This window comes from Solanum verrucosum, unplaced genomic scaffold, assembly GCF_900185275.1.
Source record: "Solanum verrucosum unplaced genomic scaffold, falcon-dt-bn FXZP01000246.1, whole genome shotgun sequence".
Classification (NCBI taxonomy): Eukaryota; Viridiplantae; Streptophyta; class Magnoliopsida; order Solanales; family Solanaceae; genus Solanum; species Solanum verrucosum.
Window position 1 is genome coordinate 790528 of NW_026019995.1, and position 144179 is coordinate 934706.

At 37.9% G+C, this 144179-nt stretch overlaps 1 protein-coding gene across 1 annotated transcript; it reads right to left on the reverse strand.

Moving 5' to 3' along the window:
- Nucleotides 1-2091: 2091 nt before the first annotated feature.
- Nucleotides 2092-71396, reverse strand: LOC125819231 (uncharacterized; the record flags this gene model as incomplete). Its single annotated transcript, XM_049498697.1, has 14 exons — nt 2092-2523; nt 9989-10112; nt 10327-10448; nt 11573-12280; nt 12367-12759; nt 19162-19359; nt 19836-20316; nt 20673-20971; nt 67339-67459; nt 67613-68391; nt 68509-69146; nt 69588-69844; nt 70295-70922; nt 70967-71396. Coding segments are annotated over 14 exons (5610 nt in total), but the record flags the coding sequence as incomplete, so codon positions are not given.
- Nucleotides 71397-144179: the final 72783 nt, after the last annotated feature.

The window sequence follows — 144179 nt, forward strand, 5'->3', positions numbered from 1 at the left end:
ATCCAACTCAAGGATATCTACTATTTTACCATAATAAGTTAGATTTGCATCAATCTGATTTTTATCCTTAGAGCTTGCAAAACTCGTAGTTAAAGCAACTAATGTAACAACACTATTTTGTGTTTTACGCTTTGCTTCACGTCGCCTTGTTTGAAATCTATACCCATTTATAATATACCCTGCATATCTTTTAGCAACTGAATTGGGTCCTCTCGATAAATGTTTTATCAAATCTGACACATCCTCATGCATTACACGAGCTTCAAACCATTGAGAGAAGCGTTGACTATGATTTTTGTCCTTACTCCATTTGGATCCTTTTCCCTGATTACTAACCTCAAGTTCATGCTTTCTACAGAACAAATTTTGTTATTTGTTAGCAATCAGATGAGTAAAATAATTTAAGAAGTATATACAATAAATGATATAATACTAGTGAATCAATTTACCTAATATATTCTAGAACTTCATCACAATTGTTCAGTATATATCCATGTGCTTGATGTCGTGACTTTTTATCAAGAAAGGTTGGCTCGCCCTTTTTTGCACCTAGTGGACAACCTCTATTAGGAAACAAGTTAGAAGTTTGCACATCTGGTGATACACAGTCATCATCATTTCGGGGTCTTCTGTTAAATTTGGTTTGTACACCCTCGTGAAAATATCTAGAGCATGAATTCAAATAGTCTGTAACCCGACGTGCCTCTACAATACATCTTTCTGGATGCCTTCTGTTACGAACATATGACTTAAAAGTGCCCATTTCTCTTTCAGGAGAATACATCCATCGATGTTGTACTGGACCTCCTAATCTTATCTCATTCGCCAAATGAACAGACAAATGAATCATTATATCAAGAAGCTAGGGGGAAAATTCACTCCAACTGACACTATGTTTCTTTAATTTTCTAGTTCTAAACGATCCAGTTCTTCCAATGAAATAACTTTTTGACATAAACGACGAAAGAAGGAACTTAAACGAATCAAAGAAATAGCAACATGATCACGAAATATGCTTTTAATTGGTGTAGGCAGCAGATAATGTAACATGAAATGTTCATCATGAGTCTTATAATTAGATATTTTTCTTTCAGCTAGCTTCACAAATCCAGAAATATTAGAAGAACTACCGTCAGGCAGCTTTGCCTTTTTGAGAACACCACAAAAAATAGATTTTTCTCCCTTAGACATTGAAAAGCACGCTGTTGGAAGCTTTACTTTCCTACCATCCTTTGTATCTTTTGGTTGAAGGCTCTTCCCAATGACCATCTCTTTGAGGTCATAACGAGCATTTGGATGATCCTTCGTCTTGCCAGAAATATCCAAAAGTGTTCCAATTATACTATCAACTATATTCTTCTCTATGTGCATTACATCAAGGTTATGACGCAGCAAATTGTGTTGCCAATACGGCAATTCAAAAAAGATTGATCGTTTCTTCCATGGGCCATTATTTGATTTATTTTGCACTTTTCCAAATACATTTTCAACATTCTGTAGGCTATTAAGGAGATATGTTCCCTGCAATAAAGGAGGAGGAGACCTGAGTTCTGTCTTTCCATTAAAAGATTTTTATCAGATCTTCACGGATGATCCATAAGTAGAAAAACACGATGGCTCATATAACCAATTTTTCGACTATGTTTTAGATAGAACGAGTTAGTGCCATAATTACAACAAGGGCAAGCCAACTTTCCTTTTTTACTCCAACCGAACAACATAGCATATGCAGGAAAGTCATTAATTGTCCACAAAAGAGCTGCTCGCATTTGAAAAGTTTGATTTTTTGAAGCAACATATGTTTCTACCCCGAACTCCCACAACTCCTTCAACTCTTCTATTAATGGATGTAGATAAATGTCAATGTCATTTCCAGGTGATCGCGGTCCAGGTATAAGCAAAGAAAGCATAAGGTATTATGATTTCATGCACATCCATGGAGGTAAATTATACACCATTGACATAACTGGCCATGTGCTGTGAGATGTGCTCATGGTTCGAAATGGATTGAATCCATGACTTGCTAAACCAAGTCTCAAATTACGAGTCTTTTGCAAATTCTTGATGTATGTTATCAAATTCTTTCCATGCTCATCCATCAGCACGATGCCTTAACTTTCCATCTTTAGAACGTTGCTCGTCATGCCATCTTAATGATTCTGCTGTTTTTGAGCTGATAAATAGCCTTTTGAGTCTAGGAATCAACGAAAAGTGTCTCAATATTTTAATAGGAACACGATGAGGTTTCTTAGAAGACTCAAGATTACTATCTACTTCAGGATGTTCAACAAATCGAGAAGCTCCACAAACATGGCAATACTCATCATCTTTATGGTCACCTCTAAATAACATACAATCATTAGGACAAGCATCAATCTTTTTATAGTCAAGACCTAAGTCCCTTACCACGGCCTTGGCTTTATTGTAAGATTCAGGAATCTTCATCTCAGGAATCACTTCTTTCAATAACTCCAAGAGAGAAGTAAAAGAAGCATTGCTCCATCCATGGAGACACTTCAACAACTATAAACGGTTTCTGAATGATAATTTAGAGAAACCTTTACAACCTGGATATAGTTCTTGGCTTGCCTCATTAACTAAATTATAAAAAATTTGGGCGTCTTCATTTGGGCCTTCATAAGCTCCTTCATCTTGTACAATATTTCCAAAAGGTATCATTCAACAATCCATCAATATCATCATATGAGTGAGCTTCATCCATGTTAGTATCAACATTTTTCAGTATTTCCCATTACCCATGATTGATCCATCTTGTATAGCCTTGAACAAAGCCATAGCATATTAAATGATGATATATTACGTTCCTTCGATACCAATGGATATTACAACACTTTGAACATGGGCATTGAATTTGTTCTCCTTGAGGATCTCCAACAGAGTAAGCAAAGTCCAAAAAAGATTGAACACCATCAATATACTCTTTACTATACCTTGGATAATCCATCCAACACTTAGATAAATTATTTGAGATACTAAATATTAAAAGGTGATGTAAAATGTCCAAGATATACATTAATCTATGCATTAACAATATAAATAGATCCTAAAATTGAAACTTATTCTTCAACATTATATATAGTATAAAATAGAACAATAAGAAAATAAAGAGGATAAGAAGTTCTTACCCAGCCATGACAATTACTTTAAGTCAAAATTCAAGTTCAAGTCCACTAAATCTTCTCACGTGTAGGATAATTTTCTAGGAGAAAAAATAAATTGAAATTAGTATTATTCAAAATCAATATGCTACCAAATTCACACGATAAATATGCTACCAAACTCATAGAGAAAATCCTAACAAAATCAGAAAAAACTATTAACATTGCACCATATGCTACCAAGCTCACAGAAAACTATTTTTTATAAGTAGCAAGCTCACCACCAAAGAGTAATAATCTTTTCTGCTAAAGCAAAAACTGAAAAAATCTAAACATCAAGATATATATAATAACAAGTACAAACCTGTAGAAAATACTTACAAAAATTAACATTGAGGAAAAATACAAGAACTCCTACGTAGTAAAGCAGATCGAGAAATCACAATGAAAAAATAGAAACTCTAAAACCCAGTTGACAAACTAACATAATATTAGTTGTAACCCAAAATAAATCCTTAAAAAATTATGTTCACAATTTTTATGGGATTCATGTACCGAAGCACAAATTCTGTTCACACTAACAAAAGCTCACAAATTAAAACAATATGATGAAGGATATTTAATATTACCGAGTGTAATAATGAAACCCGTAAGAAGGCGTTGATTTATGATGAAATCTCAAAGTTTTTCAAAACCCTACGTCAAAGATGAACGCTTGTGGAAGATTCAACAGATTTGCCTCAATATAGTTTTGAAGAAAGTAACATACTCCTTTTTAATCGATGAATGACAAAAAATATTCCCAGATTTGATTCAGAAATTTTTTAGGGATGAGAGTGACTGTTCACTATCTGAATGATGAATGACAAAAAAATTCTTAAGAACATTGAGGATCGCGCTAATTTTTCTTAAAACCCAATATATTGAAGGAATGATAAATTTAGCTGAAAATTTAAGTGAATATTTAAGGCACAATTATAAAGTGTTGTCATTATAATTAAAAATTAATAACACTTAAAAAGCGTAGCAAAACATATAATAAAGTGTTGCCAATTATTTTATGATTGGGCAACACTTAAAAGTGTAACCCATATTGTCTAAGGGAACATTTTTTAGGCATGGTCTATTATTTTGTAGCCAAAAGGTTTGATCGTGTGCCCTTAAATATTTTTTGCAACGTTTCTAAAGTGTGGTCTAAAATAAGTGTCGCCGTAGGCCAAATTTGTTGTAGTGGAAGCACTTTATGGTAGAAGGTGTCGATCTCCGGTTGGGTGGTTTAAAGTAGGTGAATTTGCTCTTCTTGGTTCCGAGGTAGTCTATGAGGCTATGAAAAAGGTTCGACTTATAAGGGATAGGTTGAAAATGGCTCATAGTCGGCAAAAGTCTTATGTCGATAATAGAAAAAGGGATCTTGAATTTGAAGTAGGTAAGTGGGTCTACTTGAAGATCTCACCCATGAAAGGGGTGCTGAGGTTTGGTAAGAAGGGGAAGCTTGGCCCCCGGTATATTGGGCCTTATGAGATCTTGAAGCGTGTCGGAAAGGTCGCTTATGAGTTGAAATTGCCCATCGAATTGGCCCCAGTTTACCTGGTGTTTCATATTTCTATGTTAAAGAAGTGTATAGGTGACCCGGTGTCAATTCTCCCTCTAGAAGGTTTAGGGGTAAATGAGAACCTTTCTTATGAAGAGGTTCCGATCGAAATCATAGATCGTCAAGTTAAGATGTTGAGGAATAAAGAGGTGGCCTCTGTAAAAGTCCTATGGAAAAAGCACCTAGTTGAGGGTGCAACATGGGAGGCCTAGGCCGACATGAAGTCCCGATACCCTCATCTTTTTCCTCCGACCCTTTAACAACCCGAGATCACCCCCTAGTCATTACCGGCGTATTTGACCTCGAAGAAGTATCATTGAATAAAATCACGTAAATTTAAAAATTTTACTTTGGAAGTTCAACTTCACTTCATATATGAAAAATAGAATCTAACTTCGTCACAATGCACCATCTAGACATAGAAGTATTGAAAATGGGACTTAGCTCTTACATCAATAAGAAGTCTTGAAAATAGGAAGTACAACAATGTCTTTAAACATAAGCAAAACACTAAACATAGAAGCTACAACATAGGGTCTTGTCCTTGGACTTGAGGACTCTCCAACTTGAGGAAGCAACTCCAAGTGTCTTGATAAGTAAGCTTGAATCCTCAACGGTCCGAACCTAAATGTTTGGGAAAAAGGGAGAAAATATGGGTTAGTACAACACACGTACTAAGTATGGCTACTATGCATAAAAACCATTGAAACATGCATAAAAGGACATTTTATTCAAAACATGCTTTTTGCCAAGTAAATCCAATATGCACACAAATTAAGTATCATAGTCCAAACCAACATAATATCATCCCAACATGTAGACAACCCAAGCAATACTAGTGCAATGCAAAGAATAGAACCCCATAACCCTATTCAAAGCCAAGTATCACATTAAGCAACCTACTTCATGCATATGTTCATAAGATCATATTTCATCATAACTTACCACGTTCATAATGATCATACATAACATAGCTTCAACATACATAACTCATAATAATCATAATCATTAGAGAACACTACTTCAACCATCTCTTAGGATCCCACAAGTGCAATGTGCAAGAGAAGTCCCATACCCTCCCTTACACTATGTAGAAACCCTTAGGAAAGCCCTAGTAAAAGTTCACACCTTTCATACCTTCATTTACTTTTACATTAGGGAAATATTGCAATAACCGACATAGCGCATGAGAGCTACATGGAATCCGATGTTCTACTCCCACACCGAAAAGAGAGGGTTAACATTTGCCTAAGCTGTAACCATTCGTACAAAGCTATCTAGGTGGATCCACTAAGCTAGTGTCCTATGTGGGCACCTAGTTAAGGGTCAAGGAGATTTCTTTTAGAAACACTAACTTACTAAACGTGGGGGTTTTCATCTCATGAGACAATGCATACCATAGGTAATCTGGACTTGCTAAACGTGACGAAACACATGTGGGGAGTCGGACTTACTAAACGTGAGACCCCCATCTCATGTACATGCCCTTTCGGTGCTAAGCATCTGATTCCCTTTTGTAATCATCTTTAGTCATCACATAAGTTCACATTAGCCTTTAATATACCTTTATGTAGACATCTTACCATAATAGCTCATATGTGTTCATAAGTGTATAACAATACTTTACTTTAGAGACACTTAGCAAATGAGTAAACCTTTCAATTATTACACTACAATCATGAGAACTACCTTTCAATCATATAGCAATCATACCATAATATACATACATACTTCACATCTAATTCAAGTGTAGAGGGTTAAGGATGAGGAAACTAGGTCATCAACACCCCAATAACACATTAGGTATAACATCATTACAATCTAAGTAATTCACCTTTCATACTTGAGTTCAAATAGAACCAACCTTCACACCTTCTTGCCCTTCCTGGGACGTCCATACTTCAATTATCGAGCAATTAATAACCAATGCATAATACATATTCCCTTCATAGCCTTCAGGGCTTCATTTAAAGACTCAACACTAATTTCATAGAAATTATACATAACCTAGGGTAGAATCATCGTACAAACATGACTTAAATAACATCATATTCAATTCACAGCCTTCATTCAATATCCAACACAAACTAGGGTTAAAATTAGGAAAAGAAGGAGAAACATGGGTCTCATGGGGAATTCTTTAAGAAACCACCAATACAACATAATTTCAATTATAATTGTTCATATAACATCAATCAAAGTCAGTTTATAACATCAATTTTACTTTAGAAAGAAGACCCACGTTTTTGGATTGAAACCTAGAAATTGGAGATTTTGAAATTCATCTTGAAAGGGCCTCTTGGGGAAAGGAATCTCAAGAGTGATAAGCAACCATACCTTATTGACGAATTAAGCACGAAAATCCGAGTTGAAACCTTGGAGAGTTGGTCTTCTTCTTGAAGCTCCAATCTTCTTCAATGGAGTTCTTGAGAAGAGAGAGAGAGTAGAGAGAAGGAGGAACTTTAGGTTCAGATCATTGGGGTTTTGTGTTTGAGTGATAAAAGTGAGGTAAATTGACTTAAAAATCATTATATACACATCCCCTAGAGTACTCTAAATACCCCTTACTTAAATGGACTCTTTAATGAGATATTTGGAATTAAATTTCGAGACAGTAGAGTCCGCGACATGACTGCGTTGCGAACAAACTTTTTGCTCCTTGGGTGAACAAGTCCGCCACGCGCCCTTGTTCCCTCCAAGAGCAATTTGCAAACTGCCTTGGCAGGTTGCTTGTCCAAGGTTGGGGTCCCCCTTTGGTCCCCTTAGGGTAGTCCAGGGCGTCGTATTCAAATGTTTTGACCCTATAATATATTTACCTATTTTAATTCTTTTTAAATGATTATACCATTATACGACACTCCCAGACCTGCCCAAAACATAAGGGCACACTAGAACACATTCTTCTCTAGTTTCCGGGCGTCGTGGTCGTTTCTTGACGTTTAGACTTTTACTCTTCCAAACCAAGTCATTTACATTAGTTTAGGTTTATAAACATTATTTAAACTATTTTTAAGTCATTATTCATAAGGTGAGGCTCTAACTTAAGTCATAGAATTTCCGAGGTGTTACAATATCCCCCCCTTAGGAACATTCGTCCCCGAATGTCACTTGGACTTCTTTCTAGGGAGACAAAGACTTAAACTAGCAGCACAACAATCAATCACATCAACATCATATCATCATATCATATAGGTATTTAATCCACAACATCACTGTGCTCAAAACTCTTTACTTCACATAAGTATAGGGGGAACTACCTTCTCCATATTCAATGAGCATCAACATATATGTTAAGCAATTAGCAAGACATTTCTTTAGCAAGACAACATCAAGCATGCTCATTACAACTCTCATGAAGACAACATCACACAACATCTATGGGTGCATTTTTAATCATGAGAAACAAAATTCATGAAAACTCAAAATACAACTTTAAGCATGAATTTTCACAAAAATATGCACATACAGGGAGATCATGTCATAATCATAAACACACATGATTTTCAATTTATACCTAATTAAGAGAGACTACTAACCTCAACTTTGGCTAGGAGTAGGAGGAAAAAGATGAGGGTAGCGGGACTTCATGTCGGCCTCGGCCTACTATGTTGCACTCTCAACTAGGTGGTTTCTCCAGAGGACTTTTATGGAGGTAACCTCTTTATTCCTCAACTTCTTAACTTGACGATCTAGGATTTCAACCGGAACCTCTTCTTAAGAAAGGTTCTCATTCACCCCTAAACCTTCTAGAGGGAGAATGGACACTAGGTCACCTATACACTTCTTTAACATAAATATATGGAACACTGGGTGAACCGGGGCCAATTCGATGGGTAATTTCAACTCATAAGAGACCTTTCCAACACGCTTCAAGAACTCATAAGGCCCAACATACCGGGGGCTAAGTTTCCCCTTCTTACCAAACCTCATCAGCCCTTTCATGGGTGAGATCTTCAAGTAGACCCAATCACCTACTTCAAATTCAAGATCTCTCTTTCTATTATCGGCATAAGACTTTTGCTGACTATAAGCCATTTTCAACCTATCCCTTATGAGTCGAACTTTTTCCATAGCCTCATAGACTACCTCGGAACCAAGAAGAGCAAATTCACCTACTTCAAACCACCTAACCAAAGATCGACACATACTACCATAAAGTGCTTCAAAGTGTGCCATGGCAAAACTCGTGTGGAAGCTATTGTTGTAGGAAGATTCTATTAAAGGTAGGTGTTCATCCCAATTACCTTTGAAGTCAATGACACACGCTCTCAGCATGTCCTCTAGGGTTTGGATGGTGCATTCCACTTGACCATCCGTTTGAGGGTGAAATGCGGTACTAAGTTTCACTTCAGTACCAAGTCCACTTTCGAAAGACCTCCAAAAATGGGAAGTAAATTGGGCATCTATTCGAAATAATCGACAACGGGGCCCCATGCAATTTCACAATGTCCTTAATGTACAACTTAGCATAATCTTCCACCGAAAAAGAAACCTTGACGGGAAGGAAATGAGTTGATTTAGTCAATCTATCTGTAATGACCCAAATGGAATCATGTTGCCTATGGGTTAGAGGCAAACCTACCACGAAGTCCATATTGATCTTTTCCCACTTCCAATGGGGGTATCAATATCTTGAGTTAGACCTCCCGGTCCTTGGTGCTCGGCTTTGACTTATTGGCAATTTGAGCACCTAGCCACAAAATCTGTTATGTCTTTTTTCATTCCATTCCACCAATAAATCTCACGTAAGTCACGATACATTTTGGTGGCTCCCGGATGGATGGATTATCGGGACCCATGGGCCTCCTCTAAGATTGTATCTCTTAGGCCATTTACATCCGGCACACATAATCTTCCTTGGAGCACCATATCTTCTCCTTGAGAGTAAGTTTTTATTAATTTGTTGAGAACCGACTCTTTTAGTTCCATAAATATAGGGTAAAGATGTTGCTTAGACTTCACGTCAACAACAACCGATGGCTCGGAATTATGACGGACCATAACACCACCTTTGGGGATTCTTCAAGTCGGACACCCAACCAGGCTAGCCTATGACATCACGGGCTAACTCCCTTTTCTCTTTCTCCACATGTGACACTCTACCCATAGATATACGACTCAAATCATCCGCAACCACATTTGCTTTTCCGGGGTGGTAAAGGACACTCATATCATAATATTTTAAGAGTTCCAACCACCTCCTTTATTGGAGATTCAATTATTTTAGTCTAAAAACATATTGAAGAGTCTTGTGTTCGGTAAACACATCCACATGTACCTTATAGAGATAGTGTCTCCAAATCTCAAAAGCAAAGACTACAGCCGCAAGCTCAAGGTCATGAGTTGGATAATTCTTCTCATGCACCTTGAGTTGTTTCGAGTCATAAGCTATACTTCCCATACTGCATGAGGACACAACCCAAATCCACTCGGGAAGACTCACAATAAACTACAAACCCTCCGGTGCCCTCCGATAAGGTCAAAATCGAAACGGAGGTGAGCTTATCTTTCAATAATTGGAAGCTCTTTTAACAAGATTCCGACCATTCGAACTTGGACTTCTTTTAAGTTTAGGCCATTAATGGAGATGCAATAGATGAATATCCGTCAACAAACCTCCGATAATAACCGGCCAAACCCAAAAAGCTTCGGATGTTGGAAGGATTCAAAGGTCTATGCAAACTTTTGACCACATCGGTTTTCTTTGGATCAACTTCTATACCCTCACTAGAAACAATCTGACCAAGGAAAGCAACCGATCTTAGCCAAAACTCGCACTTGCTAAACTTAGCATAGAGTTGGTGATCTTTGAGGGCTTGCGCTATCCTAAAATGATTCATGTGATTATCCTCACTTTTAGACTATATCAAGATGTCATCAATAAAGACAATAACAAATGAGTCTAGAAAATTTCTAAACATACGATTCATAAGATCCATGAAAGCCGCCGGGGCATTTGTAATACCAAAGGACATCACTAAGAACTCAAAATGACCATATCCTGTTCATAAGGATATTTTTGGAACATCAACACCTCTCACCCTAAGTTAGTGATAACCAAACCCCAAATCAATTTTTGAAAAGTAACTCGCTCCTTGAAGTTGATAAAATAAGTCATCAATCCTAGGGAGTGGATACTTGTTCTTTATGGTCACTTTATTTAACTGTCGGTAATCAATATACATACGAACAAATTCATCCACCTTCTTCACAAATAACACCGGTGCACCCCAAGGAGATATACTAGGTTGGATGAAACCCTTATCCAACAAATCTTTGAGTTGAGCTTTTAATTCCTTCGACTCCGCTGGGGCCATCCGGTAAGGAGGGATTGAAATGGGTTGTGTATCCGACAATAAATCTTGGTCGAAATCTATTTCCCGTTCGAGAGGATTCCCGGATAAGTCATCGGGAATGACTTTAAGAAAATCCTTCACTATGGGGACCGACTCCAAAAGAGGAATCTTTTACTCAAGATCCTTGACCCTCACAATATAATAGAGACAACCCTTAGAAATCAACTTACAAGCTTCTAGACATGAAACGATCCTTCCCCTAGGAATGGAATTTCCTCTCTTCCATTCTAAAATGGGTTCATTAGGAAATTGAAACTTCACAATTCGGGTCCTACAATCTATGGACGCAAAACAAGCATGAAGCCAATCCATCCCCAATATAACATCAAAGTCTAACATATCAAGTTCCACCAAATCAAACAAAGTGACTCTATTGGGCAATGATATGGGACAACCCATATAGACTCTTTTAGCAACTACGGAATCACCCACCGGGGTAGAAACCGAAAAGGGTTTATCAAAGACATCGGGAAGCATATTAAACTGCATAACCACTAAAGGGTTACAAAAGACAAATTGGTACCGGGATCCAACAATGCATAAAAATTAACTGAAAATATTTGTAGCATACCGGTCACAACATCTGGAGAGCTCTCTTGATCACCTCGGGATTGAAGAGCATAGAAGCGATTCTTTTTAGGAGCATCGGGATTTGGTCCACTTGCTTGTGCTTGAGTATTTTCCCTTCCTTGAGCCTTTAGCATAGGGCAGTACCTCCTCATGTGGCCGCTCTTACCACAACCATAAAAATTACCCGTGCCAACTAGGCACTTGCCTTCATGTTTTCGACCACACTTTGCACAAATAGGCTTCTTAACATAAGGACCACCACGTCTTGCTTCTTGAGGCTTTGGGGTAGACACGTTACCTTTGTTGACCCTTGGAGTGTTAGGAGGACCTTGGTTGAAAAACCTCTTATTGAAATTTGGCTTATCTTGGATTTCACACCTAACCTTAGAAGAATTTCCATGATCGGTCCTTGACCTCTTCAATTTTGTACCAACTTTTTTAAGCTTTTGCTCCTCAATTAGCTCGGCATGAACCATAAGGCGAGAAATGTCCATGCTTGGGATTGGCATAGCCGACCTACATTCATTCACCACAAGATCGGATACACGCATAACTTGAGGCCATACTCCTTCACACTCATACCCCCTTAACGGAGGTTGATGAATTATTGCATTTTCCTCTCCCTTAGTTCCAAGGGGAAAAACCTATCAATAAAAGCCATCTTGAATGTAGCCCAACTTATCGGACCCTCTCTAATAGGTCTCCCTTCCTTTCATTGTTCATACCACACTTGTGCCATATCTTTGAGTTGATAGGCGGCTAACTCCGCCTTTTCTTGAGAAGTCACATCCATAGCCTCTAGAACCTTAAACAGTTCATCAATGAACCATTGTGGATCTTCTTCCACATTGGAGCGAAAGAAAGTAGGGGGATTCATTCTTGTGAAATCCCTTATCCTAGAAGTGGTAGTGCTAGCATTGGGGTTCACTTGCACCCTAGTATCCCTTGCAACTTGAGTGGCCAACACTAGTGTCAAATTATGAATAGCCGACCTTATCTCAGCATTAGACATAGCCCCTTCTTCAATAGGAACTAGAGGGTTTTGCGGAGCTTGAGGGGGAACCTCCTCAGTCACATTATCCTCAGCAGACCTCATTGTGTTGTTCCTTCTTGTATTCATTGCCTATAAGCACAAGAGATGGATTAGAAGAAAAGGACTAAATAGTGTTAAGACTATTAGGCACGACTATGGAATAACAAAAGAGTAAAAGTTCCTAAGCATCTCGGAGCCTCTCATTAGTAAGTGTGGCGCGCTTCACACCCATAAACAAGACTCTACTAGAAGTGGTGTCTTGCGACATGAATCCTATATTATTCTCAGCCTTATCCTATAATACCAAATCTGTAACGACCCGAGATCACCCCCTAATCGTTACCGGTGTATTCGATGTCGAAGAGGTCTTATACAAGCCCTTAGCATTCATCATAACCTGTATTGTAGAATAAAATCACGAAAAATTTAAAACTTTTACTTTGGAAGTTCAATTTCACTTCATATATGAAAAATAGAATCTAACTTCGTCACAATGCACCATCTAGACATAGAAGTATCAAAAATGGGACTTAGCCCTTACATCAATAAGAAGTCTTGAAAATAGTAAGTATAACAATGTCTTCCAACATAATCAAAGAAATAAACATAGAAGCTAGATCATAGGGTCTTGTCCTCGGACATAAGGAAGCACCAACTTAGGGAAGCAACTCCAAGTGTGTTGAGAACTAAGCTCGAATTCCTCAACGGCCCGCACCTAAATGTTTGGGAAAAAGGGATAAAATATGGGGTAGTACAACACACATACTAAGTATGGCTACTATGCATAAAAACCATTGAAACATGCATAAAAGGACATTTTATTCAAAACATGCTTATTGCCAAGTAAATCCAATATGCACAAAAATTAAGTATCATAGTCCAAACCAACATATTATCATCCCAACATGTAGACAACCCAAGCAATACTAGTGCAATGCAAAGAATAGAACCCCATAACCCTATTCAAAGCCAAGTATCATATTAAGAAACCTACTTCATGCATACGTTCATAAGATCATATTTCATCATAACTAACCACATTCATAATGACCATACATAACATAGCTTCAACATAGATAAGTCATAATAATCATAATCATAAGAGAACACTACTACAACCATCTTTTAGGATCCCACAAGTGCAAAATGCAAGAGAAGTTCCATACCCTCCCTTACACTATGTAGAAACCCTTAAGAAAGCCCTAGTAAGAGTTCACAACTTTCATACCTTCATTTACTTTTACTTTAGGGAAATATTGCAATAACCGACATAGACCATGAAAGCTATATGGAATCCAGTGTTCTACTCCCACACCGAAAATAGAGGGTTAACACTTGCCTAAGGTGTAACCATTCGTACATAGCTATCTAGGTGGATCCACTAAGCTAGTGTCCTATGTTGGCACATAGTTAAGGGTCAAGGAGATTGGTTTTAGAAATCCTAACATACTAAATGTGGGGGTTTCCATCTCATGAGACAACACATGCCGTAGGTAATCCAGACTTGCTCAACGTGCGGAAACCCATGTGGGGAGCCGAACTTACTAAACGTGAGACCCTCATGTCATTTACATTCCCTTGCGGAGCTAAGCATCTGATTCCCTGTTGCAATCATCTTTAGTCATCACGTAAGTTCACGTTAGCCTTTAATAAACAAGTGTAGACATATTACCATAATAGCTCATATGTGTTCATAACTTAGTAACAATCCTTTCACTTTAGAGACACTTAGCAAGTGAGTAAACCGTTCACTTTACATTACACAACAATCATGAGAACTACCTTTCAATCATATGACAATTATACCATAGTATACATGCATACTTCACATCTAATTCTAGTTTAGAGGGTTAAGGATGAGGAAACTAGGTCATCAACACCACAATAAAACATTAGGTATAACATCATTACAATCTAAGTAATCCACCTTTCATACTTGAATTCAAATAGAACCAACCTTCATACCTTCTTGCCCTTCGTGGGACATCCATAATTCAATTACCAAGAAATTCATAACCAATGCATAATACAAGGTAATTCAAGAAGTAATAACATAATTAACAACAATATAAGCAATTGACATATTCCCTTCATAGCCTTCAAGGCTTCATTTAAAGACTCAATGCTAATTTCATAGAAATTATACATAACCTAGGGTAGAATCATCATACAAACATGAATTACATAATATCACATTCAATTCATAGCCTTCATTCAATATCCAACAAAAACTATGGTTGAAATTAGGAAAAGAAGGAGAAACATGGGTCTCATGTGGAATTCTTCAAGAAACCACCAATACAGCATAATTTAATTCATAATTGTTCATATAACATCAATCAAAGTCAGTTTATAACATCAATTTCACTTTAGAAAGAAGACACACATTTTTTTTATTGAAACCTAGAAATTGGAGATTTTGAAATTCATCTTGAAGGGTCCTCTTAGGGAAAACAATCCCAAGATTGGTAAGAAACCATCCTTATTGACGAATTAACCACGAAAATCCGAGTTGAAACCTTGGAGATTTGGTCTTCTTGTTGAAGCTCCAATCTACTTCAATGGAGTTCTTGAGAAGAAAGAGAGAGTAGAAAGAAGGAGGAACTTTAGGTTTAGATCTATGGGGTTTTATGTTTGAGTGATAAAAGTAAGGTAAATTGACTTAAAAATCATTATATACACATCCCCTAAAGTACCCTAAACACCCCTCGCTTAAGTGGACTCTTTAATGAAGTAAAAATAGATTTCTGAATTTCTGCATTTTCGTCGTGGAACAAGTCTATGTCGCGGAGCTGCTCCTTGAATATATTTGGAATTAAATTTCGAGACAGTAGATTCCGCGAAATGACCGTGTCTCGAACAAACTTTTTGCTCCTTGGGGGAGCAAGTCCGCGACGCGCCCTTGTTCCCTCCAAGAGCAATTTGCAAGCTGCCTTGGCAGCTTGCTTGTCCATGGTTGGGGTCCCCCTTGGGGCCTCTAAGGGTCTTCCCAGGGCTTCATATTCAAAAGTTTTTTGTCTATAAACATATATTTATCTATTTTAACTCTTTTGACAAGATTATACCAACATATGACAATCCCAAATCTGCCCAAAACCTAAGGACACACTAGAACACATTCTTCTCTAGTTTCCGAAGGTCGTGGTCGTTTCTTGACGTTTAGACTTTTACTCTTCCCAACCAAGTCAATTACATTAGTTTAGGTTTATAAACATAATTTTAACTATTTTTAAGTCATTATTCATAAGGTGAGGCTCTAACTTAAGTCATATAATTTCCGGGGTGTTACAATATCCCTCCCTTAGGAACATTCGTCCCCAAATGTCACTTGGACTTCTTTCTAGGGAGACAAAGACTCAAACTAGCAGCACAACAATCAATCACATCATATCATCAAATCATATGGGAATTTAATCCACAATATCACTATGCTCAAAACTCTTTACTTCACAATAGTATAGGAGGAACTACCTTCTCCATATTCAGTGAGCATTAACATATATGATAAGCAATCAACAAGACATTTATTTACCAAGACAACATCAAGCATGCTCATTACAACTCTCATGAAGACAACATCACACAACATCTATGGGTGCAATTTCAATCATGAGAAATAAAATTCATGAAAACTCAAAATACAACTTTAAGCATAAATTTTCACAAAAAATATGCACATACAAGGAAATCATGTCATAATCATCAACACACATGATTTTAAATTTATACCTAATTAAGAGAGACTACTAACCTCAACTTTGTCTAGGAGTAGGAGGAAAAAGATGAGGGTAGTGGGACTTCATGTCGGCCTCGACCTCCCCTGTTGCACCCTCAACTAGGTGGTTTCTCCATAGGACTTTTACTGAGGCAACCTCTTTATTCCTCACTTCTTCACTTGACAATCAAGGATTTCGACTGGAACCTCTTCATTAGAAATGTTCTCATTCACCCCTAAACCTTCTAAAGGCAGAATGGACACGAGGTCACCTATACACTTCTTTAACATCGAAATATGGAACACTGGGTGAACCAGGGCCAATTCGATGGGTAATTTCAACTCGTAAGCGACCTTTCCGACATGCTTCAAGATCTCATAAGGCCCAAAATACCGGGGGTAAAGTTTCCCCTTCTTACCAAACCTCATCACCCCTTTCATGGGTAAGATCTTCAAGTAGACCCAATCACCTATTTCCAATTCACGATCTCTCTTTCTTTTATCGGCATAAGACTTTTGCCAACTATGAGCCATTTTCAACCTATCCCTTATAAGTTAAACTTTTTCCGTAGCCTCATAGACTACCTTGGGACCAAGAAGGGCAAATTCCCTACTTCAAACCACACAATCGGAGATCGACACCTTCTACCATAAAGTGCTTCAAAGGGTGCCATATTGTTGTAGGAAAATTCTATCAAAGGTAGATGGTCATCCCAATTACCTTTGAAGTCAATGACACACGCTCTCAACATGTCTTCTAGGGTTTAAATGGTGCGTTCCGCTTGACCATCCATTTGAGGGTGAAATGCGGTACTAAACTTCACTTGAGTACCAAGACCACTTTAAAAAGACCTGTAAAAATGGGATGTAAATTGGGCCCCTTTATTCGAAATAATCGACAACGGGTCCCCATACAACTTCACAATCTCCTTAATGTACAACTGAGCATAATCTTCTGCCTAATAAGAAACCTTGACAGGAAGGAAATGGGCTGATTTAGTCAATCTATCCACAATGACCCAAATAGAATCATGTTGCCAACGGGTTCGAGGCAAACCTACCACGAAGTACATATTGATCTCTTCCCACTTCCAATTGGGGGTATCAATATCTTGAGTTAGAACTCCCAGTCCTTGGTGCTCGGCTTTGACTTGTTGGCAATTTGAGCACCTAGCCACAAAATGTGCTATGTCTCTTTTCATTCCGTTCCACCAATAAATCTCACATAAGTCACGATACATTTTGGTGGCTCCCGAATGGATGGAGTATCGGGACTCATGGGCCTCCTCTAAGATTGTATCTCTTAGGCCATCCACATTCGGCACACATAATCTTCCTTGGTGCCTAAACACCCCATCTTCTCCTTGAGAGAGTTTCTATTGCTTTGTTGAGAACCGACTCTTTTAGTTCGATCAATATAAGGTAAAGATGTTGCTTATACTTCATGTCAACAACAATCGATGACTCGGAATTATGATGGACCATAACACCTCCTTTTGGAGAATCTTCAAGTCGGACACCCAACTGGGCTATCCTATTTTCATCATGGCCTAACTCCCTTTTCTCTTCCTCTACATGTGACACACTACCCATAGATATACGACTCAAAGCATCCGCGACCACATTTGCTTTTCAGGGGTGGTAAAGGACACTCATATCATAATCTTTTAAGAGTTCCAACCACCTCCTTTGTCGGAGATTCAATTCTATTTGGCTAAAAACATATTGAAGACTCTTGTGGTCGGTAAACACATCCACATGTACCCCATAGAGATAGTGTCTCCAAATCTTTAAAGCAAAGACTACGGCCGCTAGCTCAAGGTCATGAGTTGGATAATTCTTCTCATGCACCTTGAGTTGTCTCAAGGCATAAGCTATAACCTTACCATGCTGCATGAGGACACAACCCAAACTCACTCGGGAAGCGTCACAATATACTACAAACCCTTCGGTGCCATCCAGTAAGGTCAAAACCAGAGCGGAGGTGAGCTTATCTTTCAACAATTGGAAGCTTTTTCACAAGATTCCGACCATTCGAACTTGGACTTCTTTTGAGTTAAGGTCGTTAATGGAGATGCAATAGATGAAAATCCCACAACAAACCTTCGGTAGTAACCGGCCAAACCCAAAAAGCTTCGAATGTCTGAAGGATTCAAAGGTCTAGGCCAACTTTTGACCGCATCAGTTTTCATTGGATCAACTTCTATACCCTTACTAGAAACAATGTGACCAAGGAAAGCAACCGATCTTAGCCAAAACTAGCATTTGCCAAACTTAGCATAGAGTTGGTAATCTTTGAGGGCTTGCAATACTATCCTCAAATGATTCATGTGATCATCCTCACTTTTAGAGTAAATCAAGATGTCATCAGTAAATACAATAACAAATGAGTCTAGAAAATTTCTAAACACATGATTCATAAGATCCATGAAAGCCGCCGGGGCATTTGTAAGACCAAAGGACATCCCTAAGAACTCAAAATGACTATATCTTATTCGGAAGGCTGTTTTCGGAACATCAACACCTCTCACCCTAAGTTGGTGATAACCCGACCTCAAATCAATTTTTGAAAAGTAACTCGCTCCTTGATGTTAATAAAGTAAGTCATCAATCCTAGGGAGTGGATACTTGTTCTTAATGGTCACTTTATTTAACTATCGGTAATCAATATACATACGAAGGGATCCATTCTTCATCTTCAAAAATAACACCGGTGCACCCCAAGGAGATATACTAGGTTGGATGAAACCCTTATCCAACAAATCTTTGAGTTGAACTTCTAATTCCCTCAACTCCGCCGGGGCCATCCGGTAAGGAGGGATTGAAATGGGTTGTGTATCCGGCAATAAATCGATGCCGAAATCTATTTCCCGTTCAAGAGAAATTCCAGGTAAGTCATCAGGAATGACTTCCAAAAAATCCTTCACTACGGGGACCGACTCCAAAGGAGGATTCTCGGACTCAAGATCCTTGACCTTCACAATATAATAGAGACAACCCTTAGAAATCAACTTACAAGCTTTAAGACATGAAATGATCCTTCCCATAGGAACGAAATTTCCTCTCTTCCATTCTAAAATGGGTTCATTAGGAAATTGAAACTTCACAAGTCGGGTCCTACAATCTATGGATGCAAAATAAGCATGAAGCCAATCCATCCCCAATATAACATCAAAGTCTAACATATCAAGTTTCTCCAAATGAACCAAAGTGACTCTATTGGGCAATGATATGGGACAACCCGTATAGACTCTTTTAACAACTATGGAATCACCCACTGGGGTGGAAACCGAAAAGGGTTTATCTAAGACATCGGGAAGTATATTAAAGTGCATAGCCACTAAAGGGGTTACAAAAGACAAATTGGTACCGGGGTCCAACAATGCATAAACATTAATTGAAAATACTTGTAGCATACCGGTCATAACATCCGGAGAGCTCTCTTGATCACCTCGGGATTGAGAGCATATAAGCGATTGTTGTTAGGAACATCGGTATTTGGGCCACTTGCTTGTGCTTGAGCATTTTCTCTTCCTTGAGTGTTTAGCATAGGGCAGTCCCTCCTCATGTGGCCGTTCTTACCATAACCATAGCAATTATCCGTGCCAACTAGGCACTTGCCTTCATGTTTTTTACCACACTTTGCACAAATAGGCTTCACAACATAAGGAGCACCACGTCTTGCTTCTTGAGGCTTTGGGGTAGACACTTTACCTTTGTTGACCTTTGGAGTGTTAGGAGGACCTTGGTTTAAAAACCTCTTATTGAAATTTGGCTTATCTTGGATTTCAAACCTAACTTTGGAAGAATTTCCATGATCGATCCTTGACCTCTTCAATTTTCTACCAACTTGTTTAAGCTTTTGCTCCTCAATTTGCTCGGCATGAACCATAAGGCAAGAAATCTCCATGCTTGGGATTAGCATAGCCGACCTACATTCATTCACTACAAGAACGAATACACGCATAAAAAATTTGTTCAATGTAGCTCTAGAGTATGACACCAATGTAGGAGCATGCTTGGACAATTGAGTGAACTTGAGGCCATACTCCTTCACACTCATACCCCCTAAACGGAGGTTGATGAATTCTTGCATTTTCTTTTTCCTTATTTCCAAGGGAGAAAACCTATCAAGAAAAGCCATCTTGAATATAGCCCAACTTATCGGACCCTCTCTAATAGGTCTCCCCTCCTTCCATTGTTCACACCACACTTGTGCCACATCTTTGTGTTGATTGGCGGCTAACTCCACCTTTTTTTGAGAAGACACACCCATAGCCTCTAGAACCTTAAACACTTCATCAATGAACCCTTGGACCCAAAGAAAGTAGGGGGATTCATCTTTGTGAAATCCCTTAACCTAGAAGCGGTAGTGCTAGCATTGGGGTTCACTTGTACCCTAGAATCCCTTGCAACTTGAGTTGCCAACACTTGAGTCAAATTATGAATAGCCGACCTTATATCAGCATTAGACATAGCCCCTTCTTCAATAGGAACTAGAGGGTTTAGAGGAGTTTGAGGGGGAACCGCCTCATTCACATTCTCCTCACCGGCCTTCCTTGCGTTGTTCCTTGTTGTATTCATTGCCTATAAGCACAAGAGAAGTATTAGAAGAAAAGGACTAAATAGAGTTAAGACTCTTAGGCACGATTATGGAATAACAAAAGAGTAAAAGTTCCTAAGCATCTCGTAGCTTCTCATTCATAAGTGTGATGCGCTTCACACCCATAAACAAGACTCTACTCAATGTGGTATCTTGTGACGTAAATCCTACATTATTCTCAACCTTATGTTCTGATACCAAGTTTGTAACGACCCGAGATCACCCCCTAGTCGTTACATGCACATTCGACCTCGAAGAGGTCTTATAAAAGTCCTTAGCATTTATCATAACATGTATGATAGAATAAAATCATGGAAAACTTAAAACTTTTACTTTCGATGTTCAACTTCACTTCATATATGAAAAATAGAATCTAACTTCGTCACAATGCACCATCTAGACATAGAAGTATCGAAAATAGGACTTAGCCCTTACATCAATAAGAAGTCTTGAAAATAGGAGTGCAACAATATATTTCAACAAAAGCAAAGAACTAAACATAGAAGCTAGATCATAGGGTCTTGTCCTCGGACTTGAGGACTCACCAACTTGGGGAAGCAACTCCTAGTGTCTTGAGAAGTAAGCCTGAATCCTCAACGGCCCGAACCTAAATGTTTGTGAAAAAGGGAGAAAATATGGTTTAGTACAACACACGTACTAAGTATGACTACTATGCATAAAAACCGTTGAAACAGGCATAAAAGGACATTTTATTCAAAATATGCTTTTTGCCAAGTAAATCGAATACGCACACAAATTAAGTATCATAGTCCAAACCAACATAATATCAGCCCAACTTGTAGAAAACCCAAGCAATACTAGTGCAATGCAAAGAATAGAACCCCATAACCCTATTCAAAGCCAACTATCACATTAAGCAACCTACTTCATGCGTACGTTCATAAGATCATATTTTATCATAACTTACCACATTCATAATGATCATACATAACATAGCTTCAACATACATAAGTCATAATAATCATAATCATAAGAGAACAGTACTACAACCATCCCTTACGATCCCAGAAGTGCAATGTGCTAGAGAAGTCCCATACCCTCCCTTACACTATGTAGAAACCCTTAACAAAGCCCTAGTAAGAGTACACACCTTTCATACCTTCATTTACTTTTACATTAGGGAAATATTGCAATAACCGACATAGACCATGAGAGCTACATGGAATTCGGTGTTCTACTCCCACACTGAAAAAAAGAGGGTTAACACTTGCCTAAGCTGTAACCATTCGTTAAGGGTCAAGGAGAATGCTTCTAGAAACCCTAACTTACTAAACGTGGGGGTTTCCATCTCTTAAGACAACACATACCGTAGGTAATCCGTACTTGCTAAACGTGAGGAAACTCATGTGGGCAGCCGGACTTACTAAACGTGAGACCCCTATCTCATTTACATGCCCTTTCGGTGATAAGCATATGATTCCCTTTTGTAATCATATTTAGTCATCACAAAAGTTCACATTAGCCTTTAATAGACACTTATGTAGACATCTCACCATAATAGCTCATATGTGTTCATAAGTGAGTAACAATCCTTTCACTTTAGAGACACTTAGCAAGTGAGTAAACCTTTCACTTTACATTACACTACAATCATGAGAACTATCTTTCAATCATATAGCAATCATACCATAATATACATACATACTTCACATGTAATTCAAGTGTAGAGGGTTAAGGATGAGGAAACTAGGTCATCAACACCACAATAACACATTAGGTATAGCCTCATTACAATCTAAGTAATTCACCTTTCATACATGAGTTCAAATAGAACCAACCTTCATACCTTCATGCCCTTCGTGGGACATCCATACTTCAATTACCAACAAATTCATAACCAATATATAATACAAGGTAATTCATGAAGTAATAACATAATCAACATCAATATAAGCAATTGACATATTCCTTTCATAGCCTTCAAGGCTTCATTCAAAGACTCAACCCTAATTTCATAGAAATTATTCATAACCTATGGTAGAATCATCATACAAACATGAATAACATAACATCACATTCAATTCATAGCCTTCATTCAGTATCAAACACAAACTAGGGTTAAAATTAGGAAAAGAAGGAGAAACATGTGTCTCATGGGGAATTCTTCAAGAAACCACCAATAAAACATAATTTCATCCATAATTTTTAATCTAACATCAATCGAAGTAAGTTTATAACATCAATTTCACTTTAGAAAGAAGACCCACATTTTTTATTGAAACCTAGAAATTGGAGATTTTGAAATTCATCTTGAATGGGCCTCATGGGGAAAAGAATCACAAGAGTGATAAGCAACCATACCTTATTGACGAATTAACCACGAAAATCTTAGTTGAAACCTTGGAGAGTTGGTCTTCTTCTTGAAGCTCCAATCTTCTTCAATGGAGTTCTTGAGAAGAGAGAAAGAGTAGACAGAAGGAGGAACTTTAGGTTTAGAACTTTGGGGTTTTGTGTTTGAGTGATACAAGTGAGGTAAATTGACTTAAATATCATTATGTACACGTACCCTAAAGTACCCTAAATACCCCTAACTTAAATAGACTCTTTAATGAAGTAAAAATAGATTTCTGAATTTTTGTATTTTTGTCGCCGAACAAATCCGCGACGCAGAGCTGTTCCCTGGAGATATTTGGAATTAAATTTCGAGACAGTAGAGTCCGCGACACAACCACGTCGCGAACAAACTTTTTGCTCCTTGGGGGAGCAAGTCCACGACGTGCCTTTGTTCCCTCCAAGAGCAATTTGCAAGCTGCCTGGGCAACTTGCTTGTCCATGGTTGGGGTCCCCCTTAGAGTGGTGCTGGGGAATCGTATTTGAATATTTTGACCCTATAAACATATATTGACCTATTTTAACTCTTTTTATAAGATTATACCATCATACGACACTCCCAAACCTGCCCAAAACCTAAGGACACTAGAACAGATTCTTCTCTAGTTTCCGAACGTCGTAGTCGTTTCTTGACATTTAGACTTTTACTCTTTCGAACCCAGTCAATTACCCTAGTTTAGGTTTATAAACATCAATTTAATTATTTTTAAGTCACCATTCATAAGATGAGGCTGTAACTTAAATCATAGAATTTCCGGGGTGTAACATACACCTAGCCAAAATTGAGGTTAGTAGTCTCTCTTAATTAGGTATAAATTTAAAATCATGCGTGTTGATGATTATGATAGGATTTCCTTGTACATATTTTTGTGAAAATTCATGCTTAAGTTGTATTTTGAGTTTTCATGAATTTTGTTCTCATGGTTGAAATTGCACCCATAGATGTTGTGTGATGTTGTCTTCATGAGAGTTGTAATGAGCATGCTTTATGTTGTCTTTTTAAAGAAATGTCTTGTTGATTGCTTAATATATATGTTGATGCTCATTGATGAGAATGTAGTTCCTCCAATACTTCTCTGAAGTAAAGAGTTTTGAGCAAAGTGATGTTGTGGATTAAATTCCTATATGATATGATGATATGATGATATGATGTCGTTGATGTAACTGGTTGTTGTGCTGCTAGTTTAAGTCATTCTCTCCCTAGAAATAAGTCCAAGTGACATTCGGGAACGAATGTTCCTAAGGGGGGGATATTGTAACACCCCAAAAATTTTATGACTTAAGTTAGAGCCTCACTTTATGAATAATGAGTTAAAAATAATTAAAATGATGTTTCTAAACCTAAATTAATGTAATTGACTTGGTTTGGAAGAGTAAAAGTCTAAACGTCAAGAAACGACCACGACATCCGGAAACTAGAGAAAAATGTGTTCTAGTGTGTCCTCAGGTTTTGGGCAAGTTTGGGAGTGTCGTATGATGATATAATCTTGTAAAAATGTTTAAATTAGGTAAATATATGTTTATAGGGTCCAAACGTTCAAATACAACGCCCTGGAGCCACCCTAAGGGGCCCCGAGAAGAACCCCAACCTTGGCGAAGCAAGCTGCCAAGGCAGCTTGCAAATTGCACTGGGAGGGAATGCATCCGCGTCGCGGACTAGCTCCCCCAAGAAGCAAAAAGTTAGTTTGCGACGCGGACTCTACTATCTCAAAATTTAATTCCAAATATCTTCAGAGAACAGGTCCGCGTCGCAGACTTGCTCCGCGACAAAAATGCAGAAATTCAGAAATCTAATTTTTACTTCATTAAAGAGTCCAACTAAGTGAGGGGTATTTAGTGTACTTTAGGGGACGTGTATATAATGATTTTTAAGACAATTTACCTCATTTGTATCACTCAAACACAAAACCCAAAAGATCTAAACCTAAAGTTCCTCCTTCTCTCTACTCTCTCTCTCTTCTCAAGAACTCCATTGACGGACATTGGAGCTTCAAGAAAAAGACCAACTCTCCAAGGTTTCAACTCAGATTTTCATGGTTAATTCGTCAATAAGGTATGGTTGCTTATCACTCTGGGATTTCTTTCCCTAAAAGGCCCCTTCAAGATGAATTTCAAAATCTCCAATTTCTAGGTTTCAACCCAAAAATTTGGGTCTTCTTTCTAAACTTTGATTGATGTTATATGAAAAATTATGGATGAATTTATGTTGTATTGGTGGTTTCTTGAAGAACTCCCCATGAGACCCATGTTTCTCCTTTTTTTCCTAATTCTTACCCTAGTTTCTGTTGGATATCAATTAAAGGCTATGAGTTGAATGTGATGTTATGTAAATCATGCTTGTATGATGATTTACCCTAGGTTATGTATAATTTCTACAAAATTAGGGTTGAGTCTTTGAATGAAACCATTAAGGCTATGAAGTGAATATGTCAATTGTTTATATTGATGTTGATTATGTTATTACTTCATGAATTACCTTGTATTATGTATTGGTTATGAATTATTTGGTAATTGAAGAATGGATGTCCCATGAAAGGAAAGAAGGTATGAAGGTTGGTTCTTCTTCGAACTCAAGTATGAAAGGTGAATAACTTAGATTGTAATGATGTTATACCTACTGTGTTGTTGTGGTGTTGATGACCTAGTTTCCTCATCCTTAACCCTCTACACTTGAATTAGCTATGAAGTATGTATGTATGTTATGGTATGATAGCTATATGATTGAAAGGTAGTCGTCATAGTTATGGTGTAATATAAAGTGAAAGATTTACTCACTTGCTAAGTGTCTCTAAAGTGAAAGGATTGTTACTCACTTATGAACACATATGAGCTATTATGGTAAGATGTCTACATAAGGGTCTATTAAAGGCTAATGTGAACTTATGTGATGACTAAAGATGATTACAAAATGGAATTAGATGCTTAGCAACGAAAGGGCATGTAAATGAGATGGGGGTCTCACGTTTAGTAAGTCCGGCTCCCCACATGTGTTTCCTCTTGTTTAGGAAGTCCGGATTACCCACGGTATGTGTTGTCTCGTGAGATGGAAACCTCCACGTTAGTAAGTTAGGGTTTCTAGAAGCAATCTCCTTGACCCTTAACTATGTTCCCACATGGGACTCTAGCTTAGTGGATCCACCTAGATAGCTATGTACGAATGGTTATACCTTAGGCAACTGTTAACCCTCTCTTTTTGGTGTGGGAGTAAAACACCGGATTCCTTGTAGCTGTCACGATCTATGTTGGTTATTGCAATATTTGCCTAATGTAAAAGTAACTGAAGGTATGGAAGGTGTGAACTCTTACTAGGGCTTTCTTAAGGGTTTTCTACATAGTGTAAGGGAGGATATGGGACTTCTCTTGCACATTGCACTTCTGGGATCCTAAGAGATGGTTGTAGTAATGTTCTTTTATGATTATGATGATTATGATTTATGTATGTTGAAGCTATATTATGTGCGATAATTATTAATATGGTAAGTTATGATGAAATATTATTTTATGAATGTATGCGTGAAGTAGGTTGCTTAATGTGATAATTGGCTTTGAATACGATTTTGGGGTTCTATTGTTTGCATTGCACTGTTATTGCTTGGGTTGTCTACATGTTGGGATGATATTATGTGGGTTTGGACTATGATGCTTACTTTGTGTGCATATTAGATTTACCTGGTAAAAAACATGTTTTTACTAAATGTCATTTTCTGCATGTTTCAATGGTTTTTATGTATAGTAGTCATACTTAGTACGTGTGTTGTACTAACCCCTATTGCTCCATTTTTCCCCAAAAATTTAGGTTCGGGCCATTGAGGATTCAAGCTTACTTCTCAAGACACTTGGAGATGCTTCCCCAAGTTGGTGAGTCCTCAAGTCCGAGCACAAGACCCTGTGATCTAGCTTCTATGTTTAGTTCTTTGCTTATGTTGAAAGACATTGTTGTACTTTCTTATTTGAAGACTTCTTATTGATGTAAGGGCTAAGTCCCATTTTCGATACTTCTATGTCTAGATGGTAAATTGTGACGAAGTTTGATTTTATTTTTCGTATATGAAATGAAGTTGAACTTCCAAAGTAAACATTTTAAATTTTCTGTGATTTTATTCTATGATACTTGTTAGGACGAATGTTAAGGTCATGTATAAGACCTTTTCGAGGTCGAATACGCTGGTAACGACTAGGGGGTGCTCTCGGGTCATTATAAAATGTTTTGAGTCCTGTATGAGACCCCTTCTGTGTCAAGTACGCCGTGTCGCATCTAAGGGATAGCCTTGGGTCGTGACAAACATGGTATCAGAGCATAATATTTTGGAAATGGTTGTTAGGATTGATGTCTCACAAACCACGTCTAGTAGAGTCTTGTTCATCGGTGTGAATCGCGACACATCTATGAGCAAGAGGCTATAGGATGTTAGGAAGTTACACTTGTTTCATTATTATTGAAGTTGTGACTTAGAGTTTAGATCTATAAGTGTCCTTTTCCTAACCCTTCTCATGTGTTTATAGGATATGAATATAAGGGCTAACCCAAGAAGAATGGAAGAAGAGATTGTGAATGAGGGGGTTCCTCCCCAAGATCCCCAAGGTCCTCAAGGTGACCAAGTTCCTCTAGGCAATCAAGGAAATCATGTTGTGGTGGATTCCCCAGCTATGATCAATGAGTAAGTTAGGTCGGCTCCTTTGATGATGGCTCAAGCCGTCACTACTTAAGGTCAAGCCATGACAGCTCAATCAAATAGGGGTGTTCAGGCAAATGTGAACCCCAATGTGAGTACTACGACTTCTAGGTTGAGAGACTTTGTGAGTATGAATCCTCCGGTATTTCTAGGTTCTAAGGTGGGAGAGGATCTCTAAGAGTTTTTGGATGAGGTGTATAAGATAATCAATGCTATGGGAGTGACTTCTATTGAAAAACTAGAACTTGGTGCCTATCAATTAGAGGATGTTGCCCAAATTTAGTTTACTCATGGAAGGCTAATAGGTCGGTTGCAGCAGGTCCCATAGAATGAGAGTTGTTTAAGGAAGCATTCCTTAGTAGGTACTTTCCCCGTGAGAAGAGGGAGGTTAAGGTAGAGGATTTTATCAACCTTAGGAAAGGTAACATGAATGTTCAAGAGTACTGCTTGAAATTTACCTAAATGTCTAAGTATGCCCCATGTTTGGTGTGTAACCCTATGGATGAGATGAGTCACTTTGTTACGGGTATATCTAACCTAGATGAGGAAGAGTGTCGTACGGTGATGCTTCATGATGAAATGAACATTTCTAGACTCATGGTGTATGTTCAATCTATTGAGGAGTCCAAGCATAAAAGGAAGAATAGGGAGTTAAAGAGAGGTAGATCTGATGAGCAAGGTCAACCTAGGTTCAAGAGAGAGATCCAAACCAAAATTCTTCAAGCACTTCTAAGGGTAACCAAGAGAGAGGTAGTGGACCTCCATCTTCTAAACCTCCTTGACATAATTCTGGAAAGAAGCATTTTGGGAAGTGCCTAGTCGTTACTAGTGGGTGCTATGGTTGTGGAAAGAATGATCACCAAGTAAAAGATTGTCCTACTCTTACGGCTAAAGAAAGGGAGGCTAAGCAAGCTTCTCTTAATGTCCCGAATCTTGATGCTCTAAAGAGGTACCATTTCTATGTTGTTCAAGCTAACAAAGACCAAGGAGCTAATCTGAATGAAGGCACCGATAAGTGATAGTTTCTTATGGTCATGAATGTCTTGTTAAGGTTCTTATGTTCTTTTTCATGTTATACTTAGTTGGGTTTTCTCCTCAGTGGGGGATGGTATGTTGAATAGTAAGGTTGTTGATAGTTCTGATATCCTTATCTCTTTACTTCTATTCCTATTCAAGCTTGACACCAAGAGTTCCTTGTATCTTGTTTCATGTTTTGGAGTCATGTGTGAATATGTGTTTAGATGGTCTCCTTATGTTATGCATGTTCTAGTTGAATTCTTGCTTATAGGAGAAAATAAGTTTTCATGAATTATGTTCCTCATGTTAATGTGAATTTACTATGAGTTGTCTCTATATGCTTCATGAGGTTGAATTGTTTAACATGCCTAATGTGCCTTTTTGAAGAAGATCCATAATGTGCTTAAAGATGTTATGATGAGCATGATTTGTCTTGGAGAAGGTAATTCCTCCAATGTAATGAAAAATGTGAAGTTTTGATGCATAATGATTTTGTAGATGTAGTTCCTACTTTCTTGTATTGCATTGAGCTTTTTGTTGTGGAGTTGATGTTTCCTCCTAGTTTTGTGCATTTGTTTATGATGTTGCATGCATGATGGGCTGCTAGTCTTGAGTCGTTAACCCTTAATGTGTTTTAAGTGTCATTCGAGGATGAATGTTCCTACGTGTGGGATAATGTAACGACTGACAAAATAATAGGTTGAACTAGAGCCTCATCGTGTGGATTAGTGTAACCTTAAGTGGATGTCTAGGCTGTTTTAGAACTTAATTGAGCAAGGAAGAAGTCTATGGTTCAAGCAAGGGCCTAAGCTAGCAAGATTGAGTGGAATAAACCTTGTTCTTTGGTAGACCTTTTGGTGATGGGACTACTTGATCACCCAAGTGACTTGGCGATGCGCCAAAGTGCACTTGGGGTCGCCTTAGACCTAGGTTTTGGAACAGAGGGCGAGCTAAGTGATAGCTCAAACCAGGTTAGTGAATCTCCCATTATCCCTCTAGATCTCCTAGTGAACTGAAAATTTTATGAGCCTACTGGAAAAATGGGTGGGCCAAGGGTGCACTTGGCGAGTCGCCTAGTGCCCTTCGTGAGACATGAGGGTCAAAGGATGAGGTAAGTCGGGAAAGGTGTAGATTTTTACTTTTAACTTTGTGGGTCCTTAGTCCTTTTCCAAAGTTGAGTCCTCATTATTATATTCCTTTCCTAGCAACTATATAACCTTTTTAGACAAAAATCCCTTCAATTAAGTCACTCCAAAAATAATTAAAAGAAGACGTATCTACTCTTGAATAGTTCTCTCTCTAAACTCAAGAAAGAAGAAGGAGCCATTGAAGCTAGGGTTTGTGGATTCAAAGTGTTTCTTCCTCAAATTTCGTGGGGAATCAATAGCAAGGTATGGTAGTCTTCATCATTGTTTAACTTTTCATTCAAGGAGCTAATTTAAAGTTATCAAAAACCAAGTGTTTTACTCAATCTCATGGGTTCTTTAACCAAACGTTTTCAAATGGTTATTAATGACATATTATTATTGTATTATTGTATAATTGATGATTTATGATGAAAATATTCTATGAACCCATGAATTCTCATAATTCCTGAATTGTACCTTTATGAAGTGGGTTTGATGATTATTAAAGCTTATTAATGGGATATGTCTAAATTGCTTTGGGTTATAGAATTGTATCATTATCTATGCCTTAATTGTATTAAATTGTTGGTGTGTTGGTGATTTGAGATTCATGGACGTGAAGGGCAAGTTATGACTAAGTTACATATTGAACTAGAATTGTGCTTGATTTATTGATTGACTTGAAAGGTGAAGGTGTTTACTTAATATGTATATTGTGGTATTGAATTGATGGATATCTTCCTTGTACCTCTATTTATGAAGGATCTATGTATGATCATGATGTAAAGTATATGTGTGTGATTTCAATGAAGGTATAATGATCATGTTTAGAATGTAATTGTGTTATTGATTGAAAGCATATTCTCAATTAACACACATGAATGATGATGATGGGATATTAAGGGTTTTCTTCTATGAAGTATATTTGAAATTGGTAGGCTAGGCATCCTTTCAGGTATAATGAATGTATCTTGACTTAATGTCTTAATGTCTTGAATTGGTAGACCTAATGTTGGTAGCCTTTTAGGAATGAATGAATGAATGATAAAGTATTCTAGGCTAAACCATGGATCGGTAGACCTAATGTTGGTGGCCTTTCATGAGGAGTCTAGGAGTTAATGCGATGTTAAACATTGAAACGGTAGACCTAATGGTGGTGGCCCTTCCATGTGTGAAATGATGAACCGTGTATCTGTAGACCTAATGTTGATGGCCCTTGTTGGAAAGTCAATGAGCTATCCCTAATGTACCTTGAATCGGTAGACCTAATGATGATGGCCCTTTCATGTGTAATGTACCTTGAATTGGTAGGCCTAATGTTGGTTGCCCTCTCAAGTGCAACAATGTAATGCTAATGAACTACTCTATGGGAATGGAGGCTAAGCACCGAGTGGATATGGTAAGATGGTGACTCTCCCAATGTTAGGTTAGAGTCCAATGAACATCTTTCTTATCCCATAACTATGTGCCTACATAAGTAAAAGATACTTAGTTCTACCTTAGGCAAGTTGAACACCTTCCTTCGGTGTAGGGTTACATGACATCAGATTCCATCATTTAGCTCTCATGGACTATGTCGGTTAATGCATATTCCCATCATGTGAGATGTGCATTATGGTTTCTTGATGAGTTCTATGAAGTGTGGGTGGTTGTATGGGATGCCATCTATACATTGCACGAGTAGGCTTTGAGAGGGTCATTGTGAGTTCTCTAAGTCTTAATGGCTAATGTATGAATGTTCCCTAAATGAAGCTAATGAAGAATGTTGACTCTTATATGCTTAAATGTAAAGATGCATGCTATACTTGGATTGTATCATGAGTTACTTTCTTGTCATGACTTATTGTATATGAATGTGCCTTGCTTATGTGACTTCAAAAGAGTACTTAGTGTGAGTTAGTATGGGATGCTACTTGCACATTGCACAAGTATGACTTAGAGTTGTCTTAGGTAATGGTCCTTAGGTAATGATATGACTTATGTAATGTTTATGTCTTTTGTATGAGTATTGTGTAAAGATGGATAGGTTGAATGGTAGTTTCACTTTTGGGACCTTAATGTGGTACTTTAGTGTGGATGGTGGTATGAGTCGCTATCCATACATTTCACAAGGTACAACATAAGGGTTACTTGAGGTGAAGGCTCAAAGTGAAGTAATGGTTTATACGTAGTTATGTTCTAATGTGGTTAAATGACTTGTATGTTGGTTGTGGTTGATTATTATGCCTCTTATGCTTATGTTCATGAAGTTTCATCAAAATGGCCTATATCATGACTTTCAAATAGAATGTTCGTTTAAGCATGTTTTTGCATAGCTATCATACTTAGTACTTAATTGTGCTAACCCCATTCTTCTTCATGTTTTACTTCACGTGTAGGTTTCAGAATGTGATTGCTTCTCTCTAGTGCAAGTGCTTGGATTGATATTCTTCCATGATGAAGTGGTATGTCATCATAGATCGAGGACAAATACTTTCAGAAGATTTTTTTATTCCATGTAATAGACAATGTTAGTCTTTTTTATTGTAAAGGACCGTGTCCCTACTTTAGTTCAAGATATTGTTTTAGATGTCCATGTGAGACTTAGACTTCTGCTGTGTTTTTAAATGAAGTTTTGGATTGTTTGGATTTAAATATGTTTTTAATTTGGCTCAATTTCTATGTCGAATGCAATGAAATGCTATGAAGCTTGTATGAGACCCCTTTGGGGTCAAGTACACCGTGTCGCATCTAGGGGTTAGCCTTGGTTCTTGACAATAATCAACCATATAAGACATTTCACTATATTAGAGTTTCACCTCAAGCAACACTAAGCTATACTATGTGCAATGTATGAATAGCGTCACATACAAGCATACACACTAAGTACCACATCTTGGCCACCAAAAGTGAACTTACCATTCATCCTTTCCATCTTTACACAATACTCATACATAAGACACATAAACATTTTATAAGTCATGACAAGGAATTAACACATAATACAATCCAAGTATAGCATGAACATCTCATTAAGAATATAAGTCAACATGCTTCATTAGCTTTATTTAGAGAACTTTCATATATTATTTATTAAGACATTAGAGAACTCACTATGACCCTCTCAAAGCCTACTCGTGCAATGCATGGATGGCATCCCATACTACCATCCACACTTCATAAACCTTCTCAAGAAACCATAATGCACATCTCACATGATGGGAATAAGCATTTAACCGACATAGACCATGAGAACTAAATCATGGAATTCGATGTACTATCCCACATCATAGAGGTTGGTCTAGTTGCCTAAGATATAACCAGTAATATTTTAGCTTAAGTGGATTCCACTAGCTAATGTCCTATGTGGGCACATAGTTATGGGATAGGAAGATGTTCATTGGAACCCTAACCTAACATTGGGGGAGTTTCCATCATACCATATCCACTCGGTGCTTAGCCTCCATTCCCATATAGTATTTCATTCACATTACATTATTGTACTTGAGAGGGACACCAACATTAGGCCTACCGACCCAAAGTACATTAAACAAGAAAGGGCCACCACCATTAGGTCTTCCGATTCAAGGTACATTACATGGATATCTCATTAAATCATCAAGAAGGGTGCCATCAACATTGGGTCTACCGATACAAGGTTCATCATTTCACACATGAAAGGGCCACGGACATTAGGTCTACCGATTCAAGGTTTATCATCACATTAGTTTTTAGACTCATCATAAAGGGCCACCACCACTAGGTCTACCAGTTCAAGACATAGCCTAGAATACTTCATCATTCATTTATGAAAGGGCTACATACATTAGGTCGACCGATTCCATGTTCACTAAGTCAAGACACATTCATTACACACAAACAGGATACACAAACCGTAGGTTGTCACCGTCGATGGTGTCGGTAGTTACTTTAAGAAGGGATTTGGGGTCTTTTGATGACTCCATCTGCTCTTGATGGATAATTTTAGGTTTGTATCATGGTGAACAGGACTCTCAAGTCTTTTAGTGTTAATATGAGTGATTAGGTATATTAATTTTCAAGTTAAGGAATAAGTTTGACTTTAGCCAACATTCTGAGTAAACAAGCTCGGATGAGAATTTCTACAGCACGGTTAGCTCGACAATGTTGAGTTTGGTCTAAAGTGACCCTTCATTGGATCTGTAGGCCTTTTAGGTTATTTCGATCCCCTTGTGTATTTTTGCGTAAAATGGAAATGGGTGTGGGACCCATATTATGTCAAGATTACCTTGTATGGAAGTTTTGACTGTTCTGTTAATTTTTTAATGTTAAATTTGAGTAGTTTGCAAATCTCATTTATGTGTACGGTGTTCGGAACCCATCATGAACCCCGAGTGGAGCTTAAGGGACTTTGCTGAGATATTTTTGAGTCAAATATCTGGTGTGACCGCTTTTGCACCCTTGGCTTCGCTTAAGATAACACAACTTTTGCGATCAGGGCTCAACTTAAGCGCCACCAACCACTTAAGCGACAATCTCTAAAGCAACCCTGTGTTCACTTTAGCAGACCTCCCTTTTTCAAAGTTTCGTCACTTAAGCGAGGATCTCACAAAAGTGATTCCTGCCTTTTTGGGAAACCTTTCACAAGGGACGTTAGTGGAGGCTAAAGTGAAGGTCGGGCAGTCTTTTTATAAAAAAGTTAGGCATAATTTTCAGCCTTTGTTCAAGATTGATTTAGCAATTTCTCCCACATTCGAGCGCCAATTTGAGTGATTTGATGTCCTGTGCGATCGTTGGGAGCGTTTCTACTTGGGTTTGTGATTAGAAGCTATTGAATAACTTCCATTTGAGGTGAATTTTTGTGTCTTTAGGAAGCCTTGGCTTCATTTATTGTTAAATTTGAATGGTTGTTATTTTGGCTGTTTCAAAGCTTGAATTGTGTTCAATTTTTGAACACAAGTTCGAGGAATAGTTTAGGACCACTTGATGTTGTCAATTCTAGAGATTCTAGTGTGTGTCCCACAATTTACATTTGACTCTAAATCATTCCTTCTTCGCTTTATGTTTTTAGTGACTAAGGAAATGCACTAACATTATGATCATATTCTTGATAGTGTGGGAATGTTCAAAGGTTGTTTCGAAGGGAAAAGCTCTGGAGTTGTAATTTGGAGTGTGCGCTGTCGGTCTACAGGTATGCTACAACTTTTATTTTATTTAAATTGAACATGAATGATGTAATCCATGATGATTAGCGTTAATTGGGGGTGGGTACCTAGTTATTCCTACTATTCTTCTTAGAAACCATGTTTTAGGATTTTTTGATAATGTGTGATGGTAGTACCATGTTAGTTAGTGGTTGTATGAGTGTTATTCTATACTATGTGATTTACTTGTGTTATCGCTTCTTTTCTTACGCATGTTTGGCCTTAGACTAGGATATACTAGTGATGCCTTAGACCCATGTGCCTTGTAGCATTATTACTATCCCAATGTCGTTTGAGATGGACTAGGTCCTTGTAGAGTGGAGTAAAAAACCTAGGTCAAATAGTATGAGCATTAGTTAGGCATTTTCACACCTTGTTAGCTCTTTCTTGTTTTTTCTCACTATTTCCATGACTCATATGTGTTGCGAGAGGTTGTGTTTTTTCTAGGGATTTTAGTACTTCAATCTAGATGTCGTTTTGTGATATATTTGGGAGAGGATGTCGATCCACGGTGGCTTGGAGCCTACTTGAGATCCTCTACATAGTTGACCCGTCCCCATATCACCTTTGCTAGGACATCGACATATTACCCCGGGAGTGGATTTTCCAGCTAGAGAGCCTTGATATTTGTGATCCTTTACAAAGTCGACAATCCCCCGAGTCACTCTTTCAAGCTAGGTGACTTATGCCCCTATGAGTGGACTATCTAGCTGGATGGCCTACATTTGTTGTCACTCTTGCTAGGAAATCTGGGAGTTGACTAGTTTCTTGGTTTGTAATATGGTTGATGGTCTTGTATTTTGATTTGGGTTACTCTACATTCTTAATGTATTAGCTATTCTGTGTATTCGTTGGGCTAATGGGGGTCCATTCTGGCTTTAACTTAAACCTGCACATTATTGTACCTTATGGGATTATGGGTACAATTATATTTAGTTTAACTGTACTTAGATTTATTTTTGTTATGCTGATGTGCTTTCTTTCTTTCTTTTCCCACTTTGACCTTTGTTAGTGTCTAGATTTTTTTCTTTTCATATTGTGTTTAGCTTTCTTGATTAGTCGGAAAATGATTACTATTGAGTACCTTTGTTTTGATTCTTATGCTACACTAGATCTTTCTGTGATGGAAGTCCTAGTACTAGCTACCAGCGGTGATCAAACGTACCATCTTTTGCAGCTTTTGAATATCACATATTAGGGTGAGCACTTGGCGTCCTGGATTAGCCTATCTTCTTCTGTATATATATTATGTGTTTTTTTAGATGGCTCGTTGTGGTCCAATTTTGGGAATTGTACTTGTTCATATTAGACAACTTTATATTTGTGACCTCTATGTTCTGGGAGGGTTTCCACTGTAAATAGTTATGGTTTGCTCCTACTTTTGTATTTTCTTGTTGCTAGTATTATTTACCCTTGTATCCACTACTTGCCATTCCGAGTAATGGGTTGGCTTATCAACTGGTCGGTTAAAGTATGTTCCATAATGACTCCAAAGATCGGGTCATGACAAGTTGGTATCAGAACCCATGTTCATCGGTCTCACTTGTACAAAGCTAATACCTAGGGGAATCCTACAAATCTGTCTGAAGACTTACATATCCTATCTTTAGGAGGCTGTAGGGTGTCTTTAAGAATTCATCTATTTTTGTATTACTTTTGCACTATGTGTTATTGGTTTCTTTGAATCTCACTTGTTAAATTATTTTCACATGATGGCTTGTACACGCCGCATGAATGCTTGAATTAGGGATCGAACTCCCTTGCCTAGTAGTTGTGAAACACCACCCCCTAAAAGATAGTAGGGTCTTGAACCCGCCATAGACCCTCCAGCAACCCTTATTCCAGATTAGCCAGTGGGTCTCAGCCCCCTTATGGATCAGCTAAAGGATTAGATATTCAGGCAATCATTGCCTAGCTCTTGACTGTGTTGGGTGGCATGAAGAAGGCCATAGGTGCAACACCAACAAAACTAACATCACCTGCACCACTACCAATTTAGTAGGATAAACATATAGCAGAGGCACCTCGAGACCAAGTATAACCTAGGGGTACCTAGGCCGTGATTGCGGCCGAAATTATACCTCTAGCTGGATGGCCTACATTGGTTGTCACTCTTGCTAGGTAAGCTGGGAGTTAACTAGTTTCTTGGTTCGTAGTACAGCTGATGTTCTTGTATTTTGATTTGGGTTATTCTACATTTTTAAGGTATTAGCTATTTTGTATAGATGTTAGGCTAATCGGGGTCCATTCCGGCTTTAACTTAAACCTGTACATGATTGTACCTTATGGGCTTATTGGTTACAATTATGCTTAGTTTAGCTGTACTTAGATTTATTTTTGGTATGTTGAGGTGCTTTCTTTCTTTCCTTTCCCGTTTTGACCTTTGTTTGTGTCTAGACTTTTTTCCTTTTCATATTGTGTTTAGCTTTCTTGATTAGTTGGAAAATGATTATTACTGAGTACCTTTGTTTTGATACTTATGCTACACTAGATCTTTTTGTGATGGAAGTCCTAGTACTAACTACCAATGGTGATCAAACGTACCATCTTTTGTAGCTTGTTAATATCAGAGATTAGGGTGAGCACTTGGCGTCCTAGATTAGCCTATCTTCTTTTGTATATATATTAAGTGTTTTTTTTAGATGGCTCGTTGTGGTCCAATTTTGGGAATTGTAGTTGCTCATATTACAACTTTATATTTGTGACCCCCATGTTCTGGGAGGATTTCCACTGTAGATAGTTATGGTTTGCTCCTACTTCTGTATTTTCTTATCACTAGTATTATTTAACCTTGTATTCACTGCTTGCTATTACGGGAAATGGGTTAGCTTATCAACTGGTGGGTTAAAGTATGTTCCATCATGAGTCAAAAGATCGGGTCATGACAAGTTGGTATCAGAACCCATATTCACCGGTCTCACTTGTACATAGCTAATACCTAGGTGAATCCTACAAATCGTTCTGAAGACTTAGATATCCTATTTTTAGGAGGCTATAGGGTGTCTTTAAGAATTCATCTATTTTAGTATTACTTTTGCACTGTGTGTTATTGGTTTCTTTGAATCTCACTTATTAAATTATTTTCACATGATGACTTTTACACACCACATGAATGCTTGAAGTAGGAATCTAACTCCCTTGCCTAGTAGTTGTGAAACACCACCCCCCAAAAGATCGTGGGGTCTTAAACCCGCAATGAACCCTCAAGCATCCCTAGTTCATTAGTAGCAGGTTGGGCTCAACCCCCTTCTGGATCAACTATGGCATCAAATATTTAGTTAGTCATTGCCTAACTCTTGACTGTGTTAGGTGGCATGAAGAAGGCCCCAGGTACAACACCAACAAAATTAACAGCACCTGCAGCAGTACCAATTTAGTAGGATAAACATGCAGTAGAGGCACCTCAAGCCCAAGTATAACCCAGGAGTGCCTAGCCCATCATTGCGGTCGAAATTATACCTCTAGCTGGATGGCCTACCTTTGTTGTCACTCTTGCTAGGTAAGTTGGGAGTTCACTAGTTTCTTGGTTCGTAGTATGGCTGAACGTCTTGTATATTTCTTTGGGTTACTCTACATTCTTAAGGTATTAGCTATTTTGTGTATATGTTGGGATAATGGGGGTCCATTCTGGCTATAACTTAAACCTGAACATGATTGTACCTTATGGGCTTATGGGTTACATTTATGTTTAGTTTAATTGTACTTAGATTTATTTTTGGTATGCTGATGTCCAGTCTTTCTTTCTTTCTTTTCCTGCTTTGACATTTGCTTGTATCTAGATTTTTTCTTTTCATATTGTGTTTAGCTTTCTTGATTAGTCGGAAAGTGATTAATATTGAGTACCTTTGTTTTGATACTTATGCTACACTAGATCTTTTTGTGATGGAAGCCCTAGTACTAGCTACCAGCAGTGATCAAACATCCCATCTTTTGCAGCTTGTGAATATTAGAGATTAGGGTGAGCACTTGGCGTCCTTGATTAGCCAATTTTCTTTTGTACATATATTAAGTGGTTTTTTTAGATGGTTCATTGCGGTCCAATTTTGGGAATTGTACTTGTTCATATTAGACAACTTTATATTTGTGACCTCCATGTGCTGGGAGGGTTTCCACTGTAGATAGTTATGGTTTGCTCCTACTTCTGTATTTTCTTTTTGCTAGTATTATTTACCTTTTTATCCACTTCATGCCATTCCGGGTAATGGGTTGGCTTATCAACTGGTGGGTTAAAGTATTTTCCATGACAACTTGGAAGATCGGGTCATGACAAATTGGTATCAGAACCCATGTTCACCGGTCTCACTTGTACAGAGGATTAACCTAGGGGAATCTTACAAATCAGTCCGATGACTTACATATCCTATCTTTAGGAGGCTATAGGGTGTCTTTAAAAATTCATCTATTTTTGTATTAATTTTGCCTCGTGTGTTATTGGTTTATTTGAATCTCACTTGTAAAGTTATTATCACATGATGACTTGTACTAGCCGCATGAATTCTTGAACTAGGGATCGAACTCCCTTGCTTAGTAGTTGTGAAACACCACCCTCTTAAAGATAGTGGGGTCTTGAACCCGTAATGGACCCTCCAGTAACCCTTGTTCCAGATTAGCCGGTGGGGCTCATCCCCTTTCTCGATCAGCTATGGCATCATATATTCAGGCAGTCATGGCCTAGCTCTTGACTGTGTTGGGTGGCATGAAGAAGGCCCCACGTGCAACACCAACACAATTAACATCACCTGCATCAGTACCAATTCAGTAGGATAAATATGCAGCAGAAGCACCTCAAGCCCAAATATAACCTAGGAGTGTGTACCCTGTGATTGCAGCCAAAATTATACCTCTAGCTGCATGGCCTACATTGGTTTTCACTCTTGCTAGGTAAGCTGGGAGTTGACTAGTTTCTTGGTTCGTAGTATGGCTGATGGTCTTGTACTTGGATTTGGATTATCAACTGGTGGGTTAAAGTATGTTCCATCATGACTCGAAAGATTGGGTCATGACAAGTTGGTATCAGAACCCATGTTCACCGGTCTCACTTGTACAAAACTAATACCTAGGGTAATCCTATAAATCGGTCTGAAGACTTAGATATCCTATCTTTAGAAGTCTTAGGGTGTGTTTAATAATACATCTATTTTTTATTACTTTTGCACTGTGTGTTATTGGTTTGTCTGAATCTCACTTGTTAAATTATTTTCACATGATGACTTGTACACACCGCATGAAGAACTCCCTTGCCTAGTAGTTGTGAAACACCACCCCTTAAAAGATAGTGGGGATTTGAACCCACAATGGACCCTCCAGCAGCCCTTCTTCCAGATTAGCCGGTGGCATCAGATATTCAGGCATTCATTACCTAGATCTTGACTCCGTTGGTTGGCATGAAGATGGCCACAGGTGCAACACCAACACAACTAACATCACCTGCACCAGTACCAATTCAGTAGGATAATCATGCAGCAGAGGCACCTCGAGCCCAAGTATAACCTAGGGGTGTCGAGCCCTTAATTGCCTACATTGTTTGTCCTTTTTGCTAGGTAAGCTGGGAGTTGACTAGTTTCTTGGTACGTAGTATGGCTGATGGTCTTGTATTTTGATTTGGGTTACTCTAAATTCTTAAGGTATTAGCTATTTTTTGTACATGTTGGGCTAGTGGGGGTCCATTCTGGCTTTAACTTAAACATGTACATGATTGTACCTTATGGGCTTATGGGTTACAATTATGTTTAGTTTAACTGTACTTAAATTTATTTTTGGTATGCTGATGTGCTTTCTTTCTTTCTTTTCCTGCTTTGACCTTTGTTAGTATCTTGATTGTTTTCTTTTCATATTGTTTTTAGCTTTCTTGATTAGTTGGAAAATGATTACTATTGAGTACCTTTGTTTTGATACTTATGCCACACTAGATCTTTTTTTTAATGGAAGTCCTAGTACAAGCTACAAGCGGTGATCAAATGTACCATGTTTTGCAGCTTTTGAATATCAAAGATTACGGTGAGTACTTGGCTTCTTGGATTAGCTATCTTCTTTTGTATATATATTAAGTGTTTTTTTAGATGGCTCGTTGTGGTCAAATTTTTGGAATTGTACTTGTTCATATTAGACAACTTTATATTTGTGACCTCTATGTTCTGGGAGGGTTTCAACTGTAGATAGTTAAGGCTTGCTCCTACTTCTGTATTTTCTTGCTACTAGTATTATTTACCCTTGTATCCACTACTTGCCTTTCCGGGTAATGGGTTGGCTTATCAACTGGTGGGTTAAAGTATGTTCCATCTTAACTCGAAAGATCGGGTCATGACAAGTTGGTATCAGAACCCATGTTCACCGGTCTCACTTGTACAGAGCTAATACCTAGGGGAATCCTACAAATTGGTTCGAAGACTTACATATCCTATCTTTAGAAGGTTATAGGGTGTCTTTAAGAATTCATCTATTTTTGTATTACTTTTGCACTTTGTGTTATTGGTTTCTTTGAATCTCACTGGTTAAATTATTTTCACATGTTGACTTGTACACGCTGCATGAATTCTTGAAGTAGGGATCAAACTCCCTTGCCTAGTAGTTGTGAAACACCACCCCCTAAAAGATAGTGGGGTTTGAACCTGCAATGGACCCTCCAGCAGCCCTCGTTCCAGATTAGCTGGTAGGGCTCAGACCCCTTCTGTATCAACTATGGCATCAGATATTCAGGCACCCATTGCCTAGCTCTTGACTGTGTTGGGTGGTATGAAGAAGGCCCCAGGTGCAACACCAACAAAACTAACATCACCTGCACCCGTACCAATTCAGTACGATAAACATGCAGCAGTGGCACCTTGAGCCCAAGTATAACCTAGGGGTGCCTAGCACTTGATTGATGCCGAAATTATACCTCTAGAGGAGTAGAATATGCCTGGGCTGTTCTTGAGACTTTTTCATCTGAGGTTTTTTAGGGCTGTGGTGAGGAAGTCCATAAGTTTCTGACTACCTGCATTAAGCAACTTCATACTTTGGGGTTAGATGAGTCGAGCAGAGGTGACTTCACCGTCTATTAGTTTAAATGCGTAGCCTAACAATGGTAGTGTACGTTTATTGAGACCTGGCCTATTTTTTCTCTTTCGGTCACTTGGATCAAGTGTTTTGAGGCTTTCTTGGCTAGGTTTACCCCTGTCAACATTAGAGACCATCTCAAGGATCTCAAGGATCATTTCTGTAGGTTGGAGTAGGTTTCTTTGACGTTGTCCGAGTACAAGGCAATAATTCAAAAGCTCTCCCATTATTCTACCATGGTTTTGCTTCTTAGGAAGAGAGAATTCAATGTTTTGATCATGGGTTGAGGCTCAAATTGTTGATTGAGAACAGTCTATTGTCTCCATGGGTCATTCTTTTCTAGATGTGGTTGATTATGTCCACATTATTTAGCAGCTTTATAGTGAGGCCTAAGGGGCAATGACAAAAAAAAACTGGATATAAGGGCAGCTACAACGAGTCTCGTTATAGGCCCAGAGATGCATATGATAGGAATAGATAACAAATTTAGTAGGTTCAGCTAAGTAGGCTTAGTTAGGCTTCATTGTAGTCTTCAGAGAGTGACCGGTAGAGCCGGAGTGAGTTTTATTATAGTTAGAGTCACGGGCACTAGATAAGCTTTAGGCCGTGGTGGTCTTTCCTCTTGGAGTAGATCATCTCTTGGTTTCTTTGGTTATGGTTACTTTGGTCACTAGGATAGGGACTACCCTTTGCAAGCTGATTACTTTTGGTTCGCACGCAACCCCACCAACATTACCAGCTCCACCAATAGTATCTCTAGCTAGGGTTCGAGGTTAAGGGCAAGACCATCGTAGTGGATATCAGGGTATTTAGAGTGGTCCCCAAGCAGGAAAGTTAGGTGGTAGGACTGATGGCCAAGGCAGAGGTGGACATGGCCATTTCTATGCAAGTCCAATGAGGGTAAAGGTCAAGGCATCAGATAATATGATCACATATACGATCTTTTATACCATCAGATCACCTTAACTGCATTTGATCCAAGGTCTGCCTATTATTATCTATCTGTGAATTATGCTTCTCATTTGGGTATTAGTTTTGAGCATATGGCAGATTTGTTGCATCTGTTGATCCCCGTGGGTGAGTCTTTACTATTGGATCAAGTGTTTCGATCTCTGTTAGTTACTATCTAGGGGAGTGACACCCGGACTAACCTGATATTATTAAATATGTTTCAATTTGTTGTGAATCTGGGTTATCCCCATACTGTGTGGTTTTAAATTGTTTCTCTAAGACTGGTACCTTAGGCATGCAAGGTATTCATTTGACGGTGTGGCAGGGATCCATTAGTAGCACATCGGTTGGAGTTATATCCTTTATTCAAGCTCGGAGACTAGTGGCTAGCGGGTGTTTGTCTTATTTTGCTTATGGCGTGATATGAGTAGGGAGGTCCCTCCTGTTGAGTCAGTTTAAGTTGTTCCTGATTTTGAAGATGTGTTTCCCACCGACCTACATGGCCTACCAAAGAATATGATATTGACTTTCCCATTGAGCTTGAGTCAGGTACTCAACCAATTTTTATTCTACAATATTAGATGGATCCTATAGAGCTCAAAGAGTTCAATGTTCATCCTCAGGATCTCTTGGGTAAGAGAATTATTAGGCCTAGTGTATTACCTTAGAGCACTCCCTTTTTATTTGTGAAGAAGAAGAATGGTGTGATGTACATGTCTATTAATTATAGGCAGCTACATAAGGAAATGGTGAAGATCTATTAACCCATGCCTTGGATTGATGATCTATTCAACAAGCTTCAGGGTGCAACAATGTTTATGAAGATTAATTTTATTTTTGGTTACCTTCAACTGAGGATTAGTTTAGTAGACATCTCTAAGATGTAATTTAGGACTAGATATGGCAACTATTAGTTTCAGGTGATCTATTTTAGGTAGACTAATGCCATTGTGACCTTGATGGACTTTTGATGATGCAGGTATTCCGGTTGTATCTTGATTAGTTTGTCATTCTGTTCCTGGTTGACTCGCCTTGAATTTTCTTTTTTGTGGTCCTAGAAGTGAGAGTTGAGATTTTGAAAGCTCAAGAAGTTGTTGGCTACCGCTCCTATATTGACAATTCTAGTTGAGGGTGAGGGCTTCACAGTCTATTTTGATCCATCCGGCGTTGGCTTGGGTTGTATATTAATGCAGTGGGGCTAGGTTATTGCTTATGCATCGAGGCAACTTAGGCTATATGAGCACAACCACCCTACCCATGACTTGTTGTTGGCAGCGGTAGTTTTCATGCTTATGATGTAGAGGCAGTGCCTAGATGGAGTTTTTTTATGAGATCTACACTAATTAGAGCAGTCGCCAGTATATCATGAGCCAGATGGAGGTTATTTCAAGGCACTGTCGCTGGATTGAGCTTCTAAAGGACTATTATCTCTCTATTCTCTACCATCCAAGCAAGGCGAATGTAGTAGCGGACACCTTGAGTCAAAAAGCTATGAGTATGGGTAATGTATCCTTTTTATTTATTTTGGAGTGACCTTAAGCCTTGAAAATTCAGTCCTTAGCTAATCAGATGGTTCAGTTGAATGTTTAAAATTTCTATGTGTGTTTTAGCCTATGTGGGAGTTATGTCCTCTCTAATAGATCAAATCCTTCATTTTGGGGATAAGTCCTTGGTGGTACTTTTATATCATGTGTGTGTGGGTGATGCAGGTCAGGTTACCTTAGATTTAGATGGGGTTTTGAGGTTTGCGGACACTATTTATGTTTTGAAAGTTAGTGGCTGATATTTTTTGAGGCCATTGATTCTAGATTATCTATGCATTTGGGTACTACAAAAATGTATTGTGACTTAAGGTGGCATTACAGCTGGGGCTGTATAGGGAGAGATATTGTAGACTATGTGTCTCGTAGCCTTAGTTGCAACTAGGTGAATGTTAAGAATTTGAGACTCTGTGGAGAGTTTCATAGATTACCCATTTTGGAGTGGAGGTGGGATCGCATCAATATGGTCTATGTTGGAGGGTTGCCTCAGGTTTCTGAAGGCATTGCTAGTATTTGGGTCATCGTTGATTAATTGACCAAATCAACATACTTCTTCCCTGTTCAATATTCATTCAGCACCAAGAGATTAACATGTATCTACATTTGTGAGGTGGTTCATCTACATAGTGTGCCGATCTCTATTATATCATATTAGTGTGCTCAATTTACTTCTATCTTCTTGAGGACTTCTAGGATGAGTTGGGCAGTCATGTTTATCTTAGCACAACTTTCCACCTATAGACTAATGGTTAGTGGGAGCCTACTATTCTGGTTCTTGAGGAAATGTTGCAATCTTGCATCTTGTAATTTGGAGGTTAGTGGAAATAATTCTTGCCATGGGCGGAGTTTGCATAACACAACAACTACAATTTTACCATTTACATGATCCCATTTGAGGCCTTATATGGTAAGCATTATCGCTCTCTGGTTGGTCGGTTTGAGTCTGGAAAGCCTAGATTGTGTGGTACAAACTTTACGTAGGAAGTTTTGGACCAAGTCAGGGTGATTCACGATAGACATCGTGCAGATCAAAGTAGGTAAAGGAGTTACGCTGATTGTATGTGGCGTCCATTGTGGTTCTCAGGTGGTAATATATGATTCCTGTATGTGTCGCTCATGAAGGGAAAGATGAGATTTGAGAGGCAGGGTAATCTTAGCCCCATGTCTATTGGACCTTTTGATATCCTTCAAACAATTAGGAATGTTTTTTATGAGATAGCTCTACCTCTGATGTTCTCAACTATCCACCCAGTATTTCATGTTTTTATTCTGCACTAGTATGTTTCGAATGAGTCTCATGTGTTTTAGTATGATGTAGTATAGTTAACTGACCTCATAACCTTTGTGGATGAGATCGTTTCCATTTTCACCAGGGATGTGCGATGGTTACGTTCGAAATCCATTCTTGTTGTTCAGGTACATTGGCGGAATCGCCTAGTTGAGGAGGCTACATAGGAGACCGAGCATGACATGAGGGAGTATGTCATGCCCCGAAGCTACCCCCAGGTTGCAAACACGGGACCTAGGATCACGAGTGACCCCAAGCTAACCCTGCTAGCATATCATAAGCATACTAAATAAACTGAAATAAGGAAATACTATGTAGAAGATTAATCACAAGATAATCTTAAATGATGGGGAATACCCATTCTAAGTTTGAACATATATGAAACTGAAAAGTGTTTAAGATACTGAAATAAAACAGAAATGCTAAAACTGAATCTAACTATTTCTGAAATAAGTCTCTAACTGACTAGAAGTGCTGGGACATGCCCCAGCTAAAAGTAACAAAAATTGAAACTAAGACTAAAAGCAAAGGAAACATATTTGTTGTCCTCAGAGAATGAGGAATCACCACTGATGTTGTTGAACTAAAGATCGGGAACCGATCTATGCATGATCTGGAAGTTGAGAACTTGAACCTACATCATGAGAATATGTAGCATAGAGTATGCATCAGTACTTGAAAGGTACCGAGCATGCATGGTAGAATAAAGTTAAACAATAAACATAACTAAACGCAAAACATATATATGAGCAATGATAAGAGATAATCATGATACTATACTAAGAATACTAAACGTGAACTAACTGAATGTAATGAGCAAGTTTATAAAGTGTTGAGACTGAATACTGATCTATAACTGATAACCTGGTCAATGCACTTGAATATGACTGTGGGAACTACTATTAACTGACATAAAACCACGTGAGTTAAACATGGAGTCCGATGTATACGCCCCATTGAGAGGACCCAATATACATTGCCAGGGGTATAAAGGCATTATTGTTCGATATATACGACCCATCGATAGAACCTAATATGCATTGCCTGGGCTATAAAGGGATGAATGGCGTGATCACTAAAGCTGATACCCAATAGAGAGGACTGATAAACCTATGCGGGCACGTAGTACTGGGACTATCAGGGTATGTGAACCCTAGTCCAACTCGGTCTAAGCCTACTCCCAAGTGGTATGCGTATTACACAACCAAACTGAAATACTAGATAACTCGATGTTCTGACATGCAAATGTGAGAATGCAACATTTGAATACTATTAATAAAACATTCTTAACTGGAGCATGTATATCTGTTTAAACTGACCTAGCAAGTGTAAGTCATGAAGTAAAAGAATATACACAACTAGGGTTTAATATACTGAAACAAAACTCAAATGCTACAATTGAATCTAACTATGTCTGAAATAAGACTCTAACTGACTAGATGTGTTGGGACAAAAAAAGTGAAACTAACACTAAAAGACAAGAAAACATTTATGTCGTCCTAGGAGAATAAGGACTCACCATTGATGTTGTTGAGCTGAAGATCAGGAGCCGATCTATGCGTGATCTGGAAGCTGAGAACCTGAACCTACATCACAAGAGTATGTAGCGTAAAGTACGCATCAGTACTTGAAAAGTACTGAGCATGCATGATAAACTATAGATTAACAATAAACATAGTGAACCCAAAAAATATATCTGAGCAGTGATAAGGGATAAGCATTATACTATATTGAACATACTGAACTTGAACTAACTAAAGGAAATGACCAAGTTTATAACATGCTGAGACTGAATACGGATTTGTAACTGATAACACGTTCAATGCACTCGAATCTGACTATGGGAACTACGATTAACTGATATAAAACTACATGAGCTAAATGTGGAGTTCGATGTATACGCCTCATCGAGAGGACCCAATATACCTTGCCAGGGGAATAAAGGCAAGGATCTTCGATGTATACGCCCTATCGATAGGACCCAATATACCTTGCCAGGGGTATACAAGCATGAATAGCGGGATCACTAAAGCTGATGCCCAACAGAGGGGACTAACAAACCTACGAGGACATGTAGTTCTGGGACTATGATGGTATGTTGAACCGTAGTCCAACTCGGTCTAAGACAACCCCCAACTGGAATGCGTATGACACAACAAAATTGAAATACTAGATAGCTCAATTTTCTGACATGCAAATCTGAGAATCCAACATTTAAATACTAACAATGAAACATTCTTAACTGGAGCATGTATATCTTTTTAAACTGGCCTAGAAAGTGTAATTCATGAACTAAAAGAATCTACACAACTAGGGTTCTAAAATTCACGCAAAGAACGTAACGATTTCATGAGTACATGATAATCTGATTAGGAATACTATAATATATAATTCACAACAATTCTCCAAGGTTTAAGATACCCTAGATCTAAACATGATAGAGAGAACCAAGAATCTGACTGGATTCTACGGACCTAGTGGATGAAAGGAACCCACTAGTGAAATCCCACATACCTGGTGAAGAAATTCACGGAGAAACCTTTTGGGATGATTTTTAGGAGGGTTGTAGGTGGCCATCCACGGACCACCAGGATGGATCGTGGGTCACCCTAGGTCCGTGGGTTGCACCAACAACTTCTAGAAATCTACTAGTTCAGTCTCTTTTTTGATACAGGATGTTACAGAGTAGTTTCATGGCTTGTTTGAGCCTTCAGGTACTTCTTGACTCTTACTTTCGTGGATGGAAGTCCTTTTTAGTATTGGATGTTATAATGACCACCATAACATTTCTGTATTTATGCCTCATGTTTGTTATTAAAGCTTTCCTGAAGCGGCTCAAAAGCATTTTTGGCTTTTGGGACTGACAGGTTGGTCATTTGGTCCTTTGTTTAGTTTTTATGTGAGTTTTAGTGTTTTGGAGCTTTTGATCCTTGAATGGCAGTTTTGATCAGTTTTTTTGAAGATGATATAAGAATTTAATTCTAACAATCCTATTAGCTCAAGAAGGGTCATTTTAGGCTAGTAGTATGGTCGGCATGACTCCCAAGGTTTTCAGTGTTTGTCAGTGCAATTGGATGTTTTAACTTTCAAGTTAAGGCCTAAATTTGACTTTAGTCAACATTTTCAGTAAATGAGCTTGAATGAGAATTCCATCAGCACTGTTAACTTCGAAATATTGAGTTTGGTTTAAAACGACCCTTTGTTTGGATCTCAAGACTTCCAGACTGATCTTGAGCGCCATTGTGGAATTTGACTTAAAATTGAATTCAGTGTGGGACCCAAATTCTATCAAGACGACCTTGTAAGGAAGTTTTGACTTCTCCATTGTGTTTGGAGTGTCAAATATGAGTTGTTGGCATATCTCATTTGCATGTATAGGGTTTTGAACCATTCCCGAAGATTTGTTGAGATATTTTGGTGCCTGATGTTTAGTATGGCCGTTTTTGCATTGTCACACCCCAAACTTAGGTGAGCCGGACAAGTACCATATGAACACATGATTTACAAGTGACCTATAATGATAAAGTGAACTACTATGTAGATAGATTTACTAATGAGAAGCTACATATACAACATATGTCGACTAGTTGAACCAATACATGTGACAAGTAAAACTATGAATAAAGATGATAGCTTTACAATGTCTGCAAATCTTCTATTGGAATCCATGACTGTACAACTATCAAAATAAGCATAGTGATGACTCAGCCAAGCCCCAAATCAACGTGGAGCTCATCAACAACCATTGAATATCATGTGCTTCTATTCGGGAGATCTACCAGTTCAGTACTTGTGCCTGCATTATGAAATCCAACGTCCCCAATAAGGGACTACAGTATGAACGAATGTACTTAATATGTAATGCATAATACAACCATATATAAAATGAGAGCTCAAGTGAAACCAAATACAAATAGATAAGGATTAGACACCACCGTTGGTTATACTTGTGGAATCGTGCATGTTACATTATTTTCTTTTGTTTTCTGTAAATAATATTTGTAAGGCATGTGATACAAATGACCAACTGATCAGTGGTAGAAAAGGATGACCCATGCCAGAAATTTTAAGATGTTGTCCTCAAAATTACACAAATTAGGATCGGCCCATGCTAGGGTTTCGGCCCTAAGTTGTCACCCTTCAATACCAATTGCGATCGACCCATGCTAGGCTTTCACCCCTAAGCTTCCACCCATTTATACGATTGCTTAACTTAGTTTATTTTATCTTTGAGATTGTTGTTTTAGTGGTCATAATCTGTATTGAGCAGTTGAACCACGAACACGTATTAGAATACATGAGAATAATAACTTAGATAGTGAAAATGACATAAGGAGCTATGTAACATCAATGCATTACTTATGAGCTTAAATGAGACAATTGACTTCTATTGACTAAGAGGAGAATTCACCAAGCTTGCTTTTGCAAATACCATTTCTATACTAGCACATAGGAGGAGGATATTTACACAAATGTAGAGTAATAAACATATTATGAAGTAATTTGACACGTTAAGGAGAGGGGAAAATATTGTTATCTATATTGAAGATAATATGCACTATGTTTCCTTTATTAGGAAATTCACTTCATTGATATGAATGGCAAATATCTGATTTCATGCGAACGAATATGGAATCGAATAGCCTTACATACCTTGCTATACAATTCAAAAAGTATGACCTTAAGTCCTTCTCTTCAGATTACTAATCTACAATAAAATAGGTTGTAAGAGTAGTATTAGTAGCTAATCAACCAATTTGATATACTTGATCTCACAAAAATAGTAACCAAGCAATAAGCATGCAATTTATCAAGCCAATGTTTTTTCCCTTCCCTTTAATCACGTCTATATAATATACAACCTTTGTATGAGGTCCTCCCCAAAACTCGCTCCAATATTTAAGTCCTTTAACGTCTCCACAATTTCACCACACTCAGTCACATCCCGTATCATAACATACATAAAACAATCCTTAAACATAATAATGTAACAGAAGCAATATGAATCATGGCTTACATTACTTTTAAAATGAGCTCATAATTGAATTTAAAGGGGACTCCCTTCCATTGCTGTCCCAACATGCACTAACCACCAGAAAAACCTCCCCAATAATGCACCATGTAAAAGAAACAATTTCCAACTTACTAACACATATGAAATAATTTACTCAAGCACATGAGGGAGAAAATTGCAGTACCTTACCTTGGTGGATTGAACTACCACTTGCTAAGACTTGGATTCTTCAAAGTAAATGTTGTCCTCCTCAACTTGTCTTAACTTATACCTTCTAATATTCAAGAACTCTAATGGTATTTATGGATTCTGTATGAAGTTAAGAGAGAGAGAAGAGAGAAAGCTCAAGAAAACAGATTTTTGTCAAAGTAAAATCAATCCCTTTTTAGAGGACCTACTTTGGCCAACTTTCTCACTTATTTTGGACTTTTCACTTGGGCCTTTTTGCACTTAAGAATATTGGGCCTTGGTTGTCCATTTTCCCTTTATTCTTCTACTCAACTTGGGCCAGATTAATGCAAGTAGGTGGTAGTGTACTTGGCCCAATAACATTGTCAAAAGAGTGCTTGTAGGTGATGCACCTACTTAGTCCTTTGGGCTGGTTAATAAGTCAAAGTAGGTGATGCACCTACTAGATTTGTTAAGTCAACCAAGCACCTCAATATTTTATTCCATTTCCAGATGCACCTACTTGTCACCTACTAGGTTAGTTAAGTGAAGTAAGAACCTCAATATTTTATTCAATTTCCAGACCTTAATACCTTTAAGTTAACTTACAACATATATATACTATGTCATTTAAACTTTAGCCTCAAATACCACTTTATCATCTCAAATTTAAATACTTCCATCGATGTCAACTTAATTGGGTCGCATTAAAATCTTCGTATAATTCACTTTAAATTTATTCAATTATCAGTAGTCGAATAGGAAACTGAGTCCATAACTATACTACAAAGCAATTTATAAGCGTCATAGAAATAGAACTAGTACATATAGAATACGGGGTGTTACATCCTCCCCCCTTATGATCATTCATCTTTGAATGATAGGTGTAGCTGATAGTTTTGTTAACCTTGGAATTTCATTTGGAGATTTGCGAGAGTTTCCTTTGTAAATAGGATTATCCAAAATTTATAGACTAACCTAAAACACATATAGACAAGTCTCGCATGATATCCCAATAGATATGGTTCATGAAATAAGATTATGAAAAATTATACTCCTTTCTTGACCATGTAATTCACTGGAGATGCACAAGTAGAACGCAAACAAAGAAGGAATTTAATATACCTAAACAAAAGACATGCAAATGACAACAAATTCTAGTAGGACTTATGATCTATTAAGGGGACCACATGATCTCAGATCCTTATGTTGATGTTTAGAATAAGAAGGGGTACTTAGGATCTCTACCATCATCTATTTCCATATATCTTATGTTAAATTCTAGTCCTTCTACAATACTTCAATGAAGGTTACACCTTTTGTGCTTAGCTTCCGGACCTTACAATATAGAATAACTATAGTATCTCCCAAATTTTATTATATAGAACAGACACATAAAATCATAGGCCTAACCTATTGGGCTCTATAATTTTCCTTCTCTTTTATCTTATGACACTTTTCGTAGGTGAGTCCTATAAGAATGCATAACTGTTAATATAAACTCTAAAGTTTTATGTCGCACCTTCAGATCATGCATTATGCTAAGTTATTTATCTATGATTGTGATAAAATTTACATATACGCCCAACCTTTTCTAGTCTAAATCTTCACTACATAATGATACAAGTAAACATTTTTCCAAAATGTTCAAAACTCAAGTCAATAAGCACAGAGGGGCATAGTATACCAATAAATAAGTCAGATTAGGTATGACACGTAGCCAGACTAGCACAATAGAGAGCACATAATATACATGCATTAAGCAATAGAAATATGTGGTGTACATCTGCATATGAACTATACAGTAGTGTGTGAAAGAATGATCTATAAGGCATATAGGAAATAGACTAGATGAGCACATGATGCATGAGTACTATATGTACGAAATATATAATATGTACGCAAGTAGACTATATGACACGTAGACATATATGAAAATGAACTATGAAACTTAAATAACATTGATCAAGTGCGTCATATCGCATCGATAGGTAGACTAATGTCGTGACCCAGGGGTACTCCCTAGACGTAACAAGGCGTACAAGACTCGGAGAAGTCTCATACAAGCCCCTTAGCATATCATAACATGAGATAATAGAAAATGGTGCGGAAATTAAAACATTTTCATTAATATCCAAGTTTCATAAAACGAAGCGGAAGTCTTTAACACTTGTCTTAAACCAATTAATACTTGAATGTCTTAGGGACACAACCCATACAAAGTTCAAAAGATAAAATGAAAGACATAAAGGAAAGGTGATCAAATCCTCGATGCTATGCGGACTCACCAAATCTTCACTTGCTTGATCTACTAAGATCCTAGCCACGAGGATGGAAGTCAATATCGACGGATCCTACATTTCATAAGAATGTAGGCAAGGGTATGCGTTAATACAAAAATGTAGTAAATATGATGGCTAGAGAAAATCATCAACATAAGCATATCATAAGAATTAGTCAACACAAGACATATACCATAATCATAAGAGACAACAACATAATTCATAGGCATATTCAATGCACATAAGTCATCATATCATAAGAGGAACACTTCTGAAGTAACCTCAACTTGTTCTTACTCAATACTTATGTTATCCACCTCTAATCATACATGTCAAGGAAAGCAACTCAATTAACAATCAAAGCTAAGATATTATCATACAATTAAACTCATCTAGAAACATATTTATAATACTCCTTGGAGTAATCTTGTTTCATCATAACTATGCTACCTTGATTAGGGATTAGTTCCTCATATTCATAATATTTATGGAAGAGTACTATTTTACTAGTCCAAGACATATAATGACTCATGAATGTTTACAATTGAACAATTCAAGGATACCAAGGAATATCAACTTATTATGCTAGACCAATCTATCATGGAAAGAATACTCTCATGCAAGTACAAGATACTCAAGGAAGGGCACTATAGCTCAATCCAAGCTACCATGAAATGATGTGGCCTCACCAAATAAAGCTATCATGCAAGCATCCTCTCATGCTAGATTAAGCTAACAATTTGAAGGGTACTATTGCTCAATTCAAGGCTATACATGAGTTCTACTATCTCAATCTACCATGAATGGTCTTGTCTTACCAAGTCAAGCTATTCATGAAGGGATTTCATATCACTACTTTAAGATATCATAATTCATACATGCTTTGTATTCATTTTAGGTGAGCAAGCCTTTCAACCTAGAATCATTCAATATGAGAAGACCTTTCACATTATACATATATACATTAATATAGTAGGCATGTGGGTAAACCTTCAACAACAATTCTATCTACAATTCAATAATCATCATATAGCTTTTCTCTCAAAGCCTTACTAGACATAACTCATCATATTAGCTTTACTCTCAAGCCCTACTAAACATAATTCAACATATAAGTTTTACAGTCAAAGCCCTACTAAACATACTTCATCATGCAAGCTTTACTCTGAAAGGCCTAATCATCATAACTCATCATATATGCCTTGATCTCAAGAAAATTCTATCCTCAAAAACTACAAGTCATAGGTCATCATATATACTTTGATTTTAGTAAATTAATGTATATCATCAATCCTAGAAGATTACTTCTCAATCCTCAATTTCCCTTTTCATGGAATAAAACCCATCCAGATCAAATTAATCTTAGAATTATAGGCTAAGCATGGATACCTCTACAATCATACTAAAAACATACAATTCCATCATAAATAATGATAAACAACCAGAATCCGCTCAATTGGATAATAACCCATAACATTAAAAGAAACCCTTATTTGACATACATAATTCTTCTTCAAATTGGGGATAACATGGGGCTCCATTGATGAATGGAATCCATGGATGTATAAACCATCATACCTTGATTACAGAGCCTACCAAGCTTAGGAGAATGGAGACTTGACTTGACCTGACCTAGCTTGAACCCTCTTCTTCTTCTTCGACTTTCTAGAGAGAGAATTACTTGAGAGAGGAACCCAATTCTTTTGGTGAGTTCAGAGAATGACTTTAATGACCTAGATTAGGGGTCTAAAATACTTATATAGGTGGTCTAGGTTAGGGTAAAACGACACCACTTAATTCTAATTAAATCTTGGAAGGACCTTTATACCCCTTAATTAGCCGATCAAGCCTGACCCACAAGACCATGATGACGGACCGTGGATGGACCTACGATCTCTCCTCGTTGATGGTGTTTCGTGGTGAGAGAATTCTTTGCCACCTATGGTTCTCCCAACCACGGGACGTGTAACCATCTACTGGGCGTGGGTCCAGGCGTGGTTACTGCCTTAGGCAGTTCTCCATGGTGTCCACTTATAGGCTGACTACGTGTCATGACCCTGGGGTAACCCTAGACGTAACATCGTGTACTTGACCCCGAAGGGGTCTCATACAATCCCTTAGCATAATCATTACATAAGATAATAGAAAAGTATGGAAAATTTAAAACTTTTTCAATCAAACTTATTTTCCTAATATCAAGCAGAAGCCTTTCTATACTTTGTCTCAACGCATATAATACCCTTTCGATTAACCTCTTTGGACATATCCCATATAATTGTCTCTAAACATAAAGAAAATACTTAAAGGAAATAATGGGTTTGTCCTCGAAGCTATGAGGACTCACCAAATCTTCAACTCTTCTTACTCCTTAGAAACCTAGTCTCCAATGAAACTCAATATCCGAAACCTTACATTTGATTACAATGTAGGAAAAGTATGCGTAGTACAAAATTTACCAAGTATGATAGCTAGCACAACATTATAAGATCATTTCAACTAGTTAGTCAACATAAGACATAAGCATAAGAGATAATAACATAGTCATAGCATAATCTTCAACTTAAGAATCATATAATCATAAGTAAACATAAGACATAGTTAATCAGCATAGGAGATAAGTCATAATCATAATAAGCATAATTGACTCTTAGTCATATATACCATAATAGAACCATTCTCAAGGAACCTCAAAAGCATACATGTGCAAAGCATTAATAGCATCCCATAATACCACCCAAGCCAAGTATCCCTTTTTGGTCATCTTAATCATAGTATATATACATGGTCAACACTTAAGCTTTTCTTACCGTAAGGCACGATACTTCTAAGTAGTAACCTTAAGGCACACTTGTGCAATGCATGAAAGGAATCCCATACTACCCTTCACACTAAGCATAACATCGAAGTCATCCTATTCATATTCACCCTCCTCTGTTCTTACTATTGGCTTACTTTATATAGACAAGGGAGCTATCACCTATAGTCAATCATATCTTGGAAGGCAAGTATGGCAACAACCCAAGCTAAGCTACACTACATAAGAGAACCCTTCACAATAGTCTCAAGACATACTTGTTCCATATATGGATGTCATCCCATACTACTATCCACACTAAGTACTTCTTTAGACTTTCATGAATGCTCACTAATTGGGGAATAGTCTTTCTTGACTATTTGCCTCTATTCATTTAAGGTACTTCTCTATTTAGTACTAGGCAGGTCAAAACCCATAAATGAACTCTATTTATCAAGTCAAGGCTACCAACGAATAACCACCTTATAGGATAGACAATGCTATCATCTTACTACCATAGATATATAAGGCTAAGCTAACTACCTTGGAAGACACACTAACATGCAAGTCCAATCTACTCTAGGAAAGGTACAAGTGTCCTCTCCTAGATACCATGAAATAGTCCTAGACCAAATAAGTCATGCTACCCTTGCAAGTATACTATGATACAAAATCAAGCTATCCTTAGGGGAGTATGATTCTCAATTGTAAGCTATCCTTAGGAGATTATGAGTCATCAATCCCAAGTTATCATGACTAACTTTAACTGAAGCTATCCTTCACACTCATATTCCCTTGACAAAGGTTAATAAACTCAAGTACTTTTGCCTCGCTTATCTCAAGGAGAAAGAACCTACAAAGAAAACATATCTTAAATTTCTCCCAATTAATAGGACCCGCATCTATTGCCCTCTCTTCCTTCTATTAGTTAAGCAAAACTTGAGCAACAACCTTAACTTTATGAGCGGCTAATTCCACCTTTTCAACCAAAGTGACACCCATAAATCTCATGATCTAATAAACCTAATCAATGAACTCTTGAAGATATTTCTCAAATTTAGACCCATGACATTTCAGAGGATTCATTCTAGTAAAGTCTCTCACCCTTGTTGCCGCCGTACCCACCTTTGATTAACGGGAGGCACCACCTCTCTATTTGCTTGACACGTCATAGCTTGGACCATTGGCATGAAATGTGGGTCAAAACAAATCAATAGTCACTTTCTCGACCAAAGGGTCGACTAGCACTTGGGGAACGTCAGGCACTATCTTTTCACAAACATTCCTATTCCTTCCTACGAGATTCCTTCGTAGAGGCATATTTTATAAATCATAAATAAGGGTTAGGAAAGGAGGACCTTTATATAAATGAGCTCGATGGTACGACTTTAGAGAAGTAAAAGAAGTGAAGTTTCCTAAACATCTTATGGTCATTATAACTGTGGCGCGATTCACACTCATGAACAGGATTGTACTCGACGTTGCTTATAAGGCATCATAAGACCTTTCAAAAAACATGTTTTGATACTAAGTTTATCACTACCCAAAGTACACCCTAGATTAGACATGGTGTATAAGACCTCAGAAGCCTTACACAAGCCACTTAGAATACATCATACAAGATAATAGAATTAAAGAGTTCAAATGATTGCCTTTCATATAAAAGAGTTTTTGAATCATAGCGGAAGTTTAACATTTTCTTAATAGGCCATCTAATACATCATAAGGAAGGTAATTGGGACGTAACCCATACATCACATACAAAGTCTAAAACTAAAATGACATAAAGCTATAAAAGTGACATCGTCCTCGAAATATGAGGTCTCAACAAGTCTTCAAATCTTTAGTGCAATCAACTACCCATGAACAAAATGATAAGATTCGCCAAGCCCTACATTTGTGATACAATGTAAACAGAAGTATGCATTAGTACATTGAATGTACTAAGTATGAGGGAAATACAATAAAACATGAGATGTGATCATTAAGGGACATAATAAAAAATATGGAATGTATAACCAAGTCGAAACAGAGTAAAATCATTTCAGAAGATTCGTAAATCATGAGCATGGTCAATGCATATTTGAATCATAAAAGGAATCTTCATAAAACATTAGAAATTTACTGAGTTCATTTTGTTGGAAGTTCACCATTTACCCACATATAGACCATACGAGCTAAAACATGGAATCAAGTGTCTACCCCACACCAAAATGGGGTATTCTACTTGAGAAGGTAAGGACCATAAATCTGACCTAAAGTGGATACACTAGATAATGCATATCTAAGACAATCATCCTATGGTGGCATATATGTATGTGATCGTACTAGACACACGGCCCCAAGCTACAGCAGAACTTCAATCTCAATATCCTCTCGGTACTAAGCATAAATCCCAGATAATTGTCATTAATGATATTCATCTTATTACACATGGAAAAGTATAATTAAGATACTAATACAAATTAGAAACATCATAGGATATCTACTTACACCGTGCGTGAGAAAACCTTTCACTATCCATGATATTTTCATAGTAGCTTTTTAAGACCCATAGTCATCCACTTCAAGCTAGAAATGCCCTACTAGTAATGGAAATAGTTTTGCAAGCGTGATCTATAATCATTGATGTCATATTCAGATTCAATATTAATTGAGACATAATTTAAGAAAATAGCCCGAAAATCATTGAAGGAAAATCTAGATGTAATTCATGTCATGTGGCCAAGCTTCAAAGAAAATACAGATACCTTCATCTATAAGCTTACTTGAGTCATAAACCTTGCTTTCAAAAAAACATGCATAATTTCATAAAACACATTCATAGATTCAAGCTATTTTGAAAATTTATGTAAACTAGGCTTCATAGTCAAAGCTTATAGATCAATGCATGGGTTCACATGGAATTTGTTGAAAAGCCTGTAATTAAATCCAAATCATCGAAATAAGATCATAATAAATTAATTGAATCCATACAAATAGAACCCATGAGGATTTGAGTGAAAACATATTCAAATCTTGGAAAATTGAATTGGAGAATTGAAGAAGTTTTGGAGACTTAATGGGTGATTGGAACCCATTGACTAACTCCCTACATACTTGGATTGAAGTCCTTAACAATGATAAAGAAAGGAGACTTGAACTTGAAGAACCCTAACTTCTTCTTCTTCCTTGGTCTAGAGAGAAGCTTTTTGGAGAGGATGAATTTGGTCAAATTTATGGAATTTAGGAGATGAATTGAAGTTGATAGTTTTATCACTTAATTCACTTTTATAGTGCATGAAATAGGGTTTAAAATGACTTATTTTGGGTACCAAATACTTTGGAAAAATATTAAAATGACCCTAGCTTAAAAACTGACGAGGTGACTTAAAAGAAGGCTTCATGAGCCTTCTAAGGCTTCATAGTCAGTATAGCCGGTCGTTAAGCTTCACCTACAGAACATGGTTTTACTAAAACGGGCATAACTTTTTACTCCGAAGAAAAAATGAGGCATGGTGGCATTGGAAAGAGGACTCAATAACTTTAATTTTATAGGTTATGGACCACCTAATTCATTTTATTCAGAAGAAAAAATTATAAAACTAATGGGTTACTTGTACAAACCCCTTGATGGGCCGTCCAAGTCACTATGGGCCGTCTAAGGTCCAGTCAAGGTTACCTCGACCCAGGATGACTTGGATGGTCATTAAAGATACCCTAAACGGGACGTGGACCCTTAAATGATCTGTCTAGGGTGTCTTGAACGGTCCATTATTCATTTTGGGTTTGTGGACTTTCCCGTTTGCCCTTTTTTAGCCTTTTTTTTAAGTCCGAGGTGTTACAAAATGAAACAAAAATAATGAGACAACCGTTAATCTAAAAGATCACTCTTATTTAAACAAAAGTAGTATTAAAAATATTCAAAACTCAAAATATAATCAAAAGGGGAATATTCGCACGAAGGCTCTCACCCCAACAAAAGTAAAATGCAGTGTTCTCAATGCACAAAAATCACAGATAGAGATGACACTTAAATCACTCCCTAAGCAGTCACTTAAAATCGTCATTAACCAACTTTTTCAGCGAATCTCCGAGTAAGATTAGATCATAGATGAGGACAGTGGTTTGGGGCATTATTTGATGGACTTTACCATCATCCCCCAAAACACCTGGGTGAATAATTGTTCTTTCCATAGATGCGCCGAACATACCAGTGTTCCTCTAATTTTACCTGTATGATTAAGCGGATTATAGCGAGTCTTCTAAACGAACTAGGTGCATCACCTAATAGGTGTTGCTCATCGCTGAAATAAACAGTAAGCACCTAAAGTTGAGCCTCTGATTAGGCAAACTTATTGGAGGTTCAGTTACTATACTCGCAGTATCGCTAGTTGCCTTTCTCATCGCCCATTGCTCTTCACAATACCTGCACATTGTGACACCCATGTTATTGAAAATATTTAACACTTGGGTTGCCTCCCAAGAAGCACCTAATTTAACGTCGAGACCCGATGTGGATATATATTTCAAATATCATCCAAATACACGACATCAACAACTCTCACGTCATGACCATCAACAAATTATTCTTTCAACCTTTGTTCATTGATTTTGAATCAAACCCCTTTGCATCTTCAATTTCTGTCACTCCATTGCCATACACCCGTGTGATAGTGTGTGGACTAACCCACTTGGATTTGTAAGCCTTGGAAGAATTTCAACCTTGAATTGAAGAGTAGGACCAAGTCCCTTACATGAAATAAGGTAATATCTAAGCATCAATCCATCATTTAACCTTTTCCTTATATTGGGTGGAACTTTCTTAGTCTTGCAAATGATATTAATCCAACTCAACGATTGGGTGTGCACGATCTCTGGAGGCTACATCCCAATTGAGATTTATCTTCTTCAAGGCCCATAAAGCTTTATGTTTTAATTCATTCAAGATATGACAAGCTTTCCCAAACACCAATTAGTAGGGAGACATACTCATGAGTCCACAAATTGAACTAATTTAGGGCTATATTTTGATAGAATTAGTGTCCTCAAATGCATATTTCGTCTCAATATCTACTGAAAACCCTTAGTTTCAGGTATTTACAGTTTAAGGCAAATCATGGACACTACTTGGCAAAAGGGAACAAATCGGCTCAAAAGAATGAAGAAATGTAGGTGTGAGGATCGCCGAGACCAGTTGGTGAGTCGTCGATCGGCCTGGAGATCACCTTTTGTTCCAATGTGCTGACCCCTTATGGGAAAGATCAAGTTGGTGATGAAATAGAGTAGTCGGTGTGTCATCGAGTAATTTTGCGTAGCACTACCATATCACCCAATGAATCAAAGCGCGAAGAGGCTGAAGGATAAAGCAAGAAGGCGATGAAATCGACCAAAAGATGGATCGCCAAGTGTATCAGCGATTCCCACTAACTGCGCCGAGTGATCCACGGCAGCACAAATTTTCAAACACTATAAATACTTGTTGAAATTGTTAGCTTAGTATAAAAAGAAGAAATCAAGTCATAGACATTTTTATTCACAAATAGAATATTTTCAGTTTCATGTTTTAGAGGATTTCAGAGACTTTGTTCTAAGACCTTGAAGATACAAAGGGTTTCAACCCCAAATAATTGGACGTGGGTCTCAAAGATTCTTCACTCTTGACGTGTTTTAATAAATAATTCTGCATACCCAGTTGATGGAAACTAATATTGGTATTGATTTTATCTCTATTACATGTCTAGCTAAAACCCCAATTCTTAGGGTGTGATTTTCTGAATATGGGTTAGATTATCTATTTGGTATTGCTTGTTGATAGTTTATTTGTTATTTAAATGTGATTTCATTTGGTAGTTGTCTACGAACTTAATAGTATTATAGTTGCAAATACAATTTCATCTTAGTATTTTTGGCTTGCTCGAGGGAGAGGTCGTAAAACTAAGACTACTAAATTGATAGTTAGTGGTATTGAGTGATATGGGTTCATCTCGATAGAGTGAATCCTAGTCCTTCTCCCGCAAATTCAACTTGAGAGAGTGAATGGGCTAAAGCAGAGGCTGTACTTAATGCAACAACTAGGTGTTCGAGAGAAACCTAGTTGATTCGGGGTAAGTTGCTTGAGAGAGAATTTACCCCCACTATAGTCTAGCCTAGTCACAAATACTCAACGAATTTACTATCAAAAGCATGTACCCGATAGTCTAGTCTATCCCGTAGTCCTATCACATCCCAAGAATCCCATCTCCATATCTCATTTTCTTATATTTTTGCTTCTCTTTTAGTTGTTAACTAATACAAACCCCCATTGATAATTGATGCTTGCATCACTCCATTAGATTTAATATGTTTTTAATCGTCAATATCTATAACTATGAATAATTAAACTAAATTTTATTTTTCTATTAATTCTCAAAACCACTCCATGTGGGAATGATCCTAACCCTTGGTTGGGTTATATCACTACATGTGATCTGATGGCACTTGAATCAAACTAGTGTTAATTGATTACGTCCTTAAGCATCAAAATGGCACTGCTGCCGGAGAGTGGTGTTATTTGAGTTTTCTTGTCCGTCGTAGTTTACTAACTTTATTTTTAGTTTTCTTTTTCTTTGAGTTGTTGTTGTAGGCAGATACCCTAAGCATGGCTGAGGGAAAGGGTAGCAAAATTGGCTGAGGTGAATCAAGAAGCAGAGAGGGACTTCAAATTAACTACACTGGTAACTCAGCTGAACGATTTGGCCACCAAAATATAAGAGGTGGAAGACTAGTGCAAAAGTCAAGGGAGGTACATACCCGCTCATGAGAGGAAAAGGTCTAGAGACGGGTAGAACAATAGTTTCTCCAAAAGAACACTGAACAAGATCGAGTGCTGGAAGAGATGAAGGAAAATATTGAAGTGTTGAATCAATTGATTGGCTCTCATTCTAGATCTATCCAGCTGATCAGGACACTCATGAGTTATGCAGTGCCTCCTCTACACTCAAATGATCTATTGGGGTTACCTGGTAACACTAAGGTCAACCCTAATGATGGAGAGTGAGGAAAGACTTGCGTCGGGCCACGACGTTCTAAGGCGGTACTTGGGAGGCAACCCAAGGTCTTAAATGCTTTGTTAATGTTATAGAAATAATGGTGTGTTGATTGTTCACGTCAAAGTGTGGAGAGTGTGTGGAAATTATGTTTAGCGAACTAAAAGTCCATTCAGCGAATTGCCGACCAGGTCAGGGACCACGATTAAGACTGCCTTCTTAAATGAAGGTCCTATAGAAATCGGCGGGGTAAGTGACCATTCGGCGCGTCGCTGAGTGGATCGGCAGACGCGACTAATGTCGCCGAGTGGACGCGAACTGGGCGGTTATATATGGCCAAAGGTTTTAAAGTTTCAAACTCTACACTTTCCCTCGCTTCACAATCTCTCACCAAGTTAGTATTTTCAATATTCTCGCTTTCAATAAGTATTTTAGTTGTTGATTGGTGCTCGGAACTAGGATTTCTTTGCTGCCTAGCATTTCAATCCTATTTTAATCAGCATCTAAGGTTTGTTTCCGAATCCCGAGTTTACTTTAAAAAATGTTGTACTCATTTACAATGATCATATCATCTTGTCGTATGCAGGCCCTCTCTGATAGTATTAGATTGTTTAAATGCCAATTTTAAGTTAATAATCTTGTCGTGCTTGAATGTTGTTTAGATTGGTTGTGTCATGAACCAAGGGTACCCCCTAGACGTAACGCACCATACTTGTCCCCGAAAGGATCGCATACAACCTTTCGCATCATCATAACATAATATCATAGAAAAGTAGGGAGAATTTAAAACTTTCTTTAAACATAAAATCGAAGGCGTTTCATAAAGGCGGAAGTCTTTCTAACATCTTGTCTCGAACAATCTATGAATAACATCCATAAAAGTCATTAGGAGGCAGCCCACATAAAGTCTAAAACATAAGAAAAGCATTAAAAGAACATAAATGGGTTTGTCCTCGAAGCTATGAGGACTCACCAAATCTTCAACTCTTACTTAGGAAGCTAGACTCCAAGAAACTCAATCTCCCAACACCCTACATTTGATTAGAATGTAGGCAATATGCGTTAGTACAAAATGTACCAAGTATGAAAGCTAGCACAACATCATAAAGCATATCAAATGGCCAGTCAACATAAGACATAAGCATAAGAGACAATAACAAAATCATAACATAATTCCAACATAAGCATCATATCATAGCAAATAAACATAAGACATTCATAATTACATACTTCAACCATTAGCCTTTCATATTCAAGAGAACTACTTCACAAGCCACCTCCAAGTATACTAGTGCAAGGCAAAGATAGCATCCCATAATACTATCCAAGCTAAGTACCTCTCTTTGGTTATTCTTGGTCATAGCGCACCTTCATAGACAAGACCTAGGTTTTCATGTCATAAGAGCACTATACCCCTAAGCAACCTCAAGGCACACTTGTGCAATGCATGTGGGGAATCCCATAATACCACACACACTAAGCATGTCCATTAAGTCACCATGATCATATTCATCACTTCTATGAGTCACTATTGACCTACTTTCACATTGACAAGGAACTATCATCTTCAACCAATTCATATCATGGAAGGCAACTATAGCAATACTCCAACCTAGGCATACATCACATAAGAGGACACTTCATAAGTAGCTTCAAGTCATACTTGTGCCACGTATGAATTGCATCTCATACTGCCACTCATACTAAGTACTCGTTTAGGCTAGCTTATTCCATGCTAAATATCTTTCATTCTAGTCTATCAAAGAATAGCACACTACCATGCTAGACCTAACTACCATTGAAAAAATCCTATCATACAATCCAAGCTATCAAAGGAAGAATACAAGTATACCAGTCTAGCCACCATGCAACCATTCAATAAGATGCAAACTATCCTTAAAGGAGTATGAATCCTCAACCCTAAGCTATCCTTAGGAGCGTATGGTGTCTCAATCCTAAGCTACCATGAAATGGTCTTGGCCTAACCAAGTCAAGCTACAATGAAGAGCATTCTAACCATGCTAGTTCAAGCTACCCGTAGGAGAGCATCGATCCTCAATCCTAGGCTACCATGCCTATACTAATGCAATCTGCCATGAAAAGCACCCAATCAATGCTAGTTCAAGCTAATCTTAGGAGAGCTAATTCCTCAATCCCAAGCTACCATGAGATCTACCATCCCAAGCTACATAATTCAACTATCAATTAAGGAATGATAAGGCTCAACCTCAAGCTATTCTATTGTAACAAGCATGATTTATTTTAGGTGATTAACTTTTCACATTCTGCATATATGCAAGATATGTCACCATAGAAGACTCACACTTTAAGCCCTAGTGATCAACATTATGACTTCAAACTCTACATTCAAGCTTTACTTCACAGTCATCATACTAGTCTAGAGCACAATACGTACTAGTCATGAAGCGACCCTTTTTAAAGAGACTTAACTTATACTTGTGACAATAAAAAATGATTAACGAGGGCATACTGATTATAATCTAGTAGAGGGATTAGATGCATAATCACCTTCAAAAAGTAATTTAAGAAAATAACAGAGGAGCTTTTCATTAATATATATTATCCTCACGCTCAAGGATGAAATAAGAAGAATATTACAAGCTTCCGAGTACCGAAATCAGCCTGCTCATGCTTCACACAAATATTCGAATGTAATAGTACATTTAGGATATTAAAGGACTTGGTTTTACACACCCCAAAGAGAACAAAACATATAGCCATATTTATATTACAGCTCATGGTGACATGATCGAATCTGATAACAGCAAGGTTAAGGGAGATCACAAATAGAGAATTAAATATTAGAATGCGGAAGCACAAAGAAAAGAAACAAAAAAAAAACTAAATAAAGATATGGGAAATTCGAAGGAAAGATCCACGAATTTCCAAAGATTAGATGTTCTAAGGCCTTGAAAAGATCCAAGTAACAACGTATAGATTTATGGAAGAAATCTAACGCCTTTACTTGAGAAAACGAATCAAAACGATAGATTCGGATCTTGACCGCTTTATGAGTAACTAAAGACAATAATTAGTATGTAGAAACTAATCACCTTCTAAAGAATACCAAAAAGAAACCAAAGATATCACAAGAAGAAGTTACTTTATACCTTAAACTATGAAACTAGTAAAGGTTTAAAGATAAATTCTCAAAGAACAAGTCACAAAGGTTCAAAGAACTCTCCCAAATATTATTAATATCAATCTAAATTGTCTTTAATGAATGAAAAGGACTCCTATATATAGGAGAAGGGAAAAACGTCCAAGAAGCCAAACCCTAAAAAAAACAATTACAAGGAATCCTACTCTAGAAAGGAAATAAAGTAACCTAACTAGGAACACATTTAGTACTTCTAGGAAAGCATTAAATGGTACTTAGGAGACCATAAATAGATTAAGGGAAATATTAATAACCTATATATAAATAAGTAAATAAGGTAAATCCCAACTAGGAAAAGAATCTTGACAATCTTGGAAAGTTTGACTAGTCTTCTCTCAAAACTTGGGCAGAAAGCAACTCTTGTTGTGGCTGATTCTTGGACTCTTCTTGACCTTTTTTGCACGAAATTGGACCTTAAAATTCCTCATCTTGGGCTTGAATTTGGGCCACCAAATAATTGTAGCATTTGGACAATTCCTCTCCCTTGGGCTTGAGCTCTTCTTCCCCAATAAGAAACCTTTGGATCAGCGATTGAAGCCCATTGAGCTTATCATTGAACTCCTTGGTTTGAGATCTTGTTATGGGCCTCCTTGGAGTTTCTAAAGCGTCATCCTTGTCCTTCAATGGAGTAGAGCTTCCTTGGATGCTATCATTCCCCTCTTCTTGAAGAGAATTCGTCCTCGAATTCAAATCTGCATCAAAATGGGAAAGATCAGAAACATTAAAAGTAGCACTAACTTGGAACTCACCAGGAAGATCAAGTTTATAAGCATTGTCTCCAATCCTTTCAAGGACTTTGTATGGCCCACTTCCTCTAGGATCTAGTTTGGTCTTTCTTTTGGAAGGAAATCTTTCCTTTCGCATATGCACCCAAACCAAGTCACCAGGTTTAAAAACAACATATTTTCTGCCCTTATTCCTTCGCAATGCAACTTCCTTGTTCTTCTTTTCAATTGCAAGCCTTGTTTGTTCATGAATTTTCTTCATCATATCAGCCTTCTTCTTACCATCAAGATTAGCAAAATCATTAGTAGGCAAAGGCAATAAATCAAGGGGGGTAAGGGGGTTGAATCCATATACAACTTCAAAAGGAGTCTTACCAGTAGAAGAATGGAATGTTCTATTATAAGCAAATTCTACAATAGGTAAGTAATCTTCCCAAGAAGTCAACTTTCCTTTCAAAATAGCCCTCAACATGTTCCCTAAAGTTCTATTAACCACTTCCGTTTGCCCGTCCGTTTGTGGGTGACAAGATGTAGAAAATAGCAATTTAGTTCCCAACTTTCCCCAAAGAATTCTCCAAAAGTGACTTAAGAACTTGGCATCCCTATCGCTAACAATAGTTCTAGGTATTCCATGCAATTTAACCACTTCCTTTACAAACAAGTCAGCCACATGAGATGCATCATTAGTCTTTTTACATGGGATAAAACGAGCCATTTTAGAAAATCTATCTACTACCACAAATATACTATCCTTACCATACTTAGTCCTTGGCAGCCCCAATATGAAATCCATAGAAATATCAATCCAAGGGGAATTAGAAACAGGTAAAGGAGTATAAAGACCATGCGGCAATGTTCTAGACTTAGCCTGTTTACATTCAAGACAATAAGAACACACTTTTTCAACATCCTTTCTCATGCTAGGCCAATAAAAATGTTCAGAAAGTATTTCCAGTGTTTTGGGTACACCAAAATGTCCCATTAGCCCTCCACAATGTGCTTCCCTAACAAATAGTTCACGCAACGAGCAGTTAGGAACACATAATTTATTTTCCTTGAATAGAAATTCATCTTGAAGATTAAATTTCTCAAAAGGACCTAACTTACATTCAGCAAAAATCTCACCAAAATCAGAATCATTAGCATAGAGGAACTTGATTTGGTCAAAACCCAATAACTTTGAAGTAAGAGTAGAGATCAAAACATACCTTCTTGAGAGTGCATCAGCAACCACATTCTCCTTTCCTTGTTTGTAAGCAATTACATAAGGAAAAGTTTCAATAAACTCTACCCATTTAGCATGCCTACGACTAAGTTTACCTTGGCTCTTCAAGTATTTTAATGACTCATGATCAGTCTTGACCACAAATTCTCGAGGCCACAAGTAGTGCTGCCATGTAGCTAACGCCCTCACCAAGGCATATAGCTCCTTATCATAAGTTGAGTAGTTCAATGTTGCTCCACTTAGCTTTTCACTAAAGTAGGCAATTGGCTTGGAGTCTTGCATCAAAACTGCACCTATGCCCTTACCAGAGGCATCACACTCAACTTCAAAAGACTTAGAAAAATCAGGCAATTGCAAAAGAGGCGCAGAACACAATTTATCGTTCAGCAAGTTAAATGCATCATCTTGTTCCTTTCCCCATGTAAAAACCTTATCTTTTTTTATAACTTCAGTTAAAGGAGCAGCAATGGTGCTAAAGTCTCGCACAAACCTCCTATAAAAACTAGCAAGTCCATGAAAACTCCTAACTTCAGTTACACTATTAGGTTTAGGCCATTCTTTTATTGCCTTGATTTTCTCATCATCTACTTCAACTCCCTTAGAACTGACCACAAAACCTAAGAAAACCACACGATCCACACAGAAAGTACACTTTTTGAGATTAGCAAATAAGCGCTGATTTCTAAGAACTTCAAAAACTTGTTTTAAGTGCTTTAGGTGTTCATCCAGATTTTGAGAAAAGATCAAGATGTCATCAAAATACACCACAATAAATTTTCCATGGAAATCTTTAAAAACATGATTCATTAGTCTCATAAAAGTGCTTGGTGCATTAGTCAAGCCAAAGGGCATAACTAACCACTCATAAAGTCCATATTTGGTCTTAAAAGCAGTTTTCCATTCATCTCCAGGATTCATACGAATCTGATGGTAACCACTCTTTAGATCAATTTTAGAAAAGATTTTGGAACCATACAGTTGGTCCAACATGTCATCAAGACGAGGGATAGGATGGCGATACTTTACCGTTATCTTGTTGATGGCTCGACAATCTACACACATCCTCCATGTTCCATCCTTTTTGGGGACCAATAGGACTGGAACAGAGCATGGGCTCATACTCTCTCGAACAAATCCCTTTACAAGCAATTCTTCAACTTGCCGTTGTAATTCTTTGGTCTCTTCAGGATTGCTCCTATAGGCAGGCCTATTAGGAAGTTGAGACCCAGACACAAAGTCTATTTGGTGCTCAATCCCTCTCAAAGGTGGCAATCCCTTTGGAGTGTCATCAGGAAAAACATCTTCAAAATTCTGCAAAAGAGAAGAAACACTATTTGGCAAAGAAGGAGTTAGTTGTTCAAAATTAATCAATACTTCTTTGTAAGTAAGTAGTATTATGGGCAGTCCCTCTCTCCTAGCATTCAAACACTCTTTGGCTTTTATATAAAGGCTCTCATTTTTCTTTTCCTTAGCCTCTTTCCTCTCACCAAAACATTTTATTTTTTTACTCACACCCTCTTTTACCTCTTTACTTAGATCGCTGCCCTCTCTCTCTTTCTCTCGGCCATCTCTCTTTTTTTCTATCTCTTGGCCTTTTTCTTTTCCCTCAAGCTCACTTTTTACCTCTCCCTTTTGTTTTCCCATTGTTTCCCTTAATCGTTTTTGATCTTCAAACACTTGAGAAGGAGATAATGGTGCAATAGTATACTTCTTACCATTATGCAGAAGACTATACCTATTCTTTCTCCCATGATGAGTAGTATCCCTATCATACTGCCAAGGTCGGCCAAGTAAAACATGACATGCTTGCATTGGAACTACATCACAAAGAATCTCATCTTCATACCTACCAACATTGAATGAAATCATGCATTGTTTGTTTACTTTTACTTCTCCACAATCATTCAACCATTGGAGCCTATATGGGGTAGAGCGCTTCATGCATGCAATTCCTAGTTTATCCACCAAGTATGAACTCACCACATTTGCACAACTTCCCCCATCAATAATCATAGAATAAGTCTTCCCTTTTATCCCACACCTAGTATGAAACAAATTCTCTCTCTGCCCTTCATCAACACTACCCAAATTGATAGTCATAATTCTCCTAACCACCCCAATTATACCATCATTAGGCAGTTCCAAATCATCTTCCTCACTTACACCTTCTCCCTCTTCTTCTTCCCCCTCACTTTTTTCACTCTCATATTCTCCATTCTCTCTAAGTAGGATGTTTCTTCTACTTGGACATTCATGCATCATATGCCCCCTTCCATGACATTTGTGACATTGAATAGAACTTGAAGGTTTAGAAGATTTAGGATTAAAGGTTTTACCTCCCTCCTCAACCCTACCTTTACCTCTATCATCTTGAGGTATGGAAGGAGTTTCCCCTCTTGAGTTGACCATGGCTTCTTAGAGATAGTGTTTGATCGACTTCTCCATGAGTTATTTTGCTGCTTTTTCTCAATTTGTTTTTCAACTTTTACAGACAAATCAACTAACTCATCTAAAGTTACATATTGTTGTATCTCTACTACATTAGCTATTTCTGTATTTAAACCATTTAAAAATCTAGCTATTGTAGCCTCTTCTTCCTCCATGCAGTTAGCTTGGATCATAGCCATATCCATGCTTTTGAAGTACTCATCCACCGACATGGAGCCTTGCTTCAAGCGTTGAAGGCGAGATTGTAGATCTCTTTGGAAGTATGATGGAATAAACTGCTTCCTCATTACCCTCTTCATCTTTGCCCACGTAGCAATAGGTGGTAACTCCTCTTGCAATCTGTCCCTAGCAAGCTTTTTCCACCAAGAAGCAGCATAATCAGAAAACTCAACAATAGCAAGTTTAACTTTCTTACCCTCAGAGTAGTTATGGCAATCAAAGATGGCTTCAACTCGTCTCTCCCAATCAAGGTACAAGTCTGGATCCCTTGTCCCCTTGAAAGATGGCATCTTCATCTTTATACTATTTATATTATCATCTTCTACTCTACCTCTTTGTCCCCTCCTATCTCTTCTTTCTAGATTAAATTCAACATCAAAATCATCATTATCATATTCAGGATTTACAAAAGGGATATGGGGTACATTCCTTCTAACTTGGGGTCTAACATTATTTGGGGGTACAACATTATTCTCCCTCCTAATTGCAGCTATGGTGTCATTCTGTTCGATAATCATATCCCTCATCTCTTGAAATTGAAGGGTCCATCTCTCAAATTGTTGGTGCATAGCTTGAAGGGTGAAGTCGTTCCTTCCTTTGACCTCGGCTTCTAAACGAGCCCTTTCCTCATTACCACCTGAATTAGACATCTAAAAAAAAAAGAATAAATGATCAAGTATCACACTTTTAATATGGCTTTTACCCTCTTTTAAACTCACCCACACTTGCCTTTTTCCACTCAAAATCACCTTTGAACGAGAATACTTTGTAGATTTATAATTAAACCAAAACGTGTATCAAGTTCGTAGTAATAAAGTATGGAATCTTGGGGTACAAAAGAAAGTAAAGAACTAGTCCTAGAACAAGTAGGATTTAGTTGAAACAAAACGCGAATAAAAAGGAACTTATTTTAGAATTATAAGAACAAGAAAAAAAATTCCTCTTATTCTTAAAGGTCTAGAATCCCCTCTTCTTGCTACCTTCTTGCTTGGAAACAAATTAATGCAAAACTTGGAGATCAAGTAATAAGATTTCTAGAATGGCAAGTAATAAACTTTCTTGGGTATCAAGTAATCAAATTTCTTGGAGAGCAAGCTATAACTTTTTTTTATTATTATTTTCTGTTCACGCTACTGTTCACGCTACCAAAAAATTTTTTTTTTTTTTTTTTTTTTTCACGACGCTACTGTTCACGCTACAGTTTTTTTTTGATTTTTTTTGCTCTAAGAAGAAATCCCAAGATTTATCAAGAACGAAATCTTGATAGAACCGCTCTGATACCACTTGATAACAGCAAGGTTAAGGGAGATCACAAATAGAGAATTAAATATTAGAATGCGGAAGCACAAAGAAAAGAAACAAAAAAAAACTAAATAAAGATATGGGAAATTCGAAGGAAAGATCCACGAATTTCCAAAGATTAGATGTTCTAAGGCCTTGAAAAGATCCAAGTAACAACGTATAGATTTATGGAAGAAATCTAACGCCTTTACTTGAGAAAACGAATCAAAACGATAGATTCGGATCTTGACCGCTTTATGAGTAACTAAAGACAATAATTAGTATGTAGAAACTAATCACCTTCTAAAGAATACCAAAAAGAAACCAAAGATATCACAAGAAGAAGTTACTTTATACCTTAAACTATGAAACTAGTAAAGGTTTAAAGATAAATTCTCAAAGAACAAGTCACAAAGGTTCAAAGAACTCTCCCAAATATTATTAATATCAATCTAAATTGTCTTTAATGAATGAAAAGGACTCCTATATATAGGAGAAGGGAAAAACGTCCAAGAAGCCAAACCCTAAAAAAAACAATTACAAGGAATCCTACTCTAGAAAGGAAATAAAGTAACCTAACTAGGAACACATTTAGTACTTCTAGGAAAGCATTAAATGGTACTTAGGAGACCATAAATAGACTAAGGGAAATATTAATAACCTATATATAAATAAATAAATAAGGTAAATCCCAACTAGGAAAAGAATCTTGACAATCTTGGAAAGTTTGACTAGTCTTCTCTCAAAACTTGGGCAGAAAGCAACTCTTGTTGTGGCTGATTCTTGGACTCTTCTTGACCTTTTTTGCACGAAATTGGACCTTAAAATTCCTCATCTTGGGCTTGAATTTGGGCCACCAAATAATTGTAGCATTTGGACAATTCCTCTCCCTTGGGCTTGAGCTCTTCTTCCCCAATAAGAAACCTTTGGATCAGCGATTGAAGCCCATTGAGCTTATCATTGAACTCCTTGGTTTGAGATCTTGTTATGGGCCTCCTTGGAGTTTCTAAAGCGTCATCCTTGTCCTTCAATGGAGTAGAGCTTCCTTGGATGCTATCAGAATCAGCCCTCAAAATCCCATGTAAATATAAAACACATAGAATATGTACAAGTCCCAAGGTTTATACAAAAAATAGATGCCTATATGCAAAAGTGATCTTCCTTAAGGCTCTCAAAACGTCCATCTCCAATGGCCAGCTTCAAGCATCATCTCGAACAGCCTCTACGATAGAAACAACTACTGCAAAGCATATAGCTTAGTGGTGTAAAAACTAAAAGTTTGGAGCCCTCAAATTTAGCAAGTTGTCATTCTCAAATCAAGGGTAGCATAATTGAATATAATAAATAAATCAAGTAAAGAATATATAAATAGTATAAAGTTTTATATGTAAAGATCCAAATGTCAAGAACTTTCATAGCACAGTTTTCCAAGAGATTCAACAACAAGGCTCGCCCAATATATACACCATGTCGTCACACCAAGCACAAGCAGGTATCAAGAAGGGTCAAAACCCAATAATGAAGAGAACCAAGAACCGTACTAAAAATGGCTTCCTAGTTCATACTTAAAAATGGACAACTTCCATTCTTAAGACAGACTAAAAATCTAGAGTCAAGATGGTAAATGATCCGAATCAAGAAGCATGCCAAGAGTGACAAAGTCACAGCCACAAGAAAGACAAGATCCCAACAAGAGTGCCAAGTGATCAAACGTACTAGTGGGCGGGTTACACAAGCGTCTTTAATGTATTAAAGAATACCAATACGAGAATGCAAACTAACAAGATGTAACCAAGGTACCAAAGTAAACTTTCAGATATACCAGCAGGTAAAAAGAGTACAAGTATAAGTTTATACACAAACATCAGTTCTTTAGCACAAAAATAGTCCAACAGAACTTTACGAGTTCAAATCGTTGACCAACTAGCGTATCAAAGTCTTTAACTCATACACAAGGATATAAAACCTTAAAAAATGAATTTCAAGACTTATTTACTTTATAGTAGCTCAATAATGATGGCGTAACACAGGGTTATCATAACAAAGTAAGCCTAGCTTGTACAAATACGACTATAATCCAAACACATAAATTCTGCCCAATAAAAGCACTTGATGTCGCAACTTAGATTTGAAATAGAAAACGGCCAAAATTGAATTTATATACTTCATAAAATATGTAGGTACATCTCTTAATCTTGCAAATAATCAAGAATCACCGCAAAAGACGCTTTGTACAAAAAGATATAATCAAGACACTAACAGGTGAACATACAGGATTTCAAATTCCAGAATCTAGACAGAGCATGTCATATGTTGCGTCCCTTATTTCTAAATCATATTTATTAACCGAAAAAGGAGTTATACAGAACAAGAAATTCTAAAAGTACTTAACACTACTTAGCTAAAAAAAACAAGTTTTGATTACTCACCAAAAGGTAGGATGTCTCGACTTCCAGCTAGAAGGACCAAGGTTTTCTCTTGTGATTTTGATGAACAATAGGTTAGAAAATGTTCTTAGGTTCTTATACATCAGTTCCAAACGAAAATCACAAGAGGAGGTGTGATAATATAGTCATATGAGTGATGTTTGTTAACATATACAACTGTCACTAAAGGGTGCTGCCCCAAATTATTGTGTGCTGCACAAAACGTATTCATATACACCTATAGGTATATAATTGATACCAACACTTTCAATTCATATTAGATTTTAATAAGAAAAATTACGTAAATAACCCCATACAATACCTTAAATTACGAGAACAATTTATTTTAATCAAGGTTGCAAATATCACAAAATTTCAAGTTCCCAATATAAGTGTAAAACATATTGTTGTAATTAAGAAATGAGTCATCGACATGCAAGAGTTGGTCTAGTATTTTAGGGGTATTACAACTCTCTCCCTTTTAAAGAAATTCTGTGTCGGAATTTACCTCACAGTAGTCCCGGAACAAGTACGGATATAGGATCCTCATGTCCTCTTCTCTTTCCCAGGTAGCTTCTTTTCTAGAATGGTTCCTCCAAAGTACCTTTACTAAGGGATTCTCTTGTTCCTAAGTTTCTTTACTTCTCGATCTTGAATTACAATTGGTTCTTCAATATATGTCAAGTCAGGATTAACCTCAATAGGTTCAACTGGAAGAACATGAGATGGATCAGACCGATATCTTCTGAGCATAGAAATATCGAAGACATTGTGGATTTTGTTTAACTCAGGTGGCAAAGCCAATTTATATGCAACTGGTCCAACCCTTTTGAAGTATCTCATAAGGTCCAATAACTCAGGGACTAAGTTTTCTTTTCTGTCCAAATCTCATAATCTCTTTCCATTGAGACACATTTAAGAATACTTTATCTCCAACTTGATATTCAATATCACACCTTTTAAGATCAGCGTACGACTTTTGTCTATCGGAAGAAATCTTTAGATGATATTTGATAATTTTTACCTTGTCCTCTGTTTGTTGCACAATTTCAGGACCAATAAGCTTTCTTTCACCAATTTCACTTCAACAAAGAGGGGTCCGACATTTTCTTCCGTATAAGGCTTCATAGGCAGGCATTCCAATACTCGATTGGTAGCTATTATTGTAAGAAAATTCTATCAAAGCCAAGTGTTTATCCCAACTACCTTCAAACTCCATAATGCAAGCTCGAAGCGTATCCTCCAAAATTTGCATCACTCTTTCCAATTGGCCATCAGTTTGAGGATGGAACGAAGTGCTAAACCTCAACTTAGTACCCAAAACTTCCTATAAGCTACCCCAAACTGTAGATGTAAACCTTGGGGTCCCGGTCTGATACAATAGACACAGGGATCCATGTATTCTTACAATTTTATTAATGTACAACTCGGTTAAACTCTCAAGTGAGTAATCCATCCTGATTGCTAAGAAGTGAGCACTCTTGGTTATCTTGTCCACAATCACCCATATTGCATCATGATTTCTCTAAGTGCAAGTAAGTCCAGAAACTAAGTCCATAGTTATTCTCTCCCATTTCCATTTTGGCATCGACAAGGGTTGTAGTAAACCCACTGGGACTTGAAGTTCTGCCTTTACTTGTTGACAAACAAAATATTTAGAGACGAACTCCACAATGTCTCTCTTTATAGCATTCCACCAATAATTTTATTTGATGGTATGGAACATCTTTGTGCCTCCAGGATGCATTCCATATGGTGAAGTATGTGCTTCATTCAATATTTCTCTCCTCAATTTGTCATCATTAGGGACACATAACCTGTTTTGATAGAACAAGCCACCATCCTCAGTAAATGTAAAATCAAGTTTTACCCCACTTTGAACAGCTCTGGTCAATTTTACAAGTTTCTCATCTAACATTTGTGCTTCTTTCACCTGTTCAAGTAATATTGGCTTTACTTGTAAATTAGAATTAGTTGAACCATTTGAATCAAGTGTAAAACAATCATTCATGGTTCTTAACTCAAGGAACAATAGTAAAGTACTTAAAGAAATGCTTGCAAAGGATTTCTGACTAAGGCATATGCAACCACATTGGGTTTACCTGGATGATAATCAATCGTTCCGTCATGGTAACAACCCGAGAGCACCCCTAGTCGTTACCCGCGTATTCGACCTCGAAGAGGTCTTATACAAGCCCTTAGCATTCGTCATAACATGTATCATAGAATAAAAACCACAGAAAATTTAAACTTTTACTTTGGAAACTTCATATATGAAAAACAGTATCTAACTTCGTCACAATGTACCATTTAGACATAGAAGTATCGAAAATGGGACTTAGCCCTTACATTAATAAGAAGTCTTGAAAAAGGAAAGTACAATAATGTCTTTCAACATAAGCAAAGAACTAAATAGAGAAGCTAGATCAGAGGGTCTTGTCCTCGGACGTGGGGACTGACCAACTTGGGGAAGCAACTCCAAGTGTCTTAAAAAGTAAGCTTGAAACCACAACGGCCCGAACCTAAATGTTTGGGGAAAAGGGAGAAAATATGGGTTAGTACAACACACGTACTAAGTATGGCTATTATGCATAAAAACCATTGAAACTTGCATAAAAGGACATTTTGTCAAAACATGCTTTTTACCAAGTAAATCCAATATGCACACAAAGTAGGCATCATAGTCCAAACCAACATAATATCAAAGACTACGGCCGCTAGCTCAACCTTGAGTTGTCTCGAGGCATAAGCTATAACCTTACAATGATGCATTAGGACACAACCCAAACCCACTCGGGAAGCGTCGCAATATACTACAAACCCTTCGATGTCGTCTGGTAAGGTCAAACCAGAGCAGAGGTGAGCTTATCTTTCAACAATTGGAAGCCCTTTTCACAAGATTCTGACCATTCAAACTTGGACTTCTTTTGAGTTAAGGCCGTTAATGGAGATGCAATAGATGAAAATCCTTCAACAAACATCCAGTAGTAACCGGCCAAACCCAAAAAGCTTTGAATGTCGGAAGGACTCAAAGGTCTAGGCCAACTTTTGACCGCATCAGTTTTCTTTGGATCAACTTCTATACCCTCACTAGAAACAATGTGACCAAGGAAATCAACCGATCTTAGCCAAAACTCGCACTTGCTAAACTTAGCGTATAGTTGGTGATCTTTGAGGACTTGCAATACTATCCTCAAATGATTCATGTGATCATCCTCACTTTTAGAGTATATCAAGATGTCATAAATAAATGCAATAACAAATGTGTCTAGATAATTTCTAAACACACGATTCATAATGTCCATGAAAACCGTCGGGGCATTTTTAAGACCAAAGGACATCACTAAGAACTCAAAATGACCAAATCTTGTTAGGAAGGCTATTTTCGGAACATCAACACCTCTCACACTAAGTTGGTGGTAACCCGACCTCAAATCAATTTTGAAAAGTAACTCGCTCCTAGAAGTTGATCAAATAAGTCATCAATCCTATCGAGTGAATACTTGTTCTTAATGGTCACCTTATTTAATTGTCGGTAATTAATACACATACGAAGAGATCCATCCTTGTTCTTCACAAATAACACCGGTGCACCCCAAGGAGATTTACTATGTTGGATGAAACCCTTATGCAACAAATCATTGATATGAGCATTAAATTCCTTCAACTCCGTCGGGGCCATCCGGTAAGGAGGGATTGAAATGGGTTGTGTATCCAACAATAAATCTATGCCGACATCTATTTCTCGTTCGGGAGAAATCCTGTGTAAGTCATCGGGAAAGACTTTCGAAAAATCCTTCACTATGGGGACCGACTCCAAAGGAGGAATCTCGGACTCATGATCCTTGACCCTCACAATATGATAGAGACAACCCTTAGAAATCAACTTACAAGCTTTTAGACATGAAATGATCCTTCCCCTAGGGGCGGAATTTCCTCCCTTCCATTCTAAAATGGGTTCATTAAGAAATTGAAACTTCACAATTCGGGTCCTACAATCTATGGACGCAAAACAAACATGAAGCCAATTCATCCCCAATATAACTCCAAAGTCTAACATATCAAGTTCCACAAAATCAACCAAAGTGACTCTATTGGGAAATGATATGGACAACCCCTATAAACTCTTTTAGCAACTATGGAATCACCCACTGGGGTAGAAACCGAAAAGGGTTTTTCTAAGACATCGAGAAGCATATCAAACTTTATAGCCACTAAAGGGGTTACAAAAGACAAATTGGCATCGGGATCCAACAATGCATAAACATTAATTGAAAATACTGGTAACATACCGGTCAAAATATCCGGAGAGCTCTCTTGATCGATCACCACGGGATTGGAGAACATATAAGCGATTCTTCTTAGGAGCATCGGGATTTGGGCCACTTGGTTGTGCTTGAGCATTTTCCCTTCCTCGAACCTTTAGCATAGGGTAGTCCCTCCTCATATGGCCGCTCTTACCACAACCATAGCAATTACCCGTGCCAACGAGGTACTTGCCTTCATGTTTTCGACCACACTTTGTACAAAGAGGCTTCTCAACATAAGGACCACCACCTCTTGCTTCTTGAGGCTTGACGGTAGACACTTTACCTTTGTTAACCCTTGGAGTGTTAGGAGGACCTTGGTTGGGAAACCTCTTTTGAACTTTGGCTTATCTTGGATTTCAAACCTAACCTTAGAAGAATTTCCATCATCTGCCCTTGACCTCTTCAATTCTCTACCAACTTTATTAAGCTTTTCCTCTTCCATTTGTTCGGCATGAACCATAAGACAAGAAACATCCATGCTTGGGATTAGCACTGCCGACCAACATTTATTCACCACAAGATCGGATACACCCATAACAAATTTGTTCATTGTAGCTCTAGAGTCCGACACCAAAGTAGGAGCATGCTTGGACAATTGAGTGAACTTGAGGCCATAATCCTTCACACTCATACCCCCTTAACGGAGGTTGATGAATTCTTGCATTTTCCTCTCCTTTAATTCCAAGGGGAAAAACCAATCAAGAAAAGTTGTCTTGAATGTAGCCCAACTTATCAGACCCTCTCTAATAGGTCTCCCCTCCTTCCATTGTTCATACCACACTTGTTCCACATCATTGAGTTGATAGGCGGCTAACTCCGCCTTTTCTTGAGAAGACACACCCATAGCCTCTAGAACCTTAAACAATTCATCAATGAACCCTTGTGGATCTTCTTCCAGTTTGGAGAAAAAGAAAGCAGGGGGATTCATCCTTGTGAAGTCCCTTATCCTAGAAGCGGTTGTGGTAGCATTGGGGTTCAATTGCACCCTAGCATCCCTAGCAACTTGAGTGGTCAACACTTGAGTCATATTATGAATAGCCAACCTTATCTCAACATTAGGCATAGCCCCTTCTTCAATAGGAACTTGAGGGTTTTGAAGAGATTGAGAAGGAACCGCCTCATTCATATTCTCCTCACCGGCCCTCCTTGCATTGTTCCTTCTTGTATTCATTGCTTATAAGCACTAGAGAAGGATTAGAAGAAAAGGACTAAATAGAGTTAAGACTCTTAGGCATGACTATGGAATAACAAAAGAGTGAAAGTTCCTAAGCATCTCGTAGCCTCTCATTCATAAGTGTGGTGCACTTCACACACATGAACAAGACTCTACTCGACGTGGTATGTTGTGACATCATTCCTACATTATTCTCAACCTTATGCTCTGATACCAAGTTTGTAACAATCTGAGAGCACCCCCTAGTAGTTACCGACGTATTTGACCTCGAAGAGGTCTTATACAAGACCTTAGCATTCGTCATAACATGTATCATAGAATAAAATCACGAAAAATTTAAAACTTTTAATTTGGAATTTCAACTCCACTTGATATATGAAAAACATAATATAACTTCGTCACAATGTACCATCTAGACATAAAAGTATCGAAAATAGGACTTAGCCCTTACATCAATAAGAAGTCTTCAAATAGGAAAGTAAACCAATGTCTTTAAACATAAGCAAAGAACTAAACATAGAAGCTAGATCACAAGGTCTAGTCCTCAGACTTGAGGACTCACCAACTTGGGGAAGCAACTCCAAGTGTGTTGTGAAGTAAGCTTGAATCCTCAACGGCCCGAACCTAAATGTTAGGGGAAAAGGAAGAAAATATGGGTTAGTACAAAACACATACTAAGTATGGCTACTATGCATAAAAACCATTGAAACATGCATAAAAGGACATTTTGGCAAAACATGCTTTTTACCTAGTAAATCCAATATGCACACAAACTAAGCATCATAGTCCAAACCAACATAATATCACCCAATATGTAGACAACCCAAGCAATACTAGTGCAATACAAAGAACAGAACCCCATAACCCTATTCAAAGCCAAGTATCACATTAAGTAACCTATTTCATGCATACGTTCATAAGATCATATTTCATCATAACTTATCGTATTCATAATGATCATACATAGCATAGCTTTAACATACATAAGTCATAATCATCATAATCATAAGAGAACACTACTACAACCATCTCATAGGATCCCACAAGTGCAATGTGTAAGAGAAGTCACATACCCTCCCTTACACTATGTAGAAACCCTTAAGAAAGCCCTAGTAAGAGTTCACACCTTTCATACCTTCATTTACTTTTACATTAGGGAAATATTGCATTAAGCGACATAGACCATGAGAGCTACATGGAATCCGGTGTTCTACTCCCACACCGAAAAGAGAGGGTTAACACTTGCCTAAGGTGTAACCATTCGTACATAGCTATCTAGGTGGATCCACTAAGCTAGAGTCCTATGTGGGCACATAATTAAGGGTCAAGGAGATTTCTTCTAGAAACCCTAACTTACTAAATGTGGGGGTATCCATCTCATGAGACAACACATACCGTGGGTAATCCAGACTTGCTAAATGTGAGGAAACCCATGTGGGCAGCCGGACTCACAAAACGTGAGACCCCCATCTCATTAAATACCCTTTCGGTGCTAAGCATCTAATTCCCTTTTGTAATCATCTTTAACCTCTCATTCATAAGTGTGGTGCACTTCACACACATGAACAAGACTCTACTCGACGTGGTATATTGTGACATCATTCCTACATTATTCTCAACCTTCTGCTCTGATACCAAGTTTGTAACGACCTGAGAGCAACCCCTAGTAGTTACCGACGTATTTGACTTCGAAGAGGTCTTATACAAGACCTTAGCATTCGTCATAACATGTATCATAGAATAAAATCACGGAAAATTTAAAACTTTTACTTTGGAATTTCAACTCCACTTCATATATGAAAAACATAATCTAACTTTGTGAAAATGTACCATCTAGACATAGAAGTATCGAAAATGGGACTTATCCCTTACATCAATAAGAAGTATTGAAATAGGAAAGTACAACAATGTCTTTTAACATAAGCAAATAACTAAATATAGAAGCTAGATCATAGGGTCTTGTCCTCGGACTTGAGGACTCACCAACTTGGGGAAGCAACTCCAAGTGTCTTGAGAAGTAAGTTTCAATCCTAAATGGCCCGAACCTAAATGTTTGGGGAAAAGGGGGAAAATATAGGTTAGTACAACACACGTACTAAGTATGGCTACTATGCATAAAAACCATTGAAACATGCATAAAAGGACAATTAGTCAAAACATGTTTTTTGTCAAGTAAATCCAATATGCACATAAAGTAAGCATCATAGTCCAAACCAACATAATATCATCCCAACGTGTAGACAACCCAAGCAATACTAGTGCAATGGAAAGAATAGAACCCCATAACCCTATTCAAAGCCAAGTATCACATTAATCAACCTACGTCATGCATACATTCATAAGATCATATTTCATCATAACTTACCATATTCATAATGATCATACAGAACAAAGCTCCAACATACATAAGTCATAATCATCGTAATCATAAGAGAACACCACTACGCCTATCTGTTAGTATCCCACAAGTGCAATGTGCAAGAGAAGTCCCATACCCTCCCTTACACTATATAGAAACCCTTAAGAAAGCCATAGTAAGAGTTCACACCTTTCATACCTTCATTAACTTTTACATTAGGGAAATATTACAACAACCGACATAGACCATGAGAGCTACATGGAATCCGGTGTTCTACTCCCACACCAAAAAGAGAGGGTTAACACTTGCCTAATGTGTAACCATTCATACATAGCTATCTAGGTGGATCCACTAAGCTAGATTCCTATGTGGGCATATAGTTAAGGGTCAAGGAGATTGCTTCTAGAAACCCTAACTTACTAAACGTCGAGATTTCCATCTCATGAGACAACACATACCGTGGGTAATCCAGACTTGCTAAACGTGAGGAAATCCATATGGGCAGCCGAACTCACAAAACGTGAGACCCCCATCTCATTTACATGCCCTTTCGGTGCTAAGCATCTAATTCCCTTATGTAATCATCTTTAGTCATCACCTAAGTTCACATTAGCCTTTACTAGACTCTTATGTAGACATCTTACCATAATAGCTCATATGTGTTCATAAGTGAGTAACATTCCTTTCACTTTAGAAACACTTAGCAATTGAGTAAACCTTTAACTTTACATTACACTATATTCATGAGGACTACGTTTCAATCATATAGAAATCATACCATAACATACATACATACTTCATAGCTAATTAAGTGTAGAGGGTTAAGGATGAGGAAACTAGGTCATCAACACCACAACAACACATTAGGAATAACATCATTACAATCTAAGTTATTCACCTTTCATACTTGAGTTCAAAAAGAAACAACCTTCATACCTCCTTGCCCTTCATGGGACATCCATACTTCAATTACCAAACAATTCATAACCAATACATAATACAAAGTAATTAATGAAGTAATAACATAATCAACATCAAATATAAGTAATGAACATATTCCCTTCATAGCCTTCAAGGCTTCATTGAAAGACTCAACGTAATTTCATAGAGATTATACATAATCTAGGGTATAATCATCATACAAACATGAATTACTTAACATCACATTCAATTCATAGACTTCAATCAATATCGAACACAAACTAGGATTAAAATTAGGAAAAGAAGGAGAAACATGGGTCTCATGGGGAATTCTTCAAGAAACCACCAATAAAACATAAATTCATCCAGAACTATTCATATAACATCAATCAAAGTTAGTTTATAACATTAATTTCACTTTAGAAAGAAGACCCACGTTTTTGGATCGAAACCTAGAAATTGGAGATTTTGAAATTCATCTTGAAGGGGCCTCTTGGGGAAAGGAATCCCAAGAGTGATAAGCAACCATACCTTATTGACGAATTAACCATGAAAATTGGGGTTGAAACCTTAGAGAGTTGGTCTTCTTCTTGAAGCTCCAATCTTCTTCAATGGAGTTCTTGAGGAGAGAGAGAGAGTAGATAGAAGGAGGAACTTTAGGTTTAGATCTTTGGGGTTTTGTGTTAGAGTGATAAAAGTGAGGTAAATTGAGTTAAAAATCATTATATAAACGTCCCCTAAAGTACCCTCAATACCCCTCACTTAGTTGGACTATTTACTAAATTAAAAATCGATTTCTGAATTTCTGCATTTTCGTCGCGGAACGCGGGGTTATTCCCTGAAGATATTTGGAATTAAATTTTGACACAATAGAGTCCACGACACGACCGCATCATGAACTAACTTTTTTCTCCTTGGGGGAGCTAGTTGGTGACGCGGAGCTATTCCCACCAAGTGCAATTTGCAAGCTGCCTTGTATGCTTGCTTGGCCAAGGTTGGGGTCCTCCTCGGGTCCCCTTAGGGTGGCCTTGGGGAGTCGTATTCAAACATTTTGACCCTATAAACATATATTTACCTAATTTAAACCTTTTTACAAGATTATACCATCATACGACACTCCCAAACCTGCCCAACCCTAAGGACACACTAGAACACATTCTTCTCTAGTTTCCGTACGTCCTGGTTGTTTCTTGACGTTTAGACTTTTACTTTTCCAAACAATGTCAATTGCATTAATTTAGGTTTAGAAACATCATTTTAACTTATACTTGCGACACTCAAAAGCGATTAACGAGGGCATACGGATTATAGTCTAGTAGAGGGATTAGATGCATAAAGACCTCCGAAAAGTAATTTAAGCAAATAACCAACAAGTTGTTCACGTATATATATTATCCTCACACTGAAGAATGAAATAACAAGAATATTACAAGCTTCCGAGTACTGAAATCAGCGTGCTCATGCTTCACACAAATATTCGAAAGTAATAGTAGAATTAGAATATTACAGGACTTGGGTTTACAAACTACAAAAAAGAATAAAATATATAGCCAGATTTATATTACAACTCATGGTGACATGATCAAATCAGCCCTCAAAATCCCATGTAAATATACAACACATAGAATATGTACATGTCCCAAGGTTTATACAAAATATAGATGCTTATATAAAAATGTGATCTTCCTTAAAGCTCTCAAAACATTGATCTGCAATGGCCAGCTTCAAGCATCATCTCGAACAGCCCCTACAATAGAAACAACTATCGCTAAGCATATAGCTTAGTGGTGTAAAAACTAAAGGTTTGGGGCCCTCAAATTCAGCAAATTATCACTCTCACGTCAAGGGCAACATCATTGAGCATAATAAATAAATCAAGTAAACAATATATAAAGAGTATCAAGTTTTATATGTAAAGTTCCAAATGTCAAGAACGCTCATAGCACAGTTTTCCAAGATATTCAACAACAAGGCTCGCCCAATATATACATCATGTCGTCACACCAAGAACAAGCAGGTATCAAGAAGGGCCAAAACTCAATAATCAAGAGAACCAAGAACCATATGAACAATGCCTTTCTAGTTAGTACTTAAAATGGACAACTTCCACTCTTAAGACGGACTAAATATCTAGAGTCAAGATGTTAAATGATCCGAATCAAGAAGCATGCCAACAGCGACAAAGTCACAGCCACAAGAAGGACATGGTCCCAACAACAGTACCAAGTGATCAAACAATCCATCCAAGTGGGCGAGTTACACAAGCGTCTTTAATGTATTTTTAGATTACCAATACGACAACGCAAAGTGACAAGAGGTAACCAAGGTACCAAAGTAAACTTTCAGATATACTACCAGGTAAAAGTGTACAAGTATAAGTTTCTACACAAACCTCAGTTCTTTAGCACAAAAAAAGTCCAACACAACTTCATGAGTTCAAATCGTAGACCAACAAGCATATCAAAGTCTTCAACTCGTACACGAGGATATACAACTTTAAAAAAATGAATTCAATAACTTATTTACTTTCTAGTAGCTCAATAATGATGGCGTAACACAGGGTTATCATAACAAGTAAGCCTAGCCTGTACAAATACGACTATACTTCAAAAATAGAAATTCTGCCCAATAAAGGCACTACATGTCACAACTTATATTTGAAATAGAAAACAGCCAAAATGGAATTTATATCATTCATAAAAGATGTAGGTACATCTCTTAAGCTTGCAAATAATCAAGAATCCCCACAAAAGACGCTTTGTACAAAAAGATATAACCAAAACACAAACAGTTGAACGTATAGGATTTCAATTTCCAGAATCAGGACAGAGCATGTAATATGTTGCGTCCCTTATTTCGTAGTCATAAAATCTAAATTAGATTTTACCATATACCGAAGAGTTGTACATATAGGAATCAGCTTTCCAAATCATATTTATTCACCAAAAAATGAGGTATACAGAACGAGAAATTCTAAAATACTAAACACTACTCAGCTAAAAAAAAACAAGTTTTGATTACTCATCAAAAGGTAGGATGTCTCGACTTCCAGCTAGAATGACCAAGGTTTTCTCCTGTGATTTTGATGAACAACAAGTTAGAAAATGTTCTTAAGTTCTTGCACTTCAGTTCCAAACAAAAATCACAAGAGGAGGTGTGATAATATAGTCTTAAGAGTGATGCTTAGTCACATATACAACTGTCACTAAAGGGTGCTTCTCCAACTTATTGTGTGCTGCCCAAAATGTATACATATACACCTATATGTATTTAATTGATTCCAACACTTTCAATTCATATGAAATTTTAATTAGTAAAATTACGTAAATACCCCCATACAATACCTTAAATTACGAGAACAATTTATTTTAATCAAGGTTGCAAATATCACAAAATTTCAAGTTCCCAAAATAAGAGTAAAACATATTGTGGTAATTAAGAAATGAGGCATCGACATGCAAGAGTTGGTCTAGTATTTTAGGGGTGTTACAACTCTCTCCCCTTAAAAAATTTCATCTCGAAATTTACCGTACACTAGTCTCGGAACAAGTGCGGATATAGGGTCCTCATGTCTTCTTTCTTTCCCAGGTAGCTTTGTTTTCCAGAATGGTTCCTCCAAAGTACCTTTATTAAGGGGATTCTCTTGTTCCTAAGTTTCTTTACTTCTCGAGCTTGAATTAGAATAGGTTATTTATTATACGTAAAGTCAGGATTAACCTCAATATATTCAACTAGAAGAACATGAGATGGATCAGAACGATATTTTCTGAGCATAGAAATATGGAAGACATTGTTGATTTTGTCTAACTCAGGTGGCAAAGCCAATTTATAAGCAACTGATCCAACCCCTTCAAGTATCTCATAAGGTCCAATAAATCAGGGACTAAGTTTTCCTTTCTGGTCAAATCTCATAATATTTTTCCATGGAGACACCTTTAAGAATACTTTATCTCCAACTTGATATTCAATATCACCCCTTTTAAGATCAGCTTACGACTTTTGTCTATCCGAAGAAATCTTTAGACGATCTTTGATAATTTTTACCTTGTCCTCTATTTGTTGCACAATTTCAGGACAAATAAGCTTTCTTTCACCAATTTCACTCCAACAAAGAGGGGTCCAACATTTTCTTCCGTATAAGGATTCATAGGGAGGCATTCCAATACTCAATTGGTAGTTATTATTGTAAGCAAATTCTATCAAAGCCAACTATTTGTCCCAACTACCTTCAAACTCCATAATTCAAACTTGAAGCATATCCTCCAAATTTTGTATCACCCTTTCTGGCTGGCCGTCAGTTTGAGGATGGAACGAAGTGTTAAACCTCAACTTAGTACCCAAAACTTCGTGCAAGCTTCCCCAAAATCTAGATGTAAACCTTGGGTCTCGGTCTGATACAATAGACACCGGGATCCCATGTAGTGTTACAATCTCATTATTTTACAACTCGGCTAAACGCTCAAGTGAGTAATCCATTCTTATTGCTAAGAAGTGAGCACTCTTGGTTAGCCTGTCCACAATCACACATATTGCATCGTGATTTCTCTGAGTGCGAGGAAGTCCAGTAACAAAGCCCATAGTTATTCTCTCCCATTTCCATTCCGGCATCGACAAGGGTTGTAGTAAACCCACTGGGACTTGATGTTTTGCCTTTACTTGTTGACAAACCAAACATTTAGAGACAAACTCTGCAATGTCTCTCTTCATAACATTCCACCAATAATTTTCTTTGATGGTCCGGTACATCTTTGTACCTCCAGGATGCATTGCATATAGTGTAGTATGTGCTTCATCCAGTATTTATCTCCTCAATTTGTCATTATTAGGGACACATAACCTGTTTTTATAAAATAAGCCACCATCCTCCGTAAATGTAAAATCAAGTTTTACCCCACTTTGAACTTCTCTGGTCAATTTTACAAGGTTCTCATCTAACATTTGTGCTTCTTTCACCTGTTCAAATAATATTGGCTTTACTTGTAAGTTAGCAATAGCTGAACTATTTGAATCAAGTGTAAAACAAACATTCATGGCTCTTAACTCAAGGAACAAGGGTAAAGGACTAAAAGAAATGCTTGCGAAGGATTTCCGACTTAAGGCATCTGCAACCACATTAGCTTACCTGGACGATAATCAATCGTGCAGTCATAATCTTTGATGAGTTAAAGCGATCTACGTTGTCGAAGGTTTTGCTTCTTTTGAGTACCCAAGTACTTTAAGTTCTTGTGATTAGTGAAGATATGACATTTCTCTCCATATAAATAATGCCACCATATTTTTAAAGCAAACATTATAGCAGCATGTTCAAGATCATGAGTAGGATAATTCAATTCATATGTTTTTAATTTCCAAGAGGCATAAGAAATTACCTTCCCTTCTTGCATCAAAATGAATCCGAGACCATTGTGAGAAGCAATCATTGTATACTACATACTCTTTCCCTTCAATTGGTAGAGTAAGTATCAGCGCTTGAGTCAACTAGGATTTGAGAGTTTCAAAGCTCTCTTGACAGTTGTCATCCCAAATAAACTTTACTTCCTTCTGCAAGAGCTTAGTCAAAGGAGAGGCGATAATGGAAAAGCCTTTCACAAATCTTCTGTAGTATCCTGCTAAACCCAAGAAACTTCTTACCTCAGTCGGACTTTTGGGAGGTTTCCATTCAACAATTTCTTGTATTTTACTAGGATCCACCTTCACACCTTCAGTTGATACAACATATCCGAGAAAAGCTACTTCATCAAGCCAAAATTCAGACTTAGAAAATTTAGCATAAAGTTCTTTCTCCTTCAAAATTTTCAAAATAATCTGGAGGTGTTTATCATGGCCTTCACTACTTCTGGAAAATATTAAAATATCATTTATAAAAATAACCACAAACTGATCAAGATAAGGCTAGAATACTCGATTCATTAGATCCATGAATATCGCAGGAGCTTTTGTCAATCCAAATGGCATCACCAAAAATTCATAATGACCATATCGAGTTCTAAAAGAACTTTTAGGAATATCTTTCTCTCTAACATGCAGTTGGTGATATATAGACCTTAAATCAATTTTTGAGAATACTTTAGTACCTTTAAGTTGGTAAAACAAATCATCAATTCTTGGTAGTGGATATCTAATCTTCATTGTATTCTGGTCAATTGTCTTTACTCAATACAAAGCCTAAGAGTGTCATCTTTCTTCTTTACGAATAAAACAAGGGCACCCCAAGGAGAAACCTAGGTCGAATAAAACCTTTGTCAAGTAGTTCTTGCAATTGAGCTTTCAATTCTCTTAACTCTGCTGGAGCCATTCTATAAGCGGTAATCAAAATAGGAGTAGATCCATGAATAAGCTCAATTGGAAATTCAACCTCTCTTTCCGGGGGCAATCCCGGAAGGTTTTGTGGAAATACTTCTGGAAAATCACACACAACAAGTATGTCCTTGATACAAGGACTCTTCAACTATGAATCAACTATGTGAGCAAGGTGTGCCCAACAACCTTGACACATCAACTTTCTTGCCAAGGCCGCAGAAATAAAACTAGATGTCACTGATCTTTCACCATGTACAATGATGTGTGAAAATATAGGATCTTTAAAAGTCACATGCTTAGACCTACAATCTACCACCGCATGATATTATAAAGCTAATCCATCCCGATAATAACATCAAAATCCTTGAAGGGCATTTAAATCAAATCAGCAGGGAAGACTATGTTTTGAATCACGAAGGGACAATCTTGGTATACTTGATTACACACAACTTGATAACCCAAAGGACTTTCAACCAGCACATCGTAATTAAGTCTCACAGATTTCACATTTTCATGAAGAACAAGTGATGAACAAATATAGGAATGTGTTGAACCAGGATCAAATAATGTAAACACACATAAACCAAATAAATGAAATTTACCGCCAACCACATCTTGTCCATCTTGATCATCCCTCTGCCTCATAGCATAAGAGTGTGCAGTAGCCCTTTGCCCACTAGCTTGATTAGCTCCACTTGTACCTGCTGCCTCGGTGTTTTTAGGTCTTGCACCTCTATTAGTTTGAGGGGGATTGACAGAAGGCTTGTGAACTGAGCCTTCAGTTTTCAGCGATGAAGCATTATTAGGATTAGGACAATCCTTCTGTAACGACCCTTAAAATGAAGTAGGATAAAGTAGAGCCTCACATGGGTTTTATACATTAATAACTTGTTAAAATAGTGAAGAATAGGCTTTTTAGTTAGTATTAAAGAGTTTGGAAGTCAAACTTCAAAGGACGACCAAGACGTTCGGAAACCAGTCTTTTGCATGTTGGTGTGTTCTAGTATGTTATTCATGTTTTAATGTGTTGTTTGGAGTCTAAAATTAGTGGAGGTGACCCTAGTATATTAATAAATGTTCTTAGGGTAAAAATGTTGGGGTACGACTCCCTGGGACCACCCTAAGGGTCCCTGAGGAGGACCCAAACCCTTGGCCAAACAAGCTGCCAAGGCAGCTTAAAGTTGCTCATGGAGGGAGCAGGTCCGCATCGCGGACTAGCTCCACCAAGGGCCAAAAGTTTGGTCCGTGTAGCGGACATGTCGCGGACTCTACTGTCTCAAAATTTAATTTATGAAATTTGTGGGAACACCTCCATGTCGCGAACTTGTTTCCCGACGAAATCTGCGAAAATAAAACGCAAGTTTCACTTGTTTAAAAGGTCCAACTAAGTGAGGATTAGTTTGGGTACTTAGGGGAATTCTTATAAACGGTTATTCTACCTATTTTAGGGTATGTTAAGTTGGTTAAAACCCCAAAACCTAGAATTAGACCCCATTCTTCAAATTGACCATTCCCTCTCAAAATAGATTCTCTCAAAAATTGCATTGAACACCTTGATGAAGCTCAAGCTAGAAGATGGGTTTTCGACTGATTTCTTCTTCAATTTCATGGTTCTATAATAATTAAGGTATGGTAACTCTTGATTCTTGAATCACCTCTCATTCAAGGAGTTCTATCAAAGATTTTCAAAAGTGATTCAAAGACCAAAATTCCCAATTTTCAATCAAAACATGTGTCCTTTGTCAAATGATTTTCTAAATCATTATATTGATGAATTAATGTGGAGTTAAGGCTTTTAAGACAGTTTTCAAAGGAATTCTTGAAGAACCCATGATCCCCAAATTCTTGAAAATTGGCCAATGATGTGGGTCATTGTGAATATGATCTTTATTGGTAAAATTATGTTTAGATTAGATTGTATTGATGTTTCCTATGATTATTTATACTTATTCATGTTGAATTGTTGGTATATTGATGAGTTGAGAATTATGGCCTTATGGGCAAAGTTATGGGTTGATCCCTTTGTTTATAGAATTGTACTTAGATTATGTTTATGTCAATTGATTATTAATTATTGAGGATTGATCCATGGTGATCATGGCTTGGAGATTTGGTAAGTTGACCTAACTTCTAGTCTATAGTATGAGAATTGATGTTGTGTGGTTTGGTCCACTTATGGTGGCGGTGTTTACTTCTTGTCTATCTATGCATCTTAAGATCATGTCCTTGAAGGCAATAGATGTGAAGTGAATTGATGACTATGATGGTTAAAGTGTGTTGATGATCAGGATTATAATGTGAATGATAATTATAGGAATAAGGTGTGGTCTACATTATTGATTATGTTAAGTACTATTGTAGAATGACTCCTACCCATATGACCCCTATATGAATGTTTGATCATATAAATATTAGGAGTACCAATTCAATGCTGAATGTGTCCTTGTCTACTATGATGAAGTGTGGGTGTGTAGTCTAGAAACCCTAAAGGATTTATATGTGAATTGCTCATGATTTGGGGACATTGTGAATGTGTTGTGATCCCTTGAGGGGAAGTGCACTCAATATCAATGTTGTTGCTATTATGTTACTATGAGGACCAATATGCACACACACACACTCTACATGTATAACTATGAATATGATGTGTTATGGTGTCAATTGAAAGGTTGACTCTTATATGCACCCTTACATCTTATTATGCATGCAAAGTGTATAATTAGCAAGGTATGTATATGTGTTGTACAAAGGTGTTTATGTGAAAGGCCTTCTCACATATGTACACACACATGAATGAATGAATAAGGTTTATGATAATCTAGTGAAAAGTGAGTCTCTTGAAAGGTTTCCTCAATTAAACTCTAAAGTAGACTATGTTATGAATATGGTATGATTATGTGAAAGGTCATTCTCACATAATATAGGTTCTATGATGAAAGGTCATTCTCATCATAGAAACCTTTGAGCTATACGATATGAGGGATTAAGTGCCTAAATCCTATTTTATGAACTAATGTTAAATAAAGGCTTAAATATGTTTAAAAAGGGAGTTCGAGCTTAGCACTGAGTGCACATGAAAAATGAGAGTGGGGGCTGCACGTTAAACAAGTCCGGCTTCCCACAAGAGAACCTTCATGTTTAGCAAGTCTAGGTTCCCAACATAGATGTTGTCTCATGAGATGGAAACCTCCACGCCTACTAAGTCAAGGTTTCTCGTAGCAATCTCCTTGTTCCATAACTACGTGCCCCCGTAGGTATTAGCTTAGTGGATCCACTAGATAGCTATTATGTATGTAGGTCCTACTTTGGCAAGTAGTACCCTCTATTTTCAGTGTGGGAGTAGAACACCGGATTCCAGGTAGCTCACATGGTCTATGTGGGTTATGGCAATGTCTCCCGAAAGTTATGAAATGAACTAAGATAAGAATATGAACTCTAGTCATGATTTCTTGAAGAGTTACTTAGTGTAGTTACGACTATGGACCCTACTTATGCATTGCACAAGCGGACACTAAGACAGGTTATGATTAGGCTCTTTATGTAATGATGACTATTGTCTATGTATGTTAATATGAAAGCATTTTAAGGTTGACTTTACTTATGTTAATGGGTTTGCCTAGTATATGTGGGGGTTATGGGACTCCATGTGTAAATTGCACAAGTGAGCTTGTGACGGGGTTTTGAGGGTGGTTTACCTATGATATGAACTAAATGGGTTATGACTAATGATGTAGTAAAGGAATGAGTCCATATATGATGTTATGAAGTATGTTAGTCTTATGTCTAATGTTAAATGAAGATGTTATGACTTGTTGAATAACGTGCCTAGTCTATGGTGGCTTCTTAGGAACACTTGGTGTGAGTAATATTATGGGATGCTACTTGCACATTGCACTAGTGTGACTTGGGGGTTGTCTTAGGTGATGGTTCCTATGTGAAGACTATTTCTTATGATGTGCTTATGACTCTATGAATATATGTGGTTGGATTGATGAAGGTTATATGTAAGTTCACCTTTGGTAACATTAAGGTGATACATTGCACCAAGTATTCCCTAAGGGTTGCTTGAGGAAAGGAGTTAAGATAAAGAGGAAGGTAATGTATTGTATGCATTGAATGTGCCTAAAATGTTATAAGTGCCTCTATGTGCTATTATGAATGGTTTCCATGTGTATGATAGTTTATGTGGTTTATATTGTTCCAATTGTACTAAATGTTGTTGAAGTTTCTCTAAAAAGGCATGATGCATGCTTTCCAACTAAATGTCCTTTTAAAAGCATGTTTTGCATGGTTATCATACATAGTGCATTCTTGTACTAACACCATTCTTCTTCATCTTTTTACCCCAAGTGTAGGTGGTGGTGGCTAAATGGTCTATCCTAAAAGTGATGAGCTTGGCTTACAACTCCCAAGTTCAGGTGTGCCCTTAAAGATTCAAGGACCTTTATATTAAAGAGTTTTCTTAAGTTCTATGTACTAGATAGTAGTTTCTTTTGTATTATAAGGGTTGCGTCCCTCTTGTGTTGTAGTCGTGTTTTAAGATGGCTACCTTGAGACGTAGTACTTCGATTTTGTATTAAAGGTTTAAAGAAGGTGACATTTAAGTCTTCTGTTATATTATGAAAAAGTTTTAAATTTTCCGCTATTTTTCTATGGTAAATGCGATGACGAATGCTAAGGTCTTGTATAAGACCTCCGAGAGGTTGAATACGCTGGTAACGGCTAGGGGGTGCTCTCGAGTCGTTACACCTTCACTTTATGATCAAAGCTCCCACTATTGAAACATGCACTAGAAGCTCTCCTGCAAGTACCATAATGATTTTTTCCCACATTGTAGACAAGTGGGAACGCGAGGCTTGCCTTGGCCATAATTTGGATTGTTAGCTATAGAAAATTCTGATATGTTTTGCCTTTGTTGAGGTGGCATGTTATCAGTACCAACCTTAGAATTATCAAACCTTCCCTTTTTGGATGGAGCCCCAAAATCTAGTGTAGGCTTTCAGAATTTGTTTTCATATCTACTAGCTTCTTCTTTATCAAGTCGTTCCCAAGTAAAAGCAGCAGACACTAACTTACAAAATTTCTCATATTGCAGGATCGCCACATTCTTCCTATTGAAATCATTTAACCCGTCTTCAAACTTACTACAGTTATCATTTTCCTCTTTAATAATACCACCAGCATATCGAGAGAGCCTTAGAAACTCCTGTTAGTATTCAGCAATAGGCATGCCTCGTTGCCTTAGATTCAAAAACTCCTTTTAATTTGCATCACAATAAGCAGGTGGTACATACTTCATACGAAATTCCTTAAGAAAATCATACCAAGTAAGAACAGGAGGTTTTACCTTGGCATTCAGAACACTTACCCACCAATCGTAAGAATCATTTTGTAATAGTGAAATAGCATACTTAAATTTTGCAACATCTGAACACTCTAATTACTCAAATACCCTCTCCATGCGATCAAGCTATTGTTTAACATCAGTGGGATCAACAATGCCTTCAAACTCCATTCCACCCATTTTCCTCATTTTCTCCAAGTTAATCCCGTGGGGATCATGCATCGATTCAGTCATGTGGTGGAAGAATTCAGCCATTTGTTGAAAATGAGGATTCATGATTTGAATTCCATGACTCATATGAGGATGTTGACCAGCTCTTACGCCTTGATGGTTTCCTACTTCAGAACCACTAGTGTGGGGAACATACTGATTCGAGATATGTTCTCCAACCCCTTCCAGTCCATGAGGTTGGGAAACAGAGGCACCAGAACCTTCACGAGAAGCTTCCATAGGTCGGTCAGAAGAAGTGGCCATGACTTAATTCCATCAAATGGAAAGATCACATTGCATTAGGGATAAGTACTTGATGCATATGCACTCTACATGCGATAAAAACATTATAAACCATGTAATTGACCAAATAATACAAATAGAACCTTTCTTGAAAGGGAACAAGTAAACAAATATTTCAAATCAAAATTCCTAGAACCACAAACCTAGGCTCTGATACCAACACTTGAAGAAACCCTTTTTTAAAGACACTTACTTATACCTGCGACACTCAAAAGTGATTAACGAGGGCATACTGATTATAATCTAGTAGAGAGATTAGATGCATAAAGACATCCAAAAACTAATTTAAGCAAATAACCGACAAGCTTTTCATGTATATATATTATCCTCACACTCAAGGATGAAATAACAGGAATATTACAAGCTTCCGAGTACCGAAATCAGCCTGCTCATGCTTCACACAAACATTCCAAAGTAATAGTAGATTTAGGATATTACAGGACTTGGGTATACACACCCCAAAAAGAACAAAACATATAGCCATATTTATATTACAACTCATGGTTACATGATCAAATCAGTCCTCAAAATCGCATGTAAATATACAACACATAGAATATGTACAAGTCCCAAGGTTTATATAAAATATAGATGCCTATATGGAAATGTGATCTTCCTTAAGGCTCTCAAAACGTCCATCTCCAATGGCTAGCCTCAAGCATCATCTCCAACAGCCCCTACGATAGAAACAACTATCGCTAAGCATATAGCTTAGTGGTGTAAAAACTAAAGGTTTGGTGCCCTCAAATTCAGCAAGTTATCATTCTCAAGTCAAGGGCAGCATAATTAAACATAATAAATAAATCAAGTAAACAATATATAAAGAGTATCAAGTTTTATATTTCAAGATCCAAATGTCAAGAACGCTCATAGCACAGTTTTCCAAGATATTCAACAACAAGGCTCGCCCAATATATACATCATGTCGTCACACCAAGAACAAGCAGGTATCAAGAAGGGTCAAAACCAATAATCAAGAGAACCAAGAACCATATTAAAAATGGTTTTCTAGTTCGTACTTAAAATGGACAACTTTCATTTTTAAGACGAACTAAAAATCTAGAGTCAAGATGGTAAATGATCCGAAACAAGAGGCATGCCAAGAGTGAAAAAGTCACAGCCACAATAAGGACAAGGTCCCAAAAAGTGTGGCAAGTGATCAAACAATCCGTACAAGTGGGCGAGTTAAACAAGCGTCTTTAATGTATTAAAGAATACCAATACGACAATGCAAAGTGACAAGAGGTAACCAAGGTACCAAAGTAAACTTTCAGATATACCAGCAGGTAAAAAGAGTGCAAGTATAAGTTTATACACAAACCTCAGTTCTTTAGCACAAAAACAGTCCAACACAACTTCACAAGTTCAAATCGTAGACCAACCAGCGTATCAAAGTCTCCAACTTGTACCCGAGGATATACAACCTTAAAAAATGAACTCAATATCTTATTTACTTTCTAGTAGCTCAATAATGATGGCGTAACACAGGGTTTTCATCACAAGTAAGCCTAGCTTGTACAAATATGACTATACTCCAAAAATAGAAATTCTGCCCAATTAAAGCACTGCTTGTCCCAATTTAGATTTGAAACAGAAAATGGCGAAAATGAAATTTATATCCTTCATAAAAAGATGTAGGTACATCTCTTAAGCTTTCAAATAATCAAGAATCACCGCAAAATACGCTTTGTATAAAAATATATAATCAAAACACTAACAGTTGAACATATAGGATTTCAAATTCCAGAATCTGGACAGATCATGTCATATATTGTGTCCCTTATTTCGTAGTCATAAAAGCTAAATTCGAGTTCACCATAAGCAGAAGAGTTGTAGATATAGGAATCAACTTTCCAAATTATATTTATTCAGTGAAAAAGGAGTTATACAGAATGAGAAATTCTAAGAGTACTAAACACTACTCAGCTAAAAAAAAAACAAGTTTTGATTACTCACTAAAAGATAGGATATCTCAACTTCCAGCTAGAAGGACCAAGGCTTTCTTTTGTGATTTTGATGAACAACAGGTTAGAAAATGTTCTTAGGTTCTTGGACTTCAGTTCCAAACGAAAATCACAAGAAGATGTGTGATATTATAGTCTTAAGAGTGATGCTTAGTCACATATACAACTGTCACTAAAGGGTGCTGCCCAAAATGTATACATATATACCTATATGTATATAATTGATACCAACACTTTCAATTCATATGAAATTTTAATTAGAAAAATTACGTAAATACACCCATACAATATCTTAAATTACGAGCACGATTTATTTTAAGCAAGGTTGCAAATATAACAAAATTTCAAGTTCCCAAAATAAGAGTAAAACATATTGTAGTAATTAAGAAATGAGGCATCGACATGCAAGAGTTGGTCTAGTATTTTAGGGGTGTTACAAGTCACAAGCCTTAGGCATAGCTAATTCTAAGCATAATTCATCAAAGATAAGCTCTATACATGATAAAAACCCAAGAGAATCTATACATGATAACAACCAAAGAGAATCTGGCAAAAATCATCAATTCCTAATCAAAAGACATAAACCCACACACTTTCAAAACTAGGGCTAATCAAGGAATTCACATAAATTATTCATACTATCATGAATCAACACTAAAATAATCATATATGAGTAATATCCAACCATTTGTAATCATACCCACCTAAAACCCATACATTGGTAGTAACCCTAGCTTCATTGGGGTTCTTTACAAATTAGGGGAAATTCTAGGGACTCTATGGGTGGAAGAACCCATACAATCATTTAGCAATGGAGTCTTTGTTCTTGACCTTAGCTTCAACCCTAGCTTCTTCTTCAATGGAGGTTCTTCTTAGAGAGAGAAATATTTGAGAGAGGAGTGATTTTGGGTTTTGGTTCTAAATGACCTTTGATGGGGTGGCTAAAGACTTGAAAGTATTTATATAGGTGTATAAAACCCTTACAAAATGACCCCCACTTAAAACTAGTCGAATAGGATTTTACTTAAAAACCCCTAAACTAGGCAGCCCCGTCCAGTCGTCACGCCCACTTGTACTGACCGTGAAAGGGGTCCACTGCCCGTGAAGGTGCCCGTTGTTCTCTATGCAGTAGCTTCCCTCAACCTCCCAAACTTCCAAAACCTAAGGCATCTTCACCGACCTAATCACGGACAGTGGTCCAAACCACTGGTCATGAACCCTTTGGCAGTAGCTGCCAAGGTTGGGCAGCCTTGCCCCTTTTGCTTAGGCTTGCCCTTTTTGCCTTGGTAGTTTCCCTTCCCATGCACAACCAAACTCTTAATGGTCATATAGGCTACTTGGTCTAATACATATCTTTATTTTCAAACGCTAAATTCTTCATTTTAGGCACATAATGTTTCATCTACGACTCTATTTCCAATAAATCAAATCTTAGAACCCTAGCTTGTGGCCCTAGTTTGGTCTACTAGTTTCCGGGGTGTTACAATATCTCCCCCTTGGAAACATTCATCTTCGAATGACCTTTCTAAACACTTCTTAAAGGAAACGACTCTAGACTAGAAGCCCATCATGCATGCAACACACCTACATGCACACAACCAACCAATGAAACTTCAATTCCAAGCTAAACATACCTAATGCAAGCCAAAATGCATGAAAGAGACATATCTACTCATTTCCAAGGAGGAACTAACATCTCCTTGCTACAACATGCTCAACATAAATTCATGGAGCCTAAAAATGCACATTGACTCAAAGATGCTTCAACATGAGGCAGCACAATGCAATTAAACCAATTCTAACAAGGCCTACACAACTTCATAAACTTACATAAAGAAATCATAGCAACACAAAATCATGTGAGGACATTACGGAATAGAAACACTATCTCCCCCTTGGGATTAAGCCCACGCATGCTTTTCTAAACATCCATCAAGGCAAGGACAACATCAAGTCCAACATAACAAGTCATAAAAGACAAGAAATCTGGAAATTTTTTGAAACATGAAAGATGCACATACCGGAAAGGGACATGAGGAGATCACTCTTTATCATCCTTGGATTGGAGAGCATAAAACCTATTCCTCTTTGGAGGCTCATCATCCCCTCCACTAGGGGCAACTTGCTTACCCTCTCTTATAGTAGCCTTTGCCTTAGGGTAATCTTTCTTCATATGGCCAGTCTGACCTCATCCATAGCATCCATCTCTACCGGCCAAACATTTACCCTCATGCCTCTTACCACACTCAGAACAAGTGGGCCATAGGGACTCATTACCTTTCCCTTGTGGCCTAGGGGTAGACCCATCATTTTCCACCCTAGACCTCTTTTTCTCCCTAGCCCTCTCCTTCTTGAGTTTTGACTCTTCTATTTGTTGGGAAACCATGAGGCATGAGATATCCATGTCATCAACAAGCATTGACATACATCATTCTTCTTCTACCAGTTCGGGCACACCCATCATAAACCTATTTATCAAATCCCTTGGACTTGCTACCAAGGATGTAGCATACTTAGACAAAAGATTAAATTTCAAGGCATACTCATTGACACTCATATTTCCTTGCTTAAGATTTATGAATTCCTTCAACTTAGCCTCCCTCAACTCCCGATAAAAGAACCTATCTAGAAATGTCAACTTAAAAGTCTCCCACTCTATGGGACCCGTCTCTACCGGCCTAGAATCTTTCCTTTGCTCATACAAAATTTGGGTAACATCTTTCAATTGGTAAGAGGCTAGTTCTGCTTTTTCTCTATAAGTTACCCCATGATAGCAAGTGTTTTATAAACCTCATCTATGAACCCATTTGGATCCTCCTCCACCTTGGAGCCACTAAACTTCTTAGGGTTCATCCTCAAGAACTCTGTAATCCTATAAGCACTCATTCCCCCTATAGGGTTTGCCGGAGCCACCAACTCTCTATTAGCTTGCGCCGTCAAGGCTTGGGCCAATAATTGCATAGAAGACCTAAGCTCCGCTAAATTAACATTTCCAATAGGAGGGTCATTAGGAACTTGAGGAGGAGCTTGATTTTGAACTTGGGGAGGAATCACTTGGTCCCCAATGTCTTCTCTTTCTCTCCTAGAATTAGCCCTAGTATTAGACATAACCTAAAAAATCATAGGCAAACATTAGAAAAGGGCCTACTAAAGCCAAACTCTATGGCACGACTAAGAGAATGAAGTAGTGAGACTTTTTTTCCCTAAGCATCCCATAGCCTCCTATTCATAGATGTGTCGAGACTCACACTGATGAATAAGACCCTAGTACTAGAAATGGTTTGGGACAATCCTAGAACCATTCTAAACCTTTTGCTCTGATTACTAAGTTTGTCACGACCCAGGGGTACCTCGAGACGTAGCTTGGCGTACTTGACCCCGAAGGGGTCACATGCAACCCTTAGCATCATCATAATATAAGATCATAGAAAAGTAGGGACAATTTAAAACATTTTGCAAACATACAATCGAAAGCATTTCATAAAAGGGGAAGGCTTTCTAACATCTTTGTCTCGAAAAATCTATGAATAACATGAATAAAAGTCATTGGGACGCAGCCCACATAAAGTCTAAAACATAAGAAAAGACATAAAAGAAAATAAATTGGTTTTTCCTCAAAGCTATGAGGACTCACCAAATCTTCAACTTTTGTTGCACTTAGGAACCTAGCCTCCAAGCAACTCAATCTCCCAACACCCTACATTTGATTAGAATGTAGGCAATATGCGTTAGTACAGAATTTACCAAGTATGAAAGTTAGCACAACATCATAAAGCATCTCAAATGGCTAGTCAACATAAGACATAAGCATAAGAGACAATAACAAAGTCATAACATAATTCCAACATAAGCATCATATCATAGAAAATCAACATAAGACATTCATAATTGCATACTTCAACCATTAGCCTTTCATATTCAAGAGAACTAATTCACAATCCACCTCCAAGTATACTAATTCAAGGCAAAGATAGCATCCCATAATACTATCCAAGCTAAGTACCTCTCTTTGGTCATTCTTTGTCATAGCCCACCTTCATAGTCAAGACCTAGATTTTCATGTCATAAGAGCACTATACCCCGAAGCAACCTCAAGGTATAATTGTGCAATGCATGCAGGGCATCCCATAATGCCACACACACTAATAATGTCCATTAAGTCACCATGTTCATATTCATCACTTTTAAGTGTCACTATTGACCTACTTTCACATTGACAAGGAACTATCATCTTAAGTCAGTTCATATCATGGAAGGCAACTATAGCAACACTCCAAGCTAGGCATACATCACATAAGAGGACACTTCACAAGTAGCTTCAACTCATACCTGTGCCTCTTATGAAACGCATCACATACTACCACTAACACTAAGTACTCCTTTAGGCTAGCTTATTCATGCTTACTATCTTTAATTCTAGTCTATCAATGAATATCACACTACCATGCTAGACCTAACTACCGTGGAAAACATCCTATCATACAATCCAACCTATCAAAGGAAGGATACAAGTATACCATCCTAGCCACCATGAAACCATTCAATAAGATACAAGCTATCCTTAAGGGATTATGAATCATCAACCCTCTGCTATCCTTCGGAGAGTATGGTGTCTCAATCCTAAGCTACAATGAAACGGTCTTGGCCTAACCAAGTCAAGCGATCACGAAGAGCATTCTAACCATGCTAGTTCAAGCTACCCATAGGAGATCATAGATCCTCAATCCCAGGCTACAATTCCTATACTAATGTACCATGGAAAGCACCCTATCAATGCTAGTTCAAGCTAGCCTTAGGGGAGCTAAATTCCTCAATCCAAAGCTACCATGAGATCTACCATCCCAAGCGACATAATTCAACTCTCCATGAAGGAATCATAAGACTCAACCTCAAGCTATTCTATTGTAACAAGCATGGTTCATTTTAGGTGATTAACCTTTCACATTCTACATATATGTAAGATATCTCATCATAGAAGACTCACTATTTAAGCCCTAGTAATAAACATTATGACTTCAAGCCCTACATTCAAGCTTTACTCCACAATCATCATACTAGTCTAGATCACAATACATACTAGTCACAAGCCTTAGGCAAAGCTAATTCGAAGAATAATTCATCAAAGTCCCAAATCTAGCCTTTTCGATTCATTTTCTATCATTCATACATAAGTATAGTTCAATTCATGATTTCATATTCACATTATTGGATAATCTCTATACATTATAACAACCAAAGAGAATGTGGCAAGAATCATCAATTCCTCATCAAAAGACACAAACCCATATACTTTGAAAACTAGGGTTAATCAAGGAATTCTAATAAATTCTTCATAATATCATGATTAAACACTAAAATAAACATATATCAGTAGTATCCAACCATTTGGAATCATACCCACCTAAAACCCATACATTGGAAGTAACCCTAAGTTCATTGGGGTTTTACTTCACAAATTAGGGGAAATTCTATGGGACTCTATGGGTGGAAGAACCCATAGTTGAAAATATAAACATACCTTAATCAAAGCCCTATCACAAGCCTTTAGCAATGGAGCCTTTGTTCTTGACCTTAGCTTCAACCCTAGCTTCTTCTTCAATGGAGGTTCTTCTTAGAGAGAAATATTTGAGAGAGGAGTGATTGGGGGTTTTGATTCTAAATGACCTACATGAGGTGGCTAAAGACTTAAAAGTATATATATAGGTGTATAAAACCCTTACAAAATGGCGCCCACTTAAAACTAGTCTAATAGGATTTTACTTAAAAACCCCTAAACTAGGCAGCCCCGTCCAGTGGTCAAGCCCACCTGTACAGACCGTGGAAGGGCATCACGGCCCGTGATGGTGCCCATGGTACTCTAGGAAGTAGCTTCCCTCAACCTCCCAAACTTCCAAAACCTAAGGCATCTTCACGAACCCCTTCACAGACCTTGGTCTACACTACTGGTCGTGAACTCTTTGGCAGTAGCTGCCAAAGTTGGGCAGCCTAGGCCCTTTGGCTTAGGCTTGCCCTTTTTGCCTTGGTAGTTTCCCTTCCCATGCACAACCAAACTCTTAAAGGTCATATAGGCTACTAGGTCTAATACATATATTGATGTTCATACGCTAAATTCCTCATTCTAAAAAAATAAAGTCTCATCTACGACTCTATTTCCCATACATCAAATCTTTGAACCGTAGCATGTGGCCCTAGTTTGGTCTACTAGTTTCCGGGGTGTTACAGGTTGGGTGAAGGCTAACTATCCTGTGTTTGCGCTGATTGACGTATATTGCTCAATGAAAGAACGGGTGACAACCTTTTTAAGGGCAATTGTCGTCAAATTGCCAAATTTGGCACAACCGGAAGAAGTTTGAGTGTTTCGGGGTGATGGGTGCCATGGGTCTTAGCCTAATTTATATAATGCATGTTTTGATTTTTTTTTGGGGGTTGCGTGGTTGAATTCGAGAAGGTGGATTGAAAAGGCACCTTGGGCCGTTTGACGAGCTGGGTCGAGCTCGCCGAACCACTCGGCGGTTCACCAAATCACCCCTTATCGCCTTAAATTTAATTCTATATGTGTTGATTGATTTTGTAACTTTCGGCAAGAATCCTGAGGTCGCCAAAAGCACTCAACGACTCGCCAAAAGTATTGTTAATTGCCCTTTATCTACACCCCCGAAAGAGACTTCCCATCGCAGACTTGCAATAATTATTGAACCAATCCATTTGGCGAGCCCAATCTTGCTCACCAAAGAGGTTCTACAACTCACCGACTGGATCGGTGAGTCTGTCTGAAATCAATTTTTTGTACTTCAATATGCTTATTATTGAACCTGCCTTTAATGTTTTGCAGATATGGTTCAGACTAATCTAACCACGCCACCCCAGAAGAAAGCTTGGTGCATCACTATAAATGAAGGGGGATTATGTCTTCCAAAGAAGAAAAGGCAAGAACTCCCACCGGGAGACAAAGGCAAAAGAAAGAAGCACAAACCTAAGAAAGGAGCCTCTGACAACCAGGATGAGTTGTTTGAACCTGAAGACAAGCAACCATTAATTAACCAAAGAAATGAACTCCGAACTAGACCTCAATACACATCCACCAGGGTTTTCGCAACTATCACTCATTCGGCAACAAACTCTGTGCCAACTCAGGCACCTCCAGTGACCCCTGCACTCCCTATCACTCATCCACCTAGATTGCTGAACAGATTGAAAAGTGATGGTTTACGAACCATCCTTGATAAAAAGCTACTTTCAACAGAAGGTTTAGATGGAGGCGATTGTGCAGCCAGTGATCCAGACATTGCCGACTGAGACGTCCACAGCAGCTCCTAATGGATCTAGCATTGCTATTCATTCTGAGGTTACTCTGGGCATTGAAGCCCAAGTCCAGATTGATACACTGGGCACTGAAGCCCCGATAGATGGAGCGACTGCATAGACAGGATCCTCTATTTACCTCCTTCTCTATCTTACTTTATTTTGACTTTTGGATTTTGTGTCATTTGCATTTGAGGACAAATGATTTTTGTTTGTGGTGGGGTGAGGCCTACCTTTGTGCAGAATTGTTTTGTTATTTTTGGGTTGAAATCTATAATTATGCTATACACTGCTTTTCGTGGATGTTTGAGCTGGTGACTCATTTTGGTTTAAATTGCAAATGATTTTGACCCTTCCTAATTTTTTTCGCATTTTTCCGCCACCTCTTGTATGTACTTGATAGTGGTTGTTCATTATCAAATTGAAGTCTCATTTTTTATCAATACCGACGACTTGAATAGTGCTCATAATTGAACGAACATGAATCTATGGCTACGATGAGACCAAATGAAGTTGCATAGACAATATGTGAAATCTTTGCATCTCGTTGTGATTACCCATGTATCAAATTAATTCTCTTGCGATGAACGTTGCACACTAGGGAAAGTGTGGAGTCTTGTTTGACTTTAGTGTCGATGCCTTGTGTGATGAGCTTACTGTGAACCTTGCATGATAACACCTACAATTTTCTCCGTTGGTCTGGTCAACTAAGTAAGACTATCTCTTGATATGATCTTAGGCAACTTTGAAGACTGTGAGCCAATTTGACATATAATTTTTTTGTCACCTACCTTGTGAGTGTGTGAGCCTCTCTTGAACACCCCTTGAACCGTACCTTTCTTTGTTAGAAACTTGATGACAACATGAACTTTTTTGAGCCATTACCCTTAATGCTCGTGAATTGTGGTTGATTGAATATCCAACTTAGGCCAAAAGCCTAAGTTGGGGGTGTGGTGAAAAGAAAAGGGAAAGTCAAGAAGTGCAAAGAATGTCTCTTTTAACCCTTGTTGTTGAGAAAAATGGAACCCCTCCATACAAAAAAAGTGAGAAAACGAGAATAAAAGAATGAAAAAGAAATGTTTTGGAATAAAGTACAAAAGAAATGGGATTCCCAAACAATCCATGGGAAGTGAATAATAGGATGACTTATGAGCACTAAAGAAAATGATGAAGGAAGAGGAAAGAAAGTGTTGTGAGCACCACATTTCATGATGATCAAAGTCACTGAGCCTAAATGACCATACATGTGCACTCTGCCCCATTACAACCCCTGTAAAGACCTTTTTTTTTTATCTTGTGAGCTGAAACAAATGTCGATTAGAAAATACGGGCAAACCTATAGGTGAAAGCATGCGTAGTGTTCTTCTTTTTGAGTGCGAGCGTTGCATTTGATTATGAAGCTTTATATGATTAAACCATTGTGTGTGAGTATGGAAAAATCCTTTGTGTGAGGGCTTTTGAATACTTTTGTTGAGCTTGAACTTGCGTTTGAAGCAAGTTTTGCGAGCGTGAGAATCTTTGGTAATGGTGTGTTACAACTTGAATCTTTGGGTACACAGTTGATCCTATTAAAAGTAACTGAGTCTTGTTGTGTACATTCATGATCGAGTTTTATGTAGAACTGTTTGAGACATTCTTTTTGAACGGCTGAACTTGAGTTTTACTCAAGGACAAGCAAAAGTTTAACTTGGGGGTGTTGATAAGTCCACAAATTGGACTCATTTAGGGCTATATTTTGATAGAATTAGTGTCCTCAAATGCATATTTTGTCTAAATATCTTATTAAAACCCTTAAGTTTCAGGTATTTAGAGTTTGAGGCAAAGCATGGACACTAATAGGAAAGAAGGAACAAAGCGGCTGAAAAGAACGAAGAAATGAAGGCCTGAGGATCGCCGAGCCCAGTAGGCAAGTCGCGGATCGGCCTGGAGATTACTTTATGTTCAACTGTGTTGGGCCCTAAAGGGAAAGATCAAGTTGGCGATGAAATGGAGTAGTCGGCAAATCGCTGAGTAGTTTCGCGAAGCAGTACCATATCGCCTAATGACTCAAAGCGTGAAGAGGCTGAAGGCTAAAGCAAGAAGGCGATGAAATCAACCAAAAAGTGGATCGTTGACTGTATCAGTGATCACGACTAACTGTGCCGAGTGATCCGTTGCAACACAAATTTTCAAACACTATAAATACTTGTTGAAATTGTTAGCTTAGTATAAAAAGAAGAAATCAAGTCATAGACAATTTTTATTCAGACTTAGAATATTTTCACTTTCATGTTTTAGAGGGTTTTGGAGACTTTGTTCAATGACCTTGAAGATTCAATGGGTTTCAAACTCCAAGAAATTGGACGTGGGTCTCGAAGATTCTTCACTCTTAACATGTTTTAAGACTTAATTCTACATACCCACTTGATGGAAACTGATATTGGTATTGATTTTTATCTCTTTTACATGTCTAGCTAAACCCCTAATTCTTTGGGTGTTATTTTAGGAATATGGGTTAGATTATCCATTGGGTCTTGCATGTTGATGGTTTGTTTGTTGTTTAAATATCATTTCGTTTAGTAGTTGTGTATGAACTTAATGGAATTGTACTTGAAAATATGATTTCATCTTAGCGTTTTTGGCTTGCTCGAGAGAGGTCGTAAAACTAAGACTACTAAATTGATGGCCGCTGGTATTGGGGCAACATGGGTTAAGCTTGAGAGAGTGAATCCTAGTCCTTCTCCCACACATTGAGCTCGAGAGAGTAAATGAGCTAAGGCGGAGGTTATGCTTACTGCGGCAACTCCGTGTTCAAGAGAAACCGAGTTGATTCGGGGTATGTTGTTCGAGAGAGAATTTACCTCTACTATAGTCTAGCCTAGTCACAAATACCCAACGAATTTACTATCAAAAGCATGTACCTGGTAGTCTAGTCTATCCCGTATTCCTATAACATCCCAAGAACCCCGTCTCTATATCTCGTTTTCTTATATTTTTGCTTCTTTTTTAGTTGTTAATTAATACAAACATCCCATTGATAATTGACGCTTGTGTCACCCCATTAGATTTAATATGTTTTTAATCGTTAATATCTTTAGATATGACTAATTAGAACTAAATTTAGTTTTTCTGTTAATTCTCAAAACCACTCCTTGTGGGAATGATCCTAACCCCTGGTTGGGTTATATCACTACACGCGATCGTATCGCAGTTGAACCGAACTGGTGTCAATTTATTACATCCTTTAACATCACATACAAATGGGAGATTTGAATGTCGTACAATAAGAACATAATGCATCATCAAGCTCTCTAGACCAATCAGTATAATGGACATTCCCAGTTTTGGTGAAGATGCTCTTTATTACTCAATTAGACACCTCAACTTTCCGCTTGATTCGGGATGCTATGGTGTTGCCATCTTTTCCTTGAACCCATATTTTGAGAGGAGGTTGCAAACTGACGGTTGTAAAAATGTTATCCGCCATCACTTATAATGGCCGTTGGGGTATCAAACCTTTTGAAGAGATTTTTTTGGGATACTTTATAACACTTTGTGCTTCATTATTAGGTAATTCTATTGCTTTAAGCCACTTAAATACATAGTGAATTGCTACAAGGATGTACTAGTTTCCAAAAGATCTAGGGAAAGGACCCATGAAACCAATCCCTAAAACGTTGAACAATTCAATCTCAAGGATTTGTGAAAGTGGTAGTTCATGTCTCCTAGATATACTACCTTGTAATTGACATTGAACACCACACTTGCAAAATGCATGAGCATCCTTACATATCGTAGGATAATAATTGCCACATTTGAAAACATGGAGGTTATATGCCCCCATGTTAACTACCAGCTGGTGAGGAATGGCATGCTTCAAGGATTTCATTCACTTCCACTTCCGGCACACAAAACCAAAAGATATTATTGACACACTCCCTAAAAGAGAAAGTTGCATCCCATATATAATTCTTCACATAGAGTAGGAATTTCCTTCCTCGGTGGCTACTCAAATAATCAGGTAACAATCCGCATATAATAAATTTTGCAAAATCAGCATACCAAGGAACAAAGGGTGTAGAAATTACCATTACCAATTCATCTTGGAAGGCATCATCAATGTTGTTCTCTTCAGGCAATCTGGCATAGACTTCAAACCTCGAAAAATGGTCAGCCACTTGGTTTTGTGTAACATTCCAAAAACTAATAGGCAATATTAGAGTTTAACGTGAGGGTTAGAGTGATGAATGTACCTCTTTGTACCTAAAAATATAGGATTTCATGTTAGAACATCAAGGTATAACCGCCAAGGATCAAACATGGGTCCTTGAGAAGGACCCCAAAAATCTTCCTAGACAATGACCAACGAAGGTGACCTACGCCTAGTGGGTCAGCCCACGATCGTGGCTGAAGGGGGCCATAGGTCAAACCCTGAAAACTAGGTGTCTGAACCCAGACCACTTCAGCAGCACATGCCATGAGTCTAACCACAGTCTGTCGGTGAAAGGCATGGGTGAGACCTGGAAACTCCTTGTTGGCAATTAGGTGTAGGGCATTTTGGGGTTTTCCGGTTTTAATTAATATTAAGTGACATCGTTTTACACTAAATTAGATCACCTGTATAAGGATTTTATGTCACTAAACTAAGTCATCCAAGCCATTATTTCTAAAATTCCAAGAGAACTCATCCTCTCCAAAAAAATTCTCTCTAAAACGGCAAGGAAGAAGAAGAAGGAAGTTGGAGCTAGGGTCTGAAGGAGCAAGATTTTCTACTCAAATTCTTTGGAGATTCATAACTAAGGTATGGCAGTCCTTCATCGATAGATAGTCTTCATCAGATTCATAACTAAGGTATGGCAGTCCTTCATCCATAGATAGTCTTCATCCATGGAGTCCCTAGATGAGTCCACAGATTGGACTCATTTAGGACAACATTTTGATAATATTAGTGTCCTCAAATGTATATTTTGTCTCAATATCCGATGAAAACCCTTAAGTTTTAGGTATTTGGAGTTGGAGGGAAAGCATGAACACTACTTAGAAAAAAGGAACAAAGGCAGCTGAAAGAACGAAGAACTGAAGATCTAAGAATCGCCAAACCCGTTTGGCTAGTCGCCAACAGGTCTTATCCTCGCCTTTTGTTCCAGTGTGCTGAGTTCTGAAAGAAAGGATCAAATCGATGGTGAAAAAGAGCTGTCGGCGTATTGCTGAGCAGTTTCGAAAAGCCATACTATGTTGCCTAATGATCCAAAACACGACGATGCTGAAGGATAGAGCAAGGCGGCAATAAAATCTACCACAGGGCAGATCACCGAGTTGATTGGCGATCTCGACTAACGATGTCGAATAATCCGCTGCAGCACAAATTTTTGAAAACTAAAAATACTCGTTGAGAGTTGTCGCTTAATATCAAATTTTTAATATAGAATTTTGAGTTCAAAGATTCGAGAGGGTTTTGATGAACTTGAAGATTCAAAGGGTTTCCACTCCATTATTTTGGACTTGGGTCTTGTGGATTCTTCACTCATTTCTTGTTTTGAGACTTAATCTTCATACCCATTTGAATGCAAACTCATATTGGTATACATTTCTATCTGTTTTACTTGTTTAGCTAAAAACCCCAATTCTTGGGGTGTGATTTGTGAATATGGGTTAGATTATCTGTTGGGTCTTGCTTGTTGATGATTTATTTGTTGTTTAGTTGTGATTTCGTTTAGTAGTTGTGGTTGAACTTAATGAAATTGTAGTTGCAAATACGATTTCACCTTTGTATTTTCAACTTGCTCGAGAGAGAGGTCGTAAAACTAAGACTACCTAATTGATGGCCGGTGGGATTGGGTCGACATGAGGTTCATCTCGAGAGAGTGAACCCTAGACCTTCTCCCACACACTCCGCTCAAGAGAGTGAGTGGGCTAAGGCGGAAGTTGTTCTTCTTGCGGTAACACGGTGTTCGAGAGAAACTGAGTTTATTCGAGGTAAGTTGCTCGAGAGAGAATTTACCCCTACTATAGTCTAGCCAAGTCACAAATATTGAATGAATTTATTATTGAAAGCATGTACCTAATAGTTTAGTTCATCCCGTATACCTATCAAATCCCATCTCCTTGTTTAGTACTCTTTGCATTTTTGCTATTTTTGCTTACTTGTTACAAATCCCCATTGATAATTGACGCTTGCGTCACCCCTTAGATTTAACATGTTTATATTTGATAATGTTTTTAGCTATGACTAACTAGAACATAATTTTATTTCTCTATTAGTTCTCGAAACTACTCCCTTGGGACTCGACCCCAACCTTGGTTAGGTTACTTTACTATTGTACGATCGTAGACACTTGCATTTGATGTTGTGTCTTGATTACGCAAAATTAAAATGGTGCCGTTGCCGGGGATGTGTTATTTGAGAATTCTTAATCAACAAAATTTCATTTCTTGTTAGTTGTAGTTTCACTAACTTTATTTTTAGTTTTGTTTTTATTTGAGTTGTTGTTTTAGGCAGATACCCTGAGCATGGCTGAGGGAAATGGTAGCAAATTGGCTAAGATGATTCAAGAAGTCAAAAGGGACTTCAACCTGACCGCACTGGCAACTCAAGTGAATGACTTTGCCACCACATATCAGAGGTGGAAAACTAGTGCAAAACTCAAGGGAGATACATAGCACCTCACGAGCAAACACAATTTATGGACAACGAGAGTAAATGTGTCGAGGACACGCTGTTGATCATTCTCCAAAAGCTCAATGAGCAAGATAGAATACTATAATAGATGAAGGGGAATGTGGAAGTGTTAAATCAGAAGATTGGTTCACACTTCAGATCCATCCACCTATTTGAAACACTCATAGGTCATGTGGTACCTCATTCCGACCCAACAACGCAAGAGGGGTCACCAAGTGGTACTAAGGTCGGCCCTAAAATTGGAACGTGATTGAGGACTTGCGTCATGCCACAACGTTAAATAAGGCATTGTTTGGGAGGCAACCCAAAACCCTCTAAATGCTTTAGTTTGCTTTTATAAATAGTGGTGTGTTTGTTGTGCAGGTTTAAATGCGGAGGGTATTTGGAAAGTGCAGAGCGGCGAGTTGAATGGTTAGTCGGCGTATCACTGAAGATGTCAGCGTTCCCGACTTGACCCACTTTTTGGCTCAACACAATTTTAATTCAGAGCCTGTAAAACTAGGTGAGCTTAAGAGGCAGTTCGGCGTGCCGCCGACTATGTCGGCGACCACGATTCAAACCGTCATTTGGACCCTTAATTTAGTTGATGGTCTTGTAAAACTCAATGAGCCAAGTGACCACTCGGAGTGTTGCCGAGTGGATCGGCGAGTGCGATTAACATCTTCGATTGGACGTGAACTGAACGGTTTATAATGGCCAAAGGTCTCAAAATTTGAACTTCTTCACTCTCCCTCACTATTAAATTTAATAAACTCACACCAATGTTGTATTTTTAATATTCTTTCTTTCCAATGTATTTTAGCTGTTTATTGGTGCTCGGAACTATGATTTCTTTGCCGCCTAGAATTTCAATCCTATTTCAATCGACATATAAGGTTGGTTTATGAATCCCGAGTTTTCTTTCAAAAATTTTGTACTTATTTGCAATGATCATATCGTATTGTGGTGTGCTGGGCCTCTCTGATAGGATTAGAATGTTTCCATGCCGATTTCAATTTGAAAATCTTGCCCGTATAGTGTTGATCGTAAATTGCTTGTGTATTTGTGCTTTTAAATGAATGAAATTTTGTTGGGTTTTGCTTGCATGTTGTTTGTATTGATTGGGTAAAGTCTGAGTAGCCCGTGTTAGGACTTATTGACGTGAATTGCTCAATGATAGAGCGAGTGACACGATTCTTAAGAACAAATATCATCAAATGGCCATATTTGGAAAAACCAGGAAGAATCTGAGTATTACGGAGTGATGGGTATTATGGATCTTGATTGAATTCCATTAGAGCATGCTTTGATTTTGTTTTCGGGGCTTACGGGGTTGAATTCTAGAAGGTATGTTGGAAATAGGAACGTTGGGCTGTTCGGTGAGCTAGGTTAGGCTTGTCGAACACCACAGCGGTTCATCTAATGACCCCATATAGCCTTTAATCTAATGGTATATGTGTTGTTGGATTCTTGGACTTTCGATGAGAAAGCTTGTGGTACCCAAAGCACTCGACGATCCGCCGAAAGTCTAATTAATTGGGCTTTGTCTACACCCCCGAAACTCTTGTTGCACTGTCAATTTTGGCGGACAAATCCTTGCTCGCCGAAAGGGCCTTCAGATCACTGACTTACCTTAATTTTTAAGCCAATCCCTTCGTCGAGCCTGATCTTGCTCGCCAAAGAGGTTCGGCGACTCACCGACCGAATTGATAAGCCTGTCTGCAATAGATTTTTTGCGCTTGTGTTTGATTCTCTCCTAATTTCTCCCGATCTTTTGCAGATATGGTACGTACAAATCTAACCAAGCCACCCTAGATAAAAGCACATGGCATAAATATAAATGATGGGGGATCAAATCTCCCAGAGAAGGGAAGGCAAGAATTCCCACCAGGAGACAAAGGCAAAAAAAAGAAGCAAATAGCTACAAAAGGAGTAGCTGTTGAAACTGAGGGTAATTTTTTTGAACCAGAAGATGAGTAGCCTCTGATTAACCGAATGGATGAGATCCGGGATATATCTCATTCCACATCCACCAGAATTCCCTCAGCTGCTACTCCTCCGGCAACAGACTCTGTTCCAGCTCAGACACCTCTAGTCATCCCTACACTCCCCGTCGTTCCTCCACCTAGACTGCTGAACAAATTGAAAGGTGATGGACAGGAGAAGCTATTATCTATGGAGGCCCTAGAAGGAAATTATCTCGATGTTATGGACACCCTCTGCTACCATGAGTTTGAGCAGTTTACAAGGCCCTGAGGCCCTTACATTCCTTCCTGGGTCAAGGAATGTTACACAGCTTATGGGGAGTTGGTGGCGAAGAGAAAAAAGAAGGCAAGCGACTTTAGACCAGTGAAGTCATTTATGGTCAGAGGCAAGGATGTGGATTGCAACATCGAATATATAAACAATGTATTAGGTAGACCGCTGCATTCTGCAATTCTCTACTGTAACGATCCTCAAAATAAAGTAGGATAAAGTATAGCCTCACATGGGTTTTATGCATTAATAACTTGTCAAAATAATGAAGAATAGCCTTTTAAGTCAGTTTTAAAGTGTTTGGAAGTCGAACATCAAGGGACGACCAAGACATTCAGAAACAAGTCTTTTACGTGTTGGTGTGTTCTAGTATGTTGTTAATGTTTTTATGCGTTGTTTGGAGTCTAAAATCAGTGAAGGTGACCCTATTGTCATAATAAATGTTTTTAGGGTCAAAACGTTCAGATACGATGCCCTGGGGGCCACCCTAAAGGTCCCTGAGGAGGACCCTAACCTTGGCCAAGCAAGTTGGCAAGGCAGCTTGACATTGCCCATGGAGGGGGCATGTCCGCATCGCAGAGTAGCTCCACCAAGGGCCAAATGTTTTGATAACAGCAAGGTTAAGGGAGATCACAAATAGAGAATTGAATATTAGAATGCGGAAGCACAAAGAAAAGAAACAAAAAAACTAACTAAAGATATGGGAAATTCGAAGGAAAGATCCACGAATTTCCAAGGATTAGATGTTCTAAGGCCTTGAAAAGATCCAAGTAACAACGTATAGATTTATGGAAGAAATCTAACGCCTTTACTTGAGAAAACGAATCAAAACGATAGATTCGGATCTTGACCGCTTTATGAGTAACTAAAGACAATAATTAGTATGTAGAAACTAATCACCTTCTAAAGAATACCAAAAAGAAACCAAAGATATCACAAGAAGAAGTTACTTTATACCTTAAACTATGAATAGTAAAGGTTTAAAGATAAATTCTCAAAGAACAAGTCACAAAGGTTCAAAGAACTCTCTCAAATATTATTAATATCAATGTAAATTGTCTTTTATGAATGAAAAGGACTCCTATATATAGGAGAAGGGAAAAACGTCCAAGAAGCCAAACCCTAAAAAAACAATTACAAGGAATCCTACTCTAGAAAGGAAATAAAGTAACCTAACTAGGAACAAATTTAGTACTTCTAGGAAAGAATTAAATGGTACTTAGGAGACCATAAATAGACTAAGGAAAATATTAATAACCTATATATAAATAAATAAATAAGGTAAATCCCAACTAGGAAAAGAATCTTGACAATCTTGGAAAGTTTGACTAGTCTTCTCTCAAAACTTGGGCAGAAAGCAACTCTTGTTGTGGCTGATTCTTGGACTCTTCTTGACCTTTTTTGCACGAAATTGGACCTTAAAATTCCTCATCTTGGGCTTGAATTTGGGCCACCAAATAATTGTAGCATTTGGACAATTCCTCTCCCTTGGGCTTGAGCTCTTCTTCCCCAATAAGAAACCTTTGGATCAGCGATTGAAGCCCATTGAGCTTATCATTGAACTCCTTGGTTTGAGATCTTGTTATGGGCCTCCTTGGAGTTTCTAAAGCGTCATCCTTGTCCTTCAATGGAGTAGAGCTTACTTGGATGCTATCATTCCCCTCTTCTTGAAGAGAATTCGTCCTCGAATTCAAATCTGCATCAAAATGGGAAAGATCAGAAACATTAAAAGTAGCACTAACTTGGAACTCACCAGGAAGATCAAGTTTATAAGCATTGTCTCCAATCCTTTCAAGGACTTTGTATGGCCCACTTCCTCTAGGATCTAGTTTGGTCTTTCTTTTGGAAGGAAATCTTTCCTTTCGCATATGCACCCAAACCAAGTCACCAGGTTTAAAAACAACATATTTTCTGCCCTTATTCCTTCGCAATGCAACTTCCTTGTTCTTCTTTTCAATTGCAAGCCTTGTTTGTTCATGAATTTTCTTCATCATATCAGCCTTCTTCTTACCATCAAGATTAGCAAAATCATTAGTAGGCAAAGGCAATAAATCAAGGGGGGTAAGGGGGTTGAATCCATATACAACTTCAAAAGGAGTCTTACCAGTAGAAGAATGGAAGGTCCTATTATAAGCAAATTCTACAATAGGTAAGTAATCTTCCCAAGAAGTCAACTTTCCTTTCAAAATAGCCCTCAACATGTTCCCTAAAGTTCTATTAACCACTTCCGTTTGCCCGTCCGTTTGTGGGTGACAAGATGTAGAAAATAGCAATTTAGTTCCCAACTTTCCCCAAAGAATTCTCCAAAAGTGACTTAAGAACTTGGCATCCCTATCGCTAACAATAGTTCTAGGTATTCCATGCAATTTAACCACTTCCTTTACAAACAAGTCAGCCACATGAGATGCATCATTAGTCTTTTTACATGGGATAAAACGAGCCATTTTAGAAAATCTATCTACTACCACAAATATACTATCCTTACCATACTTAGTCCTTGGCAGCCCCAATATGAAATCCATAGAAATATCAATCCAAGGGGAATTAGAAACAGGTAAAGGAGTATAAAGACCATGCGGCAATGTTCTAGACTTAGCCTGTTTACATTCAAGACAATAAGAACACACTTTTTCAACATCCTTTCTCATGCTAGGCCAATAAAAATGTTCAGAAAGTATTTCCAGTGTTTTGGGTACACCAAAATGTCCCATTAGCCCTCCACAATGTGCTTCCCTAACAAATAGTTCACGCAACGAGCAGTTAGGAACACATAATTTATTTTCCTTGAATAGAAATTCATCTTGAAGATTAAATTTCTCAAAAGGACCTAACTTACATTCAGCAAAAATCTCACCAAAATCAGAATCATTAGCATAGAGGAACTTGATTTGGTCAAAACCCAATAACTTTGAAGTAAGAGTAGAGATCAAAACATACCTTCTTGAGAGTGCATCAGCAACCACATTCTCCTTTCCTTGTTTGTAAGCAATTACATAAGGAAAAGTTTCAATAAACTCTACCCATTTAGCATGCCTACGACTAAGTTTACCTTGGCTCTTCAAGTATTTTAATGACTCATGATCAGTCTTGACCACAAATTCTCGAGGCCACAAGTAGTGCTGCCATGTAGCTAACGCCCTCACCAAGGCATATAGCTCCTTATCATAAGTTGAGTAGTTCAATGTTGCTCCACTTAGCTTTTCACTAAAGTAGGCAATTGGCTTGGAGTCTTGCATCAAAACTGCACCTATGCCCTTACCAGAGGCATCACACTCAACTTCAAAAGACTTAGAAAAATCAGGCAATTGCAAAAGAGGCGCAGAACACAATTTATCCTTCAGCAAGTTAAATGCATCATCTTGTTCCTTTCCCCATGTAAAAACCTTATCTTTTTTAATAACTTCAGTTAAAGAAGCAGCAATGGTGCTAAAGTCTCGCACAAACCTCCTATAAAAACTAGCAAGTCCATGAAAACTCCTAACTTCAGTTACACTATTAGGTTTAGGCCATTCTTTTATTGCCTTGATTTTCTCATCATCTACTTCAACTCCCTTAGAACTGACCACAAAACCTAAGAAAACCACACGATCCACACAGAAAGTACACTTTTTGAGATTAGCAAATAAGCGCTGATTTCTAAGAACTTCAAAAACTTGTTTTAAGTGTCTAGGTGTTCATCCAGATTTTGAGAAAAGATCAAGATGTCATCAAAATACACCACAATAAATTTTCCATGGAAATCTTTAAAAACATGATTCATTAGTCTCATAAAAGTGCTTGGTGCATTAGTCAAGCCAAATGGCATAACTAACCACTCATAAAGTCCATATTTGGTCTTAAAAGCAGTTTTCCATTCATCTCCAGGATTCATACGAATCTGATGGTAACCACTCTTTAGATCAATTTTAGAAAAGATTTTGGAACCATACAGTTGGTCCAACATGTCATCAAGACGAGGGATAGGATGGCGATACTTTACCGTTATCTTGTTAATGGCTCGACAATCTACACACATCCTCCATGTTCCATCCTTTTTGGGGACCAATAGGACTGGAACAGAGCATGGGCTCATACTCTCTCGAACAAATCCCTTTACAAGCAATTCTTCAACTTGCCGTTGTAATTCTTTGGTCTCTTCAGGATTGCTCCTATAGGCAGGCCTATTAGGAAGTTGAGACCCAGGCACAAAGTCTATTTGGTGCTCAATCCCTCTCAAAGGTGGCAATCCCTTTGGAGTGTCATCAGGAAAAACATCTTCAAAATTCTGCAAAAGAGAAGAAACACTATTTGGCAAAGAAGGAGTTAGTTGTTCAAAATTAATCAATACTTCTTTGTAAGTAAGTAGTATTATGGGCAGTCCCTCTCTCCTAGCATTCAAACACTCTTTGGCTTTTATATAAAGGCTCTCTTTTTTCTTTTCCTTAGCCTCTTTCCTCTCACCAAAACATTTTATTTTTTTACTCACACCCTCTTTTACCTCTTTACTTAGATCGCTGCCCTCTCTCTCTTTCTCTCGGCCATCTCTCTTTTTTTCTATCTCTTGGCCTTTTTCTTTTCCCTCAAGCTCACTTTTTACCTCTCCCTTTTGTTTTCCCATTGTTTCCCTCAATCGTTTTTGATCTTCAAACACTTGAGAAGGAGATAATGGTGCAAGAGTATACTTCTTACCATTATGCAGAAGACTATACCTATTCTTTCTCCCATCATGAGTAGTATCCCTATCATACTGCCAAGGTCGGCCAAGTAAAACATGACATGCTTGCATTGGAACTACATCACAAAGAATCTCATCTTCATACCTACCAACATTGAATGAAATCATGCATTGTTTGTTTACTTTTACTTCTCCACAATCATTCAACCATTGGAGCCTATATGGGGTAGAGCGCTTCATGCATGCAATTCCTAGTTTATCCACCAAGTATGAACTCACCACATTTGCACAACTTCCCCCATCAATAATCATAGAATAAGTCTTCCCTTTTATCCCACACCTAGTATGAAACAAATTCTCTCTCTGCCCTTCATCAACACTACCCAAATTGATAGTCATAATTCTCCTAACCACCCCAATTATACCATCATTAGGCAGTTCCAAATCATCTTCCTCACTTACACCTTCTCCCTCTTCTTCTTCCCCCTCACTTTTTTCACTCTCATATTCTCCATTCTCTCTAAGTAGGATGTTTCTTCTACTTGGACATTCATGCATCATATGCCCCCTTCCATGACATTTGTGACATTGAATAGAACTTGAAGGTTTAGAAGATTTAGGATTAAAGGTTTTACCTCCCTCCTCAACCTACCTTTACCTCTATCATCTTGAGGTATGGAAGGAGTTTTCCCCTCTTGAGTTGACCATGGCTTCTTAGAGATAGTGTTTGATCGACTTCTCCATGAGTTATTTTGCTGCTTTTTCTCAATTTGTTTTTCAACTTTTACAGACAAATCAACTAACTCATCTAAAGTTACATATTGTTGTATCTCTACTACATTAGCTATTTCTGTATTTAAACCATTTAAAAATCTAGCTATTGTAGCCTCTTCTTCCTCCATGCAGTTAGCTTGGATCATAGCCATATCCATGCTTTTGAAGTACTCATCCACCGACATGGAGCCTTGCTTCAAGCGTTGAAGGCGAGATTGTAGATCTCTTTGGAAGTATGATGGAATAAATCGCTTCCTCATTACCCTCTTCATCTCTGCCCACGTAGCAATAGGTGGTAACTCCTCTTGCAATCTGTCCCTAGCAAGCTTTTTCCACCAAGAAGCAGCATAATCAGAAAACTCAACAATAGCAAGTTTAACTTTCTTACCCTCAGAGTAGTTATGGCAATCAAAGATGGCTTCAACTCGTCTCTCCCAATCAAGGTACAAGTCTGGATCCCTTGTCCCCTTGAAAGATGGCATCTTCATCTTTATACTATTTATATTATCATCTTCTACTCTACCTCTTTGTCCCCTCCTATCTCTTCTTTCTAGATTAAATTCAACATCAAAATCATCATTATCATATTCAGGATTTACAAAAGGGATATGGGGTACATTCCTTCTAACTTGGGGTCTAACATTATTTGGGGGTACAACATTATTCTCCCTCCTAATTGCAGCTATGGTGTCATTCTGCTCGATAATCATATCCCTCATCTCTTGAAATTGAAGGGTCCATCTCTCAAATTGTTGGTGCATAGCTTGAAGGGTGAAGTCGTTCCTTCCTTTGACCTCGGCTTCTAAACGAGCCCTTTCCTCATCACCACCTGAATTAGACATCTAAAAAAAAAAGAATAAATGATCAAGTATCACACTTTTAATATGGCTTTTACCCTCTTTTAAACTCACCCACACTTGCCTTTTTCCACTCAAAATCACCTTTGAACGAGAATACTTTGTAGATTTATAATTAAACCAAAACGTGTATCAAGTTCGTAGTAATAAAGTATGGAATCTTGGGGTACAAAAGAAAGTAAAGAACTAGTCCTAGAACAAGTAGGATTTAGTTGAAACAAAACGCGAATAAAAAGGAACTTATTTTAGAATTATAAGAACAAGAAAAAAAAAATTCCTCTTATTCTTAAAGGTCTAGAATCCCCTCTTCTTGCTACCTTCTTGCTTGGAAACAAATTAATGCAAAACTTGGAGAGCAAGTAATAAGTTTACTTGGAGAGCAAGTAATAAGATTTCTTGAATAGCAAGTAATAAGCTTTCTTGGGTATCAAGTAATCAAATTTCTTGGAGGACAAGTAATCAGATTTATTTGAGAGCAAGTTATAACTTTTTTTTTTTTCTGTTCACGCAACTGTAATAATATTTTTTTATTTATTTATTTTATTTTTTTTCACGACGCTACTGTTCACGCTATTTTTTTTTTTTTTTTTTTTTTTTGTTGCTCTAAGAAGAAATCCCAAGATTTATCAAGAACGGAATCTTGATAGAACCGCTCTGATACCACTTGATAACAGCAAGGTTAAGGGAGATCACAAATAGAGAATTGAATATTAGAATGCGGAAGCACAAAGAAAAGAAACAAAAAAACTAACTAAAGATATGGGAAATTCGAAGGAAAGATCCACGAATTTCCAAGGATTAGATGTTCTAAGGCCTTGAAAAGATCCAAGTAACAACGTATAGATTTATGGAAGAAATCTAACGCCTTTACTTGAGAAAACGAATCAAAACGATAGATTCGGATCTTGACCGCTTTATGAGTAACTAAAGACAATAATTAGTATGTAGAAACTAATCACCTTCTAAAGAATACCAAAAAGAAACCAAAGATATCACAAGAAGAAGTTACTTTATACCTTAAACTATGAATAGTAAAGGTTTAAAGATAAATTCTCAAAGAACAAGTCACAAAGGTTCAAAGAACTCTCTCAAATATTATTAATATCAATGTAAATTGTCTTTTATGAATGAAAAGGACTCCTATATATAGGAGAAGGGAAAAACGTCCAAGAAGCCAAACCCTAAAAAAACAATTACAAGGAATCCTACTCTAGAAAGGAAATAAAGTAACCTAACTAGGAACAAATTTAGTACTTCTAGGAAAGAATTAAATGGTACTTAGGAGACCATAAATAGACTAAGGAAAATATTAATAACCTATATATAAATAAATAAATAAGGTAAATCCCAACTAGGAAAAGAATCTTGACAATCTTGGAAAGTTTGACTAGTCTTCTCTCAAAACTTGGGCAGAAAGCAACTCTTGTTGTGGCTGATTCTTGGACTCTTCTTGACCTTTTTTGCACGAAATTGGACCTTAAAATTCCTCATCTTGGGCTTGAATTTGGGCCACCAAATAATTGTAGCATTTGGACAATTCCTCTCCCTTGGGCTTGAGCTCTTCTTCCCCAATAAGAAACCTTTGGATCAGCGATTGAAGCCCATTGAGCTTATCATTGAACTCCTTGGTTTGAGATCTTGTTATGGGCCTCCTTGGAGTTTCTAAAGCGTCATCCTTGTCCTTCAATGGAGTAGAGCTTACTTGGATGCTATCATGTTTGGTCCATGTAGCGGACTCTACTGCCTCAAAATTTAATTTCCAGAAACTTGTGGGAACACCTCCGTATCGCGAACTTGTTTCCCGACGAAATCTGCGAAAAGAAAACTAAAGTTTGACTTGCTTAAATGGTCCAACTAAGTGAGGGGTAGTTTGGGTACTTTGGGGAACTATTATAATCGGTTATTCTACATATTTTAGGGTATTTTAAGTTGGTTAAAATGCTAAAACCTAAAATTAGACCCCATTCTTCAAATTAACCCTTCCCTCTCAAAATAGATTCTCTCAAAAACTCCATTGAAGACCTTGACGAAGCTCAAGCTAGAAGATGGGTTTTCAACTGATTTCGTCTTCAATTTCATGGGTCTTCAATAATTAAGGTATGGTAACTCTAGATTCTTGAATAACCTCTCATTCAAGGAGTTCTATCAAAGATTTTCAAAAGTGATTCAAAGACCAAAATTCCCAATATTCAATCTTAACATGGGTTCCTTGTCAAACAATTTTCTAAATCATTCTATTGATTATTTAATGTGGAATTATGGTTTTTAAGATAATTTTCAAAGGAATTCCTAAAGAACCCATGATCCCCAAATTCACAAAATTGGCATATGATGTGGGTCTGTGTGAATATGATCTCTATTGGTGAAATTATGTTTAGATTAGATTGTATTGATGTTTCTTATGATTATCTATACTAATTCATGTTGAATTGTTGGTATATTGATGAGTTGAGGATTATGGCCTTATGGGCAAAGTTATGGGTTGATCCCTTTGTTTATGGAATTGTACTTAGACTATGTTTATGGAATTGTACTTAGACTATGTTTATGATATTGTATTACATTGTTGATTCCTATTGCTACCTATGCCAATTGATTATGAATTGTTGAGTATTGATCCATGGTGATCATGGCTTGGAGAATTGGTAAGTTGACCTAACTTCTAGTCTATAGTATGAGAATTTATGTTGTGTGGTTTGATTCACTTATGGTGGAGGTGTTCACTTCTTGTCTATCTATGCATGTTGAGATCATGGCCTTGAAGGCAATAGATGTGAAGTGAATTGATGATTATGATGCATATGTTTATGAAGTTGTGCTATGAAAGTTATGTATGAAATCCTCAATGCTAGCATGATGTTTAAAGTGTGTTGATGATGAGGGGTATAATATGAATGATAATGTTAGGGATAAGATGTGGTCTACATGATTGATTATGTTAGGTACTATTGTGGAATGACCCCTACCTATATGACCCCCATATGAATGTTTGATCATATACATGTTAGGAGTACCTATTCCATGTTGAATGTGTCCTTGTCTCCTATGATGAAGCGTGGGTGTGTGGTCTAGAATCCCTAAGGGCTTTATATGTGAATTGCTAATGATTTGGGGACATTGTGAATGTGTGGTGATCCCTTGAAGGGAAGTGCACTCAATATCAATGTTGTTGCTATTATGTCACTATGAGGACCAATATGCGCACACACACACTATACACGTATAGCTATGAATATGATGTGGTATGGTGAAATGACCCAAAAATTTCTTAAAAATGTACTTCGAAAGTTACCGGAAACTTGTTTAGCTATATATAAAGAAAAAAAAATCCGTTTCATATTTCGAAAATCCGACTTCATATTCTTGTTGAGGGGGTCAAATTGAGTGGGGAATGGGTCTAACCCAAATTTTAGAGCAACCGTATCAAAATCCAAAATTTCCAAGTGAAGCCTTTTTCGAGGGTCTACTTTGGAGGGTCATATGTCCTAGCAAACAAATTATTGGGTGGCCAATAACATATCCATGGAAAGCCCTTTGAGTTAGCTACCTAACGCACTTCGTTTCACCTCATTCGGAGTTCGGACAAAGAAGTTATGCCCATTTTCGTAAAATCTGTCCGGCAGGAAAGGCAATTTTACAGTGAGTGTTTTTACTGTTCACCCGCCTCATTTTTTTTTTCTAAGTGTTGGACCATTTTTCCAAAGGGCATATGTTATTTCCTATATACCATTAGTTCAATTCTCATCTCTAAAACATTTCCCAAAACACCTCTCCCATACTTAGACACATTTTCTCTCAAGTTCTCTCAAGAACCCTAATCCAAAACCTTCCTCAAGATTGAAGAGACTCTTGCTCCAAGTTCCAAGCTTCCATTGAAGACACTCTCAAGACCTTCATAAAAACTCAAGGTATGTGGTGTTGAACTCATGATTCCTTCCACCCATAGTGCCTAGACTCTATTCTACTCACTAATTCATGGTTTAAGTTAAGATTCATAAATTAGTCTTGTTCTTTGTAATAATTTCCTGCACATTGAATTTTAAACATGAAAAGTGATTGTTTTGAGCATGTTGTGACTCTAGAACTTGAACCTAAATTTGGAATGGATGTAGAGATTTTCATGTGGTATTGTGGGTGTTAAAAAGGTGTTGTTGTAGGTTGTTCACTGGTTTGGCTGCATAATTACTACCCTATTTTCCATGCTCTTTGATTCCATTACATGCCTTCAAGGTGTTTGACAACCACGTGAGAGATTGCATTAGAGCCTAATGGGAATTTCCTATATAAAGTGTTGTATGACCATGCCTGGTCCGGGGGAAAAGAACCGGACAACCACGTGAGAGGTTTATATCTCACCACCTAGGATGTTTGGGGTGTGACCAACATCAACCATGTGAGAGATTTATATCTCACCACCTAGGATGCTTGGGGTGTGACCAACATCAACCATGTGAGGGGTTTATACCTTGCCACCAGGGTGTCCGGGTGTGAACGGCATCCCCCATCCTAAGTTGGGGTTATAGATTGGTTGGATCATGCATACACATATGATATCTACTATTAGTATAGATTTACTTAAACATGTTTTGACTTCACTTTGATCATGCATCCTCATATTGTTATTCATAATGCCTATGAAACTATTTCTTGTATTTCGATTGTGTCCTTGTCTATTGTTGTGTTGCACCCCGCATACTTAGTACATTCCAAGTACTAACGCATATTTTGCCTACATGATGTCACCATGTATGGACCGGAGCTACTCTTGATCCTTCTCTCCATTCACGTGGCTAGTACGGTGCTTATCCGAGTTGTTGGTGAGTCCTCAATGATTCGAGGGCTATGTTATGTTTCCTACTCCTATGTTTTGAGACTTTAGCTTGCAATTGTATTTTGACTATGAGGGGAGCCGGTAGTATGTCATGGCCCCATCCTATCTATGTATGTAGAGGTGTGCGTTGGACAAGTATTTTGTAAATGAGCTTGACTCTTGTTCTATGATGTCATTTTGAAATGGTTTGCCCTTAGTTCCTATTTCCCGTTAATTAATGTTGAATGTACTTCCGCGACCGATGAAGTGTGATGACAAGTTTGAGAGGCTTGTTTGGGGTTCCTTCGGGTTCCTCATTCGCCATGTCACGTCTAGGCCCTAGGCTTGGGTCGTGACATATGGTGTCTATTGAAAGGTTAACTCTTATATACACCATTACATCTTATTATGCATGCAAAGTGTATGATTAGCATACCGAGAGAACCTTAGAAACTCCTGTTAGTATTCAGCAATAGACATGCCTCGTTGCCTTAGATTCAAAAACTCCTTTTAATTTGCATCACAATAAGCAGGTGGTACATACTTCATACGAAATTCCTTAAGAAAATCATACCAAGTAAGAACAGGAGGTTTTACCTTGGCATTCAGAACACTTACCCACCAATCGTAAGAATCATTTGGTAATAGTGAAATAGCATACTTCAATTTTGCAACATCTGAACACTCTAATTACTCAAATACCCTCTCCATGCGATCAAGCTATTGTTTAACATCAGTGGGATCAACAATGTCTTCAAACTCCATTCTACCCATTTTCCTCATTTTCTCCAAGTTAATCCCGTGGGGATCATGCATCGATTCAGTCATGTGGTGGAAGAATTCAGCCATTTGTTGAAAATGAGGATTCATGGTTTGAATTCCATGACTCATATGACGATGTTGACCAGCTCTTACGCCTTGATGGTTTCCCACTTCAGAACCACTAGTGTGGGGAACATACTGATTCGAGATATGTTCTCCAACCCCTTCCAGTGCATGAGGTTGGGAAACAGAGGCACCAGAACCTTCACGAGAAGATTCCATAGGTCGGTCAGAAGAAGTGGCCATGACTTAATTCCATCAAATGGAAAGATCACATTGCATTAGGGATAAGTACTTGATGCATATGCACTCTACATGCGATAAAAACATTATAAACCACGTAATTGACCAAATAATACAAATAGAACCTTTCTTGAAAGGGAACAAGTATACAAATATTTCAAATCAAAATTCCTAGAACCACAAACCTAGGCTCTGATACCAACACTTGAAGAAACCCTTTTTTAAAGACACTTACTTATACCTGCGACACTCAAAAGTGATTAACGAGGGCATACTGATTATAATCTAGTAGAGAGATTAGATGCATAAAGACATCCAAAAACTAATTTAAGCAAATAACCGACAAGCTTTTCATGTATATATATTATCCTCACACTCAAGGATGAAATAACAGGAATATTACAAGCTTCCGAGTACCGAAATCAGCCTGCTCATGCTTCACACAAACATTCCAAAGTAATAGTAGATTTAGGATATTACAGGACTTGGGTGTACACACCCCAAAAAGAACAAAACATATAGCCATATTTATATTACAACTCATGGTTACATGATCAAATCAGTCCTCAAAATCGCATGTAAATATACAACACATAGAATATGTACAAGTCCCAAGGTTTATATAAAATATAGATGCCTATATGGAAATGTGATCTTCCTTAAGGCTCTCAAAACGTCCATCTCCAATGGCTAACCTCAAGCATCATCTCCAACAGCCCCTACGATAGAAACAACTATCGCTAAGCATATAGCTTAGTGGTGTAAAAACTAAAGGTTTGGTGCCCTCAAATTCAGCAAGTTATCATTCTCAAGTCAAGGGCAGCATAATTAAACATAATAAATAAATCAAGTAAACAATATATAAAGAGTATCAAGTTTTATATTTCAAGATCCAAATGTCAAGAACGCTCATAGCACAGTTTTCCAAGATATTCAACAACAAGGCTCGCCCAATATATACATCATGTCGTCACACCAAGAACAAGCAGGTATCAAGAAGGGTCAAAACCAATAATCAAGAGAACCAAGAACCATATTAAAAATGATTTTCTAGTTCGTACTTAAAATGGACAACTTTCATTTTTAAGACGAACTAAAAATCTAGAGTCAAGATGGTAAATGATCCGAAACAAGAGGCATGCCAAGAGTGAAAAAGTCACAGCCACAATAAGGACAAGGTCCCAAAAAGTGTGGCAAGTGATCAAACAATCCGTACAAGTGGGCGAGTTAAACAAGCGTCTTTAATGTATTAAAGAATACCAATACGACAATGCAAAGTGACAAGAGGTAACCAAGGTACCAAAGTAAACTTTCAGATATACCAGCAGGTAAAAGAGTGCAAGTATAAGTTTATACACAAACCTCAGTTCTTTAGCACAAAAACAGTCCAACACAACTTCACAAGTTCAAATCGTAGACCAACCAGCGTATCAAAGTCTCCAACTTGTACCCGAGGATATACAACCTTAAAAAATGAACTCAATATCTTATTTACTTTCTAGTAGCTCAATAATGATGGCGTAACACAGGGTTTTCATCACAAGTAAGCCTAGCTTGTACAAATATGACTATACTCCAAAAATAGAAATTCTGCCCAATTAAAGCACTGCATGTCCCAATTTAGATTTGAAACAGAAAACGGCGAAAATGAAATTTATATCCTTCATAAAAAGATGTAGGTACATCTCTTAAGCTTTCAAATAATCAAGAATCACCGCAAAATACGCTTTGTATAAAAATATATAATCAAAACACTAACAGTTGAACATATAGGATTTCAAATTCCAGAATCTGGACAGATCATGTCATATATTGTGTCCCTTATTTCGTAGTCATAAAAGCTAAATTCGAGTTCACCATAAGCAGAAGAGTTGTAGATATAGGAATCAACTTTCCAAATTATATTTATTCAGTGAAAAAGGAGTTATACAGAATGAGAAATTCTAAGAGTACTAAACACTACTCAGCTAAAAAAAAAACAAGTTTTGATTACTCACTAAAAGATAGGATATCTCAACTTCCAGTTAGAAGGACCAAGGCTTTCTTTTGTGATTTTGATGAACAACAGGTTAGAAAAATGTTCTTAGGTTCTTGGACTTCAGTTCCAAACGAAAATCACAAGAAGATGTGTGATATTATAGTCTTAAGAGTGATGCTTAGTCACATATACAACTGTCACTAAAGGGTGCTGCCCAAAATGTATACATATATACCTATATGTATATAATTGATACCAACACTTTCAATTCATATGAAATTTTAATTAGAAAAATTACGTAAATACACCCATACAATATCTTAAATTACGAGCACGATTTATTTTAAGCAAGGTTGCAAATATAACAAAATTTCAAGTTCCCAAAATAAGAGTAAAACATATTGTAGTAATTAAGAAATGAGGCATCGACATGCAAGAGTTGGTCTAGTATTTTAGGGGTGTTACAAGTCACAAGCCTTAGGCATAGCTAATTCTAAGCATAATTCATCAAAGATAAGCTCTATACATGATAAAAACCCAAGAGAATCTATACATGATAACAACCAAAGAGAATCTGGCAAAAATCATCAATTCCTAATCAAAAGACATAAACCCACACACTTTCAAAACTAGGGCTAATCAAGGAATTCACATAAATTATTCATACTATCATGAATCAACACTAAAATAATCATATATGAGTAATATCCAACCATTTGTAATCATACCCACCTAAAACCCATACATTGGTAGTAACCCTAGCTTCATTGGGGTTCTTTACAAATTAGGGGAAATTCTAGGGACTCTATGGGTGGAAGAACCCATACAATCATTTAGCAATGGAGTCTTTGTTCTTGACCTTAGCTTCAACCCTAGCTTCTTCTTCAATGGAGGTTCTTCTTAGAGAGAGAAATATTTGAGAGAGGAGTAATTTTGGGTTTTGATTCTAAATGACCTTGATGGGGTGGCTAAAGACTTGAAAGTATTTATATAGGTGTATAAAACCCTTACAAAATGACCCCCACTTAAAACTAGTCGAATAGGATTTTACTTAAAAACCCCTAAACTAGGCAGCCCCGTCCAGTCGTCACGCCCACTTGTACTGACCGTGAAAGGGGTCCACTGCCCGTGAAGGTGCCCGTTGTTCTCTATGCAGTAGCTTCCCTCAACCTCCCAAACTTCCAAAACCTAAGGCATCTTCACCGACCTAATCACGGACAGTGGTCCACACCACTGGTCATGAACCCTTTGGCAGTAGCTGCCAAGGTTGGGCAGCCTTGCCCCTTTTGCTTAGGCTTGCCCTTTTTGCCTTGGTAGTTTCCCTTCCATGCACAACCAAACTCTTAATGGTCATATAGGCTACTTGGTCTAATACATATCTTTATTTTCAAACGCTAAATTCTTCATTTTAGGCACATAATGTTTCATCTACGACTCTATTTCCAATAAATCAAATCTTAGAACCCTAGCTTGTGGCCCTAGTTTGGTCTACTAGTTTCCGGGGTGTTACAATATCTCCCCCTTGGAAACATTCATCTTCGAATGACCTTTCTAAACACTTCTTAAAGGAAACGACTCTAGACTAGAAGCCCATCATGCATGCAACACACCTACATGCACACAACCAACCAATGAAACTTCAATTCCAAGCTAAACATACCTAATGCAAGCCAAAATGCATGAAAGAGACATATCTACTCATTTCCAAGGAGGAACTAACATCTCCTTGCTACAACATGCTCAACATAAATTCATGGAGCCTAAAAATGCACATTGACTCAAAGATGCTACAACATGAGGCAGCACAATGCAATTAAACCAATTCTAATAAGGCCTACACAACTTCATAAACATACATAAAGAAATCATAGCAACACAAAATCATGTGAGGACATTACGGAATAGAAACACTATCTCCCCCTTGGGATTAAGCCCACGCATGCTTTTCTAAACATCCATCAAGGCAAGGACAACATCAAGTCCAACATAACAAGTCATAAAAGACAAGAAATCTGGAAATTTTCTGAAACATGAAAGATGCACATACCGGAAAGGGACATGAGGAGATCACTCTTTATCATCCTTGGATTGGAGAGCATAAAACCTATTCCTCTTTGGAGGCTCATCATCCCCTCCACTAGGGGCAACTTGCTTACCCTCTCTTATAGTAGCCTTTGCCTTAGGGTAATCTTTCTTCATATGGCCAGTCTGACCTCATCCATAGCATCCATCTCTACCGGCCAAACATTTACCCTCATGCCTCTTACCACACTCAGAACAAGTGGGCCATAGGGACTCATTACCTTTCCCTTGTGGCCTAGGGGTTGACCCATCATTTTCCACCTTAGACCTCTTTTTCTCCCTAGCCCTCTCCTTCTTGAGTTTTGACTCTTCTATTTGTTGGGAAACCATGAGGCATGAGATATCCATGTCATCAACAAGCATTGACTTACATCATTCTTCTTCTACCAGTTCGGGCGCACCCATCATAAACCTATTTATCAAATCCCTTGGACTTGCTACCAAGGATGTAACATACTTAGACAAAAGATTAAATTTCAAGGCATACTCATTGACACTCATATTTCCTTGCTTAAGATTTATGAATTCCTTCAACTTAGCCTCCCTCAACTCCCAATAAAAGAACCTATCTAGAAATGCCAACTTAAAAGTCTCCCACTCTATGGGACCCGTCTCTACCGGCCTAGAATCTTTCCTTTGCTCATACAAAATTTGGGTAACATCTTTCAATTGGTAAGAGGCTAGTTCTGCTTTTTCTCTATAAGTTACCCCATGATAGCAAGTGTTTTATAAACCTCATCTATGAACCCATTTGGATCCTCCTCCACCTTGGAGCCACTAAACTTCTTAGGGTTCATCCTCAAGAACTCCGTAATCCTATAAGCACTCATTCCCCCTATAGGGTTTGCCGGAGCCACCAACTCTCTATTAGCTTGCGCCGTCAAGGCTTGGGCCAACAATTGCATAGAAGACCTAAACTCCGCTAAATTAACATTTCCAATAGGAGGGTCATTAGGAACTTGAGGAGGAGCTTGATTTTGAACTTGGGGAGGAATCACTTGGTCCCCAATGTCTTCTCTTTCTCTCCTAGAATTAGCCCTAGTATTAGACATAACCTAAAAAATCATAGGCAAACATTAGAAAAGGGCCTACTAAAGCCAAACTCTATGGCACGACTAAGAGAATGAAGTAGTGAGACTTTTTTTCCCTAAGCATCCCATAGCCTCCTATTCATAGATGTGTCGAGAATCACACTGATGAATAAAACTCTAGTACTAGAAATGGTTTGGGACAATCCTAGAACCATTCTAAACCTTTTGCTCTGATTACCAAGTTTGTCACGACCCAGGGGTACCTCGAGACGTAGCTTGGCGTACTTGACCCCGAAGGGGTTACATGCAACCCTTAGCATCATCATAATATAAGATCATAGAAAAGTAGGGACAATTTAAAACATTTTGCAAACATACAATCGAAAGCATTTCATAAAAGCGGAAGGCTTTCTAACATCTTTGTCTCGAAAAATCTATGAATAACATGAATAAAAGTCATTGGGACGCAGCCCACATAAAGTCTAAAACATAAGAAAAGACATAAAAGAAAATAAATTGGTTTTTCCTCAAAGCTATGAGGACTCACCAAATCTTCAACTTTTCTTGCACTTAGAAACCTAGCCTCCAAGCAACTCAATCTCCCAACACCCTACATTTGATTAGAATGTAGGCAATATGCGTTAGTACAGAATTTACCAAGTATGAAAGTTAGCACAACATCATAAAGCATCTCAAATGGCTAGTCAACATAAGACATAAGCATAAGAGACAATAGCAAAGTCATAACATAATTCCAACATAAGCATCATATCATAGCAAATCAACATAAAACATTCATAATTGCATACTTCAACCATTAGACTTTCATATTCAAGAGAACTAATTCACAATCCACCTCCAAGTATACTAATTCAAGGCAAAGATAGCATCCCATAATACTATCCAAGCTAAGTACCTCTCTTTGGTCATTCTTTGTCATAGCCCACCTTCATAGTCAAGACCTAGGTTTTCATGTCATAAGAGCACTATACCCCGAAGCAACCTCAAGGTATAATTGTGCAATGCATGCAGGGCATCCCATAATGCCACACACACTAATAATGTCCATTAAGTCACCATGTTCATATTCATCACTTTTAAGTGTCACTATTGACCTACTTTCACATTGACAAGGAACTATCATCTTAAGTCAGTTCATATCATGGAAGGCAACTATAGCAACACTCTAAGCTAGGCATACATCACATAAGAGGACACTTCACAAGTAGCTTCAACTCATACTTGTGCCTCTTATGAAACGCATCCCATACTACCACTAACACTAAGTACTCCTTTAGGCTAGCTTATTCATGCTTACTATCTTTAATTCTAGTCTATCAATGAATATCACACTACCATGCTAGACCTAACTACCGTGGAAAACATCCTATCATACAATCCAACCTATCAAAGGAAGGATACAAGTATACCATCCTAGCCACCATGAAACCATTCAATAAGATACAAGCTATCCTTAAGGGATTATGAATCATCAACCCTCTGCTATCCTTCGGAGAGTATGGTGTCTCAATCCTAAGCTACAATGAAACGGTCTTGGCCTAACCAAGTCAAGCGATCACGAAGAGCATTCTAACCATGCTAGTTCAAGCTACCCATAGGAGATCATAGATCCTCAATCCCAGGCTACAATTCCTATACTAATGTACCATGGAAAGCACCCTATCAATGCTAGTTCAAGCTAGCCTTAGGGGAGCTAAATTCCTCAATCCAAAGCTACCATGAGATCTACCATCCCAAGCGACATAATTCAACTCTCCATGAAGGAATCATAAGACTCAACCTCAAGCTATTCTATTGTAACAAGCATGGTTCATTTTAGGTGATTAACCTTTCACATTCTACATATATGTAAGATATCTCATCATAGAAGACTCACTCTTTAAGCCCTAGTAATAAACATTATGACTTCAAGCCCTACATTCAAGCTTTACTCCACAATCATCATACTAGTCTAGATCACAATACATACTAGTCACAAGCCTTAGGCAAAGCTAATTCGAAGAATAATTCATCAAAGTCCCAAATCTAGCCTTTTCGATTCATTTTCTATCATTCATACATAAGTATAGTTCAATTCATGATTTCATATTCACATTATTGGATAATCTCTATACATTATAACAACCCAAGAGAATGTGGCAAGAATCATCAATTCCTCATCAAAAGACACAAACCCATATACTTTGAAAACTAGGGTTAATCAAGGAATTCTAATAAATTCTTCATAATATCATGATTAAACACTAAAATAAACATATATCAGTAGTATCCAACCATTTGGAATCATACCCACCTAAAACCCATACATTGGAAGTAACCCTAAGTTCATTGGGGTTTTACTTCACAAATTAGGGGAAATTCTATGGGACTCTATGGGTGGAAGAACCCATAGTTGAAAATATAAACATACCTTAATCAAAGCCCTATCACAAGCCTTTAGCAATGGAGCCTTTGTTCTTGACCTTAGCTTCAACCCTAGCTTCTTCTTCAATGGAGGTTCTTCTTAGAGAGAAATATTTGAGAGAGGAGTGATTGGGGGTTTTGATTCTAAATGACCTACATGAGGTGGCTAAAGACTTAAAAGTATATATATAGGTGTATAAAACCCTTACAAAATGGCGCCCACTTAAAACTAGTCTAATAGGATTTTACTTAAAAACCCCTAAACTAGGCAGCCCCGTCCAGTGGTCAAGCCCACCTGTACGGACCGTGGAAGGGCATCACGGCCCGTGATGGTGCCCATGGTACTCTAGGAAGTAGCTTCCCTCAACCTCCCAAACTTCCAAAACCTAAGGCATTTTCACGAACCCCTTCACAGACCTTGGTCTACACTACTGGTCGTGAACTCTTTGGCAGTAGCTGCCAAAGTTGGGCAGCGTAGGCCCTTTGGCTTAGGCTTGCCCTTTTTGCCTTGGTAGTTTCCCTTCCCATGCACAACCAAACTCTTAAAGGTCATATAGGCTACTAGGTCTAATACATATATTGATGTTCATACGCTAAATTCCTCATTCTAAACAAATAATGTCTCATCTACGACTCTATTTCCCATACATCAAATCTTTGAACCGTAGCTTGTGGCCCTAGTTTGGTCTACTAGTTTCCGGGGTGTTACAGGTTGGGTGAAGGCTAACTATCCTGTGTTTGCGCTGATTGACGTATATTGCTCAATGAAAGAACGGGTGACAACCTTTTTAAGGGCAATTGTCGTCAAATTGCCAAATTTGGCACAACCGGAAGAAGTTTGAGTGTTTTGGGGTGATGGGTGCCATGGGTCTTAGCCTAATTTATATAATGCATGTTTTGATTTTTTTTTGGGGGTTGCGTGGTTGAATTCGAGAAGGTGGATTGAAAAGGCACCTTGGGCCGTTTGACGAGCTGGGTCGAGCTCGCCGAACCACTCGGCGGTTCACCAAATCACCCCTTATCGCCTTAAATTTAATTCTATATGTGTTGATTGATTTTGTAACTTTCGGCAAGAATCCTGAGGTCGCCAAAAGCACTCAGCGACTCGCCAAAAGTATTGTTAATTGCCCTTTATCTACACCCCCGAAAGAGACTTCCCATCGCAGACTTGCAATAATTATTGAACCAATCCATTTGGCGAGCCCAATCTTGCTCACCAAAGAGGTTCTACAACTCACCGACTGGATCGGTGAGTCTGTCTGAAATCAATTTTTTGTACTTCAATATGCTTATTATTGAACCTGCCTTTAATGTTTTGCAGATATGGTTCAGACTAATCTAACCACGCCACCCCAGAAGAAAGCTTGGTGCATCACTATAAATGAAGGGGGATTATGTCTTCCAAAGAAGAAAAGGCAAGAACTCCCACCGGGAGACAAAGGCAAAAGAAAGAAGTACAAACCTAAGAAAGGAGCCTCTGACAACCAGGATGAGTTGTTTGAACCTGAAGACAAGCAACCATTAATTAACCAAAGAAATGAACTCCGAACTAGACCTCAATACACATCCACCAGGGTTTCCGCAACTATCACTCATTCGGCAACAAACTCTGTGCCAACTCAGGCACCTCCAGTGACCCCTGCACTCCCTATCACTCATCCACCTACATTGCTGAACAGATTGAAAAGTGATGGTTTACAAACCATCCTTGATAAAAAGCTACTTTCAACAGAAGGTTTAGACGAAAATTAATTAGAAGTGAGTGAGACCCTCCATTACCATGAGTTTGAGAAGTTCACCAGGCCTAGAGGCCCTTACCTACCTGCTTCCGAGAATTTTATATAGCTTATGGGGAGTTGGTGGCCAAGAGCATGAAAAAGGCGAGCGAATTCAGACCGGTGAAGTCGGTCATGATCATAGGCAAGGAAGTTGGGTGCGGTAGTGAATATATTAACTATGTTTTGAATAGACTGTTGCACTTTGCACTTCCTTATGAGGGGTTGCCCATTGGTCAGTCCCTCAATGACCTGAAGGGTTGGTTGGCTCCTATGATTTTGGACACCACCTCGAGGTGGATTGATGCAGGGGCCCCTATTGAGAATAGGGACTTGAGAATTGCTGCTAGGTTCTGGTTTGGCATTATCAGCAGCACCATAATGCCATCCCAGAACGAGTCTATTTTGCCCCATCTAAAAGCAGCTTGCCTTGGTTCTATCATGTCTAGGAGACGCATCGACCTGGGACTACTGACTTCACAGGAGATGGCCATCAGAGACAAACATAAACAAATATCTCTGCCATTCCCAGTCCTAATCGCTGAGCTGTGCTGGAGTACCCTTGGACACTGTGAGAGATATTAAGGTCACCCCTTCATCCTCCACTGACATACGGCGTATTGACGCTGAGTATACACGAGAGTAGGTGGATAGAGGGAGAGTAGCTCCGGCAGACATTTCTCCTGATGTTGATGTTGACTCGTTACCTGCAGAGGCATCTTCGCTTACTCCGGCCTCTGAGCCTTCAGGTACACCTGCTCCTTCCTCTTCTTCACAGGTCCCAGGTGCTTCCTCCTCTTCCTCCCAGCCTCCAAGGATTACTTAAGCCATGATCTTGAAGATGGAGAATTTGGTCCAATTAGCTGATATGCGGGTAACTCGACTCGAGAGATCCATGCCTAGGATGATCAAGAGAGCCATACTTGCTGCAGTCACCCCCATCCAGACTTCTATTGAAGAGTTGACTTTGAGAATCACAGCTTGTGAGAGCAAACAGTGGGAGGCCTCTGAGGTGACGCCTTTGAAAGCCGAAGTAGAAGATCTGAGGAAGGACGTAGACTATCTAAAATCTACGGACTTCAATTCATTAATAGGGGTTGTTGATGATGAAGATACCCAGAGACTTCAGTGAATCCTCCGGCCACCACCGGAGAAGTACAAAGGGATGGCATATCAGATGAGGAGTCGGATGCAGAGACCAACGAGGATCAAATGGTGGTGCATGATAATGAGATGATAGAGAGCCAATAGGAGAGTATATTTAGAGATTTTCCAGATCTGGTGGAGGCGATTGTGCAGCCAGTGATCCAGACATTGCCGACTGAGACGTCCACAGCAGCTCCTAATGGATCTAGCATTGCTATTCATTCTGAGGTTACTCCGGGCATTGAAGCCCAAGTCCAGATTGATACACCGGGCACTGAAGCCCCGATAGATGGAGCGACTGCATAGACAGGATCCTCTCTTTACCTCCCTCTCTATCTTACTTTATTTTGACTTTTGGATTTTGTGTCATTTGCATTTGAGGACAAATGATTTTTGTTTGTGGTGGGATGAGGCCTACCTTTGTTCATAATTGTTTTGTTATTTTTGGGTTGAAATCTATAATTATGCTATACACTGCTTTTCGTGGATGTTTGAGCTGGTGACTCATTTTGGTTTAAATTGCAAATGATTTTGACCCTTCCTAATTTTTTTCGCATTTTTCTGCCACCTCTTGTATGTACTTGATAGTGGTTATTCATTAGCAAATTGAAGTCTCATTTTTTATCAATACCGACGACTTGAATAGTGCTCATAATTGAACGAACATGAATCTATGGCTACGATGAGACCAAATGAAGTTGCATAGACAATATGTGAAATCTTTGCATCTCGTTGTGATTACCCATGTATCAAATTAATTCTCTTGCGATGAACGTTGCACACTAGGGAAAGTGTGGAGTCTTGTTTGACTTTAGTGTCGATGCCTTGTGTGATGAGCTTACTATGAACCTTGCATGATAACACCTACAATTTTCTCCGTTGGTCTGGTCAACTAAGTAAGACTATCTCTTGATATGATCTTAGGCAACTTTGAAGACTGTGAGCCAATTTGACATATAATTTTTTTGTCGCCTACCTTGTGAGTGTGTGAGCCTCTCTTGAACACCCCTTGAACCGTACCTTTCTTTGTTAGAAACTTGATGACAACATGAACTTTTTTGAGCCATTACCCTTAATGCTCGTGAATTGTGGTTGATTGAATATCCAACTTAGGCCAAAAGCCTAAGTTGGGGGTGTGGTGAAAAGAAAAGGGAAAGTCAAGAAGTGCAAAGAATGTTTCTTTTAACCCCTGTTGTTGAGAAAAATGGAACCCCTCCATACAAAAAAAGTGAGAAAACGAGAATAAAAGAATGAAAAAGAAATGTTTTGGAATAAAGTACAAAAGAAATGGGATTCCCAAACAATCCATGGGAAGTGAATAATAGGATGACTTATGAGCACTAAAGAAAATGATGAAGGAAGAGGAAAGAAAGTGTTGTGAGCACCACATTTCATGATGATGAAAGTCACTGAGCCTAAATGACCATACATGTGCACTCTGCCCCATTACAACCCCTGTAAAGACCTTTTTTTATCTTGTGAGCTGAAACAAATGTCGATTAGAAAATACGGGCAAACCTATAGGTGAAAGCATGCGTAGTTTTCTTCTTTTTGAGTGCGAGCGTTGCATTTGATTATGAAGCTTTATATGATTAAACCATTGTGTGTGAGTATGGAAAAATCCTTTGTGTGAGGGCTTTTGAATACTTTTGTTGAGCTTGAACTTGCGTTTGAAGCAAGTTTTGCGAGCGTGAGAATCTTTGGTAATGGTGTGTTACAACTTGAATCTTTGGGTACACAGTTGATCCTATTAAAAGTAAATGAGTCTTGTTGTGTACATTCATGATCGAGTTTTATGTAGAACTGTTTGAGACATTCTTTTTGAACGGCTGAACTTGAGTTTTACTCAAGGACAAGCAAAAGTTTAACTTGGGGGTGTTGATAAGTCCACAAATTGGACTCATTTAGGGCTATATTTTGATAGAATTAGTGTCCTCAAATGCATATTTTGTCTAAATATCTTATTAAAACCCTTAAATTTCAGGTGTTTAGAGTTTGAGGCAAAGCATGGACACTAATAGGAAAGAAGGAACAAAGCGGCTGAAAGGAACGAAGAAATGAAGGCCTGAGGATCGCCGAGCCCAGTAGGCAAGTCGCGGATCGGCCTGGAGATTACTTTCTGTTCAACTGTGTTGGGCCCTAAAGGGAAAGATCAAGTTGGCGATGAAATGGAGTAGTCGGCAAATCGCTGAGTAGTTTCGCGAAGCAGTACCATATCGCCTAACGACTCAAAGCGTGAAGAGGCTGAAGGCTAAAGCAAGAAGGCGACGAAATCAACCAAAAAGTGGATCGTTGACTGTATCAGTGATCACGACTAACTGTGCCGAGTGATCCGCTGCAACACAAATTTTCAAACACTATAAATACTTGTTGAAATTGTTAGCTTAGTATAAAAAGAAGAAATCAAGTCATAGACAATTTTTATTCAGACTTAGAATATTTTCACTTTCATGTTTTAGAGGGTTTTGGAGACTTTGTTCAATGACCTTGAAGATTCAATGGGTTTCAAACTCCAAGAAATTGGACGTGGGTCTCGAAGATTCTTCACTCTTAACATGCTTTAAGACTTAATTCTTCATACCCACTTGATGGAAACTGATATTGGTATTGATTTTTATCTCTTTTACATGTCTAGCTAAACCCCTAATTCTTTGGGTGTTATTTTAGGAATATGGGTTAGATTATCCATTGGGTCTTGCTTGTTGATGGTTTGTTTGTTGTTTAAATATCATTTCGTTTAGTAGTTGTGTATGAACTTAATGGAATTGTACTTGAAAATATGATTTCATCTTAGTGTTTTTGGCTTGCTCGAGAGAGGTCGTAAAACTAAGACTACTAAATTGATGGCCGCTGGTATTGGGGCGACATGGGTTAAGCTTGAGAGAGTGAATCCTAGTCCTTCTCCCACACATTCAGCTCGAGAGAGTAAATGGGCTAAGGCGGAGGTTATGCTTACTGCGGCAACTCCGTGTTCAAGAGAAACCGAGTTGATTCGGGGTATGTTGTTCGAGAGAGAATTTACCTCCACTATAGTCTAGCCTAGTCACAAATACCCAACGAATTTACTATCAAAAGCATGTACCTGGTAGTCTAGTCTATCCCGTATTCCTATAACATCCCAAGAACCCCGTCTCTATATCTCGTTTTCTTATATTTTTGCTTATTTTTTTAGTTGTTAATTAATACAAACATCCCATTGATAATTGACGCTTGTGTCACCCCATTAGATTTAATATGTTTTTAATCGTTAATATCTTTAGATATGACTAATTAGAACTAAATTTAGTTTTTCTGTTAATTCTCAAAACCAATCCTTGTGGGAATGATCCTAACCCCTGGTTGGGTTATATCACTACACGCGATCGTATCGCAGTTGAACCAAACTGGTGTCAATTTATTACATCCTTTAACATCACATACAAATGGGAGATTTGAATGTCGTACAATAAGAACATAATGCATCATCATGCTCTCTAGACCAATCAGTATAATGGACATTCCCAGTTTTGGTGAAGATGCTCTTTATTACTCAATTAGACACCTCAACTTTCCGCTTGATTGGGGATGCTATGGTGTTGCCATCTTTTCCTTGAACCCATATTTTGAGAGGAGGTTGCAAACTGACGGTTGTAAAAATGTTATCCGCCATCACTTATAATGGCCGTTGGGGTATCAAACCTTTTGAAGAGATTTTTTTGGGATACTTTATAACACTTTGTGCTTCATTATTAGGTAATTCTATTGCTTTAAGCCACTTAAATACATAGTGAATTGCTACAAGGATGTACTAGTTTCCAAAAGATCTAGGGAAAGGACCCATGAAACCAATCCCTAAAACGTTGAACAATTCAATCTCAAGGATTTGTGAAAGTGGTAGTTCATGTCTCCTACATATACTACCTTGTAATTGACATTGAACACCACACTTGCAAAATGCATGAGCATCCTTACATATCGTAGGATAATAATTGAAACATTTGAAAACTTGGAGGTTATATGCCCCCATGATAACTACCAGCTGGTGAGGAATGGCATGCTTCAAGGATTTCATTCACTTCCACTTCCGGCACACAAAACCAAAAGATATTATTGACACACTCCCTAAAAGAGAAAGTTGCATCCCATATATAATTCTTCACATAAAGTAGGAATTTCCTTCCTCGGTGGCTACTCAAATAATCAGGTAACAATCCGCATATAATAAATTTTGCAAAATCAGCATACCAAGGAACAAAGGGTGTAGAAATTACCATTACCAATTCATCTTGGAAGGCATCATCAATGTTGTTCTCTTCAGGCAATCTGGCATAGACTTCAAATCTCGAAAAATGGTCAGCCACTTGATTTTGTGTAACATTCCGAAAACTAATAGGCAATATTAGAATTTAACGTGAGGGTTAGAGTGATGAATGTACCTCTTTGTACCTAAAAATATAGGATTTCATGTTAGAACATCAAGGTATAACCGCCAAGGATCAAACATGGGTCCTTGAGAAGGACCCCAAAAATCTTCCTAGACAATGACCAACGAAGGTGACCTACGCCTAGTGGGTCAGCCCACGATCGTGGCTGAAGGGGGCCATAGGTCAAACCCTGAAAACTAGGTGTTTGAACCCAGTGTAACGACCCGAAAAATGATAGAGTGAAACTAGAGCCTCACATGTGAGTTTGGAGTCGAGAACTTAATGAAATGGTTATAATTGAATTTGACCCAAAAGTTCTTAAAATGTGTTTCGGAAGTTATCGGAAACTTGTTTAGCTGTATATAAAAAGATCCATTTCGTTTTTCGAAAATCCGACTTCATATTCTTGTTTAGGGGGTCAAATTGAGTGAGAAATGGGTCTAACCCAAATTTTAGAGCAACCGTATCAAAATCCAAAATTTTCAAGTGAAGCCTTTTTCGAGGGTCTACTTTGGAGGGTCATATCTCCTAGCACACAAATAATTGGGTGGCGCATAATATATCCATGGAAAGCCCTTTGAGTTAGCTACCTAACTCACTTCGTTTCACTTCATTCGGAGTTCGGGCGAAGAAGTTATGCCCATTTTCCTAAAATCTGTCCGGCAGGAAATGCAAATTTCCAGTGACCGAAATTACTGTTCACCCGCCTCATTTTTTTTCTAAGTGTTGGACCATTTTTTCCAAAGGACATATATTATTTCCTAGCAATTATAAAATCCTTTTGACCAAAATTCTTCCATTTAAATCACTCCAATTAGGAAGAAAAAAGAAACCCTCCCTCTCTCAAAAAAACTCTCTCAAAACCCCATGGAAGCTCAAGGTGAAAGATGGAGCTAGGGTGGATGGTGGCTGCTGATTTCTTCTCTAATTTCGTTTGGTTCTTGAAGAATAAGGTATGGGGACTCTTCATCTTTGATTCCTTCTTCAATCAAAGAGTCAATCCAAAAGATTTCAAAAGTTGTTCAAAAACTCAAAATCCTAATTTCGATTCTAGCATGGGTTCTTGCATTAAATATTTTTTTTATTGATGATTTATGTTATTATTGATGGTTTTAAGAAAGGAAATTCCATGAACCCATGTCTTTGCAAAATTCCAAAAGTTGGCTTATGAAGTGGGGTTATTGTTTATGATTGAATGATGATAGAATTATGCTTAAATTGAGTTGAATAGTTGATTTCTATTATTATCTATGTTTATCTATTGTGAATTATTGGAGAGTTGAGGAATGGTGATTGTGGCTTTGGAAAAGGGTAAGTTGGTCTAACTTCATTGTTAATGTAGAATTGATATAGAATTTTGATAGATTGATGTGTGATCCACTTATGGTGCAGGTGTCTACTTATGGAATGTATTATGATTGAGGCCATGAAGGGCATTATATAAGTGTTATTGTATTGTTATATTATTATATATGAATGAGGCTATATGTAAAGTCCTATATGAAGCTATATGTAAAGTTTTATGTGAAGCTATATGTGAAGGTATGATGTGAATGAGTTTTATGTGAAGCTATATGTGAAGGTATGATGTGAATGAGTTTTATGTGAAGTTATATGTGAAGGTATGATGTGAATGAGTTTTATGTGATCTTGTGATGATCCTATGTAAAGTGGATAGCATTGTGAGTTAAAGTATGATTTCTCATGATGTATATATGAAATGATGTTGGATTATGAAGTATCCTTAAATGAAAATGTGTGTCTTGAATTGGTAGACTTAGGTGCCTCTTCTTGATACATGAAAGCTATGGAATGTGATCTCTTGACTTGGTAGGCTTAGGCATCCTTCTCTTGAGAAATGAATGTATCTTGACTTGAAGTCTTATTGTATTGAATTGGTAGACCTTGAGTTGGTGCCTCTTCATAAATGAATGAATGTCTAGAATCGGTGAGACCTAAGCATGGTGCCCTTTCTATGAATAACTAATGGGGCATTTTAGACTATGACTTGAACCGGTAGACCTAAAGTTGGTGCCCCTTCATGATGAATTCTAGAACCCTATGTGAATGTAAAACCATGAAATCGGTAGACCGAATGGTGGTAGCCCTTCTCATGTGTGAAATTATGAACCTTGGACCGGTAGGCCTAAGGCACCCTTCCAGGGGGATTTAATGAGCTATCCTTATTGAACCTTGATCGGTAGATCCTTGTGGTGCCCTTCTTGGTAGATGTGCTATGGGTCGGTAGACCTAATGATGGTGCCCTCTCTAGCACATACATGTGAATGAAATTACTCTATGGGAACTAAGGCTAAGCACCGAGTGGATATGGTTAAGATGGTAGCTCTTCCGAGTATAAGGCAAGAGTACAATGAACATCTTTGGATATCCCCTAAACCATGTGCCTACATGGGATGTGTCCTAGTTCTACCCTTGGCAAGTAGAACACCTTCCACGGTGTAGGGTTTTATGACACCGGATTCCATGTCTAGCTCGCATGGTCTATGTCGGTTAATGCCTATTCCCATCATGTGGGATGTGCACTCTAGTTATTGGATAAGTTCTACAACGTGTAGGTAGTAGTATGGGATGCTATCTACACATGGCACGAGTAGGCTTTGAAGATGTTAAAGTGAGTTCCCTAAGCCTTAATGGCTAATGTATGAAAGTCCTCCAAATACATGAATGGCTCCAAAATGGTTTCTTAAAGAATGTTGGTCTATTGATGTTATGTTGTAAAGGAAATGTCCTTATCTAAGGTAATCTTGGGGAACACTTAAGTGTGCTTGAAGAGGTTGTATGGGCGGTCACTTCTTGTCTCACTCAAGTGTGTCTTAAGATTATATTAGGTAGAGGTCCTATGGTAATGAAATGACATGTGTTCTTTTAAAGTTAAGCATGGATTGTATATGGACATATGTTGAGTATATGTATGGTTGGCTATGGTCTTATATGTTAATGTTGACTTGTATCATGTCTCTTATACTTGTGAAGTGAAGGTTTTATCAAAATGATATGAAAGCATTTACTTCTTTCAAAATGTCCTTTTTGGAACCTTTTTGCATGGTCTCCATACTTAGTACTTAATTGTGCTAACCCCTTTCTTTCCCTTTTTGGACTAAAGTGTAGGGATTTGGAGATGATGACATGTCATGGCTTTGATAGGTTTCTAAGTGTTGAAGATGAAGACTTGGTGA